Source organism: Ovis canadensis, chromosome 1 (genome assembly GCF_042477335.2).
Source record: "Ovis canadensis isolate MfBH-ARS-UI-01 breed Bighorn chromosome 1, ARS-UI_OviCan_v2, whole genome shotgun sequence".
Taxonomy (NCBI): domain Eukaryota; kingdom Metazoa; phylum Chordata; class Mammalia; order Artiodactyla; family Bovidae; genus Ovis; species Ovis canadensis.
In genome coordinates this window covers 41,425,213-41,555,380 of record NC_091245.1, presented here as the reverse complement: position 1 = coordinate 41,555,380, position 130,168 = coordinate 41,425,213, and the positions used below count along the sequence as shown (strand labels likewise).

Sequence of the window (130,168 nt, the reverse complement as noted above, 5' to 3'; positions counted from 1 at the left end):
TGACCTATGTATGATCTTAGTTCCCTGACCTGGAATCACTGGAAGGCAGATTCTTAACCACTGGACCACCAGGGAAGTCCCTGCTCTCCTCTTTGAAATGAGTCCGTTGGAGATAAGTGACCCTGTGAAAGTAATTATGGGCCAGATCTATTCTCTTCTTTCTTGAATCCAAAAAGAGTAGGAAGATATAAATATGAAATAAAGAAGGGGAGTGGGAGAGACCTGGAGGAGGGTAGAAATCAAGAGGTGTCTTCTCTCTTAGCAATAAGCTGCATTTTCTTGTACATCAGCCTTCATTCTCCATAGCACTTAAAGTCTAAAGAAATAATTCCTTAGAAGAAATGATCCAATGAGCAAAGCTACCTAGAAATAGCAGACACGTGCCAGCAACTCACACCCTAGAGAAGGGTTACCTCTGCTCCTGGGACTTCTTATTTGGCCTTGGGGTAAGGAAACTTAAATCTAATCCTGGATACTCGAACCATCTGCAAAATATTAGTTATGTCCCTGCCACTCATGGCTTACTATTTTAATCACCACCACCATATCCACTCCCACTCATTAACAGAATTTAACCAGACAACCTAGAAGTTTCCTTCCAAGGTTTCCCACCATCCTTCCCTGCATTGTGTCCCACTGGTCTTGGAATACTGCTAAGCATCAGTAACCCAAGTTGGCCTGGCCTAGAGACTTACCTTTTCTTCTGTTCTTTGGCATATCCAGTGGATTACAGTTGCTCCTTGGAGGGCTACGTTTGCTCACTGCTTAGATTCACAGGTCAGGACAGCATGAGAGAGACATTCTTCAGCTTGCCCTTTTAGTCCAAATGCCATGTGATTTCATGACACCCCTCCAGCTTGGAGCTGGAACCAGGTCAGAAGTCCCTGGCTCCCACAGTCACAGACTGCTCCAGGCAGATCCAGTGGGAAGCCTTATCTGCAGTCCCTGGAGCCCATGGGGAAAGAATTTAGTCTGAGAGAAGATCTTCCACTCTACTAGAAACACTCAAGCGCCCTGAGCACATTCATGAGCACTAGCAACATAGAATTTCTTTTCAAATGTCAAAAGTGCGAAACAAATGTTGGGCATAGGACAGAAAGAAAAGAACCCCCCCGCCAAACCCTGAATTTCACTCATGTCATTGGATTTACAAAGCTAAGTCCAGAGATTTAAAAACAGAATGCTCAATGTTGATAGGATACAAGATTCTAGGTGTGTATGTGTGGAGAGGGGGCCAACAGAAAGGACCTACACTTCCCAGCTAGGCAGAGCTGTGTGAATCCTGGCTCTGCCACTTACTATATACGTCACCTTATCCAAATTGTCTAACTTCTCTAAGTCTCAGTTTCCCCATCTGTAAAGTGGATTTAGTAAATAGTACCATATCACAACTCACAGGGTTGTGATATGTTTTATTATCATATGTAAAGAATTGAATAGGCTCAATGACAAGAAAGGAGCTTATTATAATACTATGTCCATTTAGAGATACAACAGATTAAAAAGAATAGCATCTTCTTTCACAATTAATAAGTGTGTTTGTGTGTCTGTGTCTGTGTCTGTGTGCATGAGTCTCAAGAGAGAGAAATAAAAAGGTTGATTCTTGGTGAAGATCACATCCTTCAGACTTCATAATTTAACACTATGTCTGTCTTCTTTTATGTCTGAAGTGTCCTGTTACCCTTCCTTACAGAAAGTTCCAGAATGTAAACTAAACTGTATAACCTAAATACGCCTCAGGTGCCTTTGGAACCACTGGGCACTGTTTCACGTCACCCCAGTGGCAATGCCAATAGGACCGATATTAGCCCAGGAAACAATTCAGAGCAGTCTCCACTTAACACTTATTTTTCAATCTGAAGTTCTGAAGTTCATATTATATTGAAAATAGGTGCTTAAAAGTCTTTCTCACTCCACAGACTAGCGCTCTCATTTTTGCATCTGACTCCTGACTTATTAATCACAAGATTCTCTGCCCCCAGCACAGACTTGGTAAAGTAGAGGTTCTCATCAAATGTATACTCATTCTGTTTTTGGTTTACGTCAGAACCAAAGGACTTTATTGCAGGGGAGTAGTGATCTTGAAGTAGTCCAGAGAATGTTGTTGTTGTTTAGTTGCTAAGTTGTGTCTGACTCTTTGTGAGCCCATGGAATGTAGCCTGCCAGGCTCCTCTGTCCATAGGATTTCCCAGGCAAGAATACTGAAGTGGGTTGCCATTTCCTTCTCCAGGGAATCTTCCCAACCAGGGATCAAAACTGGGTCTCCTACAATGACAGGTGGATTCTTTGCCGCTGTGGCCCAGGGAAGCCCACAGTCCAGAAAACAGGCATAGTGAAAAGTCATTACCACTCTAGGCTGGACTGACAGAAGGAGAAGGCGTTACAGCAGCCCAGGGGTGGAGCCACTAGAGACTGGAACCAAGGAGATGCCCAGAAGAAACAGCCTCAGCAGAGATTTCAGGAAAATGTTTCCTGACCTATAACACAATGTGCAGCCCCACATAACCCAGACATCCCACACCTCCAAGGAGTTTTTCCAGAAATCCTCCTTCTCTGTCTCCCTTATGATATGTGGGATTTCAGAGCAGTGGAGAAGAGTGATTAAAATCACAGAATTGATCACTTCTGGGTAACTAACTTCTGTGTGCCTTTGCTTTCTCCTCTGTAAAATTGGGAAATTCATACATATCTCAAGGGGTAAAAGTTGAAGAAGAAATGTGAGATTACATTTACAAAGCATCTAAGCTTGTCTGGCACAAAGCAAACATTCAAATTATGCTAATCCTCACCCTCCCTTTTTAAATGACACAGAACATGCTGTAACAAAAGGCTTTTGTATTCCACCCCTTTCTATTAGAGAACTTTTGTGTGGAGACTAGAAAATCTGTCAAAGGGCAAGGGATCTTTCTGGAATGTTGGCCATGGCTCAGAGTTTAACTGTATGCCTTGGTGGATGGGAAAGGAAATATAGGGTGAGTGGTTATCTATAGATGTGTAGTTGGAAAGCCTTCCAGGTAGAGAAAGGAAGGGCCATGGGAATGACTGACGGGTTGAGGGAGGGTGACTTGAGCGTCCCTCCTCTTCTTTCTCCAATCTCCTTGTCAGAGACTTTGGTGAAAATGACAGTCCAATTGTGTAAATTATTTTTTCCTCACGTCTTTCTATTTTTCTTTTTTCAAGTTTTCTATGCGTGGATCTTACTTGTATAATAAGAAAGAAAAATTAAGCACCAATTTTTAGGTCAACTAACAAAGCTGACTCTATTGGCAAGTCTTTAAAATGAATGGGGGACTTCCCCGGCAGTCCAGTGGTTAAGACTCAGAGCTTCTACTGCAGGGGACACAGATTTGATCCTTGGTCGGGGAAAGATCCCATATGCCAGATGATGTGGCCAAATAAATAAGTGTTGTAGTTGCTGGTTAGTTGCTCAGTCATGTTTAACTCTCTTGCGACCCCATGAACTGTACGTAACCTGCCAGGGTCCTCTGTCCATGGGATTTTCCAGGCAACAATATTGGGGTGGGTTGTCATTTCCTTCTCAAGGGGATCTTCCCAATCTAGGGATCGAACACGTTTCCTGCATTGGCAGATGGATTCCTCACCACTGAGCCACCAGAGAAGCCCTAAATAAATAAATAATAAAAATGCATGGTAATAGGAAAATGGAAATAAGATGGGTTCCACTGAGGATTCAGCTCTATCCACATGGGATGGTGCTGGCTGTTTCAAACCAGTCTCACCAGCTGGGTCTGCAATCCTGACATCTTTTGTTCTCCTGGAGAGTTCTTTTGCAATACTTAGAATTGTGGTATAATGCCCTCAGGGAAGGCCTGCATGCTTTTAAATCTTAGAATGTGAAGATACTCCTTTTTTTGTTTGTTTGATGTATAATTATAGTTAAAATTGGAGTTCTTAACTTCTCTTCTACTTGCTGTTAATCTTGGTTATCAAAGTATCAGTTTGCTTTTGTGACAGAGATGGGTGGTGCTCACCAACATCCTCTTCTTCCTGGGCCCCAGCTAGACTACTTTCCCAGCCTAACTTGCAGTCGGTCATGGCCGAGTGACTAAGTCTGGCCGAAGGAATGGGGAATAATGATATACATCACTCAGAAGCCTGACCTCTGACCATTCTCACATAACCCTCCACGCTCTTCTTCACAGATCAGCTGACTGGAAGCTGAAGATCCACTGACTGATTTTTGAAGCCCAGAGGGATGGTGGAGCTTTCAGAAGGAGGGAGCTGGGTCCCTGAATGACTGCGTGAAGCAAATTCCTTCTGCTCTTCCATCAATCACATTGAACTGCAGTGTGAGCAAGGAACGCCTTTGCTATGTCTGGCACTGAGACTCTGCAGTTGTTTGTTACAGCAGTCAGAGTACTCTTCTAAATACCCCTACAGAGAAGGCATACCGGGGGAGAAATATCTAACTCTGAGTGGTGTCCCTGGCAACACAGTGCCAGATGGACACTTCCAAGGAAGATTAGCTGGAGCTGCATATCACCATCTCCCAAGGGGCCACAAAAAGCAAATCAGATCATTGGATGTAACCTCTAAGGATAATTTTCTCTCAGTTACATTTGCTGGTTTATGTTTTCCTCTTTCATGAATAATTACCTCAGCTTCTTATTTTCAACTGTGGGTTGTTAATGATGATGGAGGGACCTAAATGGGGTGGATAGTAAAAGCTGTTACAAAATGGAGAAGGTTTTTGAATATTTCAGAGGGTGCTTCTGTGAGCTTGGCTTGAAATGTTTCATTGCCTTATCCTGTGATACTAACAGGCATCCATTAATTCTTTCTTTCATTAAACGATTACTCTGAACAAATATCCCACTAGTCCCTGATACAGTGGGATATAACTCTGAGAAACTGAACAACTGTGGTTCTTTTACTCAAGGAGCTTATGGTCTAATGGAGAAGAAAGACATTAAATAACCAATTACCCAAACAGATAATCACACAAGTGGAATAGGTGCTATGAAGGAAAAGCCCAGTGTACCAGTAGTATTAGAACATATAATGGTGGGGGTGGGTGTTTGGTGGCTAAATTCACTGAAAGGGAAACAGCTCCCTGAGAAAATGATGTGAACTTTGAGACCTGCAGGATGACCAGTTGTCCAGGGGGAAAATATATAAGGTATGGGAAGCAGATCTTAATGTAGGAGAACTACATTAATATAATTAACATTAATATTACTAATAATATTAACTAATGGTTTTATACTACTTATTATGGCTCAGGTAATACTCTAAGTTCTTTACATATGTTCATACATTTAATCCTTTCAGCAATCCTATAAGGTAAGTACTATTATTATTTTCATTTTGCAAATGAAAAAACTGAGGCATAGAAATGTAAATAAGTTGCTAATAAACAGCAAGGGAAGAATTTTCACTGCAACCAACTGGCTCCAGAATTTTATACTCTTAGTCACAATAGTCTGCTGAGATTTGGTAGATTCTGGGCAGGAACGGAGAAGACGGGCATAACTGAAACTTGGTGAGCAAAGAAGATGGCACAAGTGAAACAGTGAGATGGACTTGGGAATTATTTCAGGGTAGGGCTTCCCTGGTGGCTCAGTCAATACAGAATCTGCCTGCAATGCAGGAGACGTGGGTTCGATCCCTGGGTCGGGAAGATCCCCTGGAGAAGGAAATGGCAACCCAATCCAGTATCCTTGCCTGGGAAAATCCATCGACAGAGGAGCCTGGGCGGGCTACAGTCCATGGGGTTGCAAGAGTCAGACATGATTTAGTGACTAAATCACCTCCATGCATGCACTAAGAAGTCAATAAAGTCCCCTAAAATTCTGAGCAACCTTGATCTTTATTTTGTCCACGTGAACTTGGTGACCCATGAACTTTGGCGGTCATGACCCTGGGGGATAGAGAGGTGGTCCTGCCCCATTAGCAGCTTGCACACCCTATTAGCCATGATTCTTCCCTATGGAGTTTAGTTCTTTCTTCTGGATAATAGGCCTGGGGGCCATGAGGACATCCTACCCATGGGTTCAATGTACCTGTTCTTTAATTAGTGTTTTGCTCATGATGCCTGTAACTTCTCAGCCAGCCTGATACACCTCCCAGGTGAGCCCAGGACAAGCTGACTTCATGTAACTCAGTACAATCATTACCCTTGTATACCCTCCTCACACAATTCATCCCTGTTGCAGTCAAGACAGGAAATGCAAACAACAACAACAAAACTTCTAGAGTTATGTTGTTCATTACAGCATCCACTAGACACATGTAGCTATTTGCCTTTATACTTAATTAGTAACATTTTCTTGAATAATTTAAAAATTCCTCAGTTGAACTAGCTACATTTAGTTTTGGCTGTACCATGCAGCATATGGGATCTTAGATCCCAGACCAGGGATAGAACCCATGCCACCTGCCTTGGAAGCAGGGAGTTTTAACCACGGGATCACCAGGGAAGTCCAAACTTGCCAGATTAAAAATATTCAGTCATAACAAGTGTCTTGTGGCTACTATATTGACAGCATAGTTAAAGAACATAGTTAAAGTTTCTACTGTTGCGGAAAGTTCTATTAGACAATATAGAAACATGCTTTATGCTTCTTGGGTTCATCTTAAGATCTGTAACCATAGCAGAGTGCATTTTATTCCAGAATCTATTCATAATACGTGATACCTCATTCATATTCATAGATTATTCATCCTCATTCAACTAATGCACACTAATGTAGACTGAACATCTACTGCTATCAGATTCTATACTGTATACTGAAAAAGGGTGAACTATCACACTGTTAAAAAGTCTTAGATGACTAGAGCAAAAAGTGTTTGAAATATGGATGCACTGGACTATCCCAATTTTGGCGGGGGTGGAGGGGGTTGTAGGTAGATAATCAAACCTTTGGGAAGGTACTTAAGCTCTCTGAGCCTCATAGCACTGTTGTGGGTATTAAATGAAGGTATTAAATATATGAAAAACACTTAGTAAACATTCAGTAAATAATAACTGTTATTGTTCACATCATCATCATCTTCCAAGTTGACAGGCAACACAGTGGGAAGGGAATTCAGCCTTATTCAATTGGGGATAGTAATAAATGTTATAGGTCTTCTTTGTATTGATCACAGATTACCCTCTTTATGAGACTTAGCTCTGCTGTGGACTATTCATTAGATATCTGAAGACTGTGCCTGCTTATCCCCTCCCCACACTCAGCCCTGGGTCCTTCACCTACCTACCCCACTTCCGCAACTCCTCCTTGCCATTTATTTCTGAATATTTTCTTCTTTCACAATGCTTTTCTAAAAAGTAGAACTCAGAACCTCTCCAGGTACTTCAAGTATTGCCCAAATACTATATATTCAGTGACTACCAAAATATGTGCCATGAGGAGGAATTCATTTAACAATTTCTTAACATTTAAAAAATTCATTTAAAAATCATTTATGAAGGTTTACTCCTATAACTGAATTTTGAAAGTTAAACACAAGACTCAGTTCATATCCACTACACACATGCACACACACATTTTTTATATGAGTGGTGTCATAGTCTATGTTTTGTTCATATTTTTCATTAATAAGAAATCTGGAAATATCTCCAATGCTAAGTACAATATGATGCCTCCATTAATCTGAACACAAAACTATATTTCTATTATGAGTGAAGATCCTGTTAATTGTCTTTTTAGAGGGTGAAAGATTTTTAAACAGTAGATTAGGCTAGTGTATAGTTACCTAAAATCTCAGAATTTTTTTCATAAAATTATTAAGCCAAGTTCCTCCCATTCTATACTTCTGCAACTGCTGAATATTTTAAGCCTAAATGTAGGACTTGGCATTCATTTCCATTAAACTGCATTTTGTTGTTTTGACCTAACTTCAAGGTCTTTCAAAATCTTGAGTGCTTTATCCAAAAGGCAATCCCTCCCAGCTATAAATCTAATAAATATAATTTTACTTCCACTAAATCACTGCAGCATCAAGGCCAAAAGCAGAGGCCTATAAAACAGATGTGACCTTGCTTCAGACACAGGGATCTGCTTCCACTGATCTTTGCAGGTGACTTGTCCTGGGACTGTGTGTTTAACCTGTCGCTTTCACCCTTCCTCCATTTTAGGTCTCCTTTTTTTTTTTTTTTTTAATGTTTATTTATTTGGCTGCATCGGGCCTTAGTTGTGGCATGTGGGATCTTTCATTGTGTGTGGACTTCTCTTTAGCTGTGGCACGTGAGCTCAGTAGTTGTGGTACACTGGCTTAGCTGCCCTGTGGCGTGCGGGATCTTAGTTCCCTGACCAGGGATCGAACCCACTACCCTGCATTGGAAAGGAGATTCTTACGCACTGGACCACCAAGAAAGTCCCCTAGGTTTTCCTCTTTATATTTGAACCAAAAGACTATCAAGCATGATAAATCAGCAAGTGATTCATTTACTACTCCTTAACAGATTTGGTGACAAAAACAAAATTCGTCACAAGAATTTGAAACAGCAGAGATAAAATAGAGTTTCAGGATTCTCTCAAGATTCCAATTGTAAATTAAATATAGATCAGAAACTCATTTGATGAACCCTTATTTATTAATCATATCCATTAGGAGGGGATAAATGAGAGGTGACATCTGATCTGCCAGCAAGGAGGGATTAAAAGGAGTATCTCATACACATCACTTTTTCTGAACCTCTAGTTTGGAGTGTGTGGAGTCATTAGTGGGTTCACAAATGTCATTCTCTGTCACCTTCCAGGCACACAGCAGGGTTGCAGCTCCCCACTTTCCACAGCCTTCCCCAGAGGCAGTCACTCTTAATTGTTTGACATATACCTTTCAAGATATTTCTTCTACATTTCCACATATGAATAAATATGAGTAAAAAATATCACTATAAGATATTTAGAAATATCGACCACATTCCTTTTTTTTATTTCTTATTTTCAAAACTGATAAGGTTAAAAAAATTTTTTTTTAATTGGAGCATAGTTGCTTTACACGGAGAAGGCAATGGCACCCCACTCCAGTACTCTTGCCTGGAAAATCCCATGGATGGGGGAGCCTGGTAGGCTGCAGTCCATGGGGTCGCGAACAGTTGGACACGACTGAGCGACTTCACTTTCACTTTTCACTTTCATGCATTGGAGAAGGAAATGGCAACCCACTCCAGTGTTCTTGCCTGGAGAATCCCAGGGATGGGGGAGCCTGGTGGGCTGCTGTCTATGGGGTCGCACAGAGTCAGACATGACTGAAGTGACTTAGTAGCAGCAGCAGCAGTTGCTTTACAATGTTGTTTGTTTCTACTGTACATTAAAGTTGATCAGCTAAATGTATACATATATCCCCTTTTTTTTTTGGATTTCCTTCCCCTTTAGGTCACCACAGAGCATCAAATAGAGTTCCCTGTGCTTTGCAATAGGTTCTCATTAGTTATCTATTTTATACATAGTATCAATAGTTTATACTATTGATACAATAGTATCAATAGTTATATATGTCAATCCCAATCTCCCAGTTCATCCTATCACCTCTTTTCCCCTTTGGTATCCATGTTTGTTCTCTACATCTGTCTCTATTTCTGCTTTGTAAATAAGATTGTCATACCAATATTTTTGGATTCCACATCTATGCGTTAATATACAATATTTATTTTTCTCTTTCTGGTTTACTTCTTCCTTTCTTGCTGTAACTCTCCAGTTAAATAGCTTGGCTTTTTTGTGCTCATTGAGGGGAGGATGATAAAAGACAAGTATGGGGGTTGTGAGGGTCTTTCCTTGGCTTTGGTGTTCCAAAGTCTAAAACCCTTGGAATGAGGATGAATCTTAGTTTCTATAGTGCTAAGTAAGAAAATTAAGGAGAGAGGGGTTGCTCACTCATCATTTCTTCTCCCTTGGATATTTCCCTGGGAGGAGGGGCGCAGAGAGTCTGAAAGAAAGCAGTGAGGACATAGATTTCAGACAGTTCTGGAGCGAGAGTCTTGGTAGGTTGCCTCTGAGGCAGCATTCTGAGATGTTGCTCATCGACTGTCCAGTACCCTGGCAGGAAATAGAAACAGCAAAACAAGTCCTGGGCCTGACAAATGACTTCTGTGCCCAGGAACAAGATGGAGCAGCAGCAGGGAGAAATTCTTGGGCTGACAGGATGCAAACACCTAGGGGACTGATGACCACACATCAGAAGGATGGATATCTTGGCAGGTGCCTGTGTTGACAGAGGACCTTGAGTATCAGAGGGACCAATCACGCCCCCGCCGTCTCCCAGTTCCTGGAAACTCAGATGCACCCCTGGAGAAAAGGAATGATAAACTTCAAATTCATTGAGAGTATATCTGCAGAGTTGATATGGTGAGGACTCAAAATAGAAACTAGACCAAATTATAAAAATAAAAGAAGTTCTTTTTCTTGTATACCTGAGTAATGGACTTACTATCCATCACACACACAAACACACACATACTAGTTTTTATATAAACGGTAAAATCTACAATAGTTTATATTTTTTATTAATGGACTTCCCTAGGGGTCCAGTGGTTAGGAATCTCCCTGCCAATGCAGGGGACACAAGTTTGATCCTTGGTATGAGAAGATTCCACATGCCACAGGGCAACTGAGCCCACGTGCCACAAGCCCTGAAGCCCACGCACCCTGAGCCTGTGCCCCGCAACAAGAGGAGCACCACGATGAGCAGCCCACTCACCACAACTAGAGAGGAGCCCCTGCTCACCAAAACCAGAGAAAGCCCGCGTGCAACAGCAAAGACTCAGTGCCGCAGAACATAAGCAAACAAACAACATAACTGGAAAATTACCCAGTGCACAATGGTCCATATATGGGTAGACTATGATTTATTATTTACTACTTAACCATACCCTTACTGTAAGATATTCAGGTTGTTTCAAGTGTTTGCTGTTTCAAACAAGACTTCAACATATATTCTACATAACTTTGTGCACATATGTATTTCTGTAGAAAGGAGTCCTTGAAATAAATAGAATATAGGATCAAAAGACATGTGAATTTTTAATATTGATAAGATATATACTAGCAATTTGCCTTCCATAGTGACTCTATCGCTTTGTATATCCTGTGACAGTGTATAAATCTCCCTTTACGTTATAACCTCACAATCTTGAATATTATTAGTATTTTAAATTTTTGGGTTTGATAGTTAAAAGTATTTTTCATGTTCACTTCAGGATAATTGAAAAGTAAGAAATTTTCCTCCTCTTTCCAGCTTTGGCCAACTGGCATATCCCATTTTAAGAGACTAAGAAGCAGGGATTTCTTGGATCTCCCCAGTGGCCCAACAGTTAAGACTCCATGCTTCCAATGCAGAAGGTGCAGGTTCCAGTTGGGGTACTAAGATCCCATATCCCACACTGTGTGGCCAAAAAAAGTACAGACTTCTAAAAGAAACAAGTGATTAACCAAACCAGATTTCTAGTAGAATCTTACTTAAATATATCATAATGTAATCCTGATTAACAATCTCATTTTTCTCAGATACGACACTTAACAAATTTAATGATGAAACTCTTTTATAGTTGTCCATAACTTATTAATAAATAATGCAGATATGGAATAATAGAGAATTTAGCTTCTTTTCAGGCATTCATGGACAGTCACAAAGCTTGACAAAAGAATATTCAAAAGTACAGTAAGATAGAAATCATACCCTCCAAATTTTTTTTCTTTACTTTAGGCCCCATCGTGCAGCATGTGAGATTAGTTCCCTGACCAGGGATGGAACCCATGTCTCCTGCATTGAGAGCACAGAATCTTAACCACTGGACCAACAGGGAAGTCCCATACTAAAAAAATTTTGACCACAATGCAATAATACTATAAATTAATATCAAAATTAAAAAAATTAAAAACCCTTCTGCATAGAATTTGAAAGAAAAACTATTAAACAGCCTTTGTATAAAGAGAATATACAAACAAAATCAAAAAATTTCTATAAGTACTATAATGAAAGCATTGCATGTCAGAATTTGTTAGATGCTGCTATAAAAATAATCGGAGGAAAACTCACACTCTTAAACAAGTATAAAAATGATAAAATGAACATAAATGAATTAAATTTTCAACTTAAACAGCTAGGGAAAAAATCAACAAACTGAATCAAGAATTCCAAGGAAGGAGATAATAAGGAGAAAAATATAAATCAATGGAATATGACATAGACACATAATTAAAATATCTTAGGAAAGAATCAGTGAAAGGAACATAGCTACCTTTTGAAATGGAGGGAATTTAAGAAGTCTTATTTTTAAAAAAAATTAAAAAAAAAAAGAAGTCTTATTTATGGAGAAACATGAGACAGATTCCTTCTAAGGCCAGAAACAAGATAAAGGATGCTATTGTCTCCACTACTACTTAACACTGTTGGAAGTATTAACCAGTGCAGAAAGAGAAACAATTAGAAACAAAAGAGAAACCAATCAGAACTAAGAAAGTGGAAAATAGGTAAAACTATTCCTATGTACAGATATTAAACATGGAAGAACCAACAGAATCAGTATTACAACACAGAAATAATGAAAGAATTCCCTAATATAGCTGAATGTAAAACTGACAAATGAAATTAACAGCCAACTGTCTGTCAGTCAACTGCTTGCTACTGGTCTTCAAGAAAATAAGGAGCTAGTACCAGATGTAAATCAGCTAGGCCACTAAATACGCTACTGAACTAGACTGGCAATTTTTTAAAAAGAAAAACTTCCTAGTACCTGAAGAACACAATGAATTGATTTACATAATACAGAGAGTAGCACTGGGACAAAGCAGATAAATATATCAATGTGAATAGGAAATAAGATTTTCAGTTTGGGAAGAAAATATAAAATAAAAGAGGGTATGGAAAAATCTTGCAATATTTAAATTTGAACTAGAAACATCAGTATGAACTTATAACTTAAAATATGTACATTTCTTAATTCTATCTAATGTCACCACAATGACAGTGAGCATACTTGGTGCCAGGATTCTGGTGGTTTCTAAATACTCCATTATCCCACTAAAAGAGACCAGAACTCTGTGGAGAATTGACTAATTCCAGGTCTTGGAAGGGAGAGTTGAGATGACACTGTGAAATCTTGTGCCAACAATCAAGTAAGTATTCAAACACTGATGGAGCTTCATTAAAAAGAAACAAGAACAACTTGAAGAGGATCCTACTTGCCAAATTTGGGACAATTTGAACATGAGAAAATAATTGTTAGAGCTGAAAAGGCAGCTAGCAAGACATGAGGTTACAAGATCAGTACACAAAAATCAATTACATATCTGTACTAGCAATAAGCAATATGAAAATGAAATTTTAAAAATTTCATTTACAATAACATCAAAAGAATATAATACTTAGCAACAGTATTTTCTGAAAACCATAGCAAAAGATATGTACACAAAAAACTACAAAACTTTATTGAGAGAAATTGGAAAAGAATTAAATAAATAGAAAGGCATCACATGATCATAGGAGGGAAGACCTAATATTGTTAAATGGCAATATACCCAAAATTGACCTACAGATTAAATGTAATCTCTAGCAAAAAATCCCAGCTGTCATTTTTTGCAAAACTGACCAGTTGACCTTAAAATTCATATGGAAATTAAAGGCACCCAGGAAAGGTCTCTTCTTGAAAGAGAAGATCAAAGTTGGAGACTTGTGTTTTCTATTTCAAAATGTACTACATGACAGTGTAATCAAGATTGTAGTGATGGGATAGATCACTACATAAGGAGAGATACATAGATCAATAGGAGAGAATTGAGAATCCAGGGATAAAACCATTTATCTATTTTTAGTTGATTTTCACAAAAGTACCAAGACAATTCAATTAAGAAAGAATAACCACTCTGACAAAAGTTGCTGCACAACTGCATGTCCACATGCAAAAGAATTGTTGGAATCCCACCTTATGCCATACACAAACATTAACTCAAAATAGACCAAAGACCTAAGAAGGATTATAAAATCCTTAGAAGAAAGCATAGGGGTAAATCTTTGTGACTGTGGAGTGGGTAATTGTTTCTTAGATATGACACCAAAACACAAGCAACACAAGAAAAAAAATGGTAAATTGTATTTCAGTGTTACTGTTGTTCAGTCATTGAGTCGTGTCCAACTCTTTGTGACCCCATGAACTGCAGCACTCCAGGCTTCCCTGTCCTTCACTATCTCCTGGAGTTTCCTCAGATTCATATCCATTGAGTTGGTGGTGCTATTTAACCATCTCATCCTCTGCTGTCCTCTTCTCCTTGCCTTCAATCTTTCCCAGCATCTGGGTCTTTTCCAATGTGTTGGCTCTTCACATCTGGTAGCCAAAGTATTGGAGTTTCAGCTTCAGCATCAGTTCTTCAAATAAATATTCAGGGTTGTACTTCATCAAAATTAAAAACTGTTGGGACATTCCTGGTGGTCCAGTGGCTAAAACTTCACAGGGGTCCTGGGGTTCAATTCCTGGTCAGGAAACTAAAAGATCTGTGCCACAACTAAAAGATCCTGTGTGCCACAGCTAAGATCCAGCACAGCCAAAAAAGTAAACATTTTTAAAAAAATAATAAAACTGTTGTGCTTCAAAGGACATTATCAAAGAAAGTGGAAAAACCAACCCATATAATGGGAGAAAATTTTACAAATCTTATATCTGATTAAAGTCTAGTATGCAATATTAAAAGAACTCTTACAACTCAACAATAAGACAAATAACCCAGTTTTTAAGTGGGAAAATGGTATACATAGATAAATAGACATTTTTCCAAAGAAGATGTACAAATGGCCAGTAATGAAATATGAAAGATGGTTGACTTTATTAGAGAGATGTAAATCAAAATCACAATAACATTCTACTTCACATCTGTAAGAATAGATATAATCAAAAACACACAATAGGACTTGGGAGAACAAGATGGCGGAGGAGTAGGTGGACGTGGAGTACATCTCTCTCCACGGATACATCAGGAATACATCTTCAGACACAGAAGTACATGCAGAACACCTGCTGAGAGTGGACAGGAGTACCTGACCAGTGGAAAAGAATATATAGAACCACGCAAAACTTGGTAAGATGAAGGAACTAGGGGGAAAAACAGGAGTGTTAGTAGGACTGCACTTGCCCTTAGTGGTGGGGGAACTGAAGCAGGAGTCCAATCCCCATGTTGGGGCAATTGTCCGAGTCAGAGGAGAAGCATTTAAGGCTGAGAATGAAACAGCTGATTTGTGGCAGCCTAAGTGGAATGAGAATCAGACAGTCCTTGCCGCAGTCATACATACCCCAGACTGGGACGCAGGTTCCCTAGAAGGCAAAGCAGCTAGGAGCTGGAGTTTAGGGATTGTGGAGCAATCCCAGAGTGAGGGCTGCTGTTAACTGAGGAGAGACGGATCAAGGGAATGTGAGGGAGGAGATCGTGGTGGGAAATGCCTGTGGAGGAGAGCAGGGCAGCCATGGAAGCAAGGTGATACTGCTGAGTCATGTGTAGGGGGTGGAGCCATCCCCATAGCCTCTCTCTCTCCACATGCCAGCATCGGCAGCTGAACAATAGAGAGGCTGGGCCATCAAATGCCTGACCTAGGGAACTAGAGTAGGACCCCACCCAGAGTGCTCCTTTAAGTGCCCGACACGCTGATCTACAGAGTAGGACCCCAGTCTGGGGGCCCCTTTATGTGCCTGTTGCACGGAACGGAGAAGGACTCCAGGCAAGGGAGCCCTCTAAGTGCCTGAATGGGCAGAGCTATGGAGAAAGACTGGCCAAAGAGGCCTTCTGATCGCCAGCTACCAGAGGCTCGAAAAAGACGCTGCTAAGAGCCATAACTCCTGTGGCAGAGACAGTCCCTGTCCCTGAACATTTGGTGCCGCCAAGGTCCCTGCAAGCCAAGCAGCGGCATCACCTTCACACTCAACTCTCACTGGGGCAGAGCTGCCACAAGTGAAAAAATCTTGCTTCTATACTTGCAGGGTCACTTCGGTAGTGTCTGACTCTTTGCGACCTTGTAGACTGTGGCCTGCCAGGCTTCTCTGTCAGGGAGGGGGGTTCTCCAGGCAAGAATACTGGAGCATATTGGCCAGTACTGGTTGCCATACCCTTCTAGAGCACTGTATTTCCTGCTGCCCTAGCTGCCATCTCCCCTCAGTACCTGGTGCTGCCAGAACCCTGCAATCCAAGCAGCTGCACCACTTCCACACTGGCCCTCACAGGGGCAAACCCAAGTCCCCCAAGGAGGCCTCAGGAGCAAACCCCAGTGGACGACCCAAATGCAGAGGTGGAAATAAAACCACAGTTGAAACCCAGGGGCAGTGTGGGTAAGGCAGAAGACTCAAAACCTTCCCACCAGCTGTACAAGCTGCAGAATAAATCCACATGATCAACTAGGCATACTCTGTGTCTATGGAATATATAAATGATAATTGAGAGCTCCCATAAAAGAAAACACACTAGTTCTGATAGCTGTGGACATTGGAGGCAAGAACACACAGGAGTAGGACCAGATTAGAATCTGAGCTGCCCTCACAGCAGGTCCAGAGATCAGCACAGTGTTGGACAGCATCCTAGGGTGATGAAGTGGACTGTGACTCCCAGTGAGGAGAGGGACTCTGACAGCAGTGACTCAAGAAAAACATTTATTATTCTTATGTTTTGACTTGTTCTGTACACTCTTTTGGATTTTCTTTTCCTTTTTCCCCTGCGTTGTTGTAGTTCTTGATTTTATTGGCACTATGAAATCTAATTAAGCTTTTGAGCTTTTTTTTCCCCTCAGTCACATTTTTATTGTTCTTATAAACCTCTGCCTCTATGTTAGGCTTTAGCAGTTCTGTGGAGTTTTCCTTTTTCTTTTCTTTTCTTAATTTTTAAAACTTATTGTTATTTTCTCTACATTTATTCCTTTGTTTGCTTTTCCTACTGTTCTTTTCCCCTTGCAATTAATTGTTAATGTATATAAATCTTCTTTATCTACCTCTATTTATGCATCCAGCAGTGACCTGCTGCAGGGGGAGATGCTCTGGGTGTGGCAGTGTCTGTATGGGACCTTTTGAAGGAGGTCCTCGTTATCTTCATTACCTCCACCATAGTCTGGCCTCAGGTTAAACAACAGGGTGGGAACACAGCCCCAGCCATCAACAGAAAATTAGACTAAAGATTTACTGAGCATGGCCCATCAGAACAAGACCCAGTATCCCCCTCAGTCAGTCTCTCCCAACAAGAAGCTTCCACAAGCCTCTTATCCTTATCCATCAAACGGCAGACAGAATGAAAACAATAATCACAGAAAACTAACCAAACTGATCATACAACCTTGTCTAACTCCATGAAACTATGAGCCATGCATGGAGGGCCACCCAAGATGGATGGGTCCGGGGGAGAATTCTGACAAAACCTGGTCCACTGGAGAAGGGAATGGCAAAACATTTCAGTATTCTTCCCTTGAGAACCCCATGCATAGCACGAAAAGGCAAAAAGATAGGACACTGAAAGATGAACTCCCCAGGTTGGTAGGTGCCCAATATGCTACTGGAGATCAGTGGAGAACTAACTCCAGAAAGTATAAAAAGATGGAGCCAAAGCAAAAACAACACCCAGTTGTGGATGTGACTGGTGATGGAAGTAAAGTCTGATGCTGTAAGAGCAATATTGCATAGGAACCTGGAATGTCAGGTCCATGAATCAAGGCAAATTGGAAATGGTCAAACAGGAGATGGCAAGAGTGAATATTGACAATTTAGGAATCAGCGAAATAAAATGGACTGGAATGGGTTTTGACTCAGATGACCATTATATCTACTACTGTGGGCAGTAGATATAATTTCTTCTTCTTTAGAAGAAATGGAGTAGCCATCACAGTAAACGGAAGAACCCAAAATGCAGTACCTGGATGCAATCTCAAAAACGGCAGAATGATCTCTGTTCCTTTCCAAGGCAAACCATTCAATATCTCAGTAATCCAGGTCTATGCTCTGACCAGTAATGCTGAAGAAGCTGACATTGAATGGTATGAAGGCCTACAAGACCTTCTAGAACTCACACCCAAAAAAAGATGTCCTTTTCTTTATAGGGGACTGGAATAAAAAAGTAGGACGTCAAGAGATACCTGGAGTGATAGGCAAATTTGGCCTTGGAGTACAAAATGAAGTAGGGCAAAGTCTTACAGAGTTTTGCCAAAAGAACACACTGGTCACAGCAAACACTCTTCCAACAACACAAGAGAAGACTCTACACATAGACTTCACCATATGGTCAATACCAAAATCAGATTGATTATATTCTTTGCAGCTAGCTCAGATCATGAACTTCTTATTACTAAATTCAGACTTCAATTGAATAAAGTAGGGAAAACCACTAGACCATTCAAGTATGACCTAAATCAACCCTTATGATTATACAGTGGACATGACAAATAGATTCAAGGGCTTAGACCTGATAGACAGAGTGCCTGAAGAACTATGGATGGAGGTTTGTGACACTGTACAAGAGGCAGTGATAAAGAACATCCCCAAGAAAAAGAAATGCAAAAAGGCAACATGGTTGTCTGAGGAGACCTTACAAATAGTTGAGAAATAAAGAGAAGCTAAAGGCAAAAGAGAAAAGGAAAGATATACCCGTTTGAATGCAGAGTTCCAAAGAATAGCAAGGAGAGATAAGTAATAAATGCAAATAAATAGAAGAAAATAATAGAATGGGAAAGACTAAAGATCTCATCAAGAAAATTAGAGATACCAAGGGAACATTTCATGCAAAGATGGGCCTAATAAAGGACAGAAATTGTATGGGCCTAACAGAAGCAGAAGATATTAAGAAGAGGTGGCAAGAATACACAGAAAAACAATACAAAACAGATCTTCATGAACCAGATTACTATGATGGTGTGATCACTCACCAAGAGCCAGTCATCCTGGAATGTGAAGTCAAGTGGAACTTAGGAAGCATCACTATGAATAAAACTAGTGGAGGTGATGGAATTCCAGTTGAGCTATTTCTAAATCCTAAAGATGATGCTGTGAAACTGCTGCACTCAATATGCCAGCAAATTTAAAAATCAGCAGCGGCCACAGAACTGGAAAAGATCAGTTTTCCTCCCAATCCCAAAGAAAGGCAATGCCAAAGAATATTCAAACTACTGCACAATTGCAATCATCTCACACGCTAGTAAAGTAATGCTTAAAATTCTCCAAGCCAGCTTCAACAGTATGTGAACTGTGAATTTCCAGATGTTCAAGCTGAACGTAGAAAAGGCAGGTCAAGCTGCCTTTAGAAAAAGCAGAGGAACCAGAGATCAAATTGCCAACATCCACTGGATCATCGAAAAGCAAGAGAGTTCCAGAAAACATCTACTTCTGCTTTATTGACTAAGCCAAAACTTTTGACTGTGTGGATCACAACAAACTGTGGAAAATTCTGAAAGAGATGGTAATACCAGAGCACCTTACCTGCCTCCTGAGAAATCTGTATTCAGGTCAAGAAGCAACAGTTAGAACTGGACATGGAAAAATAGACTGGTTCCAAATTGGGAAAGGAGTACATCAAGGCTGTATATTGTCACCCTGTTTATTTAACTTATATTAGAGTACATCATGCAAAATGCCAGGCTGGATGAAGCACAAGCTGGAATTAAGATTGCTGGGAGAAATATCAATAACCTCAGATATGCAGATGATACCACCTTTATGGCAGAAAGTGAAGAACTAAATTAGAGCCTCTTGATAGAAAGTGAAAGAGGAGAGTGAAAAAGCTGACTTAAAATTCAACATTTAAAAAATGAAGATTATGGCATCCAATACTATCACTTCATGGCAAATAGTTGGGGAAATAATGGAAACAGTGAGAAACTATTTTCTTGGGTTGCAAAATCACTGCAGATGGTAACTGCAACCATGAAATTAAAAGACACTTGCTTCTTGGAAGAAAAGCTATGACCAACCTAGATAGCATATTCAAAAGCAGAGCCATTACTTTGCCAACAAAGGTTCATCTAGTCAACACTATGGTTTTTCCAGTAGTCATGTATGGATGTGAGAGTTGGACTATAAAGAAAGCTGAATGGTGAAGAATTGATGCTTTTGAACTGTGGTGTTGGAGAAGACTCTTGAGAGTCTCTTGGACTTCAAGGAGATCCAACCAGTCAATCCTAAAGGAATCGGTCCTGAAACTCCAATACTTTGACTACCTGATGCGAAGAACTGACTCATTGGAAAAGACCCTGGTGCTAGGAAAGACTGAAGGTGGAAGGAGAAGGGGATGACAGAGGATGAGATGGTTAGATGTCATCACCAGCTCGATGGACATGAGTTTGAACAAGCTCCATGAGTTGGTGAAGGCAGGGAAGCCCGGCGTGCTGCAGTGCATGGGGTTGCAAAGAGTTGGACACGATTGCCTGAGCAACTGAACTGAACTAAACTGATCTACTATTCTTTCTTTCTTTTCCTCTTAACGTATTTGTTAGTTTTATTTTCATGGCTTTATTCCCCACCTTGCTTTAGTTTTGTTTTCTGGTTTGTGCTTTAGTTAGTTTTGTTCTTAACTGGTAAATATAATTTTTTATTTCCTTTGTTCACTGGGTCAATCTACTGTACTTTATTTTTGTTGGGCTGTTTTGACCTTACTCATGGGTATATATGTATATGTGTATATTCCATTATTTTAATTATTATTTGCCTGATTTTGTAACTTTTGTCTCGGGTTCATCTTTGGTTTCTCATCTTTGGATATTTGTTTTAATCTCACTTAATGCCATAACAAATCACTTGTGGTATCTTCATTCCTGACCAGAGATCAAGCCCCGAGCCTTTGGAGTGGGAGCATTGGCTCCAAGACCCTGGACTACCAGAGAACTAACCCTAGTATCACATAGTGAGAACTCATGCAAAGCAATCCAGTTGAATACAAGACCCAGCATCACCCAACCACCAGTAACACCCTGTGGTGCTACTAAACAACAAACAAAACAAAAATACAAACCCAATCATCAGCAGACATGATTACCACCTCACTCAGCCTTGCCCATCAAAGGAAAAACAAATACTTAGCACAAATCTCACCCTATACCAAGCTTACACAAACCACTGGACCAACCTTAGGAGGGCAGACACTTGAAGCCTGGGAAAAGGAGACCTCAACCACAATAAGTTAATAAAAAATAACAAAAAGACAGAGAAGTACTACACAAATGAAGGAACAAACTATAAACACAAAAGTCCAAATAAATGAAGAAGAAATAGGCAAACTACCTGAGAAAGAATTCAGAATAATGATAGTAAAGATGACCAAAAACCTTGAAAACAAAATGGAGAGAATGCAAGAATCAATTAACAAAGACCTAGAAGAATTAACGAGTAAACGTACAGAGACAAACAACACAACTACTGAAATTAAAAATACTCTAGCAGGAATCAATAGCAGAATATCTGAAGCAGAACCAATCAGTGAGCTGGAAGACAAAAAAGTAGAAATAACTTTTGAAGAGCAGAATAAAGCAAAAAGAATGAAAAGAACTGAGGATAGTCTCAGAGACCTCTGGGACAATATCAAACATACCAACATTAGAATTATAGGGGTCCCAGAAGAAGAGAAAAAGAAAGGGTATGAGAAAATTTTTGAAGAGATTACAGTTGAAAATTTCCCCAGCATGGAAAAGGAAGTAGTTAATCAAGTCCAAGAGGCACAAAGAGGATAAATCCAAGGAGAAACACACCAAAGACACATACTAATCAAACTAACAAAGACTAAACACAAAGAAAGAATATTAAAAGCAGCAAGGGAGAAGCAATAAGTAATATACGAGGGAAACCCCATATGCTTAACAGCTGATCTTTCAGCAGAAACTCTGCAGGCCAGAAGGGAATGACAGGATATATTTAAAATACTGAAAGGGAAAAATCTACAACCAAGATTACTGTACCTGGCAAGGATCTCATTCAAAATTGATGGAGAAATAAATAGCTTTTCAGACAAGCCAAAGTTAAGAGAATTCAGGACCACCAAATCAGCTTTACAACAAATCTTAAAGGGACTTATACAATCAAGAAACACAGGAGAAGAAAAAAGATCTATAAAATCAACCCCAAACAGTTAAGAAAATGGCAATAGGAACATATATATCAATAATTACTTTCAATGTAAGTGGATTAACTCCTCCAACCAAAAGATACAGACTGGCTGAATGAATACAAAAACAAGACCCATATATATGCTGTCTATAAGAAACCCACTTCAGACCTAAAGTCACATATAGACTGAAAGTGAGAGGATGGAAAAATATATTCCATGCAAATGGGAAGCAAAAGAATGCTGGAGTAGCAATCCTCATATCATACAAAATAGACCTTAAAGTAAAAAATATTACAAGGGATAAGGAAGGACACTACATAATGATTAAGGGATCAATCCAAGAGGGAGACAACAATTGTAAATAGTGACTTAGCAGCAGCAGCAGCAGCATGCACCCAACATAGGAGCACCTCAATACATAAGACAGACATAAAAGGAGAGATTGACAGTAACACAATAAGAGTATGAGACTTTAACACCCCACTCACCCCATGGACAGATCATCAAAACAGAAAATTAATAAGGAAACACATGTCTTAAATGATACATTAGAGGAGATGGATCTCATTGATATCTTCAGGACATTCCATCCAAATGCAGAAGAATACACCTTCTTCTCAAGTGCACATGGAACATTCTCCAAGATAGACCTCATCTTGGGTCCCAAATCAAACCCCAGTAAATTTAAGAAAATTGAAATCATATCAAGCATATTCTCTGACCACAATGTTATGAGACTAGATATCAAGTACAGGAAAAAAAAAAAACTGTAAGAAACACATGAAGATTAAATAGCATGTTTCTAAATAACCAACAGGTTACTGAAGAAATCAAAAGGGAAATCAAAAAATTTCTAGAAACAAATAACAATGAAAACACGACAACTCAAAACCTATAGAATGCAGCAAAAGCAGTTCTAGAGGGAAGTTTATAGCAATACAATCCTACCTCAAGAAACAAGAAAAACATCGAATAGACAACCTAACTTTACATCTAAAACAACTTGAAAAAGAAGAAAAAATAACAAAATTAATAGAAGGAAAGAAATTATAAAGATCTGAGCAGAAATAAATGAAAAAGAAATGAAAGAAACAATAGTAAAGATTAATAAAACTAAAAGCTGGTTCTTTGAGAAGATAAACAAAATTGACAAACCTTTAGCCAGACTCATCAAGAAAAAAAGAGAGAAGAATCATTTCAACAAAATCAGAAATGAAAAAGGAGAGGTTACAACAGACAATGCAGAAATACAAAGGAATAGAAGAGACTGTAATGAACAACTCTATGGCAATAAAATGGATCACCTGGAAGAAATGGACAGGTTCTTAGAAAAGTTCAAACTTCCAAGACTAAACCAGGAAGAAATAGAAATTATGAACAACCCAATCACAAGCACTGAAATTGAAGCTGTGATCAAAAATCTTCCAAGAAACAAAAGTCCAGGACCAGATGGCTTCACAGGAGAATTCTATCAAGCATTTAGAGAAGAGCTAATGCCTATCCTTCTAAAATTCTTTCAAAAAATTGCAGAGGATGGAACACTTCCAAACTCATTCTGTGACTCCACCATCACCCTGATACCAAAACAAGACAAAGACAACACAAAAAATGAAAACTACAGGCCAATACCACTGAAGAACATAGATGCAAAAATCCTCAACAAAATTTTAACAAACAGAATTCAGCAACACATCAAAAAGCTCATACACCATGATCTACTGTTAAGTCACTTCAGTCATGTCCGACTCTGTGCGACCCCAGAGACAGCAGCCCATCAGGCTCCCCCATCCCTGGGATTCTCCAGGCAAGAACACTGGAGTGGGTTGCCATTGCCTTCTCCAATGCATGAAAGTGAAAACTGAAAGTGAAGTCGCCCAGTCATGGCCGACGCTTAGCGACCCTATGAACTGCAGCTCACCAGGCTCCTTCGTCCATGGGATTTTCCAAGCAAGAGTAGTGGAGTGGGTTGCCATTGCCTTCTCCACACCATGATCAAGTTGAGTTTATTCCAGGACTGCAAGGATTCTCCAATAAATGCAAATCAATCAATGTGATACACCATATTAACAAACTGAAAGATAAAAGTCATATGATAATCTCAATAGATGCAGGAAAGCCTTTAACAAAATTCAGCACTCATTTATGATTAAAACCCTTCAAAAAATGGGCATAGAAGGAACCTACCTCAACATAGCAAAGGCCATATATGATAAGCCTATGGCAAACATTATTCTCAATGGTGAAAAACTGAAAGCATTCCCCTTAAGATCAGAAACAAGACAAGGGTGTCCACTTTCACCACTATTATTCAACATAGTTTTGGAAGTCCTAGCTATCTCAATCAGAGAAAAAAAAGAAATAAAATGAATACAGATCAGAAAAGAAGTAAAGCTCTCACTGTTTGCAGATAACATGATACTGTACATAGAAAACCCTAAAGATAGTATCAGAAAATTACTAGAGCTAATCAGTGAATTTAGCAAAGTTGCAGGATACAAAGTCAATACACAGAAATCACTTGCATTTCCATATACTAACAATGAAAGATCAGAAAGAGAAATTAAGGAATCAATCCCATTCACCATTGGAAACAAAAAGAATTAAATGTCTAGGACTAAACTTACCTAAAGAGACAAAAGAACTATACACAGAAAATTAAAAGAACACTAATGAAAGAAACCAAAGATGACATAAACAGATGGAGAGATAGTCCATGTTCCTGGGTAGGAAGAATCAATATTGTGAAAATGACTATGCTACCAAATGCAATCCACAGATTCAATGTGATCCCTATCAAATTACCAATGCAATGGTATTTTTCACAGAACTGGAAAAAAAAAACATTTCACAGTTCACATGGAAACACAAAAGACCCCAAATAGCCAAAGCAGTCTTGAGAAAGAAAAATGGAGCCGGAGGAATCAGCCTTCTTGACTCCAGATTATACTACAAAGCTACAGGCATCAAGACAGTATGGTACTGGCACAAAAACAGAAATATAGACCAATGCAACAAGATAGAAAGCCCAGAAATAAATCCACGTGCCTATAGGTACCTTATTTTTGACAAAGGAGGCAGGAATATACAATGGGGCAAAGATAGCCTCTTCAATAAATGGTGCTGGGAAAACCGGACAGCTACATGTAGCAGAATGAAATTAGAACACTTCCTAACATCATACACAAAGATAATCTCAAACTGGATTAAAGACCTAAATGTAAGACTAGCAACTATAAAACTCTTAGGAGGAAAACATAGGCAGAACACTGGATGACATGAATCAAATCAAGATCCTCTATGACCCACCTCCTAGAGTAATGGAAATAAAAACAAAAGTAAACAAGTGGGACCTGATTAAACTGAAAAGCTTTTGCACAACAAAGGAAACTATAAGCAAGGTGAAAAGACAACCCTCAGAATGGGAAAAAATAATAGCAAATGAAACAACTGACAAAGGATTAATTTCCAAAATATACAAGCAGCTCATATAACTCAATGCCAGAAAAATAACCCAATCAAAAAGTGGGAAAAAGATCTAAACAGACATTTCTCCAAAGAAGACATACAGATGGCTAACAAACCCATGAAGAGATACTCAACATCAGTATTAGAGAAATGCAAATCAAAACCACAATGAGATATCACCTCACACCAGTTAGAATGGCCATCATCAAAAAGTCTACAAAAAATAAATGCTGGAGATGGTGCGGAGAAATGAACATTCTTACACTGTTGGGGGGAATGTAAATTGATAGAGCCACTATGGAAGATGGTATGGAGATTCCTTTAAAAACTAGGAAGAAAACCACCATATGACCCAGCAATCCCATTCCTAGACATATACCCTCAGGAAACCAAAATTGAAAAAGACACATGTATCTCATTGCTCATTGCAGCACTATTTACAATAGCTGAGCATGGAAGCAACCTAGATCTCCATCGCCAGATGAATGGATAAAGAAGTTGTGCTGTATATACACAATGGAATATTACTCAGCCATAAAGAGGAACACATTAGAGTCAGTTTTGATGAGGTGGATGAACCTAGAACCTATTATACAGAGTGAAGTGAATCAGGAAGAGTAAGAGAAATAGTATTCTAATGCACATACACAGAATCTAGAAAAATGGTACTGAAGAATTTATTTACAGGGCAGCAATGCAGAAACAGACATAGAGAATAGACTTATGGACATGGGGAGAGGGGAGGAGAGGGTGAGATGTATGGAAAGAGTAACATGGAAACTTACATTACCATATGTAAAATAGACAGCCAACAGGAATTTGCTGTATGGCTCAGGAAACTCAACCAGAGGCTCTGTATCAACCTAGAGGGGTAGGATGGGGAGGGAGATGGGAGGGAGGTTTGTATACCTATGGCTGATTCATGTTGAGGTTTGACAGAAAGCAACAATATTCTGTAAAGCAATTATTCTTCAACAAGAATAAATTTTTTTAAAAAAAGACACAATAGCAAATGTTGGTAACAGCATGAAGACATTGGAACCCATTGGAACGCACTGCTGGTGAGAATGTAAAATTCTTACCTTCAAAAACAGTTTGGCCATTCGTTAAAAAGTTAAACATAAGATTACCATATGCCCCAGGAACTTAATTCTTAAGTATTAATATATAACCAAGTGAATTGAAAACATCCATCCACACAAAAACTTATACACAAGTGTTCATTGCAGCATTATTCTTTATAATCAAAAGATGGAAACTACCCAAGTGATGACTGAACAAAATGTGGTACATCCTATATTAATAGAATATTTTCCCCCACAAAAAAAGAGTTAAGCACTGATTTACACAACATGGGTGAACCTTAAAAAAACAAAGCTAAATGAAAAAGCCAGGCATAAAAAGGCCTCTTACACAGTTCCATTTACAATGAATGCCCAGAATAGTCAAATTCATAGACAGAAATCAGATGAGTGGTTACCAGGGGCTGGGGAGAGGAAGAAATTAAGAAATCAATAAATATTCAAAACAGTAAATACATTTTAAAACTTTTTTTTAATGTAGCAACTTAGTAATTAAAGTATTTCCCAACTAAATAAAAGATAAAAGAATACTACTCCTGATGCCTTTCACCCAGTCAAAAACTTATCCTTTTTTTCTTTTTTTTTTTTTTTTTGCCACATTTGCTCAATAACTGAAAATGAGCTTGGCTAGATATAAAATCCTTGGTTCACACTTTTTTTCTTGAAAATATTACTCAATTGTTGGTTTGATTTGTATACTGAATCACTGGGTCTTTTTGACCTAAAGTTTAGAGGAGTTTTTCTGGACATGTAAGAATATGTCTTAGGCTTTCTGCTGGCTCAGTGGTAAAGAATCTGCCCATTAAGGCAGGACACACAGGTTTGATCCCTGATCCTGGAAGATCCCACATGCCGAGGAGTAATTAAGCCCATGAGCCACAACTATCGAGACTGTGCCCTAGAGCCCGAGCTCCACAATGAGAGAAACCACAGCAGTGAGAAGCCCGATCACCACTGGAGAGGAGCCCCCAACTCACAGCAACTGCAGAGAAGCCCCTGCAGCAATGAAGACCCAGCACAACCACAAACATAAAGAGTATGTCTTAACACTGACTATTCCAAGTCAATTTTCAGAATTCCCTCTGTAACCTTCAACATACAGTACCCCTTTCAATATATAGATTCAGGGTTTGCTTATTTATTGGTAAGTTTTGCATCACAGCTTTAAATGTTGGCTTTATTTTTTTTTTCTTCTTTACAGACTCAGTTATAGGTATATTAGATCTTCTTTGTCAGACTTCTATAGCTATTTTTCTTTTTCTGAGTTTCTTACTTTTTCTTATTTTGTTTCATTGTCATGGAAATTTTCATCTCACTTTTCCACATCTCCTTTGTATACTTTGATGAATCTGTTCCTTCTTGTGCATCTTGTAATTTAGTCCTAATTTTGGAGATGGCAGTCATTTCATTCACTTTCTTTTCTGGGTTCAGTCAATTCTTATTTCACATCTTTTTGCTTTGTGCCCACTTCTCGTCTGCATTTACGGGTTTACTGATTTATGATGTTTTTCATACCTTTTTTGGCTTGTCTAACAATATTTGATTCAGGTTGGAGTGTTGCGCTACAGCTTCTGCTTTTAGATTGGGCCTTGAATGCTTTCATCAGCTGAAGAATTTTGATTCTCAATTGATTTCCTGTTGAAACTAACTTTCTGTGGATATTGGCTGCTTTCACCTGTTCAATTTCAAGACTTTTGGATTTTCCTGGACCAGATGTTTCCATGGATAGGGTTGAAGGATTTGAGTGACTTACTAGTTTCTTAGTTCAAGAGTGCCCTCTTCAGTTGGTACAGTGAAATACAATTTCTTTAATGACTAGCCTTTTGGAGGATAGGGGAGGAGGATTAGGGAGAGTTTAGTAAGATGAAATTTAATGAAACTCTCCTTTCTCTAGAAACCGTCATCTCTACCAACTTCTTTATTTTTCCCACTTGTTATTGTATCTCCAAGAGATGTCTCCTCCTTCTAAGTTCCTTGTTTTCTGAGTCAATTTTCAAAATTCCACGGTGTGATTTTCAACATACAGTATCCCTTATATGTTGATACAGTATCCCGAATACAGTAGAAGCTGCACTTCTTCATACATGTTTTTTAGACTCTTTCTTCCTCCATTAGTGAGAGCCCTAATCCAGCCTGGCTCATCTCAGTATTTTTCCATTTAGTGTTGGGACTCTCTAAATGTCACTGCACTCTCCGTTTTCCAAATAATCCCAGCCTCACTCTCCATTTTCAAATGGGCTCCATAGGCAGTGCTCTTAATTAGAGATATTTCTCCACTCAAATACAATGAGTTTGTTTTCTGGTTATGTGGTAGATATAATTGTGTTATGTAGTGAGTTAATTGTGATTTTATTTGCTTTCCTTGATCTGTACAGTTTGGGGAAGATATATAGAAAGGGTAAGACTTAGGCAACTGTCATCTTCAGAGTCCTCACCATCTAACTTCAATTGATAAATGCCAACAGGCATAAATTTTTAGGTAATGTTTTCATGCATGCATGCATGCATGCAAAGTCACTTCAGTCATGCCCAACTCTGCAACTCTATGGACTATACCCTGCCAGGCTCCTCTGTCCTTGGGATTCTCCAGGTAAGAAGAATGGAGAGGGTTGCCATGCTTCCTCCAGGGGATCTTCCCAAACCAAAGATTGAACCTGCGTCTCTTATGTCTCCTGCATTGACAGGCAGGTTCTTTACCACTAGTGCCACCTGGGAAGCCCAAGGTTTTCATGAGCACTAAATTGAGTTGTTTTATTGGCTTAATATGGGCTTCCCTGGTGGCTTAGACGGTGAAGAATCCACCTGCAATGCAAGACACATCGGTTCAATCCCTGGGTTGGGAAGATCCCCTGGAGGAGGGCATGGCAACCCACTCCAGTATTCTTGCCTGGAGAATCCCGGTTGACAGAGGTACCTGGCAGGCTACATACAGTCCATGGGGTCGCAGAGTTGGACACAACTGAGCAACTAAGCACAGCACACTGGCTTAATACAGGGAGAACATAACAGTTTAATACAGATAAAATACAGATGATTCATTCAGGTCTTTAAGGAATGCTAGCCTGTACCCCCTTCTCCCCTACTGCTGGACCCAGGGTGGTTGATGTAATGTAACACAGTCAGTGGATATAGGGTGGTCAGTGGATTGGGGCCATTACTGTGACGAGAATGACTGATCCGTCTTGACTAATCTGGACACAGACCATTCCTTTTTGTATCCCTGATTCTTCCTTGAGAGGAAATCACTTTCTCAGGGTGCATAGACTTGGAATGGGGGTGTGCAAGATGGCAACTCCTGATGGGATAGAAGATTTAATCCCTCCATGGGAGCTCTTTCTGCCTTGTAAAGGGACTGATGCTAGGATCCTGGCTGGGAGAAAAGCTGGCCACCAGAAGGACTCAACACTGCTCAGGTCCTAGACACCCCCAAGTGGCAAGGCTCTCCACCCTGACTCTTGCAAATCCTGCCCAAGGCCAAAGGAGCCTTGACTGCAGGGCCCTTAACTGGTTATGTGGTAGATATAATTGTGTTATATAGTGAGTTCATTGTGATTTTATTTGCTTTCCTTGATCTGTCTAGTTTGGGGAAGATATAGGGAAAGGGTAAGACTTAGGCAACTGTCATCTTCAGAGTCCTCACCATCTAACTTCAATTGATAAATGTCAACATGTATAAATTTTTAGGTCTCTCTGGATCTTTGGCTAGTGAGAGTCAGCTGAATAATCATATGTGAGCACTGGAGTTGAAACCTCCCTTTCTCTAATCCTGAGGTTCATCATCTGTAACTGGTGTATAATGCTTGGCCCATTGTGTGACACCAGAGTATATCTTCAGTAACTGCAATCTTCTGTTACACGTGCATATATGTACACACACATATATAATATTTACATATACATGTACATGTGTGTGTGTGTGTGCTTCTGTGGTGACTCAATAGTAAAGAATCCACCTGTCAATGCAGGGGTCAGGGATTCAATCCCTGGGTTGGGAAGATCCCCTGGAGTAGGAATGGCAACCCACTCCAGTATTCTTGCCTGGAAAATCCCATGGACAGAGGAGCCTGGCAGGCTGCAGTCCATGGGGTCACAAATGAGTTGGACACAACTAAATGACTACATAATACACATATTTATATGCACCGAAAAAATATGCACATATATAAAATACATATACAACATATCTAGTTTAGGTAGGTTCCCTCAAGTATGGGCAAGGTTTTCATTTAATTATTAGTTGCTTACATATTCACTGTCTGAAATGAATATGGGGGAAATTAAACCAAATTGAACTCTGGGGAGAAAACCTCAAGTTATTTAAACAGGTAGTGTTCTCTGATAAATCAGAATTCTATATAAATAAGATTTTATTTGGTCATCAAAATTAGAAATCCTCTCCTTCATACCCCTTTGCTCTTGTGTACGCTACCCCCTCACTTCATGGACATCCAGCCACTAAGATCCTCTTTTCTACCTCCTGTATTCTTCTCATCCAGAAGTCCCACATCAGCTTAAACAGATATACTCTTTGGCATGTGCAGTGTTTTTAAAAAGTTTAAATTGCCAATATTTAAAAATAAGATTTCACACAGTGGCTCCCCTTTCAGAAAAATATAATACAACCACCCCTTTTTGTTGAACTCTACTATCACATCTTAGTTCAGACCTGTAGTACAATTACATCATGCAAATCAGATGAGGCTCTTCTCAGCATAAAGTCTGCTGTGAATTTTGAGACCAGGTCAATACAACTTCCCAATTCAAGTTGGTCTTATCTTTATCTCCCCAGTCCTGCCTCACATGGTTCTGGCATCCGTCTGGCATATGTGCTTGTATTTCTATATACATCCTATTCCCTTGGCCTGGGTTCTCTTTTCCAGCATCACTCAACTCAAATATTAGCTCTCCCTTCTTCTCTGCTTGGTTAGCCAAGAGTCATTCCTGTGTTCTTTCAAGTATAATCCAGTGATTTAACGCCAACAGTTACATAAAGAGTTATTTAATCATATGTCCATCCCCTCCAGGAAATTGAAAGGAAGTCAAGGACAAAAACTGGGTCTTACTCATCTTTGCAGCCCCAGAGCCTAATAGTATTTGACAAGTGAAAGTTGTAACTGAATGACATACCCATCTTGGACCCATTTCTATCAGTCAGCTTGGGCTAAATCATGCTGTGATACCGGCTCCACCCAAATCTTAGTGGCTTATAAAACCAAAGGTTTGTTTTTCATGCACACTACTCGAGTGTCCATCATGGACTGGCCACATCCCTGCTCCACATCTTTACTTTCAGTTCAGTTCAGTTGTTTAGTCGTGTCCGACTCTTTGCGACCCCATGGACTGCAGCACGCCAGGCCTCCATGTCCATCACCAACTCCCAGAGTTTACCCAAACTCACGTCCATTGAGTCAGTGATACCATCCAACCATCTCATCCTCTGTCATCCCCTTCTCCTCCTGCCTTCAATCTTTCCCAGCATCAGGGTCTTTTCAAATGAGTCAGCTCTTTGCATCAGGTGGCCAAAGTATTGGAGTTTCAGCTTCAACATCAGTCCTTCCAATGAACACCCAGGACTAATCTCCTTTAGGATGGACTGGTTGGATCTCCTTGCAGTCCAAGGGACTCTCAGGAGTCTTCTCCAACACCACAGTTCAAAAGCATCAATTCTTTGGTACTCAGCTTTCTTTATAGTCCAACTCTCATATCCATACATGACTACTGGAAAAACCATAGCCTTGACTAGACGGACCTTTGTTGGCAAACTAATGTCTCTGCTTCTTCACTTTAGGATTCAGGTAAAAGAAAAGCCCCATAAAGCTGCCAAGTTTCAATGCAGATGGAGAGATAGGTACCCATCCTCTGGTCCTAAGGCTTCTACTCAGAAGCAACACCTTCATTTCTGCTCACCTCCAGTGGTTAAAGCACATTATATACCCAAACTTTAAGCCATTGGGGCCAAGATATAAAATCTTCCTAAAAAGTGAATGGTTTGAACTTTAAAACAATGTCACACATTGCCATTAGGTCCAGTTCACCTTTCAGGGACGCGGAAGCCTGGAGAACAAGTTGCTGTGTCAGCTGGAGTCTGACTCCAGCTAACGGAAAGTCCCTGCAGGAGATAGGAGAGGGCGAGGTTGGGAGAAGCCAGGGCATGCGCCCCCGTCCCTGTCACAGGAAGACTCTCCTTCAGAGGCTCTGTTTCCTCTACACCTCAAGCTCCCACCAGAGATGTCTGCTGGAGTACTGCTTTCTGTTGAGTAAGCCTGGACGGGATGACCTTAGAGTCAGGCACTCTGACCCAGTCTCCTTACCTGTAGGATGGGATCTACTTACATCACCCAGTTGCTTCAAAAATAAAGAATGTCCATGGAAATAGGTAAAGAATAAAGTGCAGGAAAATAGAGGAGTTTGAAGGTAAACAAAGTGAGGCAACTTAGCATAGCAAAAATGAGACTGGGGGGGTCATAAATCTTGGATTTGGGGTCTCGTTCTGCCACCAACTATCACATTATCCAGGAAACACTATATTCTCAGTTTTCCCCATCTTCAAAGTGGAGAAAACACTGTTGATAATGGGAAGGTGGCAGAGTGGCATAAATGAGAGTATTTGTGAAGGTGTGTACTGCCAAGTATAAAAGGCTATATAGAAATGTTAAATGAATTCACTAGTTATAAGCAGAAAAAACTTTATTTCTATCAAATTAAGAAGTATGAATCGATCTTCAAGCCAGATAAAATCATCAATAACACAATTAACAGAGCATGTACAGATTAGACTACAGGTTTAGATACTTTGAATTAAGCACATACACAAAAGTCAAGAGGGCTGATAACCTCACACTGAGGGAAAGCACTGACTCATCGTAAACACACAACTTCTGGGAAAATGGAGCTGACATTTCACAGGAGAGTAAACCAGAGGCAAGTTGTCATTAGGTTAGAGAACTGATTTGAGCTTGAGAGGAATCACAGTGAAATGCCATTGTAATGCAACAATTTCCCGAGATCTACTCATCTCAAAAACAAGAATATATAAAAATCAGTAGTACAAATTCTCATAAAACTAGGAAAGCCCTCTGCGCCCTGACACCTTGGAGCTGACGTAATGACTGAGTTTTCATTTTTCTTCCCTTTATTCTTCTCTAAATTAAACACAAAACTTTGTTTTTATTTAGCACATTTCTGTCTCAAGAGAAAGATTTTATGAAATGAAATTAGACACACATCAACTCCAGTGAGAATCTTCAAGGTGCAATGCTCTTTTGACATGTGTTTAAACAGGAAATCTTTTATTTCAAGAATGACACTGTGCTTTCTAGAATAGCCTAATTATCACCAAAGAAGGAATCAATATATCCAACACTACCCCTCCCAAAACACACACTACCTCTCTCTCTATCACACACACACACACACCAATTTAGGGAATTTCCTGAAGCATACAGATAATGACATTTATTTTGGCAAGAACTGTGCAATTTGTTTAAAAAAAAAGATAAGGTATGGCATTTATCAGCAACTGTAATTATGTTTCAACAGACGCAGGAAGCAAATTTTCCTCACAGTTGAAATACGGCTTCACAGTTCCCCCGTCATCTGGGTCTTGCACACGTTGCCTCTGGAAACCAGACTGGGTCAGTTATATAAGGAACGGGACCTTATGACCAGACCACATTCCCACATTAAAAGGTGTCTGTTCCTGGGTTCCTCGTCTGAAACACCAAACAGATGAGGAAGCTGCTGAAGATGGCGGGGAATAGAGTGCAATTCATACTATAGACATGATTCTGTCTTATGAATTGCCTTTCTGGCCAAATTACTGCAGCAAGAAAAGATATTGTCTATTAAGTGAAAAGCAATACATGAAATCCATCAGGTAGATATGAATGCCTCCCGAGATCCCGTGACCCAGCAGGGGACAGACGAAACACCGTCCTCTGTATATACAGTGTGCGGCCACCACCAGGACCCACTGATGCCATTTCCTGTCTTGGCACTAGAGCCAAAAGCAAAGATTCCAGGTGGGAGCAAATACCTTGTTTTACCTATTCATGAGAATAGGGAGCTCAAACTAGAGAAACATAAAAAAAGCCTTTTTGAATTTCCTGATTAATCCCTATACATATAGGAAAAGGTTAAGTAAACAGGAGCATTTCAGTTTTAAAACACAAAGAGGCAAGATAATTGAGATAATACTATTACATAGGCTAATTGTTGAGGATTTAATTAGATAATGGATGGAGTGCACATAGCACCAACAACAGTGACTACCAAGCCCTTTTGATACCTGAACATACTTGGAAATTTGCTGTCTTTATGATTTAAGCCAAGACTTCTCCCTCCCCTCCTGCTCCCTGCACACACCACAAGCAGGTAGTTAAAACTTCTTTAAACAAATAACCAAAATCAGATATTGAGCTCAGTTTCCAGTGATTTAAAAAGTATAAAAACTCTATTTATGGGTTTACATGGGCATCTTTCTATCAAAATTTATCCTGTCAACAACCTGTAGGGTTTCCCTGGCAGTCCAGTGATTAAGACTCTGCACTTCCACTTCAGAGGGCACAGGTTCGATTCCTGGCTGGGTAAGTTCTGCATGCTTCATGGTGTGGCCAGAAAAGAAAAAACTCAACCTAGAAATGGCAGGAGAAGCCACAGCATCACCTGTCTCCCAAGAATCTTCCATCGCCTGTGCCTATTCTTACCTTTTCCCCTTCCCTACCAACAAGAGGAGCACACCCTGGATGAAGCTGGAGCTCACGTGAGCTGAGCTATTGGAAGGTTTTGAGAGCCACCCTGGAGAAGGCAGGTGAGATGGGAAGCCATTTCTGCCAGAACTGTGAGTGATAAGCAGGGCCACCACACCAGAGGGCAGGCAAAGACGTGGATTTGGCGTTCAGGACCATGTTAATGTGCAATGTCACGCAGGGAGGATGATATTAAAGTCTAGGGTGACCCTGGATTAGGAGCTCAATCGCCATTTGTTCACTGGCTAGCACTATAGGAAAGATCAGTTACTATGGGGGCCTTGTTTGGTGGTGGAGGCAAGGGAGTCATTTGTTCTGATGTCAGGGAAACCAAGTATTTAGTGTCTGGAGGGCTCCCAGGAGTCTAGGGGAGTTTGTAAGCACCATGGCTGGGGTGGCACAAGCATCAAGGTCCCTTCAGGGACACGAAACCATGGACACCAAGAGAACAAGGGAGGACCGTGAGCTTACCGCTGCCACAGAGTAGCCTGGACCCAAGCCAGGCCTACTTTGACAGCCTTTCATTTTACTTACGTACAAAAGTAAAAGTCGCTCAGTCATGTCCCACTCTTTGCTTCTCCCGTGGACTATATAGTCCATGGAATTCTCCAGGCCAGAATACTGGAGTGGGTAGCCATTCCCTTCTCCAGGGGATCTTCCCAACCCAGAGATCGAACCCAGGTCTCCTGCAAAGCAGGTAGATTCTTTACCAGGGAAGCCCTCAAGTGAGCAGTTATGGATGATCAAGGGCTCAGACTCTCCTCTAGCAGCTTCCTTTGCTTAAGCAAAAGGGAAAAAGGAAAAGGGAACACTCTCATACAGAGGTGGATGTCAGCAGAGTGAACCCTGCCATTCTGGATGTGAGGCCACTTGGAAATACAAGCAAGCTCAGAGCCCTGCGTTGCTTGGGACAGGATGCAGGTAGTTACCATCTAGGAGCAGAGCCAGGAAACCTGCATTCAAGGGTGTCTACACTGCATGTTGGCAGCAGAAGCCAGGTCAAGATGCTTTACTCTGCCGACCCTCGCGTCGTTTATAAACATGGGATCACGCCTGTCTCAAAGGACACTGGCAAGATTAAATGAGATGTTTGCAAATGTCCTAAAACTATACACACATGACGCTGAGCAGGCCTTCAATACATGGTACGTATTATATGCTTGCTTTAGTGTTAGAGCATATGAAACACAGCAGTGTTTTCAAGTTCTAAATAAGCAGGAAGCTGGTGGGGATAAGAGAAAGCAAAATGAATGCAGAGCTGGCTAGAATCAGAGAAGGAGGGGATATGTAGGAATTTTAGAAACCACCCAAACTACTCTTTGTGCCTAGCTTTGATGGAACCTCACGTGTGGCAGTAGAAGGAAAACTAAACAGTTCCCTTTAATTTTATCTTGGTCAAAATATTTTCAAGAAAATTTTATTTATTTTAGTGCAAAATCATTGAAGGAAAAGCTAGACTTTGTTGAAGAAAACCAGAAACATTTTTTTTTTTTTTAGGCTATCGAACATCATCAAATAAGCATCATCTTTCAAAAGCCCGTGGAAACAGTGTTTGGCTTTCATTATGGTCTCACCTAGCAAAGGTGACTGTGCTCTACTGCAGGGCAAATCAGAAATAGCACACACTATTGAGATGCATTGAGCGACTGACACTGGCTTTAAGTGTCTATTTTGCAGGAAGGGAGAAGGGAGGGAAGGATGAAGGAGCAGAGTATTGAGTCAGGGATCACCTAGGCGATTTCCCCTACCTCTTCCCCCAAACTCCAAAGCACATGATTACATTGGAGCATCTGATAAACATCAACAGAAGGGAGGAAAGTTTTGAAGATTTTTCTGTTTCCAAAAAAGCACACACTTTCCTCTCCTGAATGATCCCTATAATAACCTTAACTTTCTACTTTTCCTACTTTATGGAAATTGTCTCCATGGCAAAACTACTCTAAATTGTGCAATTTTCCTCAAATAAGACTTGTTTTTCTCTATGCCTGGTTCCCCTGGAAACCTGAGCTGTATCTGCATGTCTAATTTTCACCCTATCCCCATCAACTGGCATTCAAACACAACTCTTCTCAAAAGTCACTATCATGCACTGATATTTCACAAATCTGAACTGGGCATTTTAACTGCATAAACCTAGAAAGTAAATAATCTTACTTCACTTGGATTCAGAGGATGAGGAGGAAACTGGTCTGTGTTTCCACTAAGGTAGCCAAAGAACATTCACATGAAGGGACAAAGTAAGAGGGACTGGCCAGAGTTGGGGTAGTGTTTGTAGAGAAGATGCTTGGCTACCATACAGAATCCATGGGTCAGTGAATGACTGGAAATTCACTGTGACATCTTCAGAAAATAAATAATGTGTTCCAACATCACCTATGCTGAAAGGCTTTTGTTTTCTCAGCAGTATCAAGAGTTAGACAGAAGTCACTCCTGGAAATAGTAAAGGACCCTCGCTGGTACAAGCACAATGCATGAAGAGGAATATCTATTTTTAAGGCAACTTTCATTGTCTTTCCCAGAGGAGGGCGAGCATTAGCGGCCACCAAGTCTGGAAACCAGGCAAATCCTTAATAAATCATTTATTGATACTACATTCTAATGAATGACAAAATAGTGTGATCTATATTTCTAGACTTAATGGCCATCCTATAGAAAGCATCTTTGGAATAGAATAAAAAATTACAATTTTATCAAATCCCATAATCATAAAGCTGTCATTATGAGTCTAGGCACAGCTAGTGCAACGTTTTCCTTGACCCCACAGGCTCCATTCCCTTTACCAACTATTTATAATATGCTTGGGTCACTCACATGAGAAAAACACTGTCAGCATCAATATTTAGCAGCATTTCAAAATATATATATTTTTTGTCTTCACTATAGGCTAAACTATTCTTTCAGTCCAGTAATTCCATATGGTCTTATTTACTTCTATACATAAGATACAATCTTTTAACATTTATGCAGGTGAATATTTCCCAGTTTTTGAGAGTTCCCCAAAGACTCTTAGGTTTTATTTTGCCACAATAAAAGAAAGGCGCGGTGTCAACTCATGAGAGTCAGACCAACAGTTTAAGTAGACCCTCCACACAGTTCAGTTCCTGGTGCATAAAGAGACTGAACGTTGTCCCCCAGCTCTCAGATAGGAATTTGAGAGGGATAAAAGCAGGAACAATATTACTTAATAGTCTAGGGAGGGAGAAAACAGATGTCTAATAAAAGCAGTAGAAGCCAAGTCCTTCCATTCTAGAATGTCTGAAAAAGAGATTCAGTGGAGTACGGATGCAGAGAAGGCATCATTCCTAACAGAAAAAAAATGAACTGTGACAGTCACTCAAGGCCAGAGAAGCAATCACTGAGAGCTACTGTTTCAATCCCACTGTCACCAGGAGGGCACATGCCAGAGAGCCAGGGACAGAGGCAGCTATAGCCCCTGGCATTCTCAGGCCTCCTGGTGCTATGTTTCAACAGCCTTTAGGGGCGGGGGAGAGCCAGGGAGCACCACCGTCATGTGTGAAAAAGCTATTATGGCAACAACCTGGCCATGGAAAATCAACTAGAGCTTGGTGATACACCGCTTGGAATCCAGCCTGTGTTGCTTCCTTTCTTATAAAGAACTTGAGACATGTGCAGGGACATCTTAAACACGTGTAGGTGGCCCCTCTTTTAGAAAGGCAGAGAAGAGCCTCGTCATTAACTCATTCTATTCATTAGTTTTCATGTCTGTTCACCATTAAAACTAGAAAAGACACTGCAAGCTATCTCAGCTAGCTGCTAACTGGGGCATGGCACCAACACTACACACACAGTTGAACGAATGACCATATCTTCCTGGTTCATCCACTGCGCAGGCTCAGTAGGCTTCTTTGGACTGAACAGGTGTGATCTTGTTCGAGAAAAGCGTGTAAACATAGGGCCAGATTTTGTTAGTCTCGGTTCCCGAAAACTGATGGAGCACTCCTCGGCTCCTGAAAAACAAAGTCCGACATACAGGGCATTTTAGGTTTCCCTTTGACATGATATCAGCGCAGATGAAGATCCTGGGTATAATGTAAACACAATCTCCTGGTCTACGTCACACATCACTGAGTCCCAAAACCAATGTATCAACACCCCCAGTCCGGTACAACTAAATAAAGCCCTATCCTCTGCAATGCTGAAAAGCTTGATGTCATGCTACCTCTTCTTCTCCCCTTTAAAAACATGATAACATTATAGGGACAACCCCAAATCTGCCTCAATACACACAGTGAAAAGCAAATCAGTGACAAACCTTGCTACTCTAAAACCCTTGTTATAGATCATGAAACACAAGATGTATCCTAATAAATGGTCAAGAATTGCATATCTAAAGGCTGGCTAAATTATTTGGGGGCTACAAGATCAGACAATGATTACAGCAGAGGCTGTACACTGCTGTCCTGAATGCAGTCCATACATGGGCTTTGTTTGGCATCCAAGCTATTAAAATTTTTTTAGGGAACTTCCTGGTGGTCCAGTGGTTAGGACTCGCTGCTATTACTGCCAGGGGTCCAGGTTCAATCCTTTGATGGGGAAATGAGATACCACAAACTGCAACATAGGCAAAAAAATTTTTTTTCATTTTTTTGCCAATATATTATAAAATATGGGATTTTCTTCTGCAGAGAAAGCCTGACTTCTGCTTCTTTTGAAAAACAGTCTCACTGGCCACACTTAGCCTGAGTGCTTCCATGGTTATAATTGGCTTGAGCAACAGAGGAGGTGCCTAGTTCAACTGTCACTCAACTGCCCAGCTTGACATGCCCCCCACCAGGTTTGACACTCATTTCCATCACCTGCCTAGCCCCTGTAGTTATCTGAATTTGCAACCTGTAGTTTATAGCTTTAGTTTTTCTTTATTAAACTCCCTCCAGACATATCTAAGCCAAAAAGTCCCTTCTAATCTTCTGGCCAAGTCATATATTTACACGTGGGTGTATCAAAATGTAAACCAATATTTCAGTCCCTTAAGAAAATGAAAATGTCTAGATGCTAATTTCTAATCACATAGAGATGATCAGGCTGTGGTCCTTATAAGAGTTTAAGCATAAAAATACCAGGCACTCTTTCCCATGTACACACCAGCATTTCATCTGATTTCATCTGAGAGGTATTTGGCCTTTCAGGTTTACCAGGCTTAAAGAAACTGCAACCCACTGTCTTTCCCATAAGGAGCCACACCTTTTCAGTTGGCCAAGTGGCAAGGAAACACTGAAGCACACTCACTTGTATAATTCGATGACTGGTTTTGCCACGTCCTTGTACTGTCTTAGTCTGGCAGCAACTGCTTCAGGTTTGTCATCCTCCTGCTGGACCAATGGTTCACCAGTGACGTCATCAATCCCCTACAAATAGCAGAGACAGCAGCTAGTGTGGCCAACACTTAAGCCATTCCATACGTAAAAACTTTCCTGGGCAAAACTGTACATTCACCTTTGATTCCCACCACCTGATGAGTTAGCCCCAGGGGACAATAAGAATGATGAAAGTGGTTGAAAAACAAACAGCATTAATAAGTATCTTAAGCTTTTTTCATAAGAGATGAAACATTAAATCTTTAAGACTTCTGATATTTCCAAACATATTCCACTGCTTGATAAATGACACCTTTAATCCATAGTTCAAAATTCCATCTTAGTTCACCCAACAACAAAACAGCCACTAGACAAGACAATGTCACTCTGGTCCTCTAAATATTCCTAAAACTAGCTTCTTTCTAAAGCTTGAGTTCTTAAAATGGAAACTGAATGTCTCAAAGAACCAAATGGCTTCCTTAGGAAAAACGCTAATCAAAGAGAAGGTATACCAGTCCTGTTTTTGCTACTTTCATATTCTATCACATAGTTCTTCCAAGATTAAACTTACTTAGGTTATTTTAGCAAATCAAACAATGACATCTAAAGTTAGAACAAAATAGGCATGAATCATATACCCATGATAACCACGAACAAACATTCTGGCAACTGAAAAACTGTAATTTTAGAAAATCTGATTTTTGGGTGTACTTTAACTTCCCCAGGAGCCATATCTGCATACAAAACCAAAATGGACACCTCAGAATTTCACCTCCCATGTCCATGGCTATTGGACTACCAAGGCAGATAGTCACAGGAAATCAATCTGTCAAAAGGCAGAAGAGAGCAGAACTTAGGCATAGAGCAGAAGGCTCGGGCATTCAACTGGATAACCCAAAATTGCCTGTAAGTTTGAAATGCACTAAAATTCCAATACAGCACAAAGCCTTAAGTATATAACTGACACTCAGAATTTACTGGTGAGCCACATAATTATCATGTGTGTAATACAGGGCTATTACCCTGATGGAACAGGAGAGATGACGGGTGGGAGAAGGCGATCCATCACTCATTCCTCTCCTTTATTTTACTTATTGCTGCAAAGCTCAGGAATCATCTCCAGGACTTCAGAGCACCCAGAAATACAACACTGCTTCCAGAAACAGCAGAAGGGTGCTAGGACAACAGTATCTCTCCCAGGGGAGGTGGTCACAGCAGCTGGCTGACTTGGCCCAAACTGGCACTTCCACTGCTGTCTTTGGAAATAGCACTGCAGCTGCAGCGCTCTTTTAGGGGTACCCAGGCTTTGGAAAGCAACTCAAATTCTACAAGACTCTCCACATCAGCAAGTCTGAGGAGAGCCAAAATATGAAGTATCTGTGTTAGATTCCAATGCCAACTCAGAACCCTCTTTGCCTCCTTAACCATTTTCCCCCATACTTGTTTTTTGGGATGGAATGATGGAAGGGCTCTACAAAGGAATTCCAGAATAACATATATTTTTAAAAGAAGACTTCAAAAGGAGACTACTGCTTAACCTATATGAAAAGGACTTATAAGAACCTAATGATGACTTAAGGAACTAGATGGCATCCATCCATAACCCCTTGAAGTAGTTTTCTATAGTTATTATTGACTATATTCAAGTCTATCCTAGTCCATAAACATTAAACCAGTAAGACGCAATAGCTACACCTTTCACATTTAGATAGAAGCAAGTAATACTAATATATTAGCAAATAAGAATGATCAGATTGAACTAATTCATGCCTTTACCAGGAAGAACAGTAACTCTTTAAGTGAATTTGCCAAAAGTTTCTTTAACCATATACCTTTACATGCACTTAACTTTACGCAGACACATAGTTATTATGTTGTGAAGTTCTTTTAAAGGGCAATCTTCTATGCCTTTGGCTCTCTCTCATCCCTGTACATCCTCATGCTCACTACTCACAGGACCCCACTCACTCTAACCCTGTGCCTTACTCTGCCCCAGCCCCAAACACTGGCAGCCCAGGATAGATCCTTTGTATCTTTATCCCTACTTTTATGAAGCTAGAGAGCACTCATAATCATGTAAACAGATATGTATAAACAAGGATGGTCATGGTTTTACAAAAATGGAATCATTCTGCTGTTTGCATTTGTCATTTAACAATACCCAGGGAAAAATATTACTCTAGGCCAAAGAATATAGTAAGTAAAGCACTAGTCACTCAGTTGCGTCCAACACTTTGCAACACTATGGACTGTAGCCCACCAGGCTCCTCTGTCCATGGAACTCTCCAGGCAAGAATACTGGAGTGGGTTGCCATTTCCTTCTCTGGGAAATCTTCCCAATGAATATAGTACTAACTCAATTTTCTTTCTACTGACTACATAATATTCCAAAATGTGATTATTGCCAATTTTATTTAGCCACCCCTAGAGATGAACGTTTGTATTGTTTTCAAGTTTTACTTTTCCCATTACAAACAGCACCAAAATAAGCCTCACTGTGTACATGACCTTACCTGCTAGTGCTTACATTTTCATAGACTGTACTCCCAGAAGTGGGTTGAATGAAACATGTATTTAAAATTTTCAATGTACATTGCTAGGTTGCTTCTCTAAAAGATTATTAACATTTCATATACCTAATACAGACAATAGTACTGTGTTCCCAGATCCTAGCCAGCAATAAAAGTGTTAATTTACATTCCTTCATTACAAGTGAATGATAATTTTAAAATATTTGTTGGCTATGTATATTTGCTCTTTTTGGAATAGCCTATTCATATTGTTCCCCCACTTTTCAACTGAAATGTTTTACCTCCTTGCCAATGTGTGAAAGTACTTTGTATACTCTTACATGGACATGAGGTGGGTTGAAGTCCAGGTTATATACCCTTCCACTGGGAGGGTGAATCCAACGTCGGCTGAGACGATCTTTGAGCGTTTCAAATGGAATGTTCAAAGTGATCACTAGATCCAGGTCACATATTCTGTCCAAGGCTTCAGCCTGAACTAATGTTCGAGGAAAACCTAAATGCCAAAACAAAATATATCAAATGCAAGACACGTACCAAATCTAATTAGCTGTTGGAATTATTTTCAGAGACAGAATAATCAAATCTGCACAAATACTACCCAGAAAGGAACTTTAAAACTCAGGAATTTATATCGACTTCAATAAACTGAATATTAGCAGAAACTATGCTACTTTATAACCTAGCTTCAGCATTTGGAATATAAAACGTTAAGGGAGTCACATGATAAAAGCAAAAAGTACTAAAAACTAGACTGGTCCCACCTCTGGTGTAAGCTCTGCTCTTAACTACCTGTGTGACTTTGGGCAAGTTGTAACACCTCCATTTCCTGTTCTGTTAAAGAACCAAAGGGACGAATTTATATTTGTGTCCTTTTAGTTGTAATAGCTTGTGTGTGTGTGTATGTACTAACTAACTTCAGTTGTGTTCAACTCTTTGCAACCCTATGGACCATAGTCTCCCAGGCTCCTCTGTCCATGGGATTCTCTAGGCAAGAATATTGGAGTGGGTTGCCACGCCCTTCTCCAGGGGATCTTCCTGACCCAGGGATTGAACCCACATCCCTTACATCCTCTGCATTGGCTGGCAGGCCCGTTACCACTAGCACCACCTTGAAAGTCCTTGTAATAGCTTGCTGCTGCTGCTGCTAAATCGCTTCAGTCGTGTCCGACTCTGTGCAACCCCATAGACGGCAGCCCACCAGGCTCCCCCATCCCTGGAGAATATTATTCTTAGGTTACCACTAAATACACACACACACACATACACACACACACATTTTCAAAATCCAAATCAATTAAAGTTCAGCCCTTCACTCAGACCTTCATTTGAGCCTGCACCTTAACAGTAAGATGGGCATAATTCCAGTCTCAAAAAGAACTGATACTTTTGAAACCATATGGATACTGCAAAACTTATAAATTCACCCTACTCTGCTAAACATGGGGAAATAAACTGCAATTGAAATTTGTACTCACAGGTATTACTTTCTTTTTTGCAAGTAGCTGATCCCAAATTATATATATATATTTTTCCCATCCACTTTTCCCCTTCTATTTGTCTTGAAGTGATGGGACCAGATGCCATGATCTTAGTGTTTTTCATGTTGAGTTTTAAGTCAGCTTTTTTACTCTCCTCTTTCACCCTCAATGACAGATTTTATTTTCTTGGGCTCCAAAATCACTGCAAATGGTGAGTGCAGCCATGAAATTAAAATACACTTTTAATAAACGACCCAATCAAAAAATGGGCCAAAGAACTAAATAGACATTTCTCCAAAGAAGACATACGGATGGCTAACAAACACATGAAAAGATGCTCAACATCACTCATTAGCAGAGAAATGCAAATCAAAACCACAATGAGGTACCACTTCACACCAGCCAGAATGTCTGCGATCCAAAAATCTGCAAGCAATAAATGCTGGAGAGGGTGTAGAGAAAAGGGAACCCTCCTACACTGTTGGTGGGAATGCAAACTAGTACAGCCACTATGGAGAACAGTGTGGAGATTCCTTAAAAAATTGCAAATAGAACTACCTTATGACCCAGCAATCCCATTGCTGGGCATACACACCGAGGAAACCAGAATTGAAAGAGACACATGTACCCCAAGGTTCATCACAGCACTGTTTATAATAGCCAGGACATGGAAACAACCTAGATGTCCATCAGCAGATGAATGGATAAGAAAGCTGTGGTACATATACACAATGGAGTATTACTCAGCCGTTAAAAAGAATACATTTGAATCAGTTCTGATGAGATGGATGAAACTGGAGCCGATTATACAGAGTGAAGTAAGCCAGAAAGAAAACCACCAATACAGTATACTAACACATATATATGGGATTTAGAAAGATGGCAATGATGACCCTGTATGCAAGACAGCAAAAAAGACACAGATGTGTATAATGGACTTTTGGACTCAGAGGGAGAGGGAGAGGGTGGAGTGATTTGGGAGAATGGCATTGTAACATGTATACTATCAGGTAAGAATCGAATCGCCAGTCTATGTCCGACGCAGGATACAGCATGCTTGGGGCTGGTGCACTGGGATGACCCAGAGAGATGTTATGGGGAGGGAGGTGGGAGGGGGGTTCATGTTTGGGAACACATGTACACCCGTGGTGGATTCATGTCAATGTATGGCAAAACCAATACAGTATTGTAAAGTAAAATAAAATACAAATTTAAAGTATTGATATGAAAAAATAAAATAAAATACACTTTTTTCCTTGGAATAAAAGCTATGACAAAAACCTAGACAGTGTATTAAAAAACAGAGACATCACTTTGCCAACAAAGCTCCATCTAGCCAAAGCTATGGTTTTCCCAGTAGTAATGTACAGATATGAGAGGTGGACCACTCTCAAAGAAGGCTGAGTGCCAAAGAATAGATGCTCTTGAATTGTGATGCTAGAGAAGACTCTTGAGAGTCCCTTGGACTGCAAGGAGAACAAACCAGTCAATCCTAAAGGAAATCAACCCTGAATATTCTTAGGACTGATGCTGAATCTCCAACACTTTGGCCACCTGAAATGAAGAGCTGACTTATTGGAAAAGACCCTGATGCTGGTTCAGACTGAAGGCAAAAGGAGAATGGGGTGGCAGAGGATGAGATGGTTAGATAACATCATTGATTTAATGGACATGAATTTGAGCAAACTCCAGGAGATAGTGAAGGATAGAGAAGCCTGGTGTGCTGCAGTCCATGGGGTTGCAAAGGGTTGGACACGACTCAGCCACTGAACAATTCCCCCTCCAGGGATTGACCTGCTTTAAATTTCACTCCAGGTTTGGCTGGGATAGAACTACAGAGTAGTATCTTGTTTCTAAACAGTTTGTCAGGTTGATCTGTTGTTAAAAACCTGACTGTATCCAATATCACTTAAAAAAAAAAAGTGTCCTTTAAGTCTTAGTTAGGTAAAAGAGCCAAATGGATGAAGAACAGGAAAGAAAGTATGACAGAAGATGCAATATTCAGGAGAGAAACTTAAATCCGTTCAAAAAGGACACCATCTCATCTCTACTTTTCATCACTAGAAGTAACAAGAGAATTTTGTAAAGAAGGGTCTTCATGGCCCTAAAACACTTAACCATCAAAGAACTCCTTTTCCTATTATAGGAAGTCAGTTATTCAAACATGAGCATGCCACATCCTGTGTTACAATCCCCAAGTTGTATGAATGCCAAGGTGATATCAGAGTGTTTGTTCAGTTGAAGATGACAAAACCCACCCAAAGTTTTCTCTATGCCCCTGCTCCAGGTAACAATCTCTGCAGAAAACTCTCTCCAATGCTCCCTTCAAAGCCTTCCTTATTGCCTGTCTAAAAGGCCAGGCCCTTTTCTCCAAAGCCCATTCCTCCCAGGCTCCTCATCCATCATCTTCTGCATATTCCATTACCAGGAGTCTGAGCTAAGTCATGGATGAGATTCCTGATTCCTTGTTCTTGCATGTTCCCTAGCTATAATCCAACTCACCTGTTTGCACAGCTTCACCTCTAGGCTGCCCATGACACCATTTTCCTTATCTACACTTCCCTACAGTTGACTTTGGCCATATCAACTTGCATTCAGTATTGCTCTCCTCAGGCCTCACTACCTTTGGGTCAAAGATACCTTTGCCTCAGGGCCTTTGCACTGGCTGTCCTTCGCCTAGAATGTTCTTCCTACAGATCTCTGAACATGACTGTTTATCATTTGAGATATTTGCATAAATAAAACTTCCTTGGGGAGACTTCTTACACTAGTGTATTTAAAATAGTCCCACTTCCCTCTCATTATCTATCTTATTTCTCTTCAATTTTTCTATTACTTATTACTATGAATAATTTCCAAGTATTCATGTTCATTTTCTATCCCTTTCTCACTCACTCTCTGAGAAATGGGACTTTTCTGTCTTGATCATTCTGTACCCTTTTGCTCCTAAAAAATTAACACTGATGAGCAACTTAGTACAGGGCCTTGAATTATTTCCAAAGCTTATGCCCTGATAAACTTGCTCACAGTATTTTTCAAGTTCCATGAGAAATTATCCATTACCTACATCTTACTAAACTCAACATCTGGTCTGCAGTCCAGTGTAAGCTTTGGTCACAGTAAGTAGAGAAATGAGAAAAAATACTTAGAAATTTTATAGGAATTCCATGGAGTAATTTTAAGGCTGTTGAATCTAAAATTTGGGCTTGAATTTGGTGGTTTTTTCCTTTCAATTTTTCTAGTAATTTGTTTCTATTGTATTTGGCAAGAGAATTGTTCTGCAGTGGACTGGGAAAACAAAACTGGAGTTTCACAACAGAGTTTATTCTAGGCTTTCCCTGGGGCTTCTTTTCTAATTTCTCCAGTAAAGGAAATTATCCAATGGCCCAACTTTCTTTTCTTAAATTTGACATTGTTTATTACAGAATCTCTTATGGGATTAAGTGGTATCTCTTTGCAAAGGGACACAGGAACAGAGAGACCCAAACCCAGGGCACATTTCAACTCTGTTCTTATGACAAGGAAAGCGCAAGTTCATGCAGAGGCAAGGACAGACTTATCTTGCAGAGCACGTCTCAGGCCTTCGGCTATCATGAGCCTAACCCAAGGTAAACACATGCTCCCATCAGGCACAAGAGCCTTTCCAATACTAGAGATAGCATCAAAAGAGACTGCTTTCCCATCCTCATTTGCTGTCCTCTTGTCATCTAGCATTCAGGCTGGCTTCAGCAGAGAAATAGGTACTTCTAATCTTGAATTCTAGGCTCCTGTGCCAGTAGCCACCCAGCTATATCTTCTCCATCCTCCCACACTGACTCTCTGGCTAAGCATCCCCTTCATAAAGGCACCCACCTGCTGGGAAATTATGATTGGAAATATGTTCAGGGTGCTTCTGCAATGGGAACTGAGATAAAGTGTTTTCAAAATAGAAAAAAATATATATTGCCTTTAAATAAACTGCTAACTAGATTTTTTTCGACTCTCATAATTTCTGTTCGATCAGATTATTACTACCTGGTATTTGAGGAAGTAAAAGATCAAATCATATCTGCCTAAGACCAAGTACAATGTGGACACCATGGCCTTAGCCCTGGAAGGTAGCACTGCCTGGCGCACAGTGGCATACTTCTTTAATTAGTCTTCCTTATTTGTAAATAATTCCATGAAATTATATGACTCTCTTGAGCTCTGTAAACTAAATATGTTGTCCTCTTTCTATTAAGGGCTTGATGACTTTAAAATCAATGCATTGGGATTTCCCTGGTGGTCCAGTGGCTAGGACTCTGAGCTCCCAGTGCAGGGGCCCGGGTTCAGTTCTTGGTCAGGGAACTAGATCCCACGTGCCGCAGTGAAGATTGAAGATCCTGTGTGCCATAACCCAGAGAAGCCAAATAAATAAATAAATAAATTTTAAAAAGATAAAATAAAATAAAATCAATGCATTAAGCAACTTCTCTTTTGATTAAGTTCAAATACAAACCGACTTTCTGAATTGGGGTTTCACAGCATGTGGGTGAGGACTTCCCTGGTGGCTCAGACAGGAAAGAATTTGCCTGCCAGTGCAGGAGACACAAGAGACACAGGTTCAGTCCCTGGGTTGGGAAGATCCCCTGGAGTAGGAATGGCAACCCACTCCAGTATTCTTTCAGTATTCTTTCCAGTATTCTTGGAGAATCCCATGGACAGAGGAGCCTGGGCGGGCCACTAATCCATGGGGTTGCAAAGAGTCAGACACAACTGAGCACACACACACATGCCCTTATACTGAAGATGTAAGCAACATTTTAATTGAGGAGTGTGTACAGAATTTTAAAGATCACTTAAAGACCTGAATTCTCAGTCACAGTCCCTGGGGCCTCATTTTCCAGCATCACTTAGCTACTACCCTGACAAGAAAACATTGTTCTTTATCCTTTGGGTAGAGCTGAAAAAAGCCCTAGGAAAGAAGAGGCAGCTCTAAGAAGAGCAATTCCCCCAACAAATAAAAACTCACATCTTGGTTAAACTTTCCTTGTCTAATGAGAGTAGAAGGCAGTCTGCTCAGCTCCCCTAGAACTATTTCTGAGTTTTTTGAGGGCCTCTAGAGGAATTGGTGGGAAATGGAATAGTGTACTTGGATTCACCAGGAACAGATTTCAAAAACACGTTGGATAGTGCCAACCTACTGGGCTCTCACATTGAGACCCATATTTAATTCCTCTTCTGAGACTTTCTAACACTTTGGGGGGTTGCTGGTTGCTTGCACTCTGCCATAGTACAGCTCAGCACACAGACTCCGCATTCTGGTCCCCACCCAGGCACCAGGGAGCTCAACTCAGCCACAGCTGACAGCCCAGGTCACAGGTCCTGTCTGTCACTCTAGTTAGCCAAAAGAACAAAGGCTCCATGGAGTAGGGAAACAGTGTTCATCTGTCTACGAGATAATTAAAATATGAATATCCTTCAATCTACAGATCCTAACTTTAAGGCTTTAGGACAGGGAGTTCCCTGGTGGGCCAGTGGTTAAGGATCTGCCTCCCAATGCAGCGAATGCATGGTTGTTTTTGTTGTTTTATAAATTTGCAATTTATATATAAACCATGTTTACTGCATAGAAAATATGTAGCTAGTATACACAGACTCCAAAAATGACTTGAGTATTAGTTGATCAAAAAGCTCAAGAGGAGGCACACAAAATTTCATTAATAGGAAAAATGGCATTTAAGAAGTAAAATGTTATACTTTACAAATTTCCATATCTTTTGATCTATTGAAAAAGATGATTTTTTTAAATGAGTCAATTTTAAATTTCCCTGTGATAAGTGAAAAATTTAAATATATGCACTTAATACTTTTGGGAGCATTGAAATGAAGCCTTAATATTACATGGTCCTGAGCATTTTGTATATCAATGGATCCATCAGTCAAGCTCCTGAGATTTAGTCCAATGGCAACAATGAAAAGAGTCAACATGCCTGGCTACAATTCTCTCCAATATCACCCTTTAAGTCACTTTCAATCTTGAGCCTTCTCAGCCTGTTTTTCTGGGCTATGCAGGTCTGATCCCCGATCGGGGAACTAGATCCCACATGCCACAGGGCAACTACTGAGCTGGCGCGCTCTGAAGCCCCCACGCCACAAATAAAGAGAAGCCTGCATGTCGCAACAAAGATCCCACATGCTACAACTTAGAAGGCCCAATGCAGCCAAATACATAAATCAATGGATTGGGTAAATAAATAAAAGACTTCAGGCCATAAAACAGGAAATAGTATTCTAAAAGGCAGCATGGTAGCTCCAGAATCCCTTGAATTGATTTACATCAGTGTCTCCAAGGTGGGTTGAGCAAATCCTTAAAGTAATTCATTTGTAATTCTCAGAAGAGACTGTCAGAAGAGGTGCAACGTGACCAGAACATTTCAAGCCATTTTTAAAAGGACATCATTATGCATCCATACACATCTTTTAAAAAGAACATGAAGTCAGAGGGGTAGAATGAAGACTATCTGAAACCTGTCAAGCAAGATGTCCCTGTATCAGAACATGAGATGGTCATGTTGACTTGGGAGGTGGGGTAAATGTGGGCACTTACTTTAGAATACATTTAGTTATCATTTGATATCCACTCATCCAAATTCTCTTCTAGAAAGCTACTCTTCATATGAGATTCAATTCAGTATTTTGAATTGCTAAGATATTGGGATTTGAAAGGAAACAAATAATTAACCAATTAGATTATGTTAGACCATGATCCCTTAGAAGTCTTGTAAGAGAAAAACTGAATCTAAATAGGAATAGTTATTCCTATTTCAATGAAATAGTTCAGAAAGTATTTCAATGCATACATAAAGTCTTTAAACACATACTTAAGTGATTTAAACTAGGCAGGCCCAAGGAGAACTTGCCACGCTAGCTATGGATATTCATTATTCTTTAAATATGCTGGCTCATGGTGCCTATTAAAATTACAAGATCCCTGAGGACTGGGGCTGTGTTTATTCCTGCAAGGCCCAGGATACAGTCCCACGTGGATATGGTATTCCAGGCAGGCAAGGATTACTGACCAAATGGACTGATGCACACTCAAGTTCTGTCAACAGGTGGCAGCATTAATAATTTTTCCACTTAGAAAGAACAGCAACTGTGGTATGCTTTTATTTTTTACTAAAAGTAATCCTCAAAGACATGCTTTTAAATGACCAGCAGTATTCCAGCTCCTTATCAGGCTATTCCAAGTGAATATATTCCACTATTGAGGAAACCAGAAAGTCCAACAGATCAAATAAAATAGCATCATATTCAAGCACAGAAAGCTTGCTTTCCTCCCTCTAACTACTCATGAGACTGCTCTGCTCTGCTGGGTGATTAGGAGAACAAAAAACCGACCCCATGGGATCCTTGGCTGAGTGCGTCCTCAGTCACTCAGTCATGTTTAACTCTTTGTGAACCCATGGACTGTAGCCCACCAGGCTCCTCTGTCCATGGGATTCTCCAAGCAAGAATACTAAAGTAGATTGCCATTTCCTTTTCCAGGAGATCTTTCCAACCCAGGGATCAAACCCCCGTCTCTTGTGTCTGCTGCATTGGCAGGTGGATTCTTCACCGCTGCACCAGCCAGGAAACCCAATGGGATTTCCTCACCTCAAAACCCGGCCTGGAAAAGCTGCTCTGTCCTGTTCAAACAGCCCGCCCATGCTGAAAGCAGATATGTTATGCAGTTAAATGTCTCCCAGAAGCAATCATGTTGCATCACTGCTTACAGTGCCTCACAGGCTGTTTTTTAGACCTCCCCAAAAGATGTACTAGGTGCAGGGAGATGTCACTAAATTCCGGACTGGTAATATGTTCCCAGCAGTGCTGGCCACTGGGCCTTGACCCCAGCCCCTCTCAGCCACACCAAGAGCCTGGGGGAGGGCAGCTGGAGCAGGAGGGGTCACAACAACAAGCCGAGGCAGCGGAGAGCTAGAGGAACCAGGACATTTCTGTTTTTCTAATTTGGAGTGCATTCACTCCAGAGGAAGGGCACAGAGCCAGAGTCCACCACCACATTCCCAGGCAGAAAAGAAAGCCCTCCACTTAATGGAAATAAAAGGGCACTTCTGAAGGGCAACTTCCAACATCCGCCTGGGATCAGCAGCTTGCAAAAAGGTCAAGCAACCTCAGGGCCCCTTCCTACCTCCAGTAAGATCTGGAGCCAATGTGGAGGCTTCTGACCACCCATCTCTTCCCAGTTGTTGGGAAAATAAGGACCAGGTTACAGACTGTTCATTACAATTAATCACTGAAGGATTAAAGCTGAAAGAAGTCAGTTATTCTTCCATGGTTTCCCCTAACCCAGTGGTGCATTCACACCACCCACTTAGTATTAACTTAAAACTAATCACCATCAAAATCTGTTTTGTGAAGGATTTTTCTCTCTCGTATCTTATTTGTTTACACAATATTAATTTGTATGCATATCTGAGACCTCCATATTCTATTTCAGCCAATTTGTATTAACAGATGGTGAAAAGATTAAGAAGCAGCTGTGCTCCAGATGTTGGCAAAGGGGGCTTATGCTGCCTCCTATCACTCTGTGAGCTCACAGTTCCCTCTGCAACAGGAGTGCTCGAGGGCATGCTTCCTGCTCACTGAGATCTTCCAGGGACACTTGGACTCCTGTTATATATCCTCGAGTTTTAGAAATTTGTAAGACGTGGGTACTGCTCTCAAAGAGCTTATAGGTTAGTAGTAAATGATTTAAAAACCTAGATAGGCTATAATCATTACTGAGTGATCTACTGATAAATACAAGATACAGAAAATTTGGTTTTGAATCACAAGTTTGGATCTTGGAAATGGCTTATTGAAATTAAAGAATTCCGAGTAGGCAGGCATTCATGGGGAAATTCCCATATGGCATGGACATCTTCTGGCATCAGTGGAAGGATCTGTCCTGTTTAAGGACGTAGCTGACAACGACTAACTTGAAATCCCTGTTCTTAAACAAGCTATTCTAAAAGCACTAAGCCCTCTTTCCAGTAAGGGAAGATGTATACTGCACTGAGGAAGGTGCTGCATCTGCAAAACTTTTGCTTAAAGGCTCTTCTGTTAAAGAATTCTGCTTCCTCATTCTCTAGAACCAAATTAGGGGAAAATTGGTCCCATTGTGACTCAGTTGAAACAAAAGGAATTTGTAAATTATTTCACCACAGCCCACATTTTTGCCCCAAGTATCCCCTACACAGGCTTAACTGTAGGCTGCAGGCCAGACTTCCTATAATTGCAGATACTTATTAACCTTTTCTATGGGCAAATACAGTGGAGGGCACTGGCAATACAACCACAAAGGACACAAATATAATCTCTGCTTTCTGAGCCATACACCTGGGGTGGGGGCATAAGGAAGTATGAAGCACCAAAATACAGATATATATATCTAACATCACATGATTATAAGGTAAAAAGGAAAAGTGACGTGGATAGATAGGATGGTACACGAAGAATCCACTGAGGAGGGGATATCAGAGTAGAGATGTGAATGCAGCGATGCACATAGATGGGGAGGGTGGAGGGCAGGGTATTGCAGGCAGAGGGCATATTGAATACAAAGTCCCTGGAGCATAGCATGCACAGAACCAAAAGGGTGAGAAATTATAAGATACTTATGGAATATAAGCAGATCTGTTCTCCTCTGCCCTGAACAGGTATGAAAGCAAAAGGAAACATGGCAGCAAGAAAAATTTAAACAAAACACAATAAAGACAAAGAATATAGCATCCAATATAATAGAAAAACTGAACAGATGGACCAACAAAAAGATATAATACTGGAATTGTGTTGTTTAGTTGTTAAGTCGTATTCAACTCTTTGCGAACCCATGGACTGTAGCCCACCAGGCTCCTCTGTCCATGAGGTTTCTCAGGCAAGAATACTGGAGTGGGTTGCCATTTCCTTTTCCAGGCGATCTTGCAGATCCAGGGAGTGAACCCATGTCTCCTGTTTGGCAGGTAGATTCTTTACCACCGAGCCACCAGGGATGCCCATAATACAGGCGAGCTTTCCAGAAAGGAAAGAACTGAACTGGAGATCAAAAGGACACACACTATATAAGAGGAAAAACAAAATCAGTATTGAGAGATTCTATTTACTTAAAGCATGAAAAAAATAAAAAAAATAAAGAAGCGAGGCGGCTGCTACAGACTGCGCAGAAGCGCCGCTGAGAGGAGCTACCCCTCGCCCGAGGTCGGGGTGGCGACCAAGAGTGCAGGCTGCATCGGCAAAGGAGGGCCGAGAGGAGCTACCCACCCCGACTGAGGTCAGGGGCGGCTGCCTAGAGGAGCTACCCAACCCCCGAGGTCGGGGTGGCAGCCGAGAGGAGCTGCAACACGCCCTACGTCAGGGGCGTCGGCCGAGAGGAGCAACCCCACGTCCAAGGTCAGGGGCGGCGGCCGAGACGAGCTACCACCCGCCTGAGGTCCGGGCGGTGGCCAAGAGGAGCTACCCCCCAGTCCAATGTTAGGGGCGGCGGCCGACATGAGCTACCACTCGCCCGAGGTCAGGGGCGGCAGCTGAGACAAGCTACCCCATGTCCAATGTCAGAGGCTTCCGCCAAGAGGAGCTACCCCACACCCGAGGTCAGGGGCGGCAGCCAAGAGGAGCTATCCCCGACCCGAGGCCAGGGGAGGCGGCCTAGAAGAGCAACCCCACGGCCAAGGAGCAGCGGCTACACAGGCGCAGGAGGGCCCAGAGGAGCTACTCCAGCGTCCAAGGTCAGGAGGGGCAGCGGTGAGGAGGAACCCCTCGTCTAAGGTAAGGGGCAGCAGCTGCGCTTTGCTGGAGCAGCTGTGAAAAGATACCCCACGTCCAAGAAGAAAAACCCAAGTAAGTCGGTAGGTGTTGCCAGAGGGCATCAGAGGGCAGACACACTGAAACCATAATCACGGAAAACTAGCCAATCTGATCACACGGACCACAGTCTTGTCTAACTCAGTGAAACTAAGCCATGCCCTGTGGGCCCACCCAAGATGGACGGGTCATGGAGGAGAGGTCTGACAGAATGTGGTCCAATGGATGTGGTCCACTGGAGAAGGGAATGGCAAACCACTTCAGTATTCTTGCCTTGAGAACCCCATGAACAGTATGAAAAGTCAAAATGATAAGATACTGAAAGGGGAACTCCCCAGGTCCGTAGGTGCCCAATATGCTACTGGAGATCAGTGGAGAAATAACTCCAGAAAGAATGAAGAGATGGAGCCAAAGCAAAAACAATACCCAGTTGTGGATGAGACTGGTGATAGAAGCAAGGGCCGGTGCTGTAAAGAGCAATATTGCATAGGAACCTGGAATGTCAGGTCCATGAATCAAGGCAAATTGGAAATGGTCAAACAGGAGATGGCAAGAGTAAACATCGACCTTTTAGGAATCAGAGAACTAAAATGGACTGGAATGGGTGAATTTAATTCAGATGACCATTATATCTACTATTGTGGGCAGGAATCCCTTAGAAGAAATGGAGTAGCCATCATGGTCAACAAGAGAGTCTGAAATGCAGTACCTGGATACAATCTCAAAAACGACAGAATGATCTCTGTTTGTTTCCAAGGCAAATCATTCAATATCACGGTAATCCAAGCCTATGCCCCAACCACTAATGCTGAAGAAGCTGAAGTTGAATGGTTCTATGCAGACCTACAAAACCTTTTAGAACTAACACCCAAAGAAGATGTCCCTTTCATTATAGGGGACTGGAATGCAAAAGTGGGAAGTCAAGAAACACCTGGAGTAACAGGCAAATTTGGTCTTGGAGTACGGAAAGAAGCAGGGCAAAGGCTAACAGAATTTCCCCAAGAGTACGCACTGGTCATAGCAAACACCCTCTTCCAAAACACAAGGGAAGACACGACACACGGACATCACCAGATGGTCAACACCGAAATCAGATTGATTATATTCTTTGCAGCCAAAGATGGAGAAGCTCTATACAGTCAGCAAAAACAAGACCAGGAGCTGACTGTGGCTCAGATCATGAACTCCTTATTGCCAAATTCAGACTGAAATTGAAGAAAGTAGGGAAAACCACTAGACCATTCAGGTATGACCTAAATCAAATCCCTTATGATTATACAGTGGAAGTGAGAAATAGATTTAAGGGACTAGATCTGATAGAGTGTCTGATGAACTATGGACGGAGGTTCGTGACATTGTACAGGAGACAGGGATTAAGACCATCCCTATGGAAAAGAAATGCAAAAAAGCAAAATGGCTGTCTGAGGAGGCCTTACAAATAGCTATGAAAAGAAGAGAAGCAAAAAGCAAAGGAGAAAAGGAAAGATATAAGCATCTGAATGCAGAGTTCCAAAGAATAGCAAGAAGAGATAAGAAAGCCTTCCTCAGTGATCAGTGCAAAGAAATAGAGGAAAAGAACAGAATGGGAAAGACTAGAGAGCTCTTCAAGAAAATGAGAGATACCAAGGGAACATTTCATGCAAAGATGGGCTCGATAAAGGACAGAAATGGTATGGACCTAACAGAAGCAGAAGATATTAAGAAGAGGTGGCAAGAATACACAGAAGAACTGTACAAAAAAGAGCTTCATGACCCAGATAATCACAATCGTGTGATCACTCACCTAGAGCCAGACATCCAGGAATGTGAAGTCAAGTGGGCCTTAGAAAGCATCACTATGAACAAAGCTAGTGGAGGTGATGGAATTCCAGTGGAGCTATTTCAAACCCTGAAAGATGATGCTGTGAAAGTGCTGCACTCAATATGCCAGCACATTTGGAGAACTGAGCAGTGGCCACAGGACTGAAAAAGGTCAGTTTTCATTCCAATCCAAAGAAAGGTAATGCCAAAGAATGCTCAAACTCCTGCACAATTGCACTCATCTCACACGCTAGTAAAGTAATGCTCTAAAGTTCTCCAAGCCAGGCTTCAGCAATACATGAACCGTGAACTTCCAGATGTTCAAGCTGGTTTTAGAAAAGGAACCAGAGATCAAACTGCCAATATCTGCTGGATGATGGAAAAAGCAAGAGAGTTCCAGAAAAACATCTATTTCTGCTTTATTGACTATGCCAAAGCCTTTGACTATGTGGATGATAAGAAACTGTGGAAAATTCTGAAAGAGATGGGAATACCAGACCACCTGACCTGCCTCTTGAGAAACCTATATGCAGGGCAGGAAGCAACAGTTAGAACTGGACATCGAACAACAGACTGGTTCCAAATAGGAAAAGGAGTATGTCAAGGCTATATATTGTCACCCTGCTTATTTAACTTCTATGCAGAGTACATCATGAGAAACGCTGGGCTGGAAGAAGCACAAGCTGGAATCAAGATGCCAGGAGAAATATCAATAACCTCAGATATGCAGATGACATCACCCTTATGGCAGAAAGTGAAGAAGAACTAAAGAGCCTTCTGATGAAAGTAAAAGAGGAGAGTGAAAAAGTTGGCTTAAAGCTCAGCATTCAGAAAATGAAGATCATGGCATGAAGATCACTTCATGGGAAATAGATGGAGAAACAGTGGAAACAGTGTCAGACTTATTTGGGGGGTGGGGCTTCAAAATCACTGCAGATGGTGACTGCAGCCATGAGATTAAAAGACGCTTACTCCTTGGAAGAAAATTTATGACCACCCTATATAGCATATTCAAAAGCAGAGACATTACTTTGCCAACCAAGGTCCATCTAGTCAAGGCTATGGTTTTTCCAGTGGTCATGTACGGACGTGAGAGTTGAACTGTGAAGAAAGCTGAGTGCCGGAGAATTGATGCTTTTGAACTGTGGTGTTGGAGAAGACTCTTGAGAGTCCCTTGGACTGCAAGGAGATCCAACCAGTCCATCCTAAAGGAGATTAGTCCTGGGTGTTCATTGGAAGGACTGATGCTGAAGCTGAAACTCCAATACTTTGGCTACCTCATGCAAAGAGTTGACTCATTGGAAAAGACCCTGATGCTGGGAGGGATTGAGGGCTGGAGGAGAAGAGGACGACAGAGGATGTGATGGCTGGATGACATCACCGACTCAATGGACATGAGTTTGAGTGAACTCTGGGAGTTGGTGATGGACAGGGAGGCCTGGCCTGCTGTGATTCATGGGGTCACAAGGAGTCAGACATGACTGATTGACTGAACTGAACTGATGAAGAAATAATTCTTCAGAAAATCTATATAAGAAAAGAAACCGTATTCACAAAAGGGAAAACAGTCAAATTGGCCTTGGGCTTCTACAGAGCAATAATCCAGGCCGGAAGACAATGAAACACAACTGCAAAGGACACAAGGTCCACTTCAGAATATCACAGCTGAACCATTAAACAATAAGGAGATGTTTTCAAACATGAAAATTCACGGCATATAGCACCTCAGGAGCTGTTCTGCCAGGAGGGCAGAGGAGAAGGGAAGAGAGGGAGAGAAGAGAGGCATTCAATAAAATCCAGTGAACCACGTGATGAATGGGAAAGCTGTGTTAAAAATAATGCAAATAAACTTATTTACAAAACAGAAATAAAGTTACAGATGTAGAGAACAAATTTATGGTTACCAGGGGGAAGCATAACGGGGGAGGAATAAATTGGGAGATTGGGATTGACATATACACACTACTATATATAAAATGGATAACTAATAATGACCTACTATATAGCACAGGGAACTCTACTCATACTCTGTAATGACCTATGTGGGAAGAGAATTTTCAAAAGAGTAGACATATGTATATTTATAACTGATTCACTTTGCTGCATGGCAGAAACATCTTAAATCAACTATATACTCCAATAAAAATTTTTTTAAGTAGTTCAGTTTTATTCATAGACAAGTCACTTGTTTAAAGTGTATAATTCAATAGTTTCTAGTATATTCAGTGATATAACTAAGATTAATCGAAATAAACAGAGGAGTGGTATGGGGGGAAAAATGAGTGCACAGAATTCATTAAAATTTCTTAACTGTAAGACTGTAAAATGACAAGTTAGAGAAGTTTATAATAAATTTTCACATTAAATGCTAAAAAAATTGGGAGGAAAGGGAGAGGAGACAAGAGAAAATGTAAGTATATTGTTTAAATTTGAAACGTGAGATTGAAAAAAACACAAATATGTCAATCCCATCTTTTCATAATCTTAAGAGGCTTCCATGGGAATTAATATCCCTCGTGATGAAGAAGGTTTTTATCTGAAATTCAATATTAATTCCTTAGGGTTCACTTTAGCTTTTGCTATAGTTAAATCTGAGTAAAATTGAAAGCCTTTGTTTTTAAAGTATTTAAAGTATGGTGTTATTCTTACAGAGTTTTACCTGCATTATGTGCATGGAGAGGTGTCTAAAATGGTGGTGTGCAAATGCTAACCCTTGTTATTTCTGGCTAATGGGATTTCAGGCAAAATTTGTTGCTTTTACTTTCCACTTTTTCATATGGCCTGAATGTTTTATGGTGGTCATGAATAATTTCTACAAGAACAATATGAAAAAAGTAAAATTAAATCATCTGTGGGAATTCCCTGTTGGTCCAGTAGCTGGGACTTGGTGCTTTCACTACCAAGGGCCTGTTTGGGGAACTAAGATCCTGCAAGATTCACAGTGCAGCCCTGAGAAAAAATAATAAAATAAACTGTCTGCTTTTCTCAATACCACCTTCTAATTTTAACCCTAATCAACTTATTCATCTTTCCAAAATCTGAGTTTTCTTGTTAGTAATAAGAAAATAAACAGCTTTTTATACTGTTTTGTTTTAGATTACTAGATAAGGTTTAATGGAAGATGAGTGATTTTATTTACTTAGGCTTTCCCCAGGTGTACTTAATGAGGGGTAAATATGCTGATCCTTAACAGAATGACAATATTTTCATTTTCTCCACACTTAAGTTCTAACATCTGTATCAGTGTTTGCCTATGTATATTTACATTAATAATAATCAAACTATCTTTCCACTGAAAATAAGAACACATATCTACCACTTGACCACCTACTATGTTCCAGAACTCTACTACAAGTTTTGCATTTGTTAATCAGTCCTTGCAAACCTATGCCATACATACTCCTATTGTACAGATGAGAAAAAAGAATCCAGGAAAGGTAATTTTGCTTACTGAAGACTACAAACTATTTATTCAGACCTGACTCTCAAGTTCATGCTTCTTCCACATTCAAAGTAAGTGTACAATAATTGTTTTATTATTAATTAAACTAATGAACTATACGGAGAAGGCAATGGCAACCCACTCCAGTACTCTTGCCTGGAGAATCCCATGGATGGAGGAGCCTGGTAGGCTGCGGTTCATGGGGTCGCTAAGAGTCGGACACAACAGAGTGACTTCACTTTCACTTTTCACTTTCATGCATTGGAGAAGGAAATGGCAACCCACTCCAGTATTCTGGCCTGGAGAATCCCAGGGACAGAGGAGCCTGTTGGGCTGCCATCTATGGGGTCGCACAGAGTCAGACACGATTGACGCAACTTAGCAGCAGCAGCAGCAAACTATAAATTATAAATCATATGCTTTGGATGGAGTTTTGCAATGAATTGTCTTAGTTCACCAAATTCCCAAGATGCCTAGTTCGTAAGTTAGTGAAGCAAGCTCCCCTAACATCTAAAATTAGCCTTACTTTATAGACTTTTAAGTAAGTAGCATAAACAAATGAGATAACACATCTGAAAGTGTATGAGAAGAAAGGCACAGATACAGAGAAACCATGCCTTAATGTTAAAGTATGTCTGAATTTTTACAAAATTTTTAATTGGAGGATAATTGCTTTCAAATTGTGGTCCTGGAGAAGACTCTTAAGAGCCCCTTGGACAGCAAGAAGATCAAATCCATCAATCCTAAAGGAAATCAACCCTTAATATTCATTGGAAGGATTGATGCTGAAGCTGAAGCTCCAATACCTTGGCCACCTGATGTGAAGAGTGGACTCACTGGAAAAGACCCTGAGGCTAGGAAAGACTGAAGACAAAGAAGAGGGCAGCAGAGGATGAGATGGTTGGTGAGCATTACCGACTCAATGGACATGAACTTGGGCAAACTCTAGGAGATGGTGAGGGACAGGGAGGCCTGGCCTGCAGAGGTCGATGGGAGTCGAACCAACAACTGCTTTATGACGTTGTGTTGTTTTCTGCTGTACAACAATGCGAATCAGCTATAAATATATTATATATATTGAACCTCCCTTTTGAACCTCCCCCCCACTCTCCCTCTAAAATTTGTTTAATTTAGCTAATTTTTAAATGTTAGTTGGAAGGAAAGTTAAAAATAAATTATTCAGTCTTCCAAACTCAGTTTTAAATTTTTATTTTTAACTTCCTTCCAACTCATTTTTAATATTAACTTCGACACTTATTCAAGTCCTTGTTTTGCCTGTCAAGAAGTGTTTAATTTTTGCCCCCCCCATTTTTCTAGCCTCATCTGCTCATAATTTTTGGCTCTCAAATTATCCAACTACTTGTAGCTTTCAGAACACACATGTTGTTTCACACTTCTATACCCTTTGTGCATGATCTTCTCTGTCTAGATTGTGCTTTAATCCCAATTTCAAAATTGTGTGTCCCCTCCTCCTGGAGGCCTCCCTCGGCCTCAGGAGGGCCAGTCACTTTCTCCTCTGTGCCAGCTCTCCCCTCCTACCCAGTTCACTGGTGTTCTCAAGGTCCTACACTATGATTATTTAAGTAGCATTTGCTCCTCCTGGACTGTAAGGTCAGGAACTAATGCTATTCCCTCCTCAGATGGATTGATGGGATACACAAATAATGCATACTCAATTTGTTCCTTGATCTCTGAACCAAGTTTTTCTAGGATGTGTTCAAATGTTTGTTTTCCATATAGTCCGTAATGCTTCCATGTTAAAATCTAGTCATTCCCTGAAAACACAAATGGAATAAACAAAGTCAGGATTGTCTACTATATTAAGATTGTTCCTCATCCTGAGGCAACAGTCAGATCAATTAGAAGAAACACACCAGAAATAGACACAGAGACAGAGTCTCAGGAGAGAATCTAGTGAAATGAAGAAGAGATCCAGAGTTTTACAGTGTTTTTCAGTCAGATACTCTGAGTTCATACAGACACCAAAGACACTGAACAAGGAAGGGTCGTGGAATAAAAATCAAATTCCTTTAATGTATGGGTACCAATGGGGAAGGGATAGCTAGAGAGTTTACAGACACATACACATTGCTATATTTAAAATAGATAACCAACAAGGTCCTACTGTGTCGAGAACTCTACTCAGTATTTTATGTAACAACTTACATGAGAAAATTTGAAAAAGATACACGTACAACTGAATCACTTTGCTGTATACCTGAAGCTAACACAACACTGTTAACCAACTATACTCCAATATAAAATAAAAAGTTAACAACAACAAAAAAAACCAAGTTCTTATACTGTGAATTAAACCAAAGACCCTCACAAAGACTTAACACGTTAGGTTTCTCTGCAGTTTATTATTGAAATGCTAATGTCTAACAACTATATTGATTTCTGTACATATACATGTATCTTTTTCATTTTCATATTCATTCCTATACACATGAGTATGTCAAGAAGGATGAGCCTGGTGAGATGCCAGAGATTATGACTGTTCAATCCATGCTTGGCAGGCCTGAGAACCACCACCATGCCCAGCAGAGTTCTTCAAGTCTGTGACTCTCCACTCTTCAGCAGTCACTCCAATTGCTTCACACCTTCTGTTCAAGGTTAGGAGAGTATACATACTGCCTTAATAGTGATCGAAGATACAGAGAGGTTCTTTGCGACTCCATGGACTATACAGTCCACGGAATTCTCCAGGCCAGAATACCAGAGTGAGTAGCCTATCCCTTCTGCAGGGGATCTTCCCAACCCAGGAATTGAACCAGGGTCTCCTGCATTGCAGGTGGATTCTTTACCAAGTGAGCTATCAGGGAAGCCCAAGGACTAAACATCTGAAGGTAAATGGGTTATTACCCTCTTGAATACATGCAACTCATACACATACAAGGAGAAAGCCTGATTCTTTTTTCTTCACAGAGAATGTCTTCAGTGACCTTCCAAAAAATGTACCACAAATTTTATTTTTGACATACCCTACATTCCCAAGGGCAACAACAAAAAAAATTGCCCTTGGCATTTTCTTAAAAGATGTGATTGAGAAGATATGTGATTGTTGGCTTTTTCTCTGTAGGCATATGTTGCCCAGCGGGATGTCACACCCTTCAAAGGTCTGATTCAGAAAGAAAAATACAAAGTTGGGATAAGGTCAGAGCAAACACATACAAACACTGCACACATTCAAGTGGCTCTGACTTCTGCTAAAAAAAAAAATTCCCAGAATTACCCACAGAGAGTACCCATTAGTGCTCAGAACAAAATCAAATGGCATATACAAACGGAACATGACTGAACGATGACTCTCCTTGTAAAGGTATCTTTATCTCCAGTAAAAAGGTTTAAATTATATTCCACTTATAATTCCAAAATTTAAGATTTTTTCCCATGAAACCAAACTTTGACAGCAAATACAAAATATTTCAATACCTACACATAAAGTCATCTGGCAGACATCTGTTACAACGCGAGATAAATTAGGACTGAGCCTAAGAGCATGTTACTGTTTAAATGTACAGGTTTTGGCAGCCATGCTTAGAAATAGGGGGAAAGAAATCTATTACCTAACACACCTCCCAACAGGCCCTATCTCATGGCCAGCTTTTTTTCTTTTTAAATGAAGAATTTGTATTTGAGCTGGTTATTTGTAAGAGTTGGTTACTGTGCCTTAGTTGCTATTTCACCTTAATATCACCTAGTAAGCAGTAAACATCTTAAAGAGAAAAGCAAAAAACAAAACCAGAGTTTCATAGTAAAATTAGAAGACATATGTGACATTCCACTGGCTGAATATTTTAGAAAGTATAAAAATTATTTTTATAAAACTGCTCTCACTCATGGAACGTCTAAGAAAATTAAAGAAAGAGGGGGAAAGCCACATCTGTATACACATATTAATACAAAAAAGAGTATTTCTTATCCAACTAAAAAGCATATGGCAAAGACAAGGTGGTACTGGACTGTTTTTAGCAAGTACATGGCTGACCAAGCCACAGAGCACTCAGCAAGCCCATTCACAGCCACCCCTGGTGTTTCCTTGGCATGCATCCACACTGCTCGTTTTCCACCCACCATTTGCAGGATGCCTCTCCACTGCCATATGGACCAAGATGATGAGTCATCTGTCATCCAAAATTCTTCTCCTGACCTTTCCACATTCAATCACCTTTAGCACATTCAACCGGCACGTCCTCCGCAGAGCACATGCCCTGGAACATAAGGGGTTTCAAGCTGAACATAGAACTTAGCATTCCTGACGGTCCCCACTTTGCCAAAAGGATTTCTTCCAGAGCTTTAAAGGAAAATCACAACCAAAACCGTGACCAGATGGGTTTTCAAGGAGAAAGCTATAAACTAAATCAGTGAGGAGACTGACGTTCTTTACTAAAAGCAGGCCTATGATATAAAAGAATTTCACTTATTCATTCACTGAGAGGAAAAGTTATGGCAAAAGCAAAGCAGTGAAAACATACATAAAACATTTCACAACTGAAACTGACTTTTTAACTTCATGTAGCTGAAGATGTTTTAAACTATTTTTGAACTTAATGCTTCACATAATCACAAAAAAAAAGAAAAAAATTCCTGACCTGCACCTCATGTACAGCAAATCACAAAATCTCATACAGTACTTTCTATAACAGCAAGAATTCTTCTAAGCCCTTTACATATATTCACTTACTTCATCCTTTCTGTAATCCCTGTTTTCCATGAGGAATAAAATGCAGAAAGCTAATAAGGTACTTTGCCCAAGGTCACCAACATTGCCAGTAAATGGCAGAGCTGGGATTAAAAGCACTGGTACTGCTGGGATTAGTGGTGATTACACTAACCACCTTCCCAAAGGAGTTTAAGACACATGATCCTTTTCTAACAGTTAAGTTTACTTAAAACTACACAAGTTCATTTTATAAGGTGAGAAAACTTAATGATTAAAGAATCTAAACTAGAGAAATATAAATTACTGTTAGATGGTGGCAAAGTTCAAGTTATCGGTCATGGAAAATACCAACATAAGAAAGAAGGAGTCGGGGGTTAATTTTTGTGACTTAAATATTAAGAGTCTGGAGAAATTAACAAAACTGGAGAAGTATAGGTAAGGTACTGATAGCCAAGAAACTCCAAAAGCTAGGAAGGCAATCATAGAGAACCCCAGGTCTATAGTGCCTAACATCAGTCAACACTCCTGTCAATTTTTTTTTCCTCATCAAGGCAATCTTTCAGGAATGGTGCCTCCTGGCCACATTACTGTTGATGCTTAAATTCAGGCCTTCAACATCTCTTGGTCCAATTGTGCTAACAATCTCTTCCCCAGCTTCAGGTCACCACCTCCTCCCCTACCCCAGCATTTAATTGCTCTGCTGCTAACAGAATAGCCTTTCTGAAACACCAACAGATTTGATCATGCTATTCCCCTTAAGTCTTCAGTGAGCTTCCCAGGTGGCACTAGTGGTAAAGAACCCATCTGCCAATGCAGGAGATGCAAGAGAAGTAAGTTCAATGCCTGGATTGGGAAGATCCTTTGGAGGAGGGCATGGCAACCCACTCCAGTATTCATGCCTGGAGAATCCCATGGACAGAGGAGCCTGGTGGGCTACAGTCCATAGGATCACAAAGAGTCAGACACGACTGAAGCGACTGAGAACGCACGCACGTCTTCAGTGGTCCGTATCACCAATTTCCAGTTCCACCATCTCTGTATAGAATCAAAGTCTATCACCCCAGGATTTCCTCTGCCTCTGTCTGCAGGCACAGGAAAACACTAGGCTAAGTCACTCCTCTCTTACTTAGTTCACATTACCGCTTTGATGAAAAAATTCTCCTTCCAACCCCATTCATCAACCTGCAAGACCTCACTCTATTCATCTCTTTTACCATAAAGTAGCCAATCCCATTTTCTACCATGAGAAGAGATAATTTTCTCCTTTGGGTCCTCAGTGTACCCACATGGGTATTGATTTCATTACACTGTCGTAATTTTTTACACACCTGACTCCCCTACTGTAATATAAGTCCCCTTAATAGAGAAAGTGTCTTGTCATTTTATCAACAGCACCTAATAGTTCCTGACTCACAGTAGGAGCTTTATTCATTACTAATAAATAAACATATACTTTCCACAGACCATTATAGCCTCTCTCTTGACAGAAGTTTTCAGTTCAGTCTATTGGTTCCCTGCAGCCCCCTGCAGTTCCCAATATTTTTAATGGAAGGCATTCTAGAAAGATATGATCTACGCTATAGTCAACTTTTCAGAACACCTACACACTGAAGAATAGATGTTGAACAGTAGAGTTCACAAAGAATGGTCCATAGAACCAAACACACAGGTTCTCCATAGGGTAGGAGATGCTAGGGTTAAATAAATTCAGAAAATGTCTCATGATATCACTTTCTATGAAGAGTTAAATCACACTATCATAGTAAAGGTGCATTAAAGTCCTAAGAAGTTGGTTAATCTGGATTTACTAACTTTGAATAGGTAAGTGAACCCTACTTTGCCTCCATTTTCTCATCTATTAAATGGAAATAACAATCTCTACCTTCAGACGATCACTGTAGGGACTGAATGAGATAATAAATATCTAAAGCTCAGATCACTACTTGGCACACAGTGAGTATTCAATAAATTCAAGCAATCTTTAATATTTAAACTAACATTTACAGTCTGTTTTCTCATCAATCCACTACTAACACTACACACTTTGAGAAACACTGATACAGAATAACTACTCTACAACATATTAGTCATTTGGGAGATTCACAGCTCCAGACTTTAGGAGAAATAGGCAATCTGATAGTTAAAATGTAGGACAATTCACTCTGGCTTCTCTTTGGCTAACAAACATTAAAGTTCACATTATCACAACTTGCTGAGGCTTTGGTTCTCCAAAGTAAGACAGGAAAGAGTACACTGAGTGAACTAAAGGAAAACTACTCTGCAATGGAAAGAAGTTCCTTATATATAAATCTCACTATCCTTTCATTCCTAGAAAGCAATATATTCATCAAGTTTCTATTTTCACTGACGGGGAATCTTGCTATTTAAGAGTAAGACAAATAATCCACACAGTCCATTTTTTTTTTCAATTAATAAATCAAAAGATTTATACTGGGCTTAAAGAATCATCTACTTAAAGTAGATGATTCTTAATTCCAGCTTCCTGAAGTACAAAACTGTAGTAGTTCATGTATGAGCATCTGTATGCATTTTCCTAGGTAACATATCATAGGAACCACTGAGCTGTTTTTCTTTCAAACCATTGTTATAAAATTGAAGTATAGTTAATTTACAATGCTGTTTCAAGTATACAGTAAAGTGAATCAGTTATATATATACATAATTGAATATATATATATTATTTTTCACATTCTTTTCCATTATGCTGCTGCTGCTAAGTCGCTTCAGTTGTGTCCAACTCTGTGCGACCCCATAGGCAACAGCCCATCAGGCTCAGCCATGCCTGGGATTCTCCAGACAAGAACACTGGAGTGGGTTGCCATTTCCTTCTCCAATGCATGAAAGTGAAAAGTGAAAGTGAAGTCGCTCACTTGTGTCCGACTCTTTGCGACCCCATGGACTGCAGCCTACTAGGCTCCTCCATCCATGAGATTTTCCAGGCAAGAGTACTGGAGTGAGGTGCCATTGCCTTCTCCACTTTTCCATTATAGGTATAATATATTGAATATAGTTCCCAATGCTAAACAGTAATCTATGTTGTTTACCTATTTTATATATAGTAATATATATGCTCAGTCACCTCCAAGTCTTTGCCACCCCATGGATTATAACCCACCAGGCTCCTCTGTCCACAGAATTTTCCAACCAAGAATATTAGAGTGGGTTGCCATTTCCTTCCTACTTCAGAGGAGCTTCCTGATCCAGGGATCAACCTATGTCTCCTGCATTTGCTGCATTGGCAGGTGGGTTTTTTAACACTGAGTCACCTGGGAAGCCCATTTTATATATAATAATGTGGAAAAGTTGGCTTAAAGCTTAACATTCAGAAAACAAAGATCATGGTATCCGGTCCCATCACTCCATGGGAAATAGATGGAGAAACAGTGGAAACAGAGTCAGACTTTAATTTTTGGGGCTCCAAAATCACTGCAGATGGTGACTGCAGCCATGAAATTAAAAGACGCTTGCTCCTTGGAAGAAAAGTTATGGCCAACCTAGATAGCATATTCAAAAGCAGAGACATTACCTTGCCGACTAAGGTCCGTCTAGTCAAGGCTATGGTTTTTCTTGTGGTCATGTATGGATGTGAGAGTTGGACTGTGAAGAAGGCTGAGCGCCGAAGAATTGATGCTTTTGAACTGTGGTGTTGGAGAAGACTCTTGAGAGTCCCTTGGACTGCAAGGAGATCCAACCAGTCCATTCTGAAGGAGATCAACCCTTGGATTTCTTTGGAAGGAATGATGCTAAAGCTGAAACTCCAGGACCTTGGCCACTTCATGCGAAGAGTTGATGCATTGGAAAAGACTTTGATGCTGGGAGGGATTGGGGGCAGGAGGAGAAGGGGACGACAGAGGATGAGATGGCTGGATGGCATCACTGACTCAATGGACACGAGTCTGAGTGAACTCTGGGAGTTGGTGATGGACAGGGAGGCCTGGCGTGCTGTGATTGATGGGGTCGCAAAGAGTCGGACATGACTGAGTGACTGAAGTGAACTGAACTGAAAGTGTATATGTTAATCTTGAACTCCTACTTTATCTCCTCTCAACTGTTAGCCCCTTAGGTAACCATAAGTTTGTTTTCTATGTCTGTGGATCTATTTCTGTTTTATAAATAAGGCTGAATTTTTTAAGAGTCCATATGATATCATATGATATTTGCCTGAGTTTTTTTGAAAAATTAGGCTTATGTATTATTTAGATATTAAAAATCAAACAGTTGCAAAGGTGTATACAATGAAAGGTAAATCTCTCTCCCAACCCTAATCCTTATCCAGAGCCAACCACTGTTATTAGTTTTTTATATCCTTCCTAAGACAGATTATATATGTGTGTATAAGTACATACAGTAATAGTATACCATCCCTTCATTTTTACAGAGATAATAGTATATGATATATACTATATTGCAACTAGTTTTTTTCACTTGGCAGTTTATCTTAGAGCACTATCTATATCAATACATAGATATAGATATTTAATAGGCATACTAAAATTTAAAGCAACCCTATGATAAGATACTTGGCTTCCCAGGTGGCACTAGTGGTAAAGAATCCGCCTGCCAATACAGGAGATACAAGAGACTTGGGTTCAATCCCTGGGTCAGAAAGATCCCATGGAGAAGGAAATGGCAACCTACTCCAGTATTCTTGCCTGAGAAATCCCATACAAAGGAGCCTGGTGGGCTACAGTCCATGGGGCTGCAGAGCTGGATGTGCTCTGACTGAGGGACTGAGCACAAGATAAATATTTAGGTTGTTACCAGTGTCTTGTAACAAAGGTCAAAGCAATTGCTTTGTCAATAGTCATGTATGGATGTGACAGTTGGACCATAAAAAAGGCTGAGCACAGTAGAATTGATGCTTTTGAACTGTGCTGTGCTGGAGAAGACTCTTGGAGAGTCCCTTGGACAGCAAGATCAAAACACTTAATCTTAAAGGAAATCAACCCTTTATATTCATTGGAAGGACTGATGCTGAAGCTCCAATACTTTTGGTCACCTGATCGAAGAGCTGGCTCATTAGAAAAGACCCTGATGTTGGGAAAGATTGAAGGCAGGAGGAGAAGGGGATGACGAAGGACGAGATGGTTGGATGGCATCACGAACTCAATGGACATGAGTTTGCGCAAACTCTGGGAGATGGTGAAGGACCAGGAAGCCTGGTGTGCTACAGTCCATGGGGTTACAAAGAGTAGAGGGACTGAACAACAACTAGTGTCTTGCAAAGACTGCTGAAAATAAACATCCTTGAATATATATTTTTAGGCAAGAAATGAAGCAGGGAATTGCTAAAGACTACTAAATTGCCCTCCAAAGGTTACCCATTTTATTCTCAAGAATACTTATTTCTTACACCCTCAATAATAAAATATTTTCAGATTTTCTCTCTTTTTTAAACCTGACAGGTAAAAAATGATAACAGATGCTTTTAACTTATGTGGCTTATTTTGAATGAAAGAAACTCTGATTTAAGATGAGTCATACTTATGATGACCTAGTCATGGAAACAAAAAGCACCATCAAAACTGGAACAATACTGGGAATTCAATTAAGGCTTGCTTCAAGTTGATGGCTTTAGGGATGGTAGTATGCAGACAAAGGAATTAAAAGGCTTCACCCACATGGGTTTTTTAATTATGTTGCCAAATTGGAATCTGTCTAAAGAAATGACTGGGGAAAAAACGCACTTTGCAATCTGTAAGAAATTATGGAAGTGTTCAAGGAACCATGACCCACTACTAGCAGAAACCCGGTGGACCCCCAGGTTCAACTCACCATCGAGTAGCCAGTGCTCGCCGCGCCTGTTCTCCAGCTCCAGCAGCATGAGGCGTGTGATCACATGATCGGGAACCAAAAGGCCTTTCTCTATGTATTGCTTTGCCATATCACCAACTTCTATTAAAAAGACAGGAAAAAGAGACACTCAAAAAAACTTCTGGGGGAAAGAAAAATGCTTACCAACTCTCTCCTGACAGTTTTGCTTTTTTTTCCATTCCTGCCTGATGTCCTGGGGGGAAAGGTTTTTAAAGAGTTATATTTTTAAAATTGGCTTCAATAATGGCGACCCTGTCTCCCAGTTGTCTGCCAAAGAATTAGAAGAGCATCTCTTGAAGATACACACAGACAGAAATAAAAATGAAAGGAAATATAAATTAGGCAAAGGGAAAATCAGAGTAGGAAATAAAGCTGGAGTCTAGAAGGAGAGTGGCACACAGTAAAGGCCAGGAGAGGAGTAAAGTCCAGTCTGGTTGCTAGCAGTGAGCCACACTCTGGACCCAAGCCTCCCACCAGTTTCCGGTAACAAGGAAAAAGGATTGACCTCACAGTGCACGGTACAGGGAAGACTAAAGGAAGCTGAGAGACTCAACCATTCCTCAGAAACCTCAAAAATTTCCACTACTCTTCTAGAAAAAGGGCTGGATGATACAAATAACAATGGGTTTCTTTCTTTTCATGAGCCTCAGTTGAGCAGATGGCACCTTGCTGACGCAGTTGTAGAAGCAACTCAAGTATTTTTAGTGGAATGCCAAGTTCGTGAAAAGACGTGAATTTCAATTTTTTTTTCAAAGAAAAAAATGTTCCTATCATAATTTAAAATAACAATTTGTTATACATGGAAATTGTCAGTTGGGTTCAAGAGAACATCTGTTAAATTTCTAGGAACTGATTTTTTTTTAATCCAGATGAAGTCCTCAGCTCTCTAGCAATCTGATCATGAACCATTAAAAACACATTCTTGACAGGCCAATTAAGTTCTTATAAAAACACAGAGCAGAATTATATTACTGGCCGAAAAAAGGTTAAAAACCATTTGCCCCCACCTTCTGCTTGAATTTAATAAGGTAGAGACCTTCCTTTCACAGACTGAATCTATACTCCCAACTTCACCTTCCACACTGAAACATGGGCTGTGAAGAGTTCCCTATCACTCAATGACTACCACTGGGCAAAAAGGATATGGATTCAGAAATGCACTGCAAGAAAAAGAACATATGCGTGGCTAAGTATGAATGTGAACAAAACACATTCATTCAATAAGGATTTATTGACCGCATACTACTTAACAGGTAATATTCTACAAATGTAGCACTGACTGAAAGTTGTAGCTTACCAATATTTAAGCAGTATGACTTTACCTGAGAGCAACAATAAGACTCTTTAACTGGGAATACAAACTAGGAGGTGCTATGCTTTAAACATTTTATTTGTGTTATTTCATTGATTCTTCATAAGATCCTCACCTTTAGATAGGAGGTAAAACTTGTATGTTTTTTTAGGACAGCTTTATTGAGATACAAGTCGCACATCATAACATTACAAGTCATACACCGTAACATTCACCATTTTAAAGTGTGCAATTGAGTGGCTTTTACTACCTTCTCCATGTTGTGCAAGCATCACCACTACCTAATTTCAGAACATTTCTATTACCCCAGGAAGAAACCCCATACCTACTAGCGGTCACTCTCCCATCCCCTCCTCCCCCTAGGTACTGGCAACTACTAATCGACTTTTGGTCTGTATAGTTTGACTATACTGCACATTTCACATAAATGGAAGTGTACACGATGTAGTTTTTTTGTGTCTGGTTCCTTTACTTAGCATGTTTTCAAGGATCATCCATGTTGTACCATTATCAGTACTTCATTTTCAAGGCTGAATATTATAAATCTATTGTGTGGGCGTAGCGCATGTTGTTTATACATACATCAGTTATCAGGCACTGGGGTTGTTCTCACTTTGGGGCTATTTTGAATAATGCTGCAATATACACTCATGTACAAGTTTCTGTGTGAATTTATGCTTTCAGTTTTCTTGGGTAATACCTGTAAGAAACATGTGTACATCTGAAAAATCACGGTCAGACAGAACACTCAGACGAACTGAGAAGCTTACTCTGTGATGGTCAGGCCAGCCCCCGAGTCCTGTTCTCAGTCTCATCCACCAAACTTCAAGGTACATGCAAACAACAAATATACATCTTCCGAGGTGAGAGACCAAGATATGACCTGGTTTGAAACATCCCATGAGGAAACGGTTAATGAGGAGGAATGGTCTTGTACAGAAAAGAGAAGACCCAGAGGACATGATAACAACTGACCCATAACCTGATTCTGGACAGATGGAAAAGGCATTATCTTACTTAATCCCCCAGGGCTTAGAATTAGTACTAGTGGGAATTGCAAATGGACAGGAAAAGTTGCTTGAGGAAATATTCGAATGGAGACTCAGAGAAGGGATATTACAGAGGGATTTTGCAAACTGGATTGGGCTTAATTCACGTTTCAGGTCCCTACAGATGGAGAGCTATGGTACTGTGGTGCATCTGAATTCAGTAATTTAGTGGACAGTGTCCAAAATGATACCTCTAAGACCTCTGAGTATCTCCTAAATGGCTCAAAATGTACCTCCGCTGACACCTCCAACTTACCCTGTCCAAAATCACATTACCCTCCCACTCTGTTCTTGTCTTGGATGCTTCCTGCCTCATCGGTAACAGAGTCCTCCCCTATCAACAGATTCCTTGGATTCAATTATCCAAAGTCAATCATGGTCTGAAAAATATTAAATGGAAAATTCCAGAAATAAGCAACTGATAAGTTTTAAATTGGGCACCGTTCTGAGCAGCACAATGACCTCTCTTGCCATTCTGCTCCATCCTGCCTGGGACGTAAATCATCCCTTCATCTATAGTATCCCACCTGTTAGTCACTTAGTAGCTACCTTGGTACCTACTGTTGTGCAGTGACTTTATTTTACATAATAATAACCCAAAGTGCAAGAACAGTGATGCCGGCCATTCAGATGTGCCAAAGAGAAACCATAAACAGTGCTTCTTTTAAGTAAAAAGATAAAAGTTCAACTTAGGAGCAAAGAAAAATACAGTTAAGGCTGCTAAGATATATGGTAAGAGCAAACCTATCCATGAAGTTGTAAAGAAGAAAAAGGAAATTCACTCCCCAGTTTTGCTGCTGCACCTCAGACTTCAGAAGTAATGAACACAGTGCATAAGGGCACAGTTAAGATGAAAAAAGCACTAAATCTGAGAGGTCACATTCACCTAACTAGAGTATGTTGTTATAATTGTTCTATCTTATTCAGTTCAGTTCAGTTGCTCAATCATGTCCCACTCTTTACGATCCCATGGACTGCAGCACACCAGGCCTCCCTGTCCATCACCAATTCCCGGAGCTTGCTCAAACTCATGTCCATTGAGTCGGTGATGCCATCCAATCATCCATGTCGTCCCCTTCTCTTCTTGCCTTCAATCTTTGCCAACATCAGGGTCTTTTCTAACAAGTCAGTTCTTCACATTAGGTGGCCAAAGTATTAGAGCTGTAGTTTCTGCATCAGTGCTTCCAACGAATATTCAGGACTGATTTCCTGGTTTGATATCTTATTATTAGTTATTGCTATTAATCTCCTATGATGCCTAATTTATTAATTACCATTACTTTATCAAAATTACTTTATCCTAGGTATGTATGTATAGGGAAAAAACATAGTATATATAGCTTTCAGTACTCTGGTTTCAGGCATCAACTGGGGATCCTGGAATGCATTCCCCACAGACAGGGGGGCACTACTGTACTCTCCTCAGATATCATCTAAGATTAAGCACCAACTGTCTTGATTTTCTTGATTTCTCTTGTTGTTGTGGGTTTTAAAAAATATTTATTTATTTGGCTTTGCCAAATAGTGGGATCTAGTTCCTTGACCCAGAGAAGGAAATGGCACCCAACTCCAGTACTCTTGCCTGGAAAATCCCATGGATGGAGGAGCCTGGTAGGCTGCAGTCCATGGGGTCGCTAAGAGTCGGACATGACTGAGCAACTTCACTTTCACTTTTCACTTTCATGCATTGGAGAAGGAAATAGCAACCCACTCCAGTGTTCTTGCCTGGAGAATCCCAGGGACAGGGGAGCCTGGTGGGCTGCCGTTTATGGGGTCGCACGGAGTCAGACACGACTGATGTGACTAACAGCAGCAGCAGTTCCCTGACTAGGGCTCGAACCTGGGCTCCCTGCATTGGGAGTGTGCAGTCAGTCGCTGGACTACCAAGGAAGTTCCTCTCCCATTCTCTACACCTAGCTGAACACGAAAATCTTAACATTATACTTCCACGTGTCTCTCATATCCAGGACAACTGATCAAAACATAGCACAACACTAGCTGCTGAACAAACTAGAACAAGTTGCAGTCCTGCAGAACAGGCTGTGCCACTGTGAAGCACACACTGAAGGCCCTGGACTGCTCTGGTAGTTAATAAGAGCTCATGGCTTATCAGAAAGTGGAGATAAAGGGAAGGAAGCAGTGAGACAAATTCCAAAGCCTAAGAAATCTTTATATAGTGAAGAGGAGAGAACTGATTAAGGATCCCATAGCTGAGATCAAAGCGAGTCCTTTACCCATACCAATCCTTGACTGGCTACAAAACAAGAGTGCGTTTGGGTTCTTGCCCATATGAGTCAATCTAAAGAATACTTCCCTGGTGGCTCAGACAGTAAAGCATCTGTCTACAGTGTGAGAGACCTGGGTTCAATCCCTGGGTTGGGAAGATTCCCTGGAGAAGGAAATGGCAACCCACTCCAGTACTCTTGCCTTGAAAATCCCACAGATGGAGGAGCTTGGTTCAGGCTACTATCCATGGGGTCACAAAGAGTCGGGCATGACTGAGCGACTTCACTTCACTAAGCAGCCAATTCTCAATTCTTTGCTTACTTGACTTTTCAGCAGCATGTGACATGACTCCTGTGCATAAATACAGAGTGACCCCTTTAAAGCCCATTATGCCCCTCCTATGACTTCCCATATCATTGAGAGTATAAGCCAAGTCCTCCCCTTGGTCTCCAAGTTCTCTGACCCCATCTCCCACTTCTCTCCTCACTACCCATCTGCAATTTCCTGAAGATCACAAGCATGTGTCCACTGCAGGACCTCTGCATTTGTTCTTCCCTCTGTCAGGAAGACTCCTTCCCCCAGAATTTCAAAAGGTCAAGTCCTCTCAGCATTCAGGTCTCCGAGTATCACCTCAGATATGTCTCCCACCCTACCCAAATGGCACAAGCACAAACATAAAAGTCCCAAACCCCCTCTACTCCCTTATCCTCCTGTGCATTCTTTCCCAAAACTACATAGGCTTTACACATTATATACTGATGTATCGGTGAATTCACTTTCTGCTCCCCCCCAGACTAGAATATAATTAGCTCATTGGAGAAACTAATAATACTTTGCTCACTGCCATATCCTGAGTGTTTACAATGTGGTCTGGCATGCATAGATACTCCATTAAAATTTGTTGCATGAATGAATGAATACGTTGAAGATTATAGAGTCTTTTCCCCAGGCAAGAATCAATCTGATCTGCCTTACAGTTATTATAGAACCATTACTCCAATGTCAAATATAGCCCAACCTTGCCAGGTATGAACTTTTTCAAGGGAGATATGAGACAAAGTGGGATCAGTACTAACTAGGAGAGATGACCACGTAGGGTTTCACAGCTCAGTCTCATTTCCTCAGCTTTTCAAACTATGAATAGAGAAGAGCCACGTACAGGAGGGAAAATGAGAAGGAAATACTAGGAGCCAAGGTTGCAGAGGCATGGGGCTGCTTGGCATACCTGGAGGAACTTCAGTTAGTAACATCTGAAAATATGCACATCATTGGACAGAGAGCACTAGACAGGCCAGAAAAGGAGCATGGGCTTTGAAGGATTAAAGGAAACAGGTAGCTTCAGAAATGGCATTCTCATAGCTAAAAGCAATAACCAAGGGCCCAGGACAAAATGAAAACATGGAGCCTCCTGGTTCAACAAAATTACAAGATGGTGATAGCAGGGCATGGCACTAAGCGCAGGGCCTTTTGTCACGTGACACAAGTCACGTGCCCACGGCTCTGTGAAATTTGGATGGGGTTGGCATGATGAAAGCAAAGGAGGCTGTGGCAATAATCCAGCACAGACAGGCCTGTAGAAGCAACATTAGATGACATTCTGGCCTGGTCACATGAGCTGACCCATCATTGACTGTGCAACTCAAGTTCAAAATAACTCTGTGGAAGACTTCCAGAACCATCTTAATCCAATTTACTAATGAAGAGAAAGCTCTAAGGGCAGCATCCCTTCCCAAGTATTTTTGGCATCCTTGGCCCTCTAACCTGTTACAAAATCAAACTTCCTCTGAGTTTCTCAATCCCCCTCCTCGGCCTCGTGAAAAACCAGGAAAAGCCAACAGCAGCCAAAGCAAAACAAACTTAACAACGAATTTGCATCTGAATGAAGACCTCCCTACAACAGCAATCTGAAATAAAACACGGGTCAGAAGACAGGCCCATTCCAGAAGACAGGACCTTCATCTGCCCTTGTCAGTTCACTTGGAAGAGAAAGTAGTATCATTAAACGCTAACGCAGCATGTTTGGCTAAAACATAGACATGAGCCAATTTCTCAAGCAGTATTTCAAAGAAAAGCTGTAGATACACATATGCTCTCTTACAGTTTTTGCATCCTTTGTGAGTACCCATGCACACACATGCTCACTACAATAATAAACCATAAACCACCAGGAAGGTTTTAAAAATGAACTTTATAAATGAAGGCCAACAGCTTTGCATTTTTTAAGTGTCACAACAACCAAAAAAAAAAAAAAAGGGGGACACCCAATTATGTGTTTATGAGATTGACCATAACACTGTTAAGGGAAGCATGCTGATTGAAACCACCCACCCTGGCCAGGCACCATAGCCACCCTTTGCATGAGTTGTTTTACGGTAGGAGGTCCTGTGAGGAACACGGAAGTAATAAGCCACCACCAACCAGAAGAGTTCGGAAAAGGTCAAAAGGAGACACCACAAGTCTGACCACCCCCCAGAATCCTTCTCTCTGGCATCCATCTTGACTGAACAAGGTGTGCACCACCAGGAAGGACCCTGAGTCAGAATGATTGGCTAAAGACAACCCAGAAACTAACCCCATCACCATAAAACCCGAGACTGTGAGCCATGTGATAGAGCTATTCTCCTGGGTTCCCTTACCCTACTGCTCTCCACCCGAGTGCCCTTTCCCAATAAGCTTTGTCAGCACATGTGTCTCCTTGGACAATTCATTTCCAAGTGTTAGGCAAGAGCCCAGTTTTGGGCCCTGGAAGGGGTCCCCCTTCCTGCAACAAATGGCAACTCTGGTGGGAGTCTTCTTCACTGCGACTGACATCCTGACCACTCGGGGTACTCAGTGGACCAGACCCAGAGGCCGCAACTGGGACCCTTTTGTCCCTGGTCTCCTCCTGACGTGGACAACTGGCCAGAGTGCCCCGACTGGTAAGGAACAAGAGACTTTATTGACCTCTCTCCCATTCCCTCTCTCTTTCCTCTCCCTAACACTTCCTATCCTTCCCTGTTTTTCTAGTCCCCTGGTCCTGGACACAGGAATCTGGCTGAAGGGCCTCAGCCTGAGCTGAGGATTGGAGACTGATCACCTCTTGGCAGAGAACTCGAATTCTGGTTCTGTTCTGCCTGGTTTCTGGTAGGGCCGAGTTCCAGTCCTCCCTTCTCTGGAGGTCCAGGGAAAAGTCCCATGATGCCTGGGCATCTGTAGGTGGCAGGAGACGTCTGTAAGGCCACCCCTTTCGCCACCCCCTCTCCCACCTCCTCCCCCTTCTTTCAACCTGGCTTCCTTTCCTCCCTTGAAATCTTTGAAGACCTGAGATATTTTCCTTTACTCGGTTAGTACTTGGATCTGAAGTTCTATGTCTATGGGTTTTCTGAGAGACTGTGTTCTTACATTTAAGGGAGTGTCTGATGAGGAATCCCAGGTTTATATGTGTGTTTTAACTCTGTGTTCTGTGTTGTAATTTTTGATGGCCATCTTGCTTTGTCTGGCCACCATTTGGTTTAGGCCTGCCACCATTTTGTTAAAACTTGATTTTCTTTCCCTGTGCCTTGGGACCAGGGCTCTCAGGAACACTTATTTAGACCATCTCTAACTCCTGAGACTGAGGAAAAATGGGAAAAAGGCTTTAAAATTTTTATTTATTCCAACTGTTTTTTATAAACTACTAAATTTTATATTGTAATATCTAATTCATGACTAAAATTAGAAAATGAAGCTAGATCTTGTGTTGTGTCTGTCTAAATATGTCTCAGTATGTCTTTGTCTCTTTTTAATTGGCTTAAAGAAAGGTAAGCACTTACAAACAAAATAATTCTAAATTAAACAATAAATTCCAGGTTCATGTGAACTGGTAAATATTCAGTATTAAATACCTGATATTAATGTTTGTTTGTTGATCTAATATATACATGTCTTAGAATAATTAACATTAAGTAGAATGTTTTCATTGTACTTAGGTTTAATATAAGTTAAATATTATCATATCTGTTACAAGTTTGTCAACAGGGAAATTACCTCGAGTGAAGAAATGTCTAAAAAATTGTAAATGAGATATTAGCTTTCAGATAAGCTCTATTAATAATAATTATGCTTTAGGAATATCTGTTTAAAATAATCTCTCAAGATTGGGGTAACTTGAATTTCTAAGGATTGTGCTAAACTAAGTGTTGGAAGTCTATTGAAATCCAAATAAAATAAGATTTTGAAACATTTACTACTAAGCACTGATTTCTTTTTACAGAAAAACTAAAGAGTTTGGGACTATAAATGAATAATATTTGGTGCCATCCTAAAATGTTTTAAGAAAGCAAGGGTTTTAGAAATTATCACTGGTATTTATGCTCACCAATCTATAAAATGCTAATATACAAGTTAGTTCTTGGTTGCTAAAGGAAGTAGGAAGTGTGTTTTCAGTTTAAAAAAAAAAAAAAGGTTTAAAAAAAAATACCAAAAAGAGTTATGCATGATCAGGATTTTTTTTAAATTGGATTACAATTAGGTAGATACGTGGATTTTGTTAGGAATGACACAGCCATGGGAAAACTGGTTAGAGCCAACTAGGTCCAAGATGGCGGAGATGACTTTCACTAGACCTTCAGGTATATACACCACTGTGACATATCAACAAGCTAAATGATACACCTATCAACACTGATTAAATCTGACCAAATGTTCTAAACCCTTTTAATTGATTTTTTTGACAAAACTTCCTAAATCGAATTCTTTTGAAGTTCCTTTGACCTCTAGCTAACTTTGTTCAGAGGGCCCCTGAAACAGCCCAAAGAGAGATATTAAACTGTATTTATTTGGTTGGTTAAATTACATGAAAAATATTATCAAATGAGTACTAAATTCTCTCATGTTACAATGTATGGTAAATATTACTAATATAGATATCCTAGAAATTATATTGAGTGCTTAACATTCTGATATGTCCTGGTATTCTAATGAAAAACCTGATTACTTCACAAAAGTGAACAAAGGACTGAATGAACCAGTGAATATGCTTATAACTTTTATAGTTTCTGTCTGAAAAACTACAGGTTTGAATCTTACGTTTTCCAGGAGTAGGGAAAACCTTCCTCTCAAACTAATTATGACAATACTTTGATAAAGTTACACATTATAAACAAAACAATTATATTTTCTATCTGACTCCTCCAGAAATTGGAAACTCTTAGGTTTCCAGTAAGTTTATCAAATGAGTTAGGAAGGTTAACTCACTAACAGGTATAAAAATCTCAAGGAATTTTGGAGACCTTAAAAAGGGAAGAATTCACCTAGATTTGTTAGGCAAAATCTGTGATAAGCCTTTGGTGTGAGTTTCCCAGTCCTGTTTTATTTTAAAAGTTTAGTCTGAGACTCTATAAATGTTTCAGCAAAATAAAAAGTCTATGATCAATTATAGTTATATAAATCATCAGACCAAAATTTGTGTGAACAGGCCTATTTTGCAAACAAACTAGCCTTAATTTGGTTATATTTGATAAAAATGAGGGTAACTTTATGGAGAAAAAGACATTTCAATAAATGTTAAATCCCAGTTTGTTAATGGAGGTCTGCATCTAGTAAGACTCATTTCTTGGATAGTTCTTTGCTGCTATGTGATATTAATGTAAAATTTAATTGAATTCTTAAAGAACACCCCAAATTTGTTTCTGAAGCTTATCTCAGTAATCTATCTTTGGATGAAGATCAGATGCCGCCTCATGACCTGCAACCATGACTGGAAAAAGACATAATTTCAGGGACTATCTCCAGCCTGGGTGGAAGGACTTTTTATCAGGTACTCTTAACTAGCTCATGCAAAATGAAACTGAAGGGAAATTAACTCTTAGATTAATTCCCACTTCCAAAGGCCCCTACACTGGATTGTCTATAGAGAAGACAGCTGAACCGATCTCACCTTAAAATGATGCTCAAACAGAGGAGAAACTACACTACACCAGGATGAGAAGACAATGACATCAGAGGTAGACAGCTTGCCCAAGATGCTGGACCTATTCATATGATCATTTATAATGTTTTCTTGACTTCTTAGACCTTTGCATATAAATCAAATGCTTTTCTATCATAGACCTGATCCTATGCTAGTTTTAGAAATCAGTCCAATTGTCGGGTTTGTGGCCAATTACCTGTGTGTAGTTCTGAGTTATCTTGGTAAAATTCTCCACTATAAAACTCTAACTGGTTGGCCCTGAGAAAATTTACTTAAAAAAAAATTATAGTCATATTCAGGTCATTATGATATTACTAGATGGGATCCCCTCACAGGGCCAATTAATAATGCCTGCTCTGACTCTGGCCATAAATTTGAGTTTTCTTCTATTACTCAAGTTCAGTCAGAGCAACAAGTAAAGTTTCAGCAAAGGAGGAAAAAAATCTCCCACAATTATGGGATGGATTTATATAGATAACACCAGGCTATGGTAATTTAGGTTTAAAGTCTCCTCTATGTTGGAAACAGTTAAATCATACTAAGGATAATCAGTCTAGTAGCACTAGAAAACTGGGCTATGTGCCTTATAGACAGTGCCAATATATAATTTCCCTGGAAGATAAAGGTTCTACAGAGTAGACTAAGTCAGATGACCTGGGATATACTGAGCTACATCTAATGGAAGCTCTTAAGACTTACTTGTGACTTTACTAATACTGTTGGCTATGTTATTTGGATTTCACCTGTTTTACAAAATTGCTGTTTCTTACACTGCCAAATGTGTGATTGAGGCCTCTGATAGAATAATAGTTTCATATGAGATTGATGATGATAACAGTGTAACTCTAGATATGGGAAGAAGCAACAAGAGGGAATGTTTTCCTGGACCAAGAGGCTAGTAAGACAGGTGGTCCAGAGAATTTTGGATACTGTTTTATGGCCTAGTCCAGTAACAGCACATTGAGTGGCCTGTCCACAAAATCTTTGCCAAACCTGAGAATGGAAAGCACTATGGGATAGAATGGTCATGAAATGCCCCTCTCAAAATCATGGTCAAGTTTATGAGCAAAAACGGGCTCTGCCAACTGAAAACTGACACTTTCCACCTACATCTACAAAGATTAAATCATGGTCACTGCAACTGCTGACCTTCAACTCCCCTGAAAGGAGTTCAGGGTGAAAATCAGGAATGAGGCACTCTGCCCTCTGGGAAAACCAGCAGAACAGGCCTTCAGATAGTTGGATCTTTTCAGGAGAATATTTTATGAGTTCCAATTCTTGCATCTTCTCATACCTAGAGAAACACTGACGTCATTAATGGTGACATCTGCTTTGGCTATTAAGGAAAATGTTACAATTAAAAGTCAAAATAGAGTAGCTGGTTCAGACATCCTGGAACATAACTAGGTGATGCTATGGGAGTACTTTCAGACTAGACCTTGTATTGTTGAACACTTGCGTCTTCTGAGTTGTGTCAGGCTTGGATGCTACCATTCTCAAAACAATGTCTGCTGGAAGCTAATAACTGCAATCTTACTTTTTATAAAACTAGGCAACTGGCTACCTGGCTACAAGTCTCCCCAGAGTGCCAGGTCCAGACTGGGTTTCAGGCCTATTCTTCTAAAAAGAAATGAGATTTATTTTGTCTATTAAAATTCCAGTTTGTCACTCCTCCAACTGCTTCTAATTGGGTCTGTTACACTAAAATGGCAGACCAAGGGATTGAGATTTTAACCATACAAGACTCAGGTCTAGAACTTGGAGCTCAGGAATATTTCCAATTCACTGTCCATTCTCCAAGCTGAGGCAGTCCTATGCCCCATTTTGACAGGAAGTTATCACAGTCATAGTTGCCTCGTTTCCTAAGTTAAAACTGAGCAGAACTCTGTGGGGCTCTGGAGTACAGATCTGTTCTGTGTTCTCCATTTATGGTCTGTAGGATATAGGCTTCATTCAGCCTCCTTGACCTTCCCTGAGTTCCCAAGGGTGGATTCAAACAATTGCTAATCAGGGAAGGGAGGGGATACAGAAACAGAGGAGAAACAATCAAATGGTTGTACAGCCTCCAGATACGGTCCTGTTTCCTACTCAAAGAAATATGCATAACAATGTCTTTGAGTTCTTCTATAAAACTGGAGCCCCCACCCAGGTGGAGGATGGTAACTTCAGACTAAACACAAGATTCCTGAAGCACAGCTCTGTAGCCTCACCACCAACCAATTCATTAAAAAAAAAAAAAAAGTCCCCTGCAGCCCTCACCCTAAATGTTGCCTGCTGTTTCTGAAGACCAGTGATGACCATCCTGTTAGGTTTCCTGTTTGGTCCCTGTCTATTTCATTTCTGAGAGGAACCAGAAGTTTCAAACTAAATTGCTGTTATTACAAGGGTGAATGCTGGTTTCAGGCAAAAAAATACCTTGACTTAGATCAGGTAGAGAGAGACTTCTGCTCTGCTAGGCAGGCCTACGCCCATGCACAGCAGGAAGAAGTTACAGAAGAAAGACCTCCGCCCCAATTCCCAAGAAGTATCTTGAGTATGAAGTCTCTCAGGGGAGGGTTGTTAGGGGAGGCACACTGATTGATACCACCCACCCTGGCCAGGCACCATAGTAACCATCTGCATGAGTTGTTTTATGGCAGGAGGTCCTGTAAGGAACACGGAACTAATAAGCCACCACCAACCAGAAGAGTTCTGGAAAGATCAAAAGGAGACACATGTCTGACCACCTCCCAGAATCCTTCTCTCTGGTGTCCATCTTGACTGAACAAAGTGTGCATCACCAGGAAAGACTGAGTCACAGTGATTGGCTAAAGACAACTCGGAAACTAATCCCATCACCATAAAACCAAGACGGCAAGCCATGTGACATAGCTGTTCTCCTGGGTTCCCTTACCCTACTGCTCTCCACCCGGATGCCCGTTCCCAATAAAATCTCTTGCTTTGTCAGCACATGTGTCTCCTTGGACAATTCATTTCCAAGTGTTAGACAAGAGCCCAGTTTTTAGCCCTGGAAAGGGGTCCCCTTTGCTGCAACAACACCACTGATTAAGGCCACATTTGGAAAAACTGTCTTCAGAAAGGGAAAGATTAAGTGTCAGAATAAAAATGGTATGTATTATGAATTATGTATGTATGTGCACAGACATATATCACCATCCTCAATGTTAAATGTATTATAACAATGTTTCACTCTTTTAAAATATAAAATTTATGGCAATGCAGCTAAAAAACCTATTTCATTTAATTGCTATTAAATATAAATTAAAACAGACATGGCCTTGGTTACCTTGAGAAATATATTTTTTCAATTTCTGATCAAATCAGACAACAAATACATTTTAAGAATTTAATGTTATCTATTAAGTTGTATAAGACTTCCCAGGTGGTTCAGTGGTAAAGAATCTGCCTGCCAATGCAGGAGATGCAGGTTCAATCACTGGGTCAGGAAGATCCCTTGGAGAAGGAAATGGCAACCCAAACCAGTATTCTTGCCTGGGAAATTCCATGGACAGAGGAGCCTGAAGGGCTACAGTCCATGGGGTCAAAAGAGTTGGACAAAACTTAGTGACTAAAAACTACTACTACTGGCCAAGTACCACGCAAGCACAAGAGTTACAAATATAAGACCACCTCAAAGAATGAGAGGAGAGGGACAGACTCATGAACAAAAATAATTATTGAAAACTGTATTCTCAAGTGGGAACCTGCACAGACTGAAAAATCAACACTTCTTCTTGATTCCATTAGAGAGGGGAGGACACCAGGCAAAACCACTGTCCCCGAGGATGGAGAGACAGTTGGGTAAATACATGGGGCCACAGCTTAACTGGACATAAACTCACAGCCAGTGCCAGGAAGGAACACGTGGACTGTAACTGACAAGCTGCTGAAGGCTGTATGTGGACAAAAACTCAGGGAGGACCCAATCAAAGGTGGAAGCCCATAATATTATAAGATTTTCCTCCAGACGCTCTACCCAGTTGCCACAGTAAGTATCAAGAAAAATCCCCTCAGGCTTCTGGCAGGGTGAGGGGGAAGGGAACCATTTAAAAATAACCAGAGCACTTGGTTCTTCTTAGCAATTCCAAGCACATGGAGGTGAAAGGATGTGGTTTCACCAAGGAGGATGCTACTGCTGCTGCTGCTGCTAAGTCGCTTCAGTCATGTCCGACTCTGTGCGACCCCATAGACGGCAGCCCACCAGGCTCCCCCATCCCTGGGATTCTCCAGGCAAGAACACTGGACTGGGTTGCCATTTCCTCCTCCAATGCATGAAAGTAAAAAGTGAAAGTGAAGTCGCTCAGTCGTGTCTGACTCTAGCGACCCCATGGACTGCAGCCTATCATGCTCCTCCATCCATGGGATTTTCCAGGCAAGAGTACTGGAGTGGGGGGAGGATGCTACATTTAACCTTCAATCCCACGTTGGAAAATAAACAGTTTCAAACACAAGCTTCATAATTATAAAATTCTAAATTATCATCTTGCCCTAGTTACAAATCTCAAACCGATTTTATTTCCCATTTACAGATAGGCCTCAAAAGATTGGATTTAATATTCAGTTCAATTCAGTTCAGTTACTCAGTCGGGTCCGACTCTTTGAGACCGCATGAATTGCACCATCCCAGGACTCCCTGTCTATCACCAACTCCCAGAGTCTACCCAAGCCCATGTCTATCGAGTCAGTGATGCCATCCAGCCATCTCATCCTCTGTTCTCCTCCTGCCCCCAATCCTTCCTAGCATTAGGGTCTTTTTCAGTGAGTCAACTCTTTGCATGAGGTGGCCAAAGTATTGGAGTTTCAGCTGCAACATCAGTTCTTCCAATGAACACCCAGGACTGATCTTTACGATGGACTGGTTGGATCTTCTTGCAGTCCAAGGGACTCTTGAGAGTCTTCTCCAATACCAAAGTTCAAAAGCATCAATTCTTTGGTGCTCAGCTTTCTTCACAGTCCAACTCTCACATCCATATATGACCACTGGAAAAACCATAGCCTGGACTAGACGGACCTTTGTTAAAGTAACGTCTTTGCTTTTATATATGCTATCTAGGTTGGTCATACATTTTCTTCCAAGTGTTTTAATTTCATGGCTGTAATCACCATCTGCAGTGATTTTGGACCCCCAAAAAATAAAGTCTGACACTGTTTCCCCATCTTTTCCCATGAAGTGATGGGACCAGATGCCATGATCTTCATTTTCTGAATGTTGAGCTTTAAGCCAACTTTTTCACTCTCCTCTTTCACTTTCATCAAGAGGCTTTTGAGTTCCTCTTCACTTTCTGCCATAAGGGTGATGTCATCTGCATAGCTGAGGTTATTGATATTTCTCCCAGCAATCTTGATTCCAGCTTGTGCTTCTTCCAGCCCAGCGTTTCTCTGCATAGAAGTTAAACAAGCAGGGTGACAATATACAGCCTTGATGTACTCCTTTTCCTATTTGGAACCAGTGTGTTGTTCCATGTCCAGTTCTGACTGTTGCTTCCTGCCCTGAATAGAGGTTTCTCAAGAGGCAGGTCAGGTGGTCTGGTATTCCCATCTCTTCCAGAATTTTCCACAGTTTATTGTGATCCACACAGTCAAAGGCTTTGGCATAGTCAATAAAGCAGAAATAGATGTTTTTCTGGAACTCTCTTGCTTTTTCCATCATCCAGCAGATGTTGGCAGTTTGATCTCTGGTTCCTCTGTCTCTTCTAAAACAAGCTTGAACATCTGGAAGTTCACGGTTCATGTATTGCTGAAGCCTAGCTTGGAGAATTTTGAGCATTACTTTACGAGCATGTGAGATGAGTGCAATTGTGCGATAGTTCAAGCATTCTTTGGCATTGCCTTTCTTTGTGATTGGAACGAAAACTGACCTTTTCCAGTCCTGTGGCCACTGCTGAGTTTTCCAAATTTGCTGGCATATTGAGGGCAGCACTTTCACAGCATCATCTTTCAGGATTTGAAATAGCTCCACTGGAATTCCATCACCTCCACTAGCTTTGTTTGTAGTGATGCTTTCTAAGGCCCACTTGACTTCACATTCCAGGATGTCTGGCTCTAGATGAGTGATCACACCATCGTGATTATCTGGGTCGTGAAGATCTTTTTTGTACAGTTCTTCTGTGTATTCTTGCCACCTTTTCTTAATATCTTCTGCTTCTGTTAGGTCCATACCATTTCTGTCTTTTATCGAGCCCATCTTTGCATGAAATGTTCCCTTGGTAGCTCTCATTTTCTTGAAGAGATCTCTAGTCTTTCCCATTCTGTTGTTTTCCTCTATTTCTTTGCATTGATCCCTGAGGAAGGCTTTGTTATCTCTCCTTGCTATTCTTTGGAACTCTGTATTCAAATGCTTATATCTTTCCTTTTCTCGTTTGCTTTTTGCTTCTCTTCTTTTCACAGCTATTTGTAAGGCCTCCTCAGACAGCCATTTTGCTTTTTTGCATTTCTTTTCCATGGGGATGGTCTTGATCCCTGTCTCCTGTACAGTGTCACGAACCTCCGTCCATAGTTCATCAGGCACTCTATCAGATCTAGTCCCTTAAATCTATTTCTCACTTCCACTGTATAATCATAAGGGATTTGATTTAGGTCTTACCTGAATGGTCTAGTGGTTTTCCCTACTTTCTTCAATTTCAGTCTGAATTTGGCAATAAGGAGTTCATGATCTGAGCCACAGTCAGCTCCTAGTCTTGTTTTTTGCTGACTGTATAGAGCTTCTCCATCTTTGGCTGCAAAGAATATAATCAGTCTGATTTTGGTGTTGACCATCTGGTGATGTCCATGTGTAGTCTTCTCTTATGTTGTTGGAAGAGGGTGTTTGCTATGACCAGTGTGTTTTCTTGGCAAAACGCTATTAGCCTTTGCCCTGCTTCATTCCATATTCCAAGGCCAAATTTGCCTGCTACCCCAGGTGTTTCTTGACTTCCTACTTTTGCATTCCAGTCCCCTATAATGAAAAGGACATCTTTTGGGGGTGTTAGTTCTAAAAGGTCTTGTATGTCTTCATAGAACTGTTCAACTTCAGCTTCTTCAGCGTTACTGGTTGGGGAATAGGCTTGGATTACCATGATATTGAATAGCTTCCTCCTAACACTAAGCTCCACATCCCACCATCTCATGCCACTGTTTTCTACCCTACAGCTGGACTGGTACAAATTGCACATCTGAGCATGTCACATCCCTGTTAAAAACACGCCAGGGCTTCCCTGGTGGCATAGTGGATAAGACTCCGCCTGCCGATGCAGGGGACACAAGGTTTCATCACTGGTCCGGGGAGATCCCACATGCTCTGGACAGTGAAACCCGAGTACCTGTGCCCTAGAGCCCAGGAGCCGCAACTACTGAGCCCACTTGCCCTAGAACTCACGCTCCACAACAAGAGAAGTCAAGACAATGAGAAGCCTGAGCACGTCACCGAAGAGTAGCCCTCGCAGCCCTCGCAAAGGAAGAAAGACCCAGAGCAATCAAAAATAAATAAAAATTTGAATGTGTTGGAAGAAAAAAAGAAAAACTTCAAAGGGATTCTACTGCAGTGGCTTTCAAGTCCCTCCAAGATCTGCCCCCTGCCAGCCTCAGTGGCCTCGAAGATTTTCTCCCATCACCCACATGTGGCCATCCCACATCATCTCTACTCTCCAGTCCCAGGTCCTGTCTCCAAAACAAGCTAGGTCCCCAGTATATGGTCCCATGGCATCCTGTCCTCCCTCCTTACAGCACTCACCACATCTGCTTTTTACTGCTCATGTCAGTCCTCCCCAGCATACAACAGAAGATCGTGTCTGTCTGGTACACCACTGTCTCTAATGGCCCATGAACAGCACCTGATACAAAGCAGATGCTTGATACTCACCTGAAGACCAGCTAGTCCCTCTAGCTCTTTTCACTCCCTAGAGGAACAGGGCTAACTGCACCTTTCATAACAGGAGTAGCTACTTCTGACAGAACCAGACAGATGTGTAAACACTTCAACCACTAATCTGTATGCTAGATTAAGAATTTACATGGGGATATAGCTTTCCCAGCTAGGACTCCCACATTCAGTTCAGTTGCAAAGAGATGTCAAAAACAAACTACATGGAAGTTGTAACAAGTGAAGTTCACTGACCTCGCTATTACAATTCATTCATTCAGAAATTTTACTGAGCAACTAGTCTATGCCAGGCATAGCTCATTTCACTACATGTCAGGGAAACAATGAAAGGACCATTGTTTTAGGAGCCACAAGGACCACAAGTTGTTACAGGCCACTGATGGTTTGGTCAGGGATCAAGTTGACAACTTGGTCTATTTCAAAACAAAATCAAGTTATAAGAATAGTCTTCTATATTTCACCAAGAGATAAAAATATTTTTTGTTGTCCTAAAATCTGCTCATTTACATAAAAGTCTAAAACAGATTAAATTACACTGTATTATTCAAAGTACTATTGAAGGACCCGTGTGTGTGTGTGTTAGTCACCAAATCGTGTCTGACTCTTTGCAAATCCATGTACAATAGCCTACCAGGCTCCTCTGTCCACGGGATTTTTCAGGCAAGAATACTGGACTGTGTTGCCATTTCCTTCTCCAAGGGATCTTCCTGCCCAGGGATCAAATCCTAGTCTCCCACATTGCATGCATGCATGCTAAGTCACCTCAGTCATGTCCGACTCTGTGCGACCCCATAGATGGCAGCCAACCAGGCTCCTCCATCCCTACGATTCTCCAGGCAAGAATATTGGAATGGGTTGCCATTTCCTTCTCCAAAAGGCAAAATAAGGCTCTGTAATTAGTCACAGATTTTAAAGAGAGTTTCTATTAGAAAAGTGCCTAAAAATTTTATTCTGAAGAAATATAATTGCAGGCAGATTCTTTACTGCCTGAGCCACTAGGGAAGCCCCATTGAGGGACCCTGCATCTTGTAATTAATTATCCTCTTATTTTGTCATACACTTTTACCATAGATGTTTTGAGGGGCCCATACAACTATGGCAAAAGTGTATGGGAAAGCAAGAGGATAATTACAAGAGGCAGGGTAGCAGCTGGGGTCATAGAGAAAGAACATATAGGGGCTTCCAAGGTACTTGTGACATTTTATGCCTTGGGTTGAGTGGTGGATACACAATTGTTATCCTTTACATCATACACACCGTGTTTATCTTCTTTTTGTCTGACTGCCTATAAAGCGATGGCAAACTGAATACAGAAGACAGAGCTGGACAAATGTCCACAAAGCAGCAAATTGCCAAGATGCCTGGCTAAATCACCAGAAACACATAACAACTCTGTGTTCTCTTCATTGTTCAAGTTAGGAAACAGTGAAAGAGACCACTGTAAAAGAGCTTGATACCCCCTAAGGATGCCTAAAGTAGGATAAACCATTGCCCCCTCTCAGTATCATCCCTTCACAGTGATCCCTCAGGACATCACTGAGAAGGCCAAGTTTCTCTATCTCTCGTTCTCCCATACACACACACACTACAATTCAGTCGCTCAGTCGTTTCCGACTCTTTGCAACTCCATGAACCACAGCACGCCAGGCCTCCCTGTCCATCACCAATTGCCGGATTTTGCCGGGAGCCAGCGTGAGGAATTCCACCCGTGACAAGGTCATGCAGCAGAGCTCTGATGGCAAGGCTAATCAGACCTCAGGTTTTCCCCCTGGAATTTCCTGAGCATCTTCCCCCCCAAAAAATAAGAATCTGCCTGCTTTTCCACTCTTCTATATTCTCTGGAAAAAGTCAAATCAGGGCTTTAGCCTTCTGCATTTTGAAAGGGATGTTTCAGCTTAAAACCCCTCTGCTAGCTCTCTAGCTTATCTAACAGGTTCCCTGGGACCTCTTACAGCTTGTGAATTGCTTACAGCTCCCCAACTTCAAGAGGCACAAAGCTTAAAAGCATCTTAAAGATACAGAGAGTTTTCTAAAGAGTTAAAAATCATATTGGTAGAGGGTTTTCACTGTTGACTCAATGACTGCTGCCAGGCCTCCATATTCTTTATCTTTTAGGCACCTGGGAGGATATTAATCAATGTAAATGGGATGTTGAAAAAGATATATAGTAGTTTTGATGTTAGCAACACTAGACTTTTGAGTTAATTACTTTTCTCTTTGTTATATATCACTGCACTCCTCTTGTGTCCTTGCTATGTAAGAATGTAACTTTATTTAATGCTTTCTGAGAATGGCACCAGACTTTGGGAAGATCAACACAAATAAGTCTCCTGGTTGACAAACCCTTATCTGAAAAAAGGCTGTAAAATGTTAATTGGCCCTTTTGGCCAGAAGATGATGTAAATCACCTAAGACTTGTGTATACAATTAGGTATGCAGAGAAAAAAGCCTGGTTTTAATAAGGGTCTGGACTGCTAACACTGCATAACTTTGTGTTACCCATGATCTCCATGTTTTATCAAAAGTATAAAAGGCCTTCTGAACAATAGAGGACGGAGCCAGTCGCTGGACTGGTTTCCCCCGTCTCCCCTCTTTACTCTAATTTAAGGTTGAATTCCCATCTGGAGCAGGGCGGCTCACTAAGTCTACTTACTTGTCCCGGCTTTTAAGACCCGCGTGAAAGGGAGCCTAAGGAGGGGCATGCTTAGATATTCAAGTGGGCGCCAGTGGCCCAACGTAGATGGTACAAGCTCCTTGTCTGGAATTTTATTGGCCTTCCCCATAAGCCAAGTTATTCAGCCTTCTTTCTCCACTTAATTTTCCTACTATATTATTTCTTCCTAATCTAATATTTCTATATTAATAAATAAATAATTTCTCCTCACCAACGCCGTCCCCGCTTCGAATTCCCTGGATCCACCGGGGCTGGACCCCAGCAGGATTTCACCCAAACTCATGTCCATTGAGTTAGTGATGCCATCCAACCATCTCATCCTCTGTCGTCCCCTTCCCCTCCTGCCCTCAATCTTTCCCAACATCAGGGTCTTTTCAAATGAGTCAGCTCTTCGCATGAGGTGGCCAAAGTATTGGAGTTTCAGCTGCAACATCAGTCCCTCCAATGAATACCCAGGACTGATCTCCTTTAGGATGGACTGCTTGGATCGCCTTGCAGTCCAAGGGACTCCCAAAAGTCTTCTCCAACACCACAGTTCAAAAGCATCAATTATGCACTCAGCTTTCTTTATAGTCCAACTCTCACATCCATACATGACCACTGGAAAAACCATAGCCTTACGGACCTTAGTTGGCAAAGTAACATCTCTGCTTTTTAATACACTGTCTAGGTTGGTCATAACTTTCCTTCCAAGGAGTAAGCGTCTTTTAATTTCACGGCTGCAGTCACCATCTGCAGTGATTTTGGACCCCCAAAAAATAAAGTCTGACACTGTTTCCACTGTTTCCCCATCTATTTCCCATGAAGTGATGGGATCAGATGCCATGATCTTCATTTTCTGAATGTTGAGCTTTAAGCCAACTTTTTCACTCTCCTCTTTCACTTTCATCAAGAGGCTCTTTAGTTCTTCTTCACTTTCTGCCATAAGGGTGGTGTCAACTGCATATCTGAGGTTATTGATATTTCTCCCAGCAATCCTGACTCCAGCTAGTGCTTCATCCAGCCCAGTGTTTCTCATGATGTACTCTGCATATAAATTAAATACACAGGGTGACAATATACAGCCTTGATGTACTCCTTTTCCTATTTGGAACCAGTCTGTTGTTCCATGTCCAATTCTAACTGTTGCTTCCTAACCTGCATACTGGTTTCTCAAGAAGCAGGTCAGGGCACACTACAAGGAATATTCAGAAATGAACTATAGCTTTGTGATTCTGCAAACAAGTTCTTTATCCCCTGCCCACTCACTTGGAAGAACATTTTGGTACTGAAGTGGTTACTTGGAAAAAATAAGATTAAGAAAAACTTTATTCTATGAACTGTTTATCCTTGATACCACTTTGATAAACTCCTAATAGTAAAATAAGCTTTTTTAAAAAAAGAAAAAAGTTTGGTTAAGAAATTGATATCAAAGTCTGAGGAGGCAGAAATTACAGGAGAAACTTCTGAATTTAAGACACTTAGGCATTTAAATGACTCATTTCAGATGTCCAGGATCCATCTGTCAAGTGGCCTTGCTCAAAGCCAGGCTTTCCCTCCCTTCACACCAAAAAGACAGTGGTTTTAAATCACTCCCTGACACTTGCTATTTGTAGCTATGAAGGCAATTCTGAACCTAATGTCACAGTCAAGAACATGTACTTTAACACTAGACTGCCTTGGTTCACATTCTGGCACCCCACTTAAAGGTTTTACAACTTGATCACTTTGTATGTTTGTACATCCACTTCTTCATCTATAAAATGGAAATATTACCACATAGGAATGTGCAAAAAATTGTATGTGATTAATATGTATGTATAAAGGAATTGGAATAATGCCACTTTGCAAATTTCATTCAAGGACACAGAGATAATCAATATATGTTCCTATATGCCAGGTGTTGTCCTAAGCAGTAACATACGAACCCATTTAATCCTCACAAATATCTATGAGGTCGATGCTAGTATTTTCCCCATTTCACAAACAAGTAAATTGAAATACAGAAAGAGTAAGTAATTCTCTGAAAGTAACTCAGCTAATAATAAGTAACAGAGCCAGGAATCAAACTCAAGTAGTCTCCATTTCCTTAACCACTTTACTATACTGTCTCTCCAGTGTTTGAGAGTATTTCCTTGAATAATGGCACTTTGGATGTTAGAGTACATTCTCCTGGAAGGGTGAAGCAAATCTCTAACAAAAGGGAAAGGAACATACATTTCTGTCATATATGCATGCTAAGTCACTTCAGTCATGTCTGACTCTTTGAGTCCCTATGGACTATAGCCTGCCAGTTCCTCTGTCCATGGGATACTCCAGGCAAGAATACTGAAGTTGGTTGCCATGCCCTCCTCCAAGGGATCTTCCTGACCCAGGGATCGAACCCATGCCTCTTATGTCTCCTGCATTAGGCAGGCAGGTTCCTTACCACTAGAGGCACCTGGGAAGTGTATGTGTGTGTGTCTCTGTGTATGTAGTATATATATACATTAATGGTGATAGTATGCCTTGTGGGAAATACATGTCTTCAACTAAATAAAAACTTACAGCAACCCTTTCTGTGCAGCTGCTTCCTACCAAGCTCTTAAGCACCCTGCAACCCTATACCTCCAAACTCTCCACATGGCCCCTTCTCTCCTCTGATTCATATCTATACAACTCTCAGAGAGGCTTTCCAAAAAAAGAAAAAAGAAAACATAGTTGGCACAAGTCGCTTCCTCCTCCAACACTAAGAATGCACTCCCTGGCCTACAGGATAATGTGGAAACTCCTCAGGATGGTAATCAAAATCTTTTTGATCCACCTGGAACTATTCCTCAAACTTGACCTCCCACACAAATCCTTCCCTCAAGGTCTCTTCCCTCGAGCGGTCCACAGACTCAGGGGGGAAAGGGCGAGACAGGAGAGAAAGACAGCACTGGCAGACACGTGCCTGAGACACACACGGACACACAGGTGGTCACCGCCCTCTGACCTTAGGTCCCAGAACACTTGCCTCCCTAGAACTGGGCTTTCAAGGGCTGACAGAGGTTGCCTGGAAGAATCACCTTCCAAGGACTTCATGTACCAGCCACCTCACAGCCATGTATTTACTACTCCCTTCAAAGGAGTAATCCTCTCTCCCGTACTCCACCAGCACCTGGGCTGAAGCTAGTACATGATGTGTCTTCAGACATTAGAAAAAAAGATATTGCCTTTGGAAGATGCCCATTTCTCAAAGCTGACTTAGCTGTAAGCCAGGGAACAGAGCTCGGTGGTCAGAACCCAAGCTGGACTGTAAGCCCACCCCCAGCACTCCCCAGCCAAGTACCCTCCCACTCCCTATGTAGTTTCACAGCCCGAACCACTATATGTGGTTGCACATCTACCTGCACGTCATTCATCGTGCTCAATGGCGGCTGTTCCGAAATCCTCCACACCAGATTATAATCCCCTTGAGGCCACACATTATGGGGTTCCCAGGTAGCTCAGTAGTAAACAATCTGCCTGGCAATGCAGGAGACGCAGGTTCAATCCTTGGGTTGGGAAGATACCCTGGAGAAGGAAATGGTAACCCCCTCCAGTATTCTCACCTGGAAAAATGTCATGGGCAGAGGAGCTTAGCAGGTTACAGTCCACGGGATCTCAGAGTCGGACATAATTTAGGGACTTAACAACAGCAAGAGCCACTCTACTTGAGATCAAGAGCTACCCTATCTTTAAAATCTCCATCCTTCCACCGCTAAGGTCCTACATATTAGATGAACTTTATTATCACTACACACACAATATCTTATATCATATTGTTCAGCAGTCCTGATAAAGTCAACACTTTAAGGCAATTAAGGCTTGGAAAGACATTCTTAATCACAGTAAGAATTATGTAGAGAAATATTTCCTTTAAATATTATCTTTTCTAATTCTTTGGCAAGCCTTGAATAATTGAGTAAAATAAATTACTGGATTAATAAGCAAACCATTATAAATGGACACAGTGTAGTTTGTTAATGGGTCTCACGACGATTGCTTCAGTCTATTCAGGCTGGTGCAGAAAGATAGTCACCACAGGTTGTCTTTGGATCCCAAACTGGAGCTCTTCACAAGAAAGGATCTGTTCCTGCAAGTGGATGCCTGCCCCTCCCGAAGCCACCTGCCATTCTCCAACACCCACAAGAGGTGCATGAGTCACCTCTTAAAGATTCTGAGAGTGCAACTCCAAAATATTATCTAACAGAATAAGCGGAGAGTTTAGTGTTAAGGAAACAACTTATCATTTCCAAACTAACATGCAGGTGCTTGCTTGGAAGTCACCCCAAGTCAGAGTTTGTACTAGGCTCCACTGTCAAAAACCTGCTGTCTCTCTGAGCTATCTCCTCTTCTGGGTGTCTATGCGTCACAAGTTAGGTTTTACCCAGTGGTTTCCTGATAAATCACAAGATATTAGGAATTGTAAACTAAGAGTAAATAAGACCAGAGGAAATTCCCTGGTGGTTTGGTGGTTAGGACTCCACACTTTGATTGCTGAGGCCTCGGGTTCAATCCCTGGTCAGGGAACTAAGATCACACAAGCAACACAGCAAGGAAAAAAAAAAAAAAAAACGGTACCAGAGATAAATATATAACCTATTTAATGTAAAACAATGCAAAATTTTGAAACTATAAAAACTTTATTCAATCCACTCTTTGTTCCTTTGAACATCATCAGACTAAGCTCCCCCTGGGATCAAATCACTGACCACATCTCTCCCAACTTCACACAAGGCACTCCTGTCTTCAAAACCTTTCCTCTGCCATTTAGTCTCAGGATAAAATGTTTAGCTCATCATGAGGTCATTACTGGGGCTTCCCCAGTGGCTCAGCAATAAGAATCTGCCTACAAAGTGGAAGCTGCAGGAGACATGGGTTCAGTCCCTGGGTTGGGAAGATCTCCTGGAGATGGCATGGCAACCCACTCCAGTATTCTTGCCTGAAGAATCTCATGGACAGAGGAACCTGGCAGGCTGCAACTTAGCACAGCACAAAGTCATTATTATTATTGGTGTTTTAACCAAAAGAAATTGTGGTGAAAATCGTTTGAATAAATATTTGAAAATTACTTGTGATTTATATGATCAATCGCTATTCCCAAGGTTAAAAGGAGGTTAATAGCAAAAAAATTTGAACCCAAATATAAAGTACAAATAATACCACTAATTCTGAGATTAAAATGAAAGAATTTATAGTGTGATTTCTTTTTTTCTATTCAGCTCTAACTCATATAACATTAGTTTCTGGTCTACAACATAATGATTTGATTTTCGTATATATTGAGAAATGATTGCCACAATAAACCCAGTTAACTTCTGTCAACATACATAGTCACAAACTTTTTTCTTATGAAGAGAATCTTTAAGATCTATTCTCATTAGTATGTACACACATAAATATTTCTATATTCAAAATAGAAAAGAAGGGACCTCCCTGGTAGTCCAGTGGTTAAGACTCTGTGTTCTCAATGCTGGGGGCATGGGTTCAATCCCTGGTTGGTAACTAAAATTCCACATGCTGCAAAACATGACCCAAAAAAAAGAAGATAAAACAGAAATCCAATAAACAAATAATTACTTTTGAGGGGGGGAAAAAAGATCTATTCTCTTGGCAATTTTCAAATACATAATAAAATATTATTAAATATAACCACCACACTATATGTGCATCCCAAGGGCTCTCATACTTTAGTTTGGACTTTTTGATAGGCTAAACCCCCACCTCTGGCAATTACCAATCTGTTCTCTGTATCTATGAGCTCAAGGTTTTTTTTTGTTCTGTTTGTTTCTTAGATTCCACATTTAAATGAGATCATTCAGTTGATTTATTACTAATATCTGTATTTTTAATCAAGGGACAATATATCCTTTTAAAAACACAGAACTGGCTTCATAATGAAGCAAAGAGCCAACATGATACAATGAATTACCACAAGAGTGGGAATCTGAAGTCTTGACTCTTTTAAGTTTGCCTCCAAGTCACTGCCCATGGCCTGAACACATCAATGTCCTTCACTGATTGCAGCCCCAAGTTTTCTCATTTGTGTGAGGGAGGTGAACTCTTCTTCCTCTGTAATCTCAGAGGCAGAATTTCAATTTTGTATACCTCAGTTCAGCTCATTCACTCAGTCGTGTCCAACTCTTTATGACCCCAAGGACTGCAGCACGTGAGGCTTCCCTGTCCATCACCAACTCCTGGAGCTTGCTCAAACTCATGTCCATTGAGTCAGTGATGCCATTCAACCATCTGATCATCTATCGTCCCCTTCTCCTCCTGCCTTCAATCTTTCCCATCATCAGGGTCTTTTCCACTTAGTCAGTTCTTCACATCAGGTGGCCAAAGTATTGGAGCTTCAGTGTCAGTCCTTCCAGTGAATGTTCAGAGTTGATTTCCCTTAGGATTGATTGGATTGATCTCCTTGCAGTCGAAGGGGCTCTCAAGAGTCTTCTCCAACACCACAGTTCAAAAGCATCAGTTCTTCTGCACTCAGCCTTCTTTCTCTATGGTCCAACTCTCACATGCACATACATGACTACTGGAAAAACCGTAGCTTTGACTAGATGGACCTCTGTCCGCAAAGTAATGTCTCTGCTCTATAATATGCTGTCTAGGTTGATCATAGCTTTTCTTCCAAGAAGCAAGTATCTTAATTTCATGGCTGCAATCACCATCTGCAGTGATTTTGGGGTCCAAAAAAATAAAGTCTGACACTGTTTCCCTTGTTTTCCCATATAAGTGATGGGACTGGATGCCACGACCTTCGTTTTTTGAATGTTGAGTTTTAAGCCAGCTTTTTCACTCTCCTCTTTCACTTTTATCAAGAGGCGCTTTAGTTCCTCTTCGCTTTCTGCCATAAAGGTGGTGTCATCTGCATATCTGAGGTTGATATTTCATCCAGCAATCTTGATTCCAGCTTGTGCTTCACACAGCCCAGCATTTCGCATGATGTATTCTGCATATAAGTTAAACAAGAACGGTGACAATATACAGCTTTTACGTACTCCTTTCCCAATTTGGAAGCAGTCCATTGTTCCATGTCAGGTTCTAACTATTGCTTCTTGACCTGCATACAGATTTCTCAGGAGACAGGTAAGGTGGTCTGGTATTCCCATCTCTTTCAGAATTTTCCAATTTGTTGTGATCCACACAATCAAAGGCTTTAGCGTAGTCAATGAAGCAGAATTAGATGTTTTTCTGGAACTCTCTTGCTTTTCTATGATCCAATGGATGTTGTCAATTTGATCTCTGGTTCCTCTGCCTTTTCTAAATCCATTTTGAACATCTGGTAGTTCTGGGTTCGTGTACTATTGAGGCCTGGCTTAGAGAATTTTGAGCATTACTTGGCTAGCATGTGAGATAAGTGCAGGTATAAGTATTCCTGGCTTTTGACTTGGGCTTTTAGGCTGCTTAGCACATCTGAAACCACAGCAGGATCCTTTCACCCATCTAGACTCTACTTCTAAAGTGAGGACAGGTGAGACGAAGGAGAGTCTCCCTGCCTTCACCCACCGCTAAGGTGTTGACCACTATACCCATTCTAGACATGACAAGTGGGGTCTGGACCAGAACTCAGGCCTGACCCATGTGCCTGGGAATAAGGGCAAATGCTTTGTTTGGCCTCTTTTCTTTTTACCTCTCTAGCCAGACTGGATATTTACATTCACTTAGTCTAATTTTGTACCCTAGGTCCAGAAATGTGTTGGCAGTGGGTGTGTTTTCTATAATAGTCAAGATAAAAATATGCATGGACAAAAGCCACGACTTTGGGTAGGGGAGGGGCTTGCATTACTGAGAAAGAAGGTGATCGAATGTCTAAGCACAAAGAATATCTTTAAGCTTTCTCATCCCATCAGCAGATTAATTATGTGACCCCCCCCAACATACCGATTCAAAGAAGAAAACTGCACAGTGACTTCATTTTAAGACTTTTAAATAAATCATGAAAGGAAAAAGATACTGTAAATTTCATTAAGCCAAAAAAATTTTGGAATATTTTCTTGGCCCAGAATAGGAACACATGCATTTATAGACACACCATGAACATCTGGTGAAGGACCACATGCCGCCTTACATAAGCAGCAGGAGAAAAAGCAGACTGGGATGAAGGCAACAGAATCTGGGCAAGGGAACAAATGGGAAAAGGCAAGTAATCTGTAAGGTTTGCCAAAATCAAGGCTGAGTTTTAGACCCACAGTGTTCAGCCATCTCTTCAAGCTCAAGTGCCGCAAGTCTGCCTTGGCATCCACGATACAGACACTTCCAGCCCCAAGGAGCAGGATCATACTTTATATCTCACAAGCTCTCTAGATTTTCTCTGCCTCCCTTGTGACCTGACCACAACCCAACTATTAGCCCCATGCAGAGGACAGAGGGGATTTTCACTTTTAAAGCAAGATAAAAGGAATTCCTTCCCATTGCAGAAGGCCTGGATATGGATCTGGCTGTGCCAGGCACCTTGTCAGCTGCCTCTGTGCAGGATCTTGGCTGCAGATCTGCACAAGGGAAGCTGCTGTTTCCTCCAGAGCCATCTGCTCAAACAGGATGGATTGCTACTGCTGCCCACGGTGGGGGTGGGGGGGAAGGGTCCTCTCTCTCTCCCTCATCTCCCTCCCTCTGCCATAGCTTTCTGGCAATACTCTGATGGAGAACTACTCCAAGAATACTGAAGATGTACACGTTCACCAGCCTCCCAGGGCTGGTAGCAGACAGTCCTGCAAACAAAGGAAAAGAAAAGGAGGGAAACAGCTGATGGTACCTCTTTTTTCCTCTAGGGCTCCCAGTGGGGTATATGGTCCACTGAGAAGGCCGACATGCCATCATCCTTTAACACCAGCAAGGACAACAATAATAATAATACCAGAGGGCAACCACATAAAAAACAGTACAGAGGTTCTGCAAAAAATCAAAAATAGAATCACCTGGGGCTTCGCTGGGTGGTCCAGTGGTAGAGAATCCATCTGCTAATGCAGGGAACACAGGTTCGAAACCTGGTCTGGGAAGATTCTACATGCCACAGAGCAGCTAATTCCATGCTCCACAACAAGAGAAGCCAACACAAGGAGAAGCCCATACACCGCAACTATCGAGTAGCGCCCACTTTCCCAACGAGAGAAGGCCAGTGCTCAGCAATGAAGACTCAGCACAGCCAAAAATAAATAAATAAAATTTAAAAAAAAAAAAAATTACCATAGGATCCAGCAATTCCACTCAGGGTATTTATCCAAAGAAAATGAAAACACCAACTTGAAATGATTTATGTAGCTTTTTGTACACTGTGGGACTTCCCAGTGGGCTCGGTAGTAAACAATCTGCCTGACAATGCAAGAGACACAAGATACGTAGGTTTGATCCCTGGGTTGAGAAGATCCCCTGGAGAAGGAAATAGCAACCCACTCCCAGTATTCTTGCCTGAAAAATGCCATGGACAGAGAAGGCTGTCAGGCTACAGTCCATGGGGTTGCAAAAAAGGTAGGAGATGACTCAGCCACTAGACAACAACAATGTTCACTGCAGTTCAATAGCCAAGATATGGAAACAACCTAAACATCCATCAGTAGATGAATGGATAAAGAAAATGTGAGTGATACATACACACACACACACACACACACACACACACAGAGAATACTACTAAACCATTGAAAAGAATGAAATATTGGGACTTCTCTGGCAGTCCAGTGGCCAAGACATCATGCTACCAATTCAGGGGACCCGGGTTCAATCCCTGATCAGGGACCTAGATCCCGTGTGCTCCAACTAAGGGTTCACATGCTGCAACTAAAGATCCTGCATGCTACAAAGAAGACAGAAGATCCCTGCTGCAACTAAAACTTGCTGCAACCAGATAAATAAATTTTTTTTTTCAAATAAACCAAGTCTAATCTTAAAAAAAAGAGCGATTAGAAAATGGTCAGAACTGTAGATGGTGGAGTGAAGTGCTGTGTATCCACTAAGCAGGTGATAGGAATCTAAAAGTGAAAGTCGCTCAGTCGTGTCTGACTCTTTGCAACTCCATGAACTATACAGCCCATGGAATTCTCTAGGCCAGAATGCTGGAGTGGGTAGCCTTTCCCTTCTCCAGTGGATCTTCCAACCCAGGAAATGAACCGGGGTCTCCTGCATCGCAGGTGGATTCTTTACCAACTGAGCTATCAAGGACACAGGATGGGAAGCTGAGTCTTCCAAATTCAACAGATAATGCCGGAGTACTGGTCAACTGCCACAGACTGTTCCCCAGTGTCACCCATCACCCTGACTGTGACACTCCCAGGTCACCCATCACAATGACTCAACGCTAACAACCAGGATTTGTGGTTTGCAAATCTGTTTAGAACTCAGTCTGAACTTGCCCAGAAGCAGAAGTAATCAAGAAAAGAAAGCATTGGATATCATCCTCTGACTCTAGAAGTCTTACCTCACTAACTAATTTGTAAACGAGCTGATAAATTACCCAACAGGAAACATTAAACTTTGCACATTAAAGCAAGGGTTGGCTTTCAGGCTAAGATAATTATTCCCAGAGTTGCCTCTATTTCAAGAAGAGTTCCTGGATATCTGAGGATGTTCCCCTTATAAATCAAAGTACCAGTAGTATACTAGTGATTTCAACCTCTACACTTATTCTACACTCAAGTCTCTACATCTTTTTCTGCTAGATATGCATATACATGAAATTTGAATGCTCCACCAGATATACAATTTTACACTCAATTTTAAACTTTCACACTTTTTCCACCTGCTAAATGAAAGAAGGAAAACAAAGCAGACATGTATAGTTTAGCAGCTGCCACAGCTGTTCTCTAAAAACTGGTACAAAGAAGGTGACATACACTCAAGACAAGAATTTCCCGTTCTTTTTTTCTTTTTTTAACACTAAGCCAAAAAACACCTGGAGTCTCTCTAAACGATCAAATTCAGGCAGTAGACCCACCTTGCCATGGCAAGGCAGCATTGTCTGGCAACAACAGTCAACAAAATGAAGTTACGTTTTTAATTCATTCTACTACAACAATTGGATTCCACCTTTTTAGAATCTAAAAACAAAATGATAAAAACTGCAGGTAAATTTAAACCTAATGAAAGCCAATGACAACTGCTATGGTGATTACTAGTTTATTTAGCTCGACATATTTTATGCAAAGTATCAACAACATCCCGTTTTCTGTGACTTTTTTGAGGGGGAGGTACACGAGGTCTTCGTTGCTGTGCATGGGCTTCCTCTAGTTGCAGCAGGTGGCACTACTCCTCGGGCTTCTCACTTCACTGGCTTCTCTTGTTGCAGAGCATGGGCTCAAGGGCACTTGGGCACAGTAGTTGAGGCATGTGGAATCTTCCCAGATCAGGGATCAAACCTATGTCCCCTACATAGGCGGGCAGATTCTTAACCACTGGACCACCTTTTAAGAAGGACTATGTCTCTTACTTTGTCCAGAAAGCAACACTGGATGAATCTGCAGAAGAAAGGAATGAAGGAAAGGGGGAACGACCACTGCAACAGAGCAATGCCCTAACAACCTGCCTTGCCTGTGCAACACCTGGACTTTCAAGAAGAAAGCTTTAAAACATTGGATTCCGTAGCTTTTTTTTTTTTTTTTTTTTTTTTTGCCTTTCACTGGTCATTAACTCTGAAAAAGATTTCCAAGACATGCTTATAATCAGGTCTGTATAACTAAAGGCAAACTGGAGAAGAACCAGAATTAAAGAAAGATTCTATGATCATAATTTAACTTCTAGAAACACTGCTTCCTAATCCCCAGTGTAGCCTGGCTTCTGTCACTTAGAAGATCTCTTGCCAACTAACAGTAGTTCCAGCTCCGGCTCAGCCACCATCTGTGTCCATCTTTCACAATCCCTACCATAGAGGAGAAGCAATGTTGCAGTGCTATTTGGTTTGGCTAGATTCCTCTAGGCATAAGCTCAGTACATGCACTTTTAATGATCTGGCTGTGAACTTTAGCAGTATTTGAAACACGCCATTTCAAAACCTAAAGCTGACCTTGATAAGATTTGGACTGGCACTCTGAGATAACCTAACAGAAACATCTATGATGGGGAGAGAAATCCTTACATGAGGCTTTTAGAACGCATTTCCTTCACAAGACTAACATCCTGTGATAACTACAACCAACACACAACACATCTGTCTGCAACCAGGGTGAGATTAGTGAGGCAGTCACTTTGGGCCAAAAATGGGAGAGGATATAAAAGAAAACAAGCTCTAGGAACCAAGAGAAATAATATTTTAAAATATTATCCAGTGTTTTAAAGTATCAAAATTAAGGCCATGGATTTAAAAGATATTCATAACTTAAAAGTTAAGAGAATTTTTAGTATTTCAAGTCTAGGAGACAGCATCTCAAGTAACCCTGGAGAACCACTAACGAGGTGAGGAGAGGAGCCAGGTAGAGTTTTACAAGAAAGGGCAGGTGGTTTGAACATCAAATGATTATCATTGATTAAAGAAATTAAAGATATCCCAAGTTAAGGAATTTTGCACTTTTCTATGTACAGAAAAATACAAAAGTCCTGGCTCACTGAAATCATTCCTTTGATATGAAGGATATGATATCTGGGGCCTGTATCCTGTGTTGTCACATCCTGAGTTTCTTCAGGGCTCAACATAGGGAGCGGCTACAGCCTGATGGCTGCTAGACGGCAGGTATTCTTTTCTTCCTGAGTTCCACAGGGCTCACCAGCTCAGCATCTGTGGTGTCTGCAATTGCTGAGGACTATGACATCCTTTGTTTACTGATACGGCAGGAAATATTTCATTTCTCAAGGCAAAAAAAATCCATGATGAAAAATTATGAAAATTTTAAATAAAGACAGGATCCTATCCTGCAATTGTACAATTCACTCACTTCACCCCAATCTCAGTCCTTTCAGATTTGGTCTCTATTTAAAACGTTGGTATTTTGGCACTTGCCTGGGAGCTCAATGGTGAAGAACTTGCCTGCCAATACAGGGGTCACAGGTTCAGTCCCTGATCCAGGAGGAGCCCACATGACAAGGAGCAACTGGGCCTGTGCAACACAACTATTGAGCCTGTGCTCCAGAGCCTGGAAGCCGCAACTACTGAGCCCATGTGCCGAAACTACTGAAGGCCACGAGCCCTACAGCCCATGCTCCACGACAAGAGAAGCCACTGCGATGGGAGAGTACCTCCCTGCTCGCTGCAACTAAAGAAAGCCCACATGCAGCAATGAAGACCCAGCACCAGCCATTAATAAACAAGAATAAATCTTTAAAACAATAATTTTTAAAATATTGACTTTTGGCTTATTTTACTCCATTAAACTATTTATCTTGATGACTGATTTTTTTTGGCAGCCCTTTAAATTTTTTACTTAAGGAGGGTGCCTTGCTCGCTCTTTTAAACTTAGCCTCAGCCCTGCCAAAACATATTAACTTATTTCACACAAGGAAACTTGATGAGACAGCTCTATCATGACTCTCATTTATAAATGAGTAAACACAAAAAGGTTAGCCATTGATGCTTTGCCCAGATTCCTACAGTTCATGGCCAAGTCAGACTCCAAACCCAGCTATGTGGGTCATAGCACAAACTCTTATTAAAGGCAACTCTCAGAGCTTTGCATCACTAAAGTACCTGGCATGGGTGAAACTGATCAGGATCCTGTGGGGCCCCGCTGGACACAAAGTCTTTCTGGGTCCCCTATTTCTTTTATTTATTTGGTTAGTTGCAACACACAGGATCTTTGATCTCCATTGCATCCTGTGGGATCTTTAGTTGCAGCATGTGGGATCTAGTTCCCTGACCAGGGATCAAACCTGGCCACCCTGCATTGGGAGCCCAGAGTCTTAGCCACTAAACCACCAGTGAAAGTCGCTGAGTCATGTCCAACTCTTTCTGACCCCATGAACTATACAGTCCATGGAATTCTCCAGGCCAGAATACAGGAGTGGGTAGCCTTTCCCTTTTCCAGGGGATCTTACCAACCCAGGGATTGAACCCAGGTCTCCTGCATTGCAGGCAGATTCTTTACCAGCTGAGCCACAAGGGAAGCCCAGTGAAGTCACCTCCGTTTCTTATTTAAAGGATAAAGGCTTCAGCCTCCTTCCTAAATCTTCCCAGAGATCTAAAGGGCAAATACAAACAGCTACCAATCAGGGACATAAGGGATGCAGAAACAAAGGAGGAAAAAACAAGAAACTTAGTACAGTGATTAAAGCAGCATCCTGGTTCCTCAAGGGAATACATTAAGAGTATGTTTGAGTTCTTCTGTAGGAACTAAGGCTCTACCCAGGTGAGGGGTGGTAATTTTGGAGAACCACTCTGTTACCTCACCACCAATAAATCAGAAGAAAAGTCACACATCCTGTAGCCCTCACCCCAAATTTTATCTATAGAAACTCTTCCACAAAAGCCATCAGGGAGTTCATGGTGTTTTGAGCACAAGCCACTGTGCTTGCTTGACCCTGCAATAAAACTTTGCTCCAAGCTCAGATTTTTCAATTGATTTGGCCTCATCTCTCCTTTGGTAACCTAAGTCACTACAATCCTAGGTTTCATAAAATAATATGTGGGGAACAATCCAAATAAGCTATAATTAATGACAATCTGGGTAAATTCAGTCATGAGTTTTTCATTGCTGATCTGTGTCCTGCAATATTTAGGCTGATTAATTCCATCCGGAATTTCTCCTGGAATCTTTCTAATTCGTCCCTAATTCTCAGAGGGAACCAAGAAAGCAAGATCTCTGAACGCTCACTCAAGGACAGCACTACAGAGCTGAATCATCTGGAGTAGCTGGTGTCTGAACTTAGGTCTTCTCACTAATCTTCAAATACTGTCAGCTTTATGAGGCTACACTGCATTGCAGGACAATGCTCAGAAATACTCCCAAATAATGTATTCACTTAGGAAGTAGAACATAGAAGTAAATCCACTAAAACTGTAAGCAGAATGGGTAGGAGGAGAAAGAGAAAGAGAAAGAGAAAGAGAAAGAGAACCAGGAGTGGCTTTCTTGACGTGAGAGAGCTCATTTTGGCCTAAGACATTTTGTAATCTAACCCTGATCAGGATGCTTGCCCTTGAACAGGTCTCAATAATAATGATCTTAAGGGAACAAATGAATGCTGGAATAGAGATAAGGCAGTCAAACAACAGTTCAGTGATAAAGTAAGAGTCCTAGTTACTCCTCAAAGGATACACATAATAATATATCTTTGAGTTCTGTAGGAACTAAGACCCCAACCCAGGTGGAAGACAGCATAAGGATGCTGCCCTCCAGACTTCAATCAACCAAGATTTAGATTGTTGACCTTTGCCCCAATTCTAGGCTGAACTCTCCTGGCTCAAGCCCCTTCATGAATATGCATGTAGCCTTAGCTTAAACGTCGCTGATTTTGCTGTTTGTGTATGCTGCCTTGAGAAAGATCACAAAGTACTTGCTGCAAGTAATAATAAGTCCTTCATTCTACCGTACTTTGGCTTGGTTGTGTCTATTGGCTCAACATCCACCAAGAGGTGAACCTGGCTTTCTGGTAACTTAGGTGCAATGATCCTGCCACATTTAGCTAGCTGTCAGGAGGGATGACCACTGCAGATTAAAAGGGCCATAGTGAAATCAGGCTGCAAAAGAACCTAGAAATGATATCATGGGAAGAATGGCTGGGGAAACAAGGGCTATTTTTCTTGGGGGAAAAAAAAAAAGACAACTTAAGTCAGAGAAGTGGTGCCTAGCAACTATTTTCAATTATCTGAAGTGCTAGTGAATTTAATTTATGTGACAACAAAAGACTGAAGTTGGATAAGTGGATGACAGTTTATGGATGACAGTTTCAAGGAGTTGGCTTTCATCTCAGTATGAGGGGAGAAAAAAATCTTCCAACAATTAGACCTGTCCAGCAATGAAAGAGCCTGCCTCCAGAGGAGGCAAGTTGGCTGTCAGCTGCTGTAGAAGGGATCTAACACAGAATGGCCACTTGGACAGAAGGACTTAAAATCCCTTCCAATTCTAAGATGTTAAGAAATGGAACAAATAATTAAACTCAACACAGTCATTGTTATGCATAGTGTTTAGCTCCTAAGAACCCTAGAAAACTGAAACAAAACTGAGTTCAATGAAAAGGTTTTGCACTTTCATCTTATTCCAAGCTGCATTCTTGATTTTTTTAAAAAAGCTAAGCCAATGAAGTAATGCAAGTTGAAAGTCAATCTCCCTCTTTGAAAAATTAAATAATGTCCTGAGATGCTATTTATAGTTACCATTTAAGAAAACTGGGAAACTACTCATACATGCAATCAATATTTTATAGCTCTCCTACAAACTACATTGGCTATTTTTACCAAGACCTATAGAGGTCATGTAGAAGAAAAATACAGAAGCAGCTGTGTTAAAATTTAGGAAAACCAAGCAAAGCAAAAGTTGAATTTCAGTTATGTCAGCTACTCTATTTATTAAAAGACCTTGAGAAAATCTAACCTATCAGATAAAGAGGTAAAGTTAAGAAAACTCCTTTTCCTTTCACTGCTGTGGCCACAGCCATGAGTATGCTCAGGCTGCAGAAGAGGCTTGCCTCCAGGGTACCCCTGCTGTGGCAAACCGGTCTGGTTGGACCCCAAGGAGACTAATGAAATCGCCAAGGCCAATTCCCATCAGCAGATCTGGAAGCCAATCAAAGATGAGCTGATCACCTGGAAGCCTATGACTTCTTGGACTCAATGGTGGAAAAACACCCTGGCTCGCTGGAAGGGCAGGCATATGGGCACAGATAAGTGAAAGGGTACTGCCAGTGCTCAAATGCGCGAAAAGGTAACCTGGAAGCAGAGGATGAGAGCTGCGCTGGCTGCTCAGAAGATACCATGAATCTAGGAAGACTGACCACCACGTGTATCACAGCCTGTACCTGGAGGTGAAGGGTAACACGTTCAAAAACAAGTGGATTATATCCACTAGCTGGATATATATCCAGGGAATATATATATATATATATATATATCCACAAGCTGAAGGCAGACAAGGCCGGCGAGAAGCTTCTGGTGGACCAGGCTAAGGCCTGCAGGTCTAAGACCGAGGAAGCCCTCAAGCACCGTGAAGAGCAGCTTCAGGCCAAGGAGGAGGAAATCATCAAGATTCTATCCAAGGAGGAAGTGACCAAGAAATAAAGTTCTCCCCCTCTCTCTGTACATAGTAGCCTCAGCAATTGCATAAATCACACGTTCAATAAAAACAAACCTTATTCTTTTTTTAAAGAAAAGAAAGAAAGAAAACTGTCCTTTTAATAATGACACAATTTTTAAAAAGCAATTTCTCCTGCCTTCCAAAAGAGGCACACACGTAAGTAGCTTTGTTTGGGTAAGAGTGGAAACAAGGGGTTTCCCTGATGGTCCAGGGGTTAAGAATCTGCCCTTGCAATGCAAGGGGCGTGGGTTTGATCCCTGGTCCAGGAACTAAGATCTAGCACATCTCAGAGAAACTAAGCCTGCGGGCTGTAACTACTTTAGTCCAAGAGCTCAGGAGCCCCTGTCACACAATTAGACACCACAACAAAAGCTTCTGAGTACCGCAACAAAGACCCAACTCAGCCAAATTTAAAAAATTTAAAAAAAAAAAAACAGAAATAAGACAAATTCATAGCAAAATAGGACAACACAATTAAAACAATGAGCAAATGCTCATAACCTCTGCAGAACAGAGAATGGTTGAGTGGTGAACATACACACACACACACATACACACACCCAAACACATCCCCCAAACACCACTGGATTATGTCACTGATTCCATTCAAAGCAGCACATTCACCGAGGAAGATTTTAAATGAAATGAAAATATACAACTCCAGAGAGGAGGAGAACAAACCAGAGACTCCTCTTACTTGCCAGGTATTTGACATAAATAACCTCCTCTGACCCTCCCCAAAGCCCTGTGAAATAGGAGGAAATAGCCCTTACAAAGGAGGAAATCAAGTTCATTAACTCTTCCCAAATTTACAAAGTCAATAAGACGTTGAGCCTGAGGTATGCGTGACTCCAAACCTCAACGGTATTTCCACTATGCCATGGGGCCAGCTTCAATGCCAGCCACTTGCTACGCCAAACCCACAAGGGTTCTTGTCAACTGGAACTTCCCACAGGTATGGACTGCACCCCTCTGTTAAATGGGACCCCACTGTCCCTGACAATCGCTGAAGTTTCACACTTCAAAGGGCTGCAATTGGATCTGCCCTTGCCCACCATCCCCATACAGTCACATCTAACGTCACCACTTCAACTTCTCCCGAACACTTCTTCCCACTATTTCTAAACTACTTCTAAACTTCCCACTATGATCTAAACCGTGGTGACACTACCCTAGCTGCCCTTCCTTCCCACCAGTCCACCGGTCACAGTCACACCACTAAAGGAATTTGAGGAAGGCACTCCCCATAGTTTTCCTATTTACAAACTCCATCTGGGATTACACAGACAGCCCCTCTCCCGCCCCCGCCAGGAACATTTCTAGCCTATTGCCTATAATCCCCAACTCTAGGTTTTAATCAAAATACCCTTAATTTTAATCACCTACTCCCAGACATGATCCTTCAAAAACACCCTTCTCAGGACCTCCCTGGAGGTCTAGTGGTTAAGACTCTGCACTTTCAATGGAGGAGATATGGGTTCAATTCCCCATCAGGGAACTAAGATCCCACATGCTGCATGGTGTGATGAAAAAACTAAAAAGTTAAACAAAACACCCTGCTCCCATTTTTCCACCTGCCAGTACCTAACCCATCTGTAAAGGCCCAGCTCTAACGCCATCTCTCCCATAGCTTTCAGTTACTCTGTCATGCCAAAGTATAACGAACAACTATTAAACACTGCCTATGTTAGATACTGGTGATAAAAAAAATGAACTCCCTCCACTTTTCTTATAATAAAATTTTCATGCCTTTTATAGTATTCAGTATAATCTCCCTGATAAAACAATTAATTGGCCGTATGTTTTACCTTGTGAATTTCTTAAAGGTGGAGACCATTTTTTTTTATTCCTAATAACAAGATGCCATTGGAATATCTTGATTTAACAAGTGCTTACTGAAGTTTAAAGTCTAACCATTTGTCTGTGGATACTATAACAACCTCTTAAACAACCTTGGAAGTTTCACTTTAGAACCATCCAATCCAATATACAAACAGCCTGAATGACCTATTAAAAATGTGAATCAAACTGTCAATTTCCTATTTAAAAACAATGGCTTCACCTTAGATTAGGTGATGGTGTCTTAGCCACATCACTAAAAACATAAACAGTAAAAAAAGAAAAAAAAAAAAACAGATAAATTGGACTTCATCAAAATTAAAAACTTTCCATAGACACCATGAAGAGAGTAAAAAGACAATTCACAGGGAATTCCCTAGTGGACCAGTGGTTAGAACTTGGCATTTTCACTGCCAAGCGCCCAGGTTCAATCCCTGGTTTGGGAACTAAAGTCCCACAAGCCATAGAACATAGTCAAAAAAATATAAACAAACAAGAAGACAATTCACAGAATGGGAGACAATATATGCAAATCATATATCTAATAAGGGACTTATATCCAAAATATATAAAGAATTCAACAATAAAGGACAAATGAGCCAATCTTAAAAACAGGCAAAGGATTTAAATAGACATTTCTCTCCAAAGAAAACATACAAATGGTCAAAAGGACATGGGAAAAAAATGTTCAACATCATTAGTTGAACATCCTTCAGTTCAATTCAGTTCAGTCGCTCAGCTGTGTCCGACTCGTTGCGACCCCATGAATCCCAGCACGCCAGGCCTCCCTGTCCATCACCAACTCCCAGAGTTCACCCAAACTCATGTGTATCAAGTCGGTGATGCCATTTAGCCATCTCATCCTCTGTTGTCCCCTTCTCCTCCTGCCCCCAATCCCTCCCAGCATCAGGGTCTTTTCCAATGAGTCAACTCTTCGCATGAGGTGGCCAAAGTATTGGAGTTTCAGCCTCAGCATCAGTCCTTCCAACGAACACCCAGGACTGGTCTCCTTTAGGAGACTAAAGGATGGTCTCCTTTAGTCCAAGGGACTCTCAAGAGTCTTCTCCAACATCACAGTTCAAAAGCATCAATTCTTCAGCGCTCAGCTTTCCTCACAGTCCAACTCTCACATCCATACATGACCACAGGAAAAACCATAGCCTTGACTAGACAGACCTTTGTTGGCCAAATAATGTCTCTGCTTTTTAATATGCTATCTAGGTTGGTTATAACTTTCCTTCCAATGAGTACGCGTCTTTTAATCTCATGGCTGCAGTCACCATCTGCAGTGATTTTGAAGCCCCCCCAAAAATGTCTGACACTGTTTCCACTGTTTCCCCATCTATTTCCCATGAAGTGATGGGACCACATGCCATGATCTTTGTTTTCTGAATGCTGAGCTTTAAGCCAACTTTTTTACTTTTTCACTCCTCTTTCACTTTCATCAAGAGGCTTTTGAGTTCCTCTTCACTTTCTGCCATAAGGGTGATGTCATCTGCATAGCTGAGGTTATTGATATTTCTCCCGGCAATCTTGATTCCAGCTTGTGCTTCTTCCAGCCCAGCATTTCTCATGATGTAATCTGCATATAAGCTAAATAAGCAGGGTGACAATATACAGCCTTGACGTACTCCTTTTCCTATTTGGCACCAGTCTGTTCCATGTCCAGTTCTAACTGTTGCTTCCTGACCTGCACAAGAGACAGGTCAAGAGACAGGTCAGGTGGTCTGGTATTCCCATCTGTTTCAGAATTTTCCACAGTTTCTTGTGATCCACATAGTCAAAGGCTTTGGCATAGTCAATAAAGCAGAAATAGATGTTTTTCTGGAACTCTCTTGCTTTTTCGATGATCCAGCAGATGTTGGCAATTTGATCTCTGGTTCCTCTGCCTTTTCTAAAACCAACTTGAGCCTGGCTTGGAGAATTTTGAGCGTTACTTTATTAGCGTATGAGATGAGTGCAATTGTGCGGTAGTTCGAGCATTCTTTGGCATTGCCTTTCTTTAGGGAAATGCCATTCAAAACCACAATGAGATACCACTTCACACCCACTGGGGAGGCTAAAAGAAAAAGACAATAACAAGACCTGACAAGGAAACGAAGACATTGGAAAACTCATTCATTGGTGATGGGAATGTGTAAATGATGAAGCTGCTTTAGAAAATAGTTGGGCAGTTCCTCTAAATGTTAAACATAGTGTTACCACATGACTTAGCAATTTGACTTCTAGGTATACACCCAAGGAAGATGAAAACATGTCCACACAAAAATGTGTATACTGATGTTCATAGCAGGAAATGACCCAAGTGTCCATCAAAGAATGAAAGAATAAAGTGTGGGATAGCCATCTAATAGAGTATTACTGGCAATAAGAAGAATTGAAGTTCTGACACATATTACCAGATAGTTGAATCTGAAAAACATGCAAAGTTAAAACAGTCATCTGCAAAAGAAAATTATGTATTATGAGTCAACTTATATGAAAGATCAAAAGAGGCAAATCCATATAAACAAAAAGTAGGTTAATGATTACTAGGAGCTAGAGGGAGGAGGGGAATGGGGAATGACTGCTAATAGGTCCAGGGTTTCTTTCTGGGGTAATGAAAATGTTCTGTAATTATATAGTGGTTGCACAGGACTTCCCAGGTGGCTCAGTGGTATAGAATCCACTTGCTAAAGCAGGAAGATGCAGGACACTGGGTCAGAAAGATCCCCTGGAGGGGGAAACGGCAACCCACTCCAGTATTCTGGTCTGGATAATCCCATGGACAGAGCATCCTGGCAGGCTACAGTCCATGGGGTCGCAAAGAGTCAGACACAACTGAGCATACGTGCATGATGGTTGTACAACTCTAGAAAAAAAAGCACTGACTTATGCCCTCTAAAAGGATAAACTTTATTATATGAAAGCTATATCTCAGTAAAGCTTAAAAAAAAAAAAAAAAAAAACTCCATTGCCTTGCATCCAGTTATAATGAAGTCTTAATTTCTGGCCACCCTACACCTTTCCAGCCACTTCTGCCATCTCCTCTGCACTCACGATGCTCCCGAGACACGTATCTCCTCTCTTCTCCACTGATGGAAAGTTCACTCCTATATTACAATTTGTCACATGTTCATCCCTCCACCCAAGTCTTCACATACCTGCTGCCACGCTCATGTTGAGCTCAGCTTATACACCTTCTGTTCAGAAAGGCCTCCTCCGACTTCCTATTCTGAAGTCGTCTTCCCAGTCACTCCGTCACTGCACTATTATATTTTCTTCATAGTACTTATTAACGAATAAGGTCTACAGTTATCTCAGTTGTTTTCCCCTTGTTTTTCCCTCCCGCCCTAGTAGGATTTCAAAACTTTTGTTGAGCTAAACTAAAGCTAATGAATTTACTCTTCAGATAGTGAAAGACTGTAACTTAAGTTATGAAATGGATCATCTTACAGGGAAGTGATAATGAATGCCGTGTTAGAGGTACAGATGGGTATGGGAGAAATTCCAGATTAGAAAATGATGTATATCTACAACAGCTGCGGAAAAGCTTCATAGAAATGGTGGGACTGCAAACAGACTATGAGAGATTAACTGAAGTGTGAAAGGCATTACGGTAGAAAGGGGGAAAGTTGTATCTGAATAACACCCTCCCTCAACGATGTTCATGACCTCAACACTTCACCCACACACACCCCACCATGACTCATGAGAATGTAACATGGAACCTCGAACTTGAATCCTTGACCGTAAATGCCTCAAGGACACTTCTGCATACCTCCCCCTACCTAACGCAGGCACAGAAACATGTTAAGTGACTAATAAGTTTAAAAGTACAGGTATTATTCCAGAAGTCTTACCATTATGATGAGAAACAATTTCTGCCTACTCACAAATACATATGGTTTCTATTTTAGACCTCTTTTGACCCATTTTTATGGGAGAAAAGAGGAAGTCGGTGTTTCCTATTTTAGAAATTTTTTTTTACATTTTAGGGACAGAGTGGTAACAACAACAAACCATGTATCTCCAGCTCACCATTAAAGGGTGTGCTCAGTCTCAGTGGACTTGTGGAGAGCTAAGCTGCAGATTCCCTGCCACTCCTTCCCAATGTGACATTTCTAAGACATAAAGTAGATATTCACTGGCTACTAGAGCACCTGCAAGGCAGCAGGACACAATGGAAAGTTTAAATCCCAGCCATGCAGTCTCAAGTTTGAATGCTAGCTTCTCTATTTGACTGTCTGATGTAAGGCAAGTAGCTCAACCTCTCTGATGTCATTTCTTTATTTATAAAATGAGATATTACTTACAACTGCTCCAGATTTGTGTGTGGACTAGACACGTGCATGGGCTTCCCTGGTGGCTCAGACAGTAAAGAATCTGCCTGTAATATGGGACCTGAGTTTGATTCCTGGGTTGGGAAGATCCCCTGGAGGAGCGCAAGGCAACCCACTCCAGCCTTCTTGCCTGGAGAATCCCATGGACAGAGGAGCCTGGCGGGCTACAGTCCAGGGGGTCGCAAAGAGTCAGACATGACTGAGCAACTAAGCGTGCTGCACAGAGACTGTGCCTACATTGGCTAGTCTAGCACGTGCTTGACCCACTGCAAATGTCAGCTACAATGATCAAGTCACAAGAATTACAAAGTGCCAGGGCCACAGGTTGCTGGCCAATTAAAAAATGCTTTAGAATAGAAAACAGTTGATTTCTAGCTTCTTGGGAATTTGATGAGCAGGAGTGACTTTGCATTATTTCAATACTATCAGTCTCTCTGGCCAAGGAAGAGATGCTTGCTGCCAGACCTGTCGTTTAACCAGTACAAGAACCCTTGGAACTTAGAAGTAAAGCTGTTAAAATATAACATCAGTCATCTAATTGGGACTGCATGAAGCTCTACAAATGAGACCTTTTGTACTATGTCTTAAAGGCCAATCAGAACCAAACACCAAGTGATGGAGGGAAAAAGGCAGAGTAATCTAAAGCCTCTATTACCTGATTTAAAATATATTTTAAAAATATATACTTGTACATATATCTAGTTCACTAAAAAGACAATACACAGTTGATATATCTGATTCACTGTAAAAGCATACTGTCTAAAACTTAAAAAAAAAAAAATTTTCCAAGTCTTAAGTCTTCTCACAACATGGACCACACACAGTGCTAAAGAGAAGACTAGCATAATAGAAAACGATTTAACAATTTACTTGGTAGATTGTTAAATATGCAATTCTTCATGCCCTTCATAACGACTGTATTTATAGCTAATCGTCCAGAGCCAATTTACTCCAGTTTCAAGATCAGTTGCCATCACTGACCCAGGAATTGAGTTCCAGGAAGTTAGAAACAGAAGATTAAAAGTTTCCTGGTACCATATGTGTATGGATCTTAAAGGTAAGCACAGTAATGGAAACTGGAAAAGGTGATATGAAGCAAAACAATAACCCTTTCCTTTGATAATATGTATAATTAAAAGAATATGTATAATAGAATGATAATATGCATAATAAAAAGGGTAAAACAGGAGATTGAAAAAGCTGGCTTGAAACTCAACATTCAAAAAATGAAGATCATGGCATCTAGTCCCATTACTTCATGGCAAATAGTGGAAAAAGTGGAAGAAATGTCAGATTTTCTTTTTTGGGGCTCAAAACTCACTATGAACAGTCACTGCAGCCTTGAAATGAAAAGATGCTTGCTCCTTGGAAGGAAAGCTAGGACAAACTTAGTGTATTAAAAAGCAGAGATATCACTTTGCCGGCAAAGGTCCATATAGTCAAAGCTATGGTTTGTCTAGCAGTCATGAACAGATGTGAGAGTTTGACCATAAAGAAGGCTGAGCACTGAAGAATTGGTGCTTTCAAACTGTGGTGTTGGAGAAGACTCTTGAAAGTCCCTTGGACTGTAAGGAGATCAAACCAGTTAATCTTACACGAACTCAATCCTGAATATTCATTGAAAGGACTGATGCTGAAGCTTCAATACTTTGACCACCTGATGTGAAGAGTAGACTCGTTAGAAAAGACCCTGAGCTGGGAAAGATTGAAAGCAAAAGGAGAAGGGGGCAGCAGAGGATGAGATGGTTAGATAGCATCACTGACTCAATGAACATGAATTTGAGCAAACTGCAGGAGATAGTGAAGGACAAGGAAGCCTGATGTGCTGCAGTCCATGGGGTCACAAAGAGTTGGACATGACTTAGTGGCTGAACAATATTTACAAGGTGAATGAGGTCTAAAATGATAATATACAAGGTGTGATCAAGTCACAAAAGCAACGATCCCATGGACTTCAAATAAGCCCTGGAGGAGGAATTCCAGGTATTCCATGTAAACATCCACCTCTCCTCACCTCTTAGTTGAGCTGACTTGTCAAAATTCAGCTCAGAAATATCCTCTGAAAAGCTTTCCTTAACTCCATGCAAGCATGCTAAGTTGATTCAGTCATATATGACTCTGTGCAGTCCCATGGACTATAGCTTGCCAGGCTCCTCTGTCCATGGAATTCTCCAGGCAAGAACAGTGGAGAGGGATGTCGTTTCTTCCCCCAGAGGATCTTCCTGACCCAGGGGTTGAACCCAGGTCTTCAGCATGGCAGACAGATTCTTTACCATCTGAGCTACCAAGGAAGCCCCCTTTAACACCATATGTGTGTGTGTTAGTCGCTCAGTTGTGTCCAACTCTTTGCGACCCCATGGGGTGTTGCCCACCAGGCTCCTCCATCCATGTGATTTTCCAGGCAAGAGTGCTGGAGTGGGTTGCCATTTCCTTCTACACTTTAACATCATACACAAAAATAAACTCAAAATGGATTAAAGAACTAAATGTGAGACCACATACTATAAAGCTCTTACGGCTGAACATGAGTCTCTTAGGTCTCCTGCATTGGCAGGTGGGTTCTTTACCACTACTGCCGCCTAGGAAGTCTCTTCCTTAACCCCATTTCCTCCTAAACGCTGGGTAGGCTGCCTCTTCCCAATGTGCCCAGGACCTACAAATGCACACCTTGCAGCCTTTCATCCACTGCATACTTGTTTGCCTCACTGCTGCTGCTGCTGCTGCTGCTGCTAAGTTGCTTCAGTCGTGTCCCCATAGTCTGTGCGACCCCATAGATGGCAGCCCACCAGGCTCCCCCATCCCTGGGATTCTCCAGGCAAGATCACTGGAGTGGGTTGCCATTTCCTTCTCCTGCCTCTCCCAATAAATTTACATCTCCTTCAGGGAACAGACCTTGACTCACCCCTTTGTATCCCATAAGCCAATACTGCCTGGCACTCAAGCCTTTGTTGAAAGATAAAATCAAGGGACAGTCAGCAAAGCGTATTTTTGTATACTGAAAGACTGCAAATAACCCACAGGCATCTGGTTAAATCACCATTCTCAAAGTGTGGTCCAAGGATCCCTGAGGGTCCATGAGACCTTTGCCAGTGTCTGCAAATCCCCCTCTTTCTCTAACCACATATTTGTGTACAGCCAGATTCTCTTCCAATACTTTCACCTGACAACACGGCAAACTGACTGAGTAAGAGACCAGATGTGAGAATCTAGCTTTCTTCTATTAAAACAAACATTAAAGAGATTTGCAAATACGCTACTCTTCTTTGGAGTTTGTTCTAGAAAACAGTTCTTTTTTAATAGAAATAGGTTAACATGGGTTTGTTACTCTTGTATGTGTTAGTCACTCAATCATGTCTGACTCTTCAAGATCCCATGGACTCTAGCTCACCAGGCTCCTCTGTCTTAAGGGATTCTCCAGGCAAGAATACTGTAGTAGGTTGCCATTTCCTTCTCCAGGAGATCTTCCCGACCCAGGGATCAAACCCAGGTCTCCTGCATTGCAGGCAGATTCTTTACCATCTGAGACCAGAGAAGCCCAGTTACTCTTACTTTCAACAAATTAATAAATATTTTTTAACTTTCTTAGTTTTGATTTCTAGTACAGTCAATAACTATAGGTAGAACCTATATAAACAAAGACTCTTTGGGGTTCTCAATGTCTTTTAAATGTACTAAAAGGTCCTGAGACCCAAACAGTTGAGAATGGGTCAGTTAAAGAGACAATGGTATAGTTGTATGATAGGAGTATGCAGCCAACTTTTTTAAAGAATATGGTAGGTTGATAAACACTAGTAGAAACCAATGTCCAAGCTATAATGCTAAGTTTTTTAAAAAAGGACAGGAACTTCCCTAGTGGTCCAGTGGCCATACCCGTGCTCCTAATGCAGGGGGCCTGGGTTCTATCCCTGGTCAGGGAACTAGATCCCACCTGTCACAACTAAGAGTTCCCATGCTGCAAGTAAAGATCTTGTGTGCCATAATTAAGACATGTGCTGTGTGTGTTAGTTGCTCAGTCTTGTCTGACTCTTTGCAACCTCATGGACTGCAGCCCGCCAGGCTCCTCTATCCATGGGATTCTCCAGGCAAGAATACTGGAGTGGATTCTCACGCCCTCCTCCAGGGGATCTTCCCAAACCAGAGATCAAACCCGGGCCTCCTACATTGCAGGAGAATTCTTTACCAACTGAGCTACCACAGAAGCCTGGGTGACATGGCACATCAAATAAATAAATATTTAAAAAAGAAAGAAAGAAGGGCAAAACAAAGTATTGATATACGTGTACATTTTTTAAAGAGGTACCACTATACATATACATATGTGATATATGTATACACATATTTTTAGGATGAACATCCAAGAAAAGTAAAAAGCAGGTATCCCTGTGGAAAGTAACTGGGGAACCCGAGGTCAGGGATGGGAGAGATTTCCCACACCATTCCTAGTGTATTTGAACATTTTACCACCTGCATGTATTATGTGTACGCTCAGTCACTCAGTCTTTTCCACCTCTTTGCAACCCCATGGACTGCAGCCCTCCAGGCTCCTCTGTCCAAGGAATTTTCCAGGCAAAAGTGCTGGAATGGGTTGCCATTTCCTACTTCAGGAGATCTTCCCAACCCAGGGATTGAACCCAAGTTTCTTGCGTCTCTTGTATTGGCAACAGATTCTTTACCACGGCACCACCTAGGAAGCCCTCTACATGTATCACTTTTTTCAAAAAATCAACAGTGTAATAAAAATTATATTGAAATAGTACAAAGCATTAAACTCACATTGAAGAACAGACCGTAATGACACTCGAAAATATTAAATGATACATTGTGAAATAAAACAAGCCATTTTCAAAACAGTAATACATAATATGTTCTTAAAAAACTGTCGGGAAGATAGTCTGCACATAAAAAGTATTAACAGTTATTATTTCCTCCTAGTTAGTGCAAATACAAATTTCTTACTTCCTCATCTTTCTTGCATTTCTAAACCTTTGGTAACTTAACATGAACTCTTTATGCAGTCAGAAAATCAATGAAAGGCCTCTTTCCTGGATGGAACCATGGAGGGTGCAGAAAAGAAAAAGAAGGTTCCTGCGGTGCCAGAAATCCTTAAGAAAAAAGCAAAAGAATTTTGCAGAGCTTAAGATGAAATGCCTGAGAAAGAACTTTGCCCAAAAGATGCTTTAAAAGGTAAGGAGGAAGTTAATCTATGAAAAAGCTAAGCAGTATCACAAAGAATACAGGCAGATGTACAGAACTGAAATTTGAATGGCTAGGATGGCAAGAAAAACTGGCAACTTCTCTGTGCTGAGGAACCCAAACTGGCCTTTGTCATCAGGATCAGAGGTACCACTGGTGTGAGCCCAAAGGATCAAAAGGTGTTGCAGCTTCTTCATCTCCATTAGATCTTCCAAGGCACCTTTGTAAAGCTCAGCAAGGCTTCAGCTAACATGCTGAGAATTGTGGAACCATACATTGCATGAGTGTTACCCAAACCTGAAGGCAATAAATGAACTGATCTACAAGTATGGCTATGGCAAAATCAACAAGAGAATTGCCCTGACAGATAACATGATGCTCAATCTCTTGGCAAATATGGCATCGTCTACATGCAGAATCTGATTCATAAGGTCTATACTGCTGAAAAATGTTTCAAAGAAGCAAACAACCTCCTATGGCCCTTCAAACTGTCTTCTCTATGAGACGGAATGAAGAAAAGGACCACCCATTTTGTAGAAGGTGGAGATGCTGGCAACAAGGAAGATCAGATCAACAGGCTTATTAGAAGGATGAATTAAGGTATTTACCACTATTTTTGTAATCTGTTCACTTAATAGAGACCGCTTTCAAGCTGAAAAGAAAGAAAGAAAAGAAAAACAAAGAAAGCGTTTAAATATTCAAGTATAGGGAATTCCCGGCAGTCCAGTGGTTAGCACTTCACACTTTCACTGTGGAGAGCCCGGATTCAATCCCTAGCCAGGGAACTAAGATCTTGCAAGTGCAGCAGTGCAAATGAGGGGGCGTGGGGGTGGGGATGTTGGAAAACAAAAATATACACAAAAGTATGTGTATCTATGTCTATATTAAATAAAATATTTAGTAAGCAAAAACTTACATGAATAAAGCAGCACCAGGGTGGCACAACAGTAGAGTCCCCCTGCCAATACAGGATTTGCAGATTCGAATCCTGGGTTGGGAAGATCCCCTGGAGAATGGAATGGCAACCCACTCCAGCAATCTTCCCTGGAGAATCCCATGGACAGAAGAGCCTGGTGGGCTACAGTACACAGGGTCACAAAAAGTCAGACATGACTGAGCGACTAACACTTTCACTTTTATCTGCTGAATGGACTATAATATAGAAACTTTAAATGGTTTTGAAGAAGTGGTAAGAACACAGGAAAATGCTCACAATATCCAAGTGGGACGCCAAGTTAGTTTGCTGGGGACAGCAGGGCAAATATACAGGAAAAAAATAACTTGTTAGAATTTCCTAGTGTCAGTGTGGAATAGTGGGTAATTTTCACTTGCCTGTTCAGTTTCTTTCACAGCTTTGCATTTTTCAAATTTTCTACAAGGCATGACTTTGGTCAGAAAAAACTACTTTTAAAAAATGAGCAGGACTTCCCTGGTGGTCCAATGGCTAATGCTCCATGCTCCCAATGCAAGGTGCCCAGGTTCAATCCCTGGCCAGGGAACTAGATCCTGCATGCCACAATGAAGACTGAAGATCCTGTGTGCTGCAAATAAGACCTGGCACAGCCAAATAAATAATTTTTTAAGTGGATTTCCATTAAAAAATGACCACACTGAAAAGAAGCTCAGATTCAACTACGCATGTGTGAAAGTCAGTCTTAATGTCATGGGACCTTATTCAAGTCAAACTAACAGTTCTCTCAAAGTATGCGTGAAAACCCTCAAAGAAATGAGAAAAAACAGGGGGATGTACAAGTGGACCTGCAGACAGGAGAGATGCCTCCAAACTTGTCAGGTCCTTGACCTAGGCATCCTGAGTCCTTGACCTACATCCTGAGTCTTACCAAACGAAGGAAAAAATATGGAATATCCCATACTCTAGAAATAGCAGACTAAGCCAAGACTTTGCATGATCTCCAAAAACACGAACTATTAATATTTAATGTTGTTCTAAATACATTGGTGAACATTAGTCTCTTTAATACAACTTCTCCAATTGTCAGACGTTTTCATTCTTACATAAGAAAAGACACACATTTATACTTAATGAGCATTTTAAAAAAAACCTGAACCTTCTGAACTAGATCATTTTTTCAGGAGAGGCTCAGCCCATAGACTAATCTGAAATGCCAATCCCATCTGCAAACCTCAGCAAGAGCTGCAGTTAATATTAATTAAGAGCAGAAACAGGTTTGTTCTTGAACATCTTTTCTCTCAAGTCCAGGATGCTTCCAAATGGAAACTTTCCAACTTCCCTACATTTGACATAGTAGATCCAGTACAAACCTTAAAACAGGAGTCTCACACCTTTTAGAGGGAGGTTTCATTCACTGATCACTCAGCAAATGAAGGTACCACTAAATAGAAATGGGGGGGGGGGGTGTTTGTTTTGGGCCACACCATGCAGCATGAGGGATTTTCATTTCTGACCAGGGATTGAACCTGCACCCCTGCAGTGGAAGTGAGAGCATGGAGTTTCAACCACTGAACTGCCAGGGAAGTCCCAAGATTTGGGGATAGTGGTTTTGGGTATTTATTTTCTTATTTGGCTGTGACAGGTCTTCGTTGAGGCTTTTTAGTTGAGGCATGTGGGGTTTTTTCTTTTTTTATTTAATTTAGTTTCAGCATTCAGACTCTTTTGGCTCACACCATAAAGAATCTGCCCGCAATGTGGGAGACTCAGGTTCAATCCTGGGTCAGGAAGATGCCCTGTAGAAGGGAATGGCAATCCTCTTCAGTATTTTTGCCTAGAGAATTCCATGGACAGAAGAGCCTGGTGGGCTATAGCCCATGGGGTCACAAAGAGTCGGACACAACTGAGTTACTAACACACATTCATGCTCTAATTCTCTGATCAGGGATCAAACCCAGGCCCTCTGCGATGGGATCACAGTCTTAGCGTAACCACAGGCCTTCTCCTATATCCTCTGCTTTAGCTCCTCTCTGAAGTACCTGCTGCTGCTGCAGCTAAGTCGCTTCAGTTGTGTCTGACTCTGCAACCCCATAGATGGCAGCCCACCAGGCTCCACGGTCCTTGGGATTCTCCAGGCAAGAACACTGGAGTATGTTGCCATTTCCTTCTCCAATGCATGAAAGCGAAAAGTGAAAGTGTAGTCTCTCAGTCGTGTTTGACCCTTAGAGACCCCATGGACTGCAGCCCACCAGGCTCCTCCATCCATGGGATTTTCCAGGCAAGAATACTGGAGTGGGGTGCCATTGCCTTCTCCTAGATAATAGTATTTGATTCAAATTTCCTGAGTTGCTTTGCTGATGTGAAACCCCACTCCACCAAATGGAAGAACTACTTGGTGACCATGAGCACATAGCCCCAGGGCTCCTGGAGCCTAAGGACAAATAAGTTTAACCCCTGTGACACCACCCTGCTGCCTCACCATCAGCCAATCAGAGAACTGTACACTGGCTGATCCTGTACCCTGAGACACTCACCTGTCCTTAAAAAATGCTTTGCAAAAACCCTTTATGAAGCCTCAGGATTTTCAGGGGATAAGCCACCTCCTCGCATGGACTTGCAATATACCTTTCTTCGCTCCAAACTCTGACGTTTCAGTTTAGCCTCACTGCACAATCCGGCACATAAACTTGCATTAACATTAGCCACTGGACTACCAGGGAAGTCCCAGATTTTAAAGGAACTCTATTGAGTGCCAGCTGTGTGTGATGCCCACGCACACACATACACATTCATGCATATGTATGCAAAAACACACACACAAAAGCTAATATTTTTTATGACAGTGTCCCAGCTTCTGGCAACTTAAGAGAACTCTCCCATCTATTTACTCATTCAGTGTGCTAAAAAAAAAAAAGTAAGCCAAAAATTGGGGGGTGGGTCTTCAAATAAGGTATTTGGTAAGTCTCAGCCTGCAGAGCTTCAGGCAGACCAGGCAGAGCCAACAGGTGACAGATATCACAAAGCTCATCTGAGATCCATAGTAAACACAAACTTTTATCACAAATCAGAGCTAATTAAGCAGAATGGACTTATCGCTAAAGGCTGTTTGACTCTTCTGGGAAAGATGTAGATAGAATTTATGACCGTGTCTTCATCAGGCTTGTTGAACTCCTTTTATTCATTAGGCAATTTGTCAGATCCATCCTTTAAGTCTCAGTGGCAACTGGACTATGGTGAAGGTAGAAAAAATACTGCTATAGCCCCCAGCACCTAGAACCCTGACATATAGCAGGTATTCAGTAAGTATCTACTAGATAAATCAGAATACATTAGCTGCACTGCATCAGAAGTGTATGTGACAGCAGCAATAGAATTCACAAGCTATGTGCAGAGAAAAGAGATGAATTTCGCCAGGGCAGGTGAGGGAAAATTGCCCAAATGCAATGAGTAGCCAGTCCTTTCCTGGAACAGCAGCTTTTCACCAGGCAGTAACGGCAGGAAAACCATGTGGACAGGAGTATGCCCCAATCCTGCAGGCTGCAGCAGATGGCCTGAGCTACTTTCCAATTCAAATTCTTACCAAGGGTTTATTTCCTGGGATTTTGCTGCACTTTAGCATCTCATTCAAACCTTCAACTATAAAGGGGTACCTACAGAGCGGTCATTGTGCTTCTCTGCCAGGAAATTAGTGAAAAGCAAACAGCAAGTAACAGAAAAATAAATGCTGCAGAATGTTTTCCTATTTACCAGGCAACGAAGACTCTTATACCTTCTGAGAAAAATAACCCAAGAACACCCTCCAAGTCCACTAGAAACAGGCCATTTTCAAAATAGTCACTGTCCTTTATTTATCCTCTTCTTCTTTCCCTGATAATGTTTTTAGTTTTGGGGGGTTTTTTGGCCCACAGCACAGTGGATCCTAGTTCCCTGACCAGGGATCGAACTTGCATCCCCTATACTGGAGGCACGGAGTCTTAACCATTGGACTGCCAGGGAAGTCCATTCTTGATTAAGTTTTAATTGATTCATGCATAAACTACTTGATTCCCAACAGAAAAAGATAATTTAAACATTGCAGAGTCACTTTTTACTCCAGGGAGAAACACTGGCAGGGAAATGAAGGCACTTGAAAGAGAACGGAGACTAAAATTCTGAACAAAGGAAAGTTAAAATGAACAAAATAAGGGAAAACAAGTGGAAAAGTTTTCAAACCCCCTAAAAAAGTGCAGAAACAAGCGACTTCCCATCACATTCTCTTCAAAAAAAGCAGAGTGGGCTTCCCTGGTGGCTCAATGATGGATAATTCTCCTGCCAGTGCAGGAGACATGGGTTCAATCCCTGATCCGGGAGAATTCTAAAAGGCAAGGAGCAACTAAACCTGTATACCAAGACTATTCAGCCAGTGCTCTAGAGCCAGGGAATGGCAACTACCTGAAGCCCGGGTGCCCTAGAGCCAGGACTCTGCAACTTGAGAGGCAGGATGAGCGGCCTGAGTGCCACAACTAGAGAGTAGCCCCCCACTCTCTGCAACTAGAGAAAAGCCCACGCAGCAAGGAAGACCCAGCACAGCCAAACAAATAAATAAGTAAATCACCTTTTTCAAAAGGAAAGAGCCACCAATCCAATCCCAAGATGGATGGTGCAAAGCCTTCATGCCAGAAGGAGGCAAGTTACCAAGTCAGGTACAGAGAAGGCAGAAAAATGGGCTCAATCCCACCCAGCAGTTTCCTCACCTCATTATACCCACTTAGAAGCCCCACCTGACCACAAAAGCCACCTGGCCACCTTGAGCCAGCCTACCCTTTCAGAGTTCTCCCCCCACCCAAACTGCATTCCAAACCGGGAAGGAGTAAAATGCACTTGAATGTGTTATTAAAATTAAAATAGACCCAGTTGTGGTCTATTCCAGGTGCGATGAGGTATACAGGACTCAGCCTTCTGAATGGTGAAGGGTGGGGAACAGGATTATTGAAAATCAAAATAAAAGTTTGCTCTTAAAACCTGCTTTAAGAAAGAAGGAGTAAAATTCTGCCTTTAAAATACTTCTTAATTCCCCGCCGCTTTCAGGCTTTCTGTTTTCCAAGCACCGTCCTCCACCCACCTCTGTCAAACTAATATGCGCTTCGGTAATGAAGATACCGTAATAGGCTATAACCACCTAAGACCAGGTAAGAACAGAAGACAGAGGGAAGCACCCCGTTTGCAATAACAAGTTTTCACAAATGAGTTGCTAATTGTGAGCATCTGCATCCCAGAAGGGCCAACTACCTAGCAGCAGCACCACACCTACCTACCTCTCGCCTTTTAACGCCAATTCATTGTGAACTCGTGTGAACGCGGGGTGGGAACAGAGGGGAGAAGGGCCGCACTGACAGGCCAAGGAGAGCGGGCGACCTGTAGCCCCAAATTAACGAGGCAAGCCAAGGGAGGCATTCTCAAGAAGCCATTTCCAAGGAGGCTGGATTCAAACTGTAATTTGTCAGATCAAGTCTCCTTGTCTCCTAATGGTCAGGCCCCGGCTTGAGGAGGAGGGGGAGTTAGTGGTGAGAGTTTACCTTAGAAGGCGGCAGGGAACAGACAGGCCTTTCAAAGCCACCCAGGGCTCTGCCCAGAGGCCCCGGGAGGCGTGGAGGGGCTGGAGCGGCGCGCGGCTGCGAGCCCCGCGGCGCCACAGGTTCCCCAGCGCGCGGCAGGGCCCGACTCCCACAGGTGGGCGGCGCTCGGCCCGGGGGCTCCAGCGAGAGGAGGGGATGCTACGGGTCACCAGGGACGCGGTGAACTGGGTGGGAGACGGCCAAGCGGTAGGATGGCTTGGCCTTAAGGAAGCCGGGCGAGAGAGAAGCTCGGGGTTTTCAGCTGCCCGGATCTGCTGGCTGGTGACCTGCTTTTCGCCAAAGCAAGAGCAGCCCGTGGCGGGGTGGGAGTGGGGCTCGCACCCCTCCTATCCTCCGCCCAGCTAGCCTTGGCCTCCTCCCGGGCGCGGTTAAGCCGCACGGCTGCAGGCCACCAGCTGCATGCGCCCCGGCACGTAGGAGCCTGCACTACCACATGAGGGCGGGGGAAGGGCGCCCGGGGACCGAAGAGACTCAGCCCCTGGCTGGCCCTTCGCCTCCCAGCCTCACCCGATCCCGCGTCCGCTCACTCGCCCCCGCTCCCTCTCACCCGTGTTGGCCTTGATGTTCTCCCGCAAGAAGTGGCCGCTGGAGAGATGCTGAAGGCCAAAGTTCTGGGCTATCCTCTGGCACACGGTGCCCTTGCCCGAGCCCGGCGGCCCAAGGATGACCGCACGCAGGAGTTTGGAAGCCATTGCCTCGGAGAGGAGGGGGAGGCCGAACTGACAACCGGGACAGCGGCCTCGGAGAAGCCCCGGGAACTTTGTTTCTTCTGCCCCTGCCTCTGACACCCTGGGCTCGCGCGGGGATTCGCCGCCGCCCCTGCAGGGGAAGGAGAGACTTTGAGACAACCCCGCCTCTCCGCCCCGCGCCTGGGCGGCTCGAGGGCGGAGTAAGCGCCACGCTACACCTCCCCGCCCTCAACGCCCCCACTCTGCGATCCCGGAGAACTCCCGAGCGCCCGCCCCTGGCGGGGGTAGCCCTCGGGAGCTTGGAGGGGGGTCAGCCCGGCCAGGCCCACCTCGATCCTTTCCTAGATCTCGTGCCCCACGCCCAGTCCGAGGAAGGGCTCGGGCATCCCCACGGCAATCTCCACCGAGTGAGACAGCCTGAACAGGCGGTGACTCCAAGCGCGCCTCCAGTAGCCCCACGCCGCGGCGGCCTGGGGGCTGAGCCCCAACCCGGGTCCCCGCACGTGGGCAGCGTTTGGTCCGCGTCTCCTCCTCTCCCTGGCGGCTGTCACATCCCCGGGAGTAGCAGCGGCCGCCTCCGCAGAGGTCTGAGGGATGCTCTCCTCGCCGTGGAGCCAGAGTCCGGCGCCTCTCCACCCGGAGAAGTCAAATAAACACACACCTTGGCCGGGACGCGGCCCTCTGCGAGGCTTCTAGCCCGGATCCCGCTGGGCGGCGCCGCCTCCGCCCGCCCCCACTCGGAGCCCCGGCCGGCCGCGCGGGGCTCGCGCCTTACGTAAGCCGGGAGACCGGCTCCGCGCTAGCCGCCCGCCTGCGCTCCCCACCCCGCCCCAGCCCTGCCACTCCGCTCCCACCCGTCTCCTCCGCGATCTTGCTCCCCGAGACCCCGTGGGGCCCGCGGGGCAGAAGGAACGTGGAGAAGACGCACGCGCCAGAAACCCCTCTTTTGCGGTAGGTTAGGGAGCCGGTCTCCTGTGGAAAGGAAGGAAAAATACAACTTGTTGAGTGCCTACTGTGCGTCCGTTTCGGAGCTAGGCGATTTCCTTGAAGCAGCAACCGTTCCAGGTAGGACATGCACGATGGAGGAAAAAGGAGGCTTGGAGTACGGCCCTTCATTTATTGGGTCAGTCATTCAACAAAGGTTTATTGAGCGCCTACTATGTGCCAGACACTCTTAGTCCCTCAGCATATAGCTGCGAACCAGAGATGGACTCCTACCCTGTGGAAGTTACATTTCAGCGGGACTTTTGAACTCTCATTTGCAAGACTCCAAAGCACAGGCTTCTTGAGTTAGAAGGAAAAGGGCGGGGGGAGGGGGGAGGAATTAGGAATGATCCTGCCCTCAGGATCTCATAGACTGGTTCCAGAACTGAAGAAGCCAGGACGTTGGCACTAAATTAACAACTCAGTCCCAATGGATGCTCTCTTCTCCCTCGCCTCCCCAGCGCATCCCAATATCCCAATCCATATTCTCTTTAAATCTGTTCCCGCCCCACACACAGCCTTCATATCCCACTCGGACTTGGTGTGATAACCGCCTGCCCACAAGTCTCCAGCTTCCGGCGGTCCATATGTGATGCAGCTGCTACAGTGTGAGTCAATTTCCGTTATTTCCTCACCTCAGATATTATCGACTCTTCAGCACAAAGGAAAAAAAAAAATCGTCAGCAGGGGCACACAGGTGCCTTCCGTACACCTCTGCCATCCTTTCACAGGCCTTCTGTGTCCTGCCATTGCAGAAATCCCCTGCAGGATTCTGAACACCCCCACGCGTGGCTCACCGGTTCCGGAGGGACAATGTGTAGAAGAGCCTTCTCTAGCTTCCTGGCTGCTCTATCCGTGTTCGGGCGCAGGGGAGGGGGTGAGAGAGACTGGCATGGGATCCCAGGTCCCAGCCCTTCTCCTCCACACACTGATAGCCAGGCAGAGCCTAGTCTCTCGCTACCCAGGAGCACCCCCAGGCTGCCAACCCCCCCGCCGCCAACCCCAGGCCAGTATTTGTTCCAAAGTCCCCTTCCCCTGTCAAAACTATCTCAGTAATTTCCCTCGTGGTCCAGTGTTTAAGAATCCGCCTAATGCAGGGAGTCACAGGTTCGATCCCAGATGGGGGAAGATGCCGCATGCCCTGGAGAAACTAAGCCCATGTACCACAACTACTGAGCCCAGCACTGCAACTAAGAGTAACTCCTGCTCCCCGCAACTAAAGAAAGCCCCAGCAAGGCAATGGAGACCCACCGCAGCCA

The 130,168-nt window shown here is 41.6% G+C and overlaps 1 protein-coding gene and 1 pseudogene across 2 annotated transcripts; one reads left to right on the top strand and one right to left on the bottom strand.

Moving 5' to 3' along the window:
* Nucleotides 1-36,688: 36,688 nt before the first annotated feature.
* Nucleotides 36,689-128,702, bottom strand: AK4 (adenylate kinase 4). 2 transcript variants are annotated; one of them, XM_069593972.1, is made up of 6 exons: nt 128,255-128,702; nt 127,784-128,055; nt 71,139-71,258; nt 43,471-43,643; nt 40,552-40,670; nt 36,689-39,272 (listed from the first exon to the last, which is right to left on the bottom strand). In XM_069593972.1, the coding sequence occupies exons 2-6, from the start codon at nt 127,926-127,928 to the stop codon at nt 39,158-39,160; spliced, it is 672 nt and encodes a 223-aa protein (XP_069450073.1). In that variant the 5' UTR covers nt 127,929-128,055; nt 128,255-128,702; the 3' UTR covers nt 36,689-39,157. The 2 variants fall into 2 exon arrangements, with proteins under 2 accessions (XP_069450073.1, XP_069450083.1); XM_069593982.1 differs by having other exon boundaries at nt 128,587-128,676.
* LOC138442501 (large ribosomal subunit protein eL19-like) lies at nt 108,721-109,341 on the top strand (annotated as a pseudogene).
* Nucleotides 128,703-130,168: the final 1,466 nt, after the last annotated feature.

Excerpts from the sequence above, each read along its gene's own strand:
- AK4 (XM_069593972.1), bottom strand. The coding sequence starts at position 127,928 with ATGGCTTCCAAACTCCTGCGTGCGGTCATCCTTGGGCCGCCGGGCTCG. Across the intron at positions 71,259-127,783 it reads GAACATCAAGGCCAACACGG|AAGTTGGTGATATGGCAAAG; the intron begins GTGAGAGGGAGC and ends TCTTTTTAATAG. Across the intron at positions 43,644-71,138 it reads CGAGCACTGGCTACTCGATG|GTTTTCCTCGAACATTAGTT; the intron begins GTGAGTTGAACC and ends TTTGGCATTTAG.